The following is a 143611-nucleotide window of genomic DNA, read 5'->3' as shown; positions in this document are numbered from 1 at the left end:
TCTGAGTTGTGGATTTTCTATACATAAGGAAAAAGCTTAACATCATGCATGATTACGCAGGGAATATGAATCTAGCTTAGCACAAAGACTGTAGAACAGGGGGAAACAAACAGCTCCATAAAAACAAACTGAAATGTTTGACAGGAAGCCACTGCACCGAGCTGCTGGGCCGCGAAGAAATACCCAAGTAGAAACACTTACATTGGCATCACTAAATCAATACTTAAATTACTGAATCTAATACCTTTATTTTCCACAACCCCTACATTAACATACTGTAGCAGTGGTGTTGATCTTCTGAAATAACTCAGCAAGAACTAAAATTAGTGTTTTTCCCAAAATGTTTAAAAATATGTTAAAGCCTGACACAGAATCACCATGCCTGATTATCAGGGATGAACCTTGTGATGAAAGAACGTAATATTTAAAAAAAAAAAAGGAACATTTGAACTTCAACTCCATCCAACCACACACACTTCAAACATCACACATTTGTGATTGCTGAGAAATAACACTCTTCACTCACGGTGTGCAAATAATGGAGAAATCTGAAAACTCTTCACAGCAGAATTGAGCCAACTCGGCATGATTTGCATTCCTGCTGAAGTGCTGACTGAAGATTCATCTCCTGAGAACGCAGTAATCTGCATGTGTAATTAGTGCAGATACACACAAGCACGTGCACACCTGATAGGAAAGCTGATTTCATTGCTTGTTAGAGAAATCATATAAGTAAGCAGGTGTCAAAGTGAGGAGGATGGCTTTAATGTGGCAGATGGTGAGAGGAACCATAAAACTTCACAAATGCAAATGAGCATCTAACCTGGCTACAGTATGCTGTAGTCGTGCATATCCAGAGCAAAATAATTCTAAAATAATATCAATTTAATTCCCTTTTTCTAACATTTTTTTATTGTATAAATAGAAAACTCTAAAAGGTGTTGCCAGATAGTTGCCAGATAGTTTTTTTAGGTCAGTAGAACTTCCATTATTTTTAGAGAGTGGTGAACTGCAGCTGAGATCTAACAGCAGCCACTCTGGTTCCAGCGGTGTTGTGTTGCCTCTGTGTTGAAGTGAGCAGCAGGGATTTCTGCCACCATCGTGTAACGCCGGAGGGCTTTTTCCACTCAGAACTGGCTGACCGTGTAGATATGTGAGCTCTGTTTGGCCTCGTGTAGCCTTCTAAAAGCAACAACATGTACAGGATTAACACCCTGGACTCAACAAGCTCAACTGGATAATCTTTTACTACGTTGGAGACAAGGATTTGAACAAAACAGCTCGTCTTGCTGCTTTTTTGTTATGCATTGTGGTAAATACTATTATTTGCTTCTTTACCAATGATTACATGAGAAGATACAATTTAGATGTGTACAATATATGTAACCACCAGGTTAGCTTAGTGTAGCTCGAGGCTAACCACAGGTAGAAAAGAGTTAGCTTGGCTTAGTCTAGATGTTACAAACTCCACCTAGCAGCACCTCTACATTCTACAAATCATGTTACAACTTGTTCAATTTGTACAGAGAAATGAGGAAATTCAAGAAAAGAGACTTTTTACTTGTTTTCCATGATATGACCAGTGGTGGCTCCAGGGTATGGCTGGGGTAGGCTACAGCCATACCAAGAAATAGCTTAGCCCCACCTTAGCCCCACCATGAACATTTATGTTAAAGTAAGCAAAAAAAGGTCCGCCAACTCGCGCCGAGTAAATTGCACAGACAGCAGCTAGTAAGATTGATTTCAGTAGCCACTTGTCTGGAAATGCCGAAGACTAGAAACGGTTTTGAAAACTTTTGTCACTTAGTGATCGTCTTCTCAATAGAGAGGTGAAGTCCCTCCCTTTCCGGTGGACCTCCATGGGACCTTATTTTGGAAAAATGATGTATTGAAGTCAATGGCGAGAGAAAAGCTATCTTTCGATCCCGTTTTAATTGTGCCACGAATTGCACATGATGTTTGTCAATTTAAAAGACAATTGTGCAAGTCAAAAAAAAAATGTTTTGGCGTAAAACTTTGAAGTAAGACTTTGTTTGTGTGAAACCGCTCAATGAACTACATCTCTGGTCTCGCACAACAACACACGTCACCAAGATGGCTGTCACTACTGTCTTGCCAAAAAAGGGAATTCACCCTCACTATCACCACAATGAAACACGTCCAGAAGAATGTCATGCAAAGCTGCATGCCTGCCTTCCTTAGATTCTCCCTGAACTGCCTGATCATTTTAATGTTCAATGTTAACCATTTGTGCAGATAGCATGAAGTAGAAAAGATCGCCGATGCTAATGTAGCGTTAGCGTTAGCATGTCTCCCTCGGGGGCATCCGGGCTTAAACGGTGTATTATAGAATGATCACACCGGTGTGACAGTACTCTTCAAAGGGTTCACGAAATATGACTACTACTCTTACTGTTTAACATTTTGGGTTACTTAATGTTACTTCATGTTAAAGGTGGGGTATGTCATTTTGGAGAAACCAGCTCGAGTGCGCTAGAATTTGAAAATACACAACCGGAAAAAGTCTGCCACTTCCTTACAGAGCCCCTCCTCCAACACACACGAACGCGCACATGACCAATGAGGGCACGAGATAAGTTTGTGCACAGATGGAAGCCTGACAGGCAGGTAGGACATCCAGTTATTTTAGCCGGGCCGGCTAAAATGATTGCTTTTTACAGCGCTACGGCTTCCACAGATTAAAATGTTTTATGTATTTATTGTCAAAGCATTTCATTATATTCATTGCTATCGGGATGTTAAGAGCATTCCATGGAATATAACAAAAAGTGTTTCTGAAATAAATTACATACCCCACCTTTAAGGCTAATAAAAAGGCCGAGGCTGTAATGCTAACTAACGTGCTTGCTATTAGCTAGTTAGCTAACTTGATCCAGCCACTCCTGGGGGCTATACTACGAATCAAGATTTTCGTTTAGCAAGCTAACTTCAGGGGTTTCCGGTCCTACGAAGCTGGTTCACTTTTTAGCGGGCTCGATAACTTATTCTGAACGGCTATCCTCCGGAGCAGGATAGGTTCCAGGATAAAAGCACTGCCTGCTGACCAATCAGAGCTCAGTGTGCGGAGTTTAAAGCGATCAATTCATATGACAGGAGGAGAAAGGAAATACAGTTTAAACTGCCGTTGCAGGAAAGACAGCCGGCCAAAATCACCGACTGTGTGAACGTGAAAATGAATAGAATATCACCTCCCATCTTCAGAGCAATCTGACTATTATAACATTAGCGTTAAGAAAGCTTACTTAAATATCTGCCACAACATAAGTAACCTACAGTCCGCGGCACTGTGAGTGCAGACGTACCCCATTATCATTCATATCACATGATATCACATCATAATGTATCATATATTTCCTTATCTGAGTCAGCTTCTTGAGCCGTATCTGGCCGTGCAACACTCACAGTGTCACACTGTATGCAGAAGTATTATTTTAAGCAACACATTAAGTTGACACTCGAGTCAAATGTAATTAAAGTCAGATCCACTCGTGTCTTGGACGGGGCAGCAGTGATATCATAAAACTGTTAATGAACGTATTCAAACACTTTTTCTTTTACCAGCAGTAGCCTATTCACCTTGCAGGTGCAGCTATGTGGCTTTTATCCTGGATAAAGTGTTTAAGTCATGGATGTTTAAAGTTTAACGTCTTCATATTTGTCTAATATTAGTTGACTTTTCATTCAGGAAATATATGACGCGCTGCGCTGTCAGTACACGGCTTGTCCATGTTTGTGATTGGTCGAATGCTCCAAATACCACCCCTTTTATGTGAACGCGCACCTAACTAGATAGGACAAGGCTGGCTTGCGGTCGAGGTGATAGCCAGCGTCGTAGGACAGTTTAGCGAGAGCGTTTTTTTTTTTTGGATTTAGTCAGCCGGATAACTCAAAACATATCCAGGATATGTTGAACTAGATTCGTAGTATACCCCCCTGGTCCTTTCATCAGACGGGAAGCGAAAGAACGAGCAAGACCCATTGCTGGTATGATTACAACCTGGTACAAAGCACACAGGCATCTTGTTAAAGTTATCTTATCTTAGCTATATAATATATCTTATATTTAGTGGAGGAAAACAATTATGACATCACTTACTCTGGGATTTGTAGTCTTTCTAGTTGCGTATTTTTCATAGTCTTATATTTCAACAGTTTTACGACAAACTGTGACTTTTTTGACATGGAAATGATTTTTTAAGATCATCATATGTGTAATTCATGGCACAATTCAAACGGGATCGAAAGATACGTTTTCTCTCGCCATTTTTCCGAAATAAGGTCCCATGAGTTCCACCGGAAAGGGAGGGACTTCGCCTCTCTATAAAACATATTTGCTAATGTCTTCTGGCCAATCAGAAACACGATAACGGCGAGGTGTTGTTGCAGGAAGTGCAGACGGAGAATAATTTTGCGGTAGAACTTCTATACATCCATGGATACAACATTACGTGTTGATAGAAATCAACACGTAATGAAATAAGACCCCACGGCTTGATGATTGATAGGTGTGTGGGCTGTCTTTCATTTTGACACACAGAACAATGGGGGCTATCAACCCTTATCCATGTAAAGTAATTCACACAGCCTCTTTCCTCTTCTCTCTGTGAGGAGCAACAGGTTCAGCTTTCAGAACAAAGTAACAAAAAATAAAAATGGCATTCATTTTTTTAAATATGTTGTGTAGTAATAGTTTTATTTTGTTTCTTCTCAAGAGAGTACCAGAATGTGTATTTTATGTTAGTATTTCAAAAAATCTCCCCAGACCCCCCTGCAGCGGTTGGGTTTTCAGCATGTCAACCTTTTCACCTGTGGGGAAATTGCAGGATTGGCTCCAGGTCGCCCTTTTTATTGACTACGAGACAAATGTGCCTTTTTATTTCATACAGTTCAATTTGGATTGAGACAGGAAATAATCTAAACCTCACGCGTGGCGTTTCACTGTCAAGGGGGGCGATATAGCGTGTATGTAATTACATTGAAAATACTGATTTGAGCCCCACCACTGTATGGGTTAGCCCTACCATAGATTACCCAACAAACATAATCTGGAGCCGCCACTGGATATGACACATTGAAGAAATGCACTCTTGACAACGTACTACAACCACACATGCAGCTTTTAAATGGATAAAAAACTGAAATAAGTTACATTATTAAACACTATCAGTGCATTTCTGTGCCTTGTGGTATGACGTGTTAATAATGGCATTGGAACAAGATGAAGACACAAGAGTTTAAAAGGTTTCTCAAAATACAAAACTGCAACATAAAAAACTCCGACAGGTTGTTAAGGTGCACTCCTTTTGGAAGGTCACAGGCTGAAATGTGGAGGAGTTAAAGAACTGACATTTTCAGGAGAGAATAGAAGACAAAGTGATTAAAACACTAAGCAGCCTTTGTCTGGGAGTTAAGTGTTTGTTAGAGGAAGAGAAGAGAAGAGAGTTGAGTGGAGGGAAGGCGCAGCAGTCAAGGCCTCTGCCAGCCTGAGTGGGATGGCTGTAATTAATTTGGACACTGGGCTGCTCGGTGGCATAAGCAATAATGTGTGTGTGGGTGTGTGTGCGTGTGTGCGTGCAGAGGCTTTTTTTAGTGATGACATCCCCCCGCCCTCCTACTGTATGTTGCCCTTGAGGTGGCTATTTGCATTAGTGTCAGTGCGGGGCACATAAGGTAGCTGACACACACTCACACTTAAATGTCAAGATATAATAGGTAAGTTATACACATTTAAGACAATTTCAAATGTGATATTGTAAAATAAAAATACCATATTTAGTCAGGTAAAGTCTGAAATAGATTAAGCTGCAATTGGTTTGTGAAAGTTGTCATTGATCCTTCTGCAGACCTGCAGTTTGAATATTAAACATTGCTATTAAAAATACATTCATGCCATTTCAGGTCCGTAGGGGGCTGGAGGGCTGCAGCCTATCCAGGAATATATTGAATATAAAGCAACGAATTGTCCTGTATAACCCACCACCCCCTCACCAAGCTAACATAAATAAACAATTATGAGTTTGTGTGAGTGATTGTTTGACAAGCAGTTCACCTGACCTGCATGACTTTAGACTGTGGATACAGAGAGGACAGAGCATCAACTCTCTGGTTATGTTTCCATACTGCACATCTCAGACCAGGGTAAAAGACTTGCATGTGACCAGTCTGCAGCATGCAAGCTCTGATCATTTCCAGAAGTAGATTATCTTGCTAATTGATGAGAATAAAACGTAACCAACAGATCCACCTGATGTGCAAAAGCAGACACATCCGTCATGCAAAAGTTAATTATTTATTGATTTCGTTTTGTGACACTTGGGGGCAGGCCCACACGCTGTCAACACTGACATATAACCACAAAGTCATCAAGTCAAACATTTTGCTTGCTTATTTATGCATCAAGAGCTTATGGAGTAACATTAATATAAATCTGGAGTCGTGTTTGTGGCCACATGATACATGCAGTATTGATATTTGCTCTGCTTTGGTCTCCACCAAGCCCTGAGGAAAATAGCTTATGTGGCTTTTTTCGCTGCTTAACTCTGCTCCATGCTCACCAGCTAACTTTGAAAAGAAGTGAGGGGCGTGAAACCAAAAACCGTGAGCTAAAAGACGTCAAACCATTTTGAGAGATACTATTCAGATGATTCTGAATGTTCTCACGAGCACCTTTAATAGTCCAGTTTGATTCATTGTTATTATATAAAAAATACTCATTAGTGCCGCTTTAACTCCTGCAAGAATTGATGGCTGGTTGCAGCTATCTCTTATTAAATGTCATGTAGTGTTGATGACCATCCTCACAAGGATATATAAAAGGGCAATGAGTGCAGCCAAGTGTAGCAGCAGTGTAAACCAACATCAGCTAAGCACTTTAGATGTAATTACAATATAGCAAGCTGCCACATAAACCCAGTGCTTTGAGTTCAAATGCATCTCTAATGCTTGCCTGAATATAAAAGGTAACTTGGCCGAGGAAAAATATCCTGTACAAAATTATTTAGCAATCCAGGGAATAGATGCAAAACCATTGTATGGATTTCTTCCATTCATCCAGGGGGTGCACTTGCTTCTTTACAGTGACATTTTTCAACTGTTGGTGACAAAGATGTTTCAGTGGGGACTCTCCCAGCCGACACTGCAACTGCAAATGCGAATTTCGCACCTTTTACACTCAGTTACTTGGTGTCTGAAGTCAGTTTCATGCCATGCAGGCCATCAGAGAGAAGGGAAATCATGCAGAACATCTCTCACTGCTCCCTCTGGAGAGCACTGTCACCAAACCTATGATGTTGAATAAGGGCAACTGCTATTGAGTATTTCAACACACTGCGGTCAGAGGCTGTGGTCACTGTGGCACCTTGGAGTCCATTTCTAAAATGTCTAAACCGTGGTCCTTTGAACTGTATTTGTATGTGTCACATATGAGCTGTGAAGAAGTCCACAAGCTGGTCCAGAACGTAGAAAATCTGCCTCCAAACCAGACATGTTATTGTAGATTTTGCCCCATGATTCAGTTGTCATAAATTGCTAACTATACGTGGAATAGGAAAGGTCATGGTCTGTGTTTTGTTTGCACATGTAATTGTTTGGATGCAGTTGGTTCTCTGTCTCTGTTGATTCACCAGCAAAAAGTTGGCCTGTCACATTTAGTGCGACAGTAGTCAGTTTTCTCTGGATTTAATTAATGGGTTAGGGATAAAATGATTGTGGGATTTACCATTAAGTCCAGCAACTGCAATAATTACACACATTGTATTGGGTATTATGATTTTTCATAATACACAATACAATAAGGTCACATATTTTGGATAATAAACGATTATATAAATGTTGGTTAAACTAACCACAGAAAGGCTATTTTCTTTCGGTGAAATCCTGCTCTGCTGTGTCAAAAGCTTTGTCCTTTTAGTTTGTCATCTTATTGTTAAGCCACTTATCCTCTCAGGTGAGAGTACTTCAGGTGGCCCAGACTCCTCATAACGCTGCATTGTGGCCACTTTTCACTGGTAGAGTCTGACTGGGATGTGCTGCTGACCCTGGACACACTGGGGGATTTTCACAGATGGCTTGAATCATCCAGCTAGCTCAGTTTAAAAACACACTATACTGTATCTGGACGTAATTCAGGGTTTGCAGACTTGTCCTATTAAATGTTCTTGTCTGGTAATAGGAATGATTTACTCACTACTGAGACCTGGACCAAAATAGATGAAGATAATTTGTCCTATTTGAATGACCACTCAATTAGACCCAGCTATAAAGGACACTTTAAATGAATGCTTGCATATTTCACCATGGCTGTAAAAAGGACCGCTGAAGGTTATTTAAACCAAAGCCATGATGTGACTGTTTTTCTTACAGTCAATTTAAAACAAGTTTAAGACGAGGAAAATATGTGTGTTCATTCGCATTTGAAGTAATGTTCTGTCAATACAAACTCAAAATGGAGTCTCATAGTGCCAAATACTAGACCTGGCTCTGCGGCCAGCAGGCTTCATTATAGATATTCAGAGTGCCCTAATGGTCCAGAGGGGATCATGACAAGCTGTAATCGAGAGTGAGTGCCGTTATTATTATACAATATAACTGCTGCAAATGTATAAAAAAGGCGAAGAAGCAGGGGTTGAAAAACAAAATTGAAATTAAGATAAATGAGAACAATGGATGTAGAGAGGGAGAGAGGAAATGTGCATGTGCCACAGTCCTCATTAGTCAACCTTGGGCCGTCTGATGAAGGACGAAAACATCGACAGAGCAGCAATGTGCCTGCAGGCGGCTCAAGAGGGGAACACACGCTGACACAAAAATACATACACTCCCTCACACACACACAGCTTTAATTAAATTTACAGATGTCAAAGCTCTGATCACGAAAGCAACCCCCCCCCCCCTCCCATCTGTCATTCACCCGTCCATCTCTCCCTGCGTCTGTCCCTTTATCCCGCCCATCCCGAGCCACAAGGACAGCTCTCAGTGCTGCGTGGTTAACGCTGCGTCGTTCAGACTGATTCTCTCTCTGTCACTCAAACACACACACTGACACACACACTCTCTCCCACATGCTCTCTGTCACGCACACATGTGAGAGAGTGACTCCAGACAGCTATTGATCTGTTTTGTAGCCGATAGGACAGTAATGAACATCCTGTAGAACAAACGGCAGAAATATGCTCCAAATGTCCTGCACATCAACGCTTCCCGTCTGAAAAATGATATTCTGCAGTGACTTTTTTTTTGTGAAAGCTTGTGTTTTTTCTGCTCTTACACTGTCAAACTGTTAGTGTTTTAATACTTTAAGTGAATATGTTTTCTGATTATTCTCCACACCAAGGACACAATGGTTTAAGGAAATGTTTGAAAAGTAGATGATTTGAGTAAAGTTGGATTTAACCATGCACTTCTCATTCTTCTTAGTTTCCCTGTATGATAGTTTGCTTGTGGAGGCACTGAGGCATTAACCAAAGTGATAACGAGCTGCTTTATACTCACTATCAGTGATGCCCAATTAGAGGTATGAGTACCCCAGGGGGTACTTCTGCAGGTAGCAGAGCATACGTGGAAAGATTGTGGAGTAACTCAGCTGATTTGGAAATGAGAGACTATGATTTGTTTTTAGAATGAAGTATTACACCTATATGTGTGTTTGGGAAGAAAAAAACAATACAAAGATATGATCTCAAAGATGTTTCTCACAACAACCTGCATTGTTGATGTTGGTTCGAAGGGCAAATAGTTAAAGATAAGTACAAGAAGTCTCATTTTAAGTATGTGTATACTAAAATTGTATTTGAAAACCTATATTTCATATGCATGCAAAATGTTATAGAAACTCCATGTAAACTTTGGAAAGGTTGTGTTAATTAAAATACCATATATGCATTGAGGTCTGCATGAAAAGGCTATGTTTATGTTTAAAAAGACCAGAAAATATGTCCTTATATCGAGCTGAAAGCCAGACATAGAATCTGGTATCACTAAAGAAATATTTTCACTGCAGACAAAGACATTCCATACTAACTGCGTGTATTTTTCATACATGCTTCCTATATAAAACTGGCTCTGCATTCTTTCTGTGTAGACCCGGGGTACACTCTTCGACCGTCTTGTATCTGAACAGCATACGTAATGTAATAAATATGCCTTAAAAATAGCCCTTTTGATTTATTTATTTTTTAATCTGATCAAAGAATCTTCCTTCCTGCTGTAACACCTGAAAAACCAAGAGCTATTTAGAGTAAAACCTGCAAACCTGACAAAACCAACAAATAAAATACATTCTGACATCAACAAAGGAACAAACTAAATGAAACACAATTCAATTGTCTGAAAACAATCCAACAACAAATACACATTGTCCTTAAAGGTAGGGTAGGTAAGAATGGAGAAACCAGCTCGAATAAGCTAGAATTTGAAAGTACACAACCAAAATAAATCTGCCCCGTCCTTCAGACTTCCTTACAGATTCCCTCCTCCAACACACACGACCAATGCGGGCACGAGATAAGTGTGTGCACGAGATGGAAGGCTGACAGGCAGGTAGGCCATCCAATTATCTGCCGCGGGCCGAGGCTTTGTCCAACACAAAATTGTCCTTTTTAGCCCACATAGTACAACAAGATGTCTGGATATGAAAAAAGGGATTATGTCCTCCCATCAAAATGCAGAAATATAAATCAGAAGCAGCATCGCATTGCAAAAGATTCAAATTCACCAGAATTGGCCCTGGAACAGGTGGTCCGACCTAGATTTGATATCTAGTATGCAATTGTTACGGTCCTCACATCTCAAAGAAACCCTATTTTCTTCACATGGATGAGGCATCAGCATAGAAGAAAGAACAAAATGCTATTTTCGTTGTAGGTGGCCAGGATCATACAAAACTCCTCTGTTTCCATCCAAAAGCATTTCATCTTCACCCCACCCCAAACAATTCCACTTCCTTTGTTCTCATAGGCCACACCCTCTTTCACCTGTGACCCAGAAACCATGCCAGAAACAGGTGACCTGAGGAGTGTTAGCTACAGGAAGCTATTCATCTCACCAAAATAGTAATACATGCAAAGGTGTCAAGGAGAGAGGTTGAACTTTGGTAAGGGCACCATCTTATTTTATTCACCAGTGGTGTTAAATTGAATTACTAAAATATATTTCTACATGGTCTATAATCCAACTCTTGTGATATAAAATCATGGAAATACTTTAATTGAAATGAGAATGACAAAAGGATCATTTCTGCCAACATTATTATACAAGGATATTTATATCAGCAATAGCCTGCTTAAGAGTAAAAAGAAAAGGAGTTGATGTTGTTGCAACATTAACATCAAATATCTTTTTTAAAGGTATTTTTTGGGCCACAAAGGGATCTTTAGAGTTGAAAGGGGAGACAGAGGTGAGGACATAATGGGCTGCCAGCTCTAACCACTGAGCTATTTGGCGACCCCTAACATCAAACAGTCTGACTTAAACTATTGCAAATCGTAGAGTGGCTAAAGTAATGCAGATTTTTCGAGATTGACAGGATAGAAAAGCAGAACAAGAAGTAAGATACATAAAAGGATTTGTTCAGACATTCATGAAATCTGCATTTATTTTAGACATTCACCTTTAGAGGTCACCAAATAAAATACAAACCACTTAATGTAATTCATATTTGCAACTGTCTTTTCTTCTTACTGTATTTTCTTAATAGTGTATATTGAACCGTTTAAACAATCTCAGACGGGAAAATCCCAGTGGTTTGAATCGGTAACATATATTGGATGTGGTTACCTTTCAGGGGGTCAAAGGGTCTTTAACTATTAGATTCACAGAAATCAGTTAAACTCTCCAGGCTACTCACCGACCCTGAGCATTTCACTTTAGCTCCATGAACCACTCTTCAGACATTTCCATGGATGACCTGACGTGCTGATGAGCTCCAAATGACTCTAACCGAAATGAAATAACATGATAAGGACTGACCTTGCTTCTCTTCTTTTTACTGTGAAAAAAAGAAAATCTACTTCTCTTTGTCTCACTCTTCTGTCCGTTCTCCTCTCTCCTCAGAGCTGTTTCACCATTAAGGTAATGGAGCAAAGTCTGAGTGTGACAGAGGTACAGAGAGTGTGCCCTAAATGCCCCGGCTACCACCTCTGAATTCAGAAAGGAAACCATCAATCTTAATGTCCAGCAGCAGTGACACTACAGTATGTATTCGTGGATGTATGTGTGTGAGTCCTGAAGGGACTTTCTGCTAGAGGGGAGATAAAGGGATGTAATGGAGATGAGGCCTAAACTTTTTTCTTTTTCTCTTTCTTCATCCCTCCTTCATACTACCTCTCTTAGACTTTCTTCACAGTCTCTTCCTTTCAGACAGGCCTAAAACGTTTCAGTTTCTGACTGACAGGAAACGTTAATTCTGCGCCCTGGGCCGCGGCTCAACGTAAATCTTAGATATTCCTCCAGGAAGTGCCGCAGCCAAAGATCGGCTTTTAAGAGTAAAGGAGCGAGAATACATTTTATTTTCCAAACTCACTTCATGGGAAAACTGGATCCAAGCTGAAATAAAAAATATATTAATTCTGCCCGTCTGCTCTCTCCTACTTGACGATAACAAGCTCTTAATCCACTTAGCAGGGTTTTTTTTTTTGTCAGTTCAAAACCCCACCAGGATTCTTTCACTTGTCAGGGATCATTCAAGCAGCGCCTAACAACATGCATAATCTACAATTTAAAAAACATGCCTCTTATCTAAAGTGTCTACCCTAGTGATAGGGAGGAGAAAATAGACTCAGATTATATACAGTTCACAGAAACACACACATAAGTACATGAATAAATGTACACACAAACACACACACAGAGAGCTGTAGAGGCTTGTTTAATAAACAGGGATTTGCCTTCAGGATTTATCACAAGAGCCCTGTAATAAGGAGACAGAGCGGGAGAGTAACAAATAGTAAACTATGAGCAGCACTGAGCTCCAGGTGAGAAGAAGCGAAGTGTTGGAAAAAACAAATTATAATTTCAAATAGTGCTTCCATTTATCCCCCCTCTTTCCTCCTCCTTCCTCTGCTAGCTTATTCTCAAACATCATCCCTCTCCTCCTCTTCTCTCACTCTCCAGCCTGCAGTCAAACTCATACCTCCGTGTTGCAAGGGAGGGATCTGAGGCTGGAAGAGTTGATGTAACACTCATGAGCCAAATGGGACAGACATTTTGGCGCAATGTCAATCACTTACACCAGATCCAAAACTGCATGTGTTGAGCTGGCACTGAGCCTTTTTACGTCTATTTCACAGAGAAGTGATAATAAGATGCGACATATTTTGCATTTTGATTAAATCTGAAGTGCTGAATGTGTAATGTCCACACATGCACAACAAGCTGCTCTTTTAATCACAGTGCGAGTGATTGAATATGTAAGTGTATTTCAGAGTGTTGCCATACGTTACATCACTCATCAGTGTACTCTAGACATTCAATTATAAATGTTTTAAACCAGCATATTCTTTAATTAAAATTCAGGCGCATTGAAAATGACTAAAATTAGACTGTTACATATTTAAATCTTAAGTCAGAGATCACAAAAAGTTATTACAATTCATCCTGAGGGGGGAAATGAATAGTGATATCAAATGTAATTAAAATCCATCCAATAGTGTTCAAGACATTTAGATTGAAATACCAAATAAAACCTCATGGTGACAACATGGTTAAGCAACATGCCAAAATTACTTGTACTGTCATCTGAGTTTTTCACTTGATATGTATTGAAATATTATATTTTAACTGTACTATGTACTACTTTATTGACCTGTACTTTAATTTGTTTTATACTTTTTTGTGTGATAGATTATGCAATGTTTTTACTGTTTGTTGGTTTGTATGTACCTGCCTAAGGACTGCAGATGGAAATGAGCTATTAGCTAAAATCTGGCATAAATCATCTCTTTTCTTTTCTGAGATTAATGTATTTGTAATATGCATGGTCCTTGTTCAAATAAATACATAAATTCAACTACAGAGAAAGTCAAGGGGATCACCAAAATGTTGCGTTCGTCTATCTCATAGTCAACATTCGTGTAGAAATGGAAAAAAGTTTAATAAGCAATTGAGAATATAACCTCAGTAGGAAAGTGTTCACTGAAATAAAGTAAACAGTAAGGTCGTTTTTTCATACACTTCTATACAAGCAGACTCTTTTTGCAACCAGAGGAGACGCCCCCTGCTGGTCACTAGAAATAAGACGAGTTTAAGGTACTTCCGCATTGGCTTCCACATCCCTGGGTCTTTACGAGTAAGTGGATCTTGGCTTGATTGTTAATATCTTGACTAAACTGGATCTGTTACAGTGGAACAGATGTGGTTTAAGTGCATTTTATGCCACTGGGAGCTGTGTGCTATTCATGCAACACACTCAAGCAAAACATTGCCTGCAAGAGTAATAGAGACAGGGAACTGAGGAAACAGAGATTTCTGGGATCCACACAATTCATAAAGTATGTATAGCTTAAGATGGATTTACTTAATATCCTCTGTACCTGTGGTCACTTGTTCCATGTTTTAGGTGTATTCTGAATTTTAAAGCAGAAGTTCATCTGAGTGCAGTGCATTGGAAAGCAGTGTTATGCCAACAAGGTCAGGCCGGGCTAATGATAATCATTTTAGAGTGCTTATCAAACGCCATTACACACACCATATATTCTTTTATATGATCTGTGAATGGACTTCAGGGAGGAGGATGTCCACTTTGTCCTTGGTTTAATGACAGTGTAAGTTGATAGAGTCGCTGCTACAGACACTGTAATGTGCCTGATGTATCGCATTCCTCTCTCTCGCTCTGCACACAGCCGAGCAGCAGCAAGTATGCTGGTAAGGTCATCACCGTTATTTCACTGCAGGTGTTCAATGCGAGGAAAAGACCCAGGGACCTTGAATAGATGTCGTTTGAGAGTAAATAATATTCAAGCTCTTCATATCACTCAACACTTCTACAAACCTTCAGGATGTAATAAGCAGCATCAGGAGGCATGGAAATGGGCCATTTTGACAACAGTTATTGCCAACAATATTTTGAGCATACATTTGTGTGTTCAGCAATACCCATAATATTATTCAAAATAGAATTTTACAAGGAGAGGCGTCGGTCTTCCACATTTGCATGGAGCAGTAACATCCCCTCATGTCCTGACACGGTTGACCTCTATTATGAGAATAAGAATAAATCAGCAGTAGAAGTCAGCATGCACTATACATGTATCTGAGCAACTGCATTGAGATGGAGAGATATCAGCGCCACACACACACACACACACACACACACACACACACACACACACACACACACACACACACACACACACACACACACACACACACACACACACACACACACACACAACACACACACACACACACACACACACACACACACACACACACACACACACACACACACACACACACACACACACACACAACACACACACACACACACACACACACACACACACACACACACACACACACACACACACACACACACACACACACACACACACACACACACACAGAGAGAATAACATGTGTGGTAATCAAATAATGTAGTCAATAATGTCTATTCTTTTTTCAGGAGATGCAAGGAACAACGACATGGATTAAATAAAAATATAATATATAATGTATTGTCTAGCACATAATGATAGAAAATTATCTTAGGTTAGTTGAAGATCAACATAAAAAACATACAAATAAAAGACTTGCATAAAATTACAAAAACAATCCTTTGAATAAATAACAGCGGGTGTACAAAGCATTAAGAAGTACCGACAGTCAATTTGTCCTGGTTGAAAATGGATTTTCCAGTGTGAAATCAAGAGTTCAGTAAGTCCTTTTGGCCATGGTGCTTTCAAAGGGCTGTCTGATGAGAGGAGCTGAGAGGACTGGTGAAAGGGTCATTAGTGATGAAGTCCGTCTTTCTTTTTATGCCTGACTGTAAAGGTAAGAGGTTTGAAGAACGGAGCTGCTCATTTTGGTTGCATGCTTTGAGTTGTTCTTTTTTTGCATATGTCTGTGAGGAAGTTATACCAGCATGAAATGTAATGACTGAATCGATGATTGACAGCTATACTTGCTGTTAAAATGTCCTCTCAGGCTTTAAAACCTTTCAGCCTCCTCAGGAAAAAAGAACGCTATATAGTTTCAATGTTGTAAATGTGGATCAAAGCACTACTCAAATTCAATTTTGTAATATGGGATGCAATTATATCTATAAAGGAAGATATTAGAGAAGAAGGTGATGGGGTTGGTGCAGATATATAACTTATAACCAAGGCTACAAAAAAAAGATAACTCCCATCTTTGGAGTAGATCCTCCTGGAACATTATGCTCCTATGAGCAGCATTTCAACATCATACAAGACATGTTCCCATCCACCATATCTATGGACTTCCTACATTTTTTCATTAAAGTTCAATTTAAAAGCAGACAAAATGCAGGAGAACAAAAAGCAGCTCTTTTTATGGAAAATGTTGGAGATCCAATCTATATTGCATGGACGTCACTTAGGACATAATTTACACCACAGGAGGACAGAGACTTTGTGGTAGCAATTATAACTGAAGTTAAGTTGAAAAAATGATGTCTGTGTAGATTTGATCTATTAAACCAGGTCAAACTAATTGAGATAAAATACGATGGGGATTTGGACAAGAAGGCGGAAAAGCCATATGTCGTGCACATAATGAAATACAAAACAAATCATACAAAAGGTCTGAGGAGTCAAAACTTATGTCGAGTCTACACATCGGATTTAAGGTGGTAATAAAAAGACAACAAGACATGACAAAATCATGTTAGCTCGCTTGAGTTTTTTGGAAGGATTCTGTCTTCATCTCCAAAACAAAAACCTGCTGTCAACCAGATTTAACTTACTCTGGTCAGTTTAACTTTAAAAAACATTAAATGTTTCTTTTAATCTTGGACGAAAGGCTTGCAAAGTCAGTAGGATTCATCCTCTGGGGAACATGAATGTCTACACCAAATGAAAAGGTGACCCATCTGGACCTTACAGATCTTCTGACTGACTCACCATCAGACCAACATCCTAAAGTCATCACTCCCATTGCTCAAAAACACAAGTGACATGATGTTTCAGCTGTGAGATAAATGTGTACTTGTGACTGAATTGTCTCCAGGTAATATTTCAAAACAAAGTTGCACACAGAGAAGCGACAGCGGCTGTATGTGTGTGACTCCTGGAGGGACGTATTCATCTGCTGCGAGGCGGAGAGTGTAAATGTAACATGCCTGTGTCGATTTGGAGGAACACGGTGACTTGAACAGATAACTCTCAGTCTGGCAGTGTCACAGCCACTTGGGGCTTTCTGTCGCCTCTGATTTTCCACTGACTGCCATTCTGCATGCATGTGCTTGTGAGTAACAGGAGAAAGGGGTTGATTAATAATGTACTGTCGATTCAAATGAACTTTCGAAAGGGAGGAGAAACAGGAAGCAGATGTCAGGTCTCACCAACATTCACACCTCTCTCACTACTTATCGTCCCATATTCATGCACACTCCCTACTGTGAAAATAAAGTTAAAATATTTTGCTTCTGATTTCTCACGTTTTAAGTACTACAAACTGTGCAGAAAAAAAAAGCGAGGGTGACAATTTATTTTCTTGCACTGCAAACCAAATGAGTAAAATGTTTAATGATCATGAGCACGAGTGACATTCTTTTAAAAATCAGACACACTAATAATAATATAAAAGACAGATATCTCAGCAGTTTGGCTGTTATCATTAAACATGAGTTATAACTTTAAATGACTTCTTTCTCTGTTTCACTTGTAGTCAGAGTGCATTAGTATGCAAGCCATTGAGTGCTAAATGGTTTTGTATTATGAATTTCCCCGGCGCTGGATATCTTTATCTGCTTGTGTGTAAGTGTTTATCCCGGCTGAGAACAGGATGCCAAATGAAGGCAATATGCTGGAGATCCTGCATGGTGATATTATCTGTCAGGTATCATTGCTTTGACGCTGGCAACTTGTCGACCAAGAAAATCGATTGTTCAGCTGTCCTTGTGAACTTCACAAAGGACTATGCAGCAACAAAACTTTTAAAAATCACCTGTCGGATTAAATCATTCAATTTTGAATCTTGACATTTTCGTGACGTGAATAGATTAGGTAAGGCAAGAAATTAGACCTTTACAAGTCGACTGTTGCTGGTTGTCAATACTTCTTGTGATATTTGTATTGTTCAGGAATACATGGGAAAGTAACCGATATATCCTTCATGTTGAATTTTGAGGGAGCCAAATGCATGGTTTTGTATCTCTGCTGTAAACAGTGTAATTGACAAGCTGACAGTGAAACAGAAGGTGTGACAGAGTGTGTCTTTCACATTTGAATTTAAATTCAGAACTGACAACAGTAGGTTATGGATTTGTTCGGCCCCTCTACTGTCAAATGTATTCTCGGCAGTGAGTAAGATCTAACACATCTCACGACTCAGGGAGAAAAACCCTCCGACATCTTTGACATACTACTCAGTCCCCGCTGTGTTGGATTGACGATGCCGCACTATGACATGGAGAGCAAACGTATTCTTGCCAGTCAGCTGGATAGCAGCAGACAAGTGATTGCACTGTTGATGGGGGTAATTCTGCACAGATAGGGGGTGGATGGAGGGGGGGCTACGATGAATAACAGAATACAAATGCTGTGTGATTGATAAATACTGTATGACAGCACTGTCTTCCCTATGAAACTCAGCAAAGAACGATGCCATTCTGACTGAAGCTGAAGGATTTATTAGTTGAAAGAAAGCATCAGTTAAAGAGATCTATTTTCTATTCGTGGCTTTTGTGTTCACTTCAATGTTTATTTAGTTTAATCAAATAATGTTTTGATTTATTTTCTCTTATTTCGCTTCATTCAACAACTATTTTATTATAGCAAGTTTTAGTGTTATCTCTGTATTTACCAATGTTTACATTTCTTCATGTATTGCAGCTCTAAAAGCATGTATCCAAAAATATCAAACTATTTATTTAATAGGAAAATAATTCAATGGAGTTGTTTAGGAATCCTGTGGTTTTCTTTCCCTCTTCAGTACAAAGAAGAAGATTGAAAAGAAGAACAGTCCAAAAGTAAGAGTATTTCAATAAATACAATAAAAAAGGTTGTCTGTGAATTGGTGAGGGACAAAATGTTATTTGGCCGAGTGGATATCCATCTGTTTGGTAGACATTCAAGTTCTTGTGATGTAAACCCATTTTCAAATCTGATTTCTAAAGCAAATAAAGAAACCATAAAATACCTTTTAACCCTTGTGTGGTGTTTTGTTACTCAGCCAGTGTTCGTGGGCCGCTGCCTTTTTGGGCTTCAATTCAACACAATCAAACCATTTTATGTTAAAATACTCAACAGATGTTTACTTCATCTCAATTACAAGCAATATAAACAGCATAAATGGTTAATATTTGCCCTTTTACATTTGTTAGATCACATTAATGAATTAAAGTGCTACTCGTTTTCTTGCCTGCTGACCGGCTGGTCCTGTGGCTAGTCTTTTTTTTGTAACTAGCTGATGCTCAATCTCTTCCTCTTCTTCAAAGTCGCTGTCAGACTCAGAATTCTCAGAAATGTGATCCTCACATTCTGAAACCTCTTCCAAATGGTTCTCGATCTATTGCAAGGCCCTCTGTGCAGAGAATCTTTTGGCCATCTTGATCAGTTGTGATAAGGACCCAAACTGGCGAAGCCCCAAATTTGCAGCTGGGATAGAGTGTGAAAAAAATAAAGATTGGTTCCCGCAAGACATACTGCGGGAATGTGAGAGCAGACAGGTGTCGGTGCTTGATTGTTGCAACCTTGTGTCACACACACACACACACACACACACACACACACACACACACACACACACACACACACACACACACACACACACACACACACACACACACACACACACACACACACACACACACACACACACACACACACACACACACACACACACACACACAACACACACACACACCACACACACACACACACACACACACACACACACACACACACACACACACACACACACACACACACACACACACACACACACACACACACACACACACACACACACACACACACACACACACACACACACACACACACACACACACACACACACACACACACACACACACACTTTTCTTTAGCTAAATAATGAAATGGGTCCCACAGACCCGAATACCATACAAGGGTTAAGTGGCTCTAGCTGCTTTTGGACATAATCCTATCTTCCTCATCTCAGCTCAATGAGATCTCAGTCCTTTCACCACTTTTCCCTGGTGTTCCCTTCCCTCCGACTGTTGGATATGAACTCTTACTGAGTGAATTTATGATGCCACAAGTTATTTGCTCCATGACGCCCTCTTCATCTCAACTCTTCTCAAAGCATCAATCCAGTCTTCTGTCAACAGAGAGCAGCTCAGATGATCTGACTGCCATGTTACAAAGACAAGCTTCAAATCATCCGAGCCAGAGAGGGAGAATTAAACTAGGTAAAAGAGGAGCAAACGATAGAAAATAGGAAAACAGCCATGACCTAATAAACAAACAAATTGAAAGAAGTAGAGAAAATAGCTGTCCTAGTAACGTTAGTAAATGACATCGATTCTGCAGGCCTCAGCAGCTGCCTGTGACGTCTTAGCTCTTATTTAAAACTAACACACTCTTTGAGGGATGGATTTAGGATACCTGAAACCAGGAGGTCACCCATAGAGGAAGTGGAAAGGGAGAGATACTGCACTAAAAACCTAGTTTCTCCCAGGGGAAAACACTGGCTCACAGGGAAGAGAAAAGGTACTGCAGCAGGAATAACAGTTACCATAGTAATCGTGTTGGACAGATGGCTGTGGTCTAACGGTCTAAGACTCCAACCCATTATTATGAAAAGAGATTCAGGATTTGTGACACAAGGAGGACCTCTGGTGGTAACCTAGTAACTAACAGGACAAGATTATCACCTCGGACTAACAGAGACTGGGTTCAGTGTTTCAGTGGATTGGATTTAAGGATCTCCAAAGATCAACTGGACTCTCACCTTGCATTGCCCCTCTCATAGGTTAGGAATAAAGCTGCTGTTGCAAAGGTGCGTTGAAGAGGAAATGTATGGATGTCACCTGAATTCAATAATATTACTGTTTTGTAATGTTGTGACAATACTTCGCCAATTTCTATTAATTCCAAAATACCTAGTAATCTAACATTTATATTTCTGATTTCAGAAGTCTGCCTAGTTTCACTTTTATTCAATTATACTGTGTCTTAAAACAATATGCTAATGATCCTATGGAGACTACTAAAGCTAAGTGAAATATACAATTTGCTGAATTATTCTATAACGCACACTGAACCAATTAGCGCTTTATAATTTACAAGCAGTCTCTGATTAGGTTTCAAACCTCAGTGATGGAAAATTACTCATGAGCCAAAGGACAATCTGACAATAAAAATGTAAGTCTTAAATTAACTCCATGTGACAAATTGATAGGACAACAAAAAGAGGCTGACTTTGTGTTTTGTTCTGTTCCTTTGACCTTTATCAAAACTGCAGCTGAGTGGTAGTTTCCTGAGGGTTTGTCATATATTCAAAGATTTAAATAAGCTCTGTCAAGTATTCGATTCACACAACTGGTTAAATGAGGATTTAAAATATGGGATATCTACTGTACCACTTGCACTTAAAGTACCACTTAAAGTACCCAGCTTTTTGGCTCATTAAAAGTCTAAATACATTATTATCTTTTAGTTCTCTAAACATTAGTCCATGATTAGACCTGTAAACCTGTCTGCAGAGCTAATCCACTCAGCTGCCTTGGGCTTGCCCAGCAACAGGCAAAGCTCAAGAAGTTCCACCAACACTTATAAAAACTTGATGGGCCTTGAAGGCAGCTTAAGCCCTGGCACGCACACAGAGGGAGAGGATAAACATATAAGCCGGGGGATCCATTGAGGGCTTTTGATCAAAGTGGGAAATCCGAAAACAGAAACACATTTGAATTCAAATGAAAAAAACTTTATTTTCACTATTTTCCAGTTATTGTTTGTATGGTATGGCAAAAACAATTACAGAGACTTTAACTATATACAAACTGTCCAACTATTACTTAACCTGTATACAATTATTATGTACTGCTGGGCTAATAGAGTTGCAGGGACGAAAAGCATGACTCAGTGGTGCATTCAGGGACCCTCCTTGAACGAGGTAGGAGGATGTTCTGTCACAAATATCTGAGGCCACACTTCATTTCACTGAAGCTCAGGCTTAATAGGAGAATCAAACGTAAAAACTAAGAAAACAAGGATACAAGCAAACTGTCCTTAGTTTCTATAACTTTGAACGCATTTTGTAAAAACACTATCATTGATTTTGGAATACAGTTTTACGAAACAAAATATAGTGCTTAAGACTTTTATAGACTCAAGATAAATCAATCCAGTTTTCTATGTCTTCTTTCTTTTCACAACAGCACAACCAAATTATCAGATTTGTGTGTTTTAAGCATTTTTAGACCATATATTTATTTTTTGTTCTTCCCTTAAGTTTCCCCGTGCTTTTACCGCTGCTCTGGCTGCTGTGCCTCCTTTTCGTTGATGCTCTTCCTGAAGGTCTCACTCTCATCCTCTTCTTCGCCCTCTGCCAAGTCAAAGGATAAGTCACTGTCTGATTGCTTGTCTTCACTTTTCTCATCGCTGGAACCTGTTTTCCTAGATGTTACAGTCTTAGAGTTTCAACGTTTGCCTGCAGAATTTCTCTCAGACCTTCCTTTAGGTCTTCCTGTATTTCTCCTTCTTTTTTGCACAGTCTTCATTTCTCTTCTTCTGTGTCTTCTTCTCTTTCCACATTGTCAAACCTAGAGTCTGTGCCTCTCTCCTTTCTACTGTCGTCAGCATCACCAGTGGCGCTGACTGTTTTTTTTAACTTACGATTCTTCCGTCCAGGCCAGAGCTTGATAAGTGGTAACTCTGCAAATGACTCTTCAAGCTCACGTTGTGATTGAAGCTTTTGTCACATTGCAGACACTTAAAAGGCCTCTCTCCTGTGTGCAGACGCATGTGGGACTTCAGGTGTCCCGCCTGGTTGAAGCTGCGTTCGCACTCTGAACATTTATGCGGTTTCAATCCTGTGTGCACAATAGAGTGTCTCCGAAGATGACGTGCACTCCTAAATTCATTCCCACAAACTTCACATTTGGGCTTCTTTGATATTTTGTGTTTTGCCAAGTGGTACAAGCGTGTTTTATAGGAGGAAAATGTCTCTGGACAGTGAGGACATTTATAGGGATCTGTGCTATCTTCATGGGTCTGCTGATGTTTTAGTTTGTCCAGCTTTGTTTTGAAGGCAACGTGGCAGTATTTACACAGATGGTCATACGTTTCATCGTGGATTCTGCTGTGAGATTTCAGAGACAGCTCATTAACACATCTTTTGCCACATATATTGCAGGAATAGGGCTTTATTTTGTGCTCACATGTGTGAGACTTCAGAAAAAAAACGTCCACACTCTGTGCAGAGCTCTTTATAATACAAATCTTGTTCCTCTCCGCTTTCCTCTTCAGACTCCTTTGTGAGCATTTCAGTGAAATCCTCAGTTGGTTCCCATTCCAAATCTGAACTCACCCCACCTTTATCCCCTTCCTCTCCTTCATCCGACGGATCACTTTCTTCATCACTGAACGTAACAATCTCAGAGAGAACTGTGCTGCTGGGGTTGCCATCAGTAGACATTTTCTGTGAACAATACAACGACAAGAATGACAACCTGGAATAGGAAAAGTGTCTAAGTCTATACAGCCCAGGATATTATGGACAAATTACCAAGAAGGCGCCAGTCACCTTTATGATTTAGTATTCAAATACATTATATATGAGAAGTCAGCCCATGTGCAAACAGTTCAGGCCGTAATAGACTGCCAGTTTAGGAAAACGCTCTGCAGATACTACAGATAAGAGGGATGATGTGACGCTATACATTATGCATTTATTTCTCATCACTCCTTTCATAATGAGCCCTGACAGAGACAGCCACTGTGAGCACAGCTGCTCTGTTCGGCTATGAATATGCTTAGTGCTCAGATTTGTAGTTGTATCCATGATGCTATAGATAAGGCTACGGGAGCAGGATTGTACTACTCTTTACTGCTATTTACATTAGCCAATAAACATTATTCAGGCATTTTTATTTCCGTAAAGGATTTTACCCTTCAGAGCTTCTACTAGATGCAACAGATGTATTAATACACCACAGAACTTCAGGAAAACAGTAACTTCAGCAAGAATAAGCCCTGCATTTACTTAGTGTTACACAAGTAATACTGTAAACTAGTCATCATTAGCATAACAACCAGAGCATAGTGGCAGTCTACTAAATAATACATCATTATTTTAATCAGTCTTTCTCTCAAGATCACAAGGAATGCAAAGAAAAAACGCAAAAACATATTCTTGTCCTTCTAGGGCTTTAGGATGGAGTAGGTTAGGAGGTCATTATTTACAGTCAGTGTGGATATGTTGTGTGATTATAATCCTACCTGATGGGTCTCTGGCGTTACGTCTATATCTTCTGTTAGGGGTTGATCTTCAGCTGTGGGCACGCTGGCATTGACTTGGCTTTTCCACTGGTGTCTGTAGTCACACTGAACACACTGTTGGTTCAAGATGATGAGCTCGCCATAGGTGACCTTCTCCATCTGAAGTTTGCATCCACATGACGGGCACTTACGGCGGAACAACTGGAAGAGGCAGCGTTCATTCACAACATGCTTTGCTTTTATCTGCAGAGGAGCAGCTCTGAAAGGAAAATAAAACAATTGTTAAATGTAATGCAAACTGAAAAAAATCCACAAACCGTTGACAACGTTTAACTCACTCATGATTGTTCAGATCCACATTCTTAACTTTGAGTTGTATCTGGGGGTATCCAGAAGAGACGGCATTCAAAGCATCAGGTGGATTTAAAGTTGAATCATTAAGGTCACCACACTGAGGAGCAGCACCTTGGTTATCCACAGGCTTCTACACAAATGACAAAAGTAAAGGATTGTAGTTGAACAAAGGTTTGTACAATAAAGGCAGGTCCCTACCTTGCTTAATGGTAAAGTTTGCCCCTGGTGTTCTCAGCAAATCACAGGCCAAGCATTCATTCCATTCCTAACAAGCAGCACACTAGGACATTAAACATTTGTTTCAGAGCACCTGAGAGCACCATGAATATGTGTGTACTAACTGGACAATCTGTATACTAAACAACAACATGGTTAATGGCTACATTAGCCTGTAGATGTGGGCAGTGGGATAACAGAATTTCACAGACTGGGCAGCAGTAACACGTTAAGTGCTCATTACACTGTGTGTGACCTCAACAGCACTGTGGGGATGAGGCAATGTGCCATTAAGCACCTGTCAGAGTACAAGCAGCCTTTAAACTGGGCTGTGCCCCACGTTAAGTGGATTAGCACACTCATTTATGAATGTTAAACAATGTGGACGTGATTTACTTGACAGTGGACAGCAAATCTGTTTTAAATGAAGGATGTTGATTGGCACATTTCACTGTGGTTATTGCGTCATGAAGCATGTTGAGTGTTTATGACGTGAATGCAAAAAGGATTTAGTTACATTAGTTATTCCATTTAATAGGTCTCGGATATGAATTCTTAACTGATTTTATCGGGAAAAGAGGTATGGATTTACTCAGTTTAAACAGCATACACACAATTAATTTATCAATTGATCTAGCATATTATACTAAAGGAAAACATGCAAAACTCCCAAAGGTATGTATATGATTATTAGATTAACATTCCACATATATCCAGCTTTATTAGAATGTCGTGACTTTATTTGACACTCTTAAAAAAAAGATGTTCCACTTGTCAAACTAGACTCACCACATAGTGTGGGCTCTCCAGCAGCTCTTCTGGCTCTGCCTTGACCCTCACTGAGGGGACAGCACTGGGCTTCAGCTGGACCGTGTCTGCCGCCGTACTCAGGTGCTCAAAACAGTCATCAGTAAAGTGTTCATTACATATGGTGATGTCAGTCCAGCACGATTCTTTAAGTTGTTGCTTGTTTGCTTCGAAAAGAAACTGAACCCACTCCAGCCTCCTGTCCGGATCCTCAGGTAACTTGAAGCGTTGCGCATGGCGACTCAAAGAACAACATCCGAGGACGGAGCACATGCTGGGGTTAGATCTGCCCTCCAGATTTAAAAGTGCCGGACAGTTTAATGTTTACGAGGACTTGACTGACTTCCACTACTTACAGTTGCAAGCTAGCAGTTGGACATTTAGCTAGTGGCTGTGGTAACATCCCGGCTTTATGTTCAATCCAGCGCCAAGAGAAGAGTTACGACAACGGAAGTCCAAAATGCTTGATCGTCACGTGGTTCATGGAGACTCAAGGCTTGTTTGAGACGAGCGAGACCGACGCAGACCTGCGAAATTGCGATCAACGTCTTGCTCGTGCGTTCTTCTTCTTCTTCTTCTTCTTCTTCTTCTTCTATTTAATGGCGAATCGCTTCCACTTGGAGCATATATCGCCACCTACTGTTGGTTTATTAAATGTTTATACTAAATCCTTGTCCTCAGACCAGTGCTTTTGAGGAATTTGAAGATCAACTTGTTTGCTTCATTTCTTGATTTACTTTCATATATTGACTTGAAATCCATGTCCTTGATGTTGAGTTGTTCCAGTGCAATTTTCAGAATGAGTCTTTGTCTGTTATAATCCGGACAGCTAAAAAATACATTATGTATTGTCTCTGTTTGTTGGCAACCATCACAATTGCCATTTGGATGTTTTCCAATCAGATGCAGTGATGAGTTTAATCCAGAGTGACCCACTTTTATCCTGCTGTTAATGCTCTGTTCTCTTCTACTACTCCCCCAAGTGCTTCCCGTTCCTACTTCCCTTTGTATCTGGTATAAATGTCTTCCTTTGGTGTTACTGTCCCATAGTTTTTGCCATTGTTGCTTGATAACAACTTTTGTAACAGATTTGACTTCTGCTCTACTGATGGGTACCATAATATCAATCTGGTTTGCTTTCAAACCACATTTTGCCAGTTGATCCACTACCTCATTCCCTCTAATACCCACATGCGCTGGAACCCACACAAATTGAACAACAATTCCCAGATGAACTAACCTAAACATGATGTGTAAAATTTCATGTAAAATATCCTGTCGACATTCTGAAGAGAAGTTGTTTATACTCTCCAGAGCTGCACTGGAGTCAGAGCAAATGACCACTCGCATTGGCTGTATTTCCTCTACCCACTGAAGTGCTAGTGAGATAGCCATCATCTCTGTATATACTGCGATATGATCACTCGTCCGCTTTCCCACTTTTACTTTTAATTCAGGAACATAAAATGCACAACTAGTTTGACCATTTTCTGGATTTTTGGATCCATCAGTAAATATTTGTATAAACTGCCCATATTGTTCATGTAGAACAGTATTCACATAAACCTGTACACTAATTTTGTTTTTCATTGAATGTAACCTTTTCAATAAAGATAAATCTACTATAGGTTGAGGTAGCAACCATGGTGGAACAGCTGATAACACCGTCGGACTAATATTCCATTCTTTAACTTTGAATTCCTTACATAATTCCGAAACACAAACACAAAAACTTTCTTTTTTCATTTTGTTACTTTCCCAACTTGTTTTTACAGTTTGTTTAGTAGGGTGAGTATCTTTATGGCCCTGTAGATTTGCCCAGTAATTAACAATTAACTGTTTTCTCCTCAAAAAAATTGGTATTTCTCCGACCTCTACCTGAAGTGCCGACACTGGTGTAGATCTGACTGCCCCACAGCATATCCTTAGTGCTTGTGCCTGGACTCTATCTAATTTTTGAAGAGAAGAGTATGCAGCTGAACCATACACTATTAGTCCGTATTCTATGGCTGATCTAATTAATGCTGCGTATACGTTCCTCAAAGCAGCTTTATCAGCCCCCCACTTAGTGCCTGCCAAGCACCTCATAACATTTAAAACCCTTTTACATTTATCTACTACTTTATCAATGTGAGTACTCCATGTGACTCTCTCGTCCAACCATATTCCCAGAAATTTAAATGTCTTCACTTTCTTTAGTTCTTGTCCATAAAGTTTTAACCTAACCTCCTCACCTATCCTTTTCCTCGTAAAAAATAAAGTTTCAGTTTTTTCCACCGACAATCTAAACCCCCATGTCAGAGACCAGCTTTCAATTTCCGTAATGGCTTCCTGAATTTTACCTACAATATAATTTACATTTCTGCCCCTTTTCCAAATAGCTCCATCATCTGCAAAAAGTGACTTACCGATATCAGATCCTACTTGTGTATATATATCATTTATCATGATAGAAAACAAAAGAGGACTAATTACACTCCCCTGTGGGGTTCCATTTTCAACTTCATGCCTTCGAGAATAAGAATTGCCAACTCGGACTCTGATGGCACGGCCAAACAAAAAATCCATAATCCAATTATATACATTACCTCCCAGACCCATAATGTCCAGTTTAATTAATAATCCTTCCTTCCACATCATATCGTAAGCTTTTTCCACATCAAAGAATACAGCTACAACACACTCCTTATTCGCTTGGGCTTTCCTGACTTCAGATTCCAGGCACAGCAGTGGATCTAAAGTACTCCGCCCTCTTCTAAATCCACTCTGATAAGGAGTCATTAGTTCATTTTTCTCAACATAGTATGTCAGCCTTTCTGTTATCATTCTTTCCATAACTTTACACAAGTGCGATGTCAGAGCTATAGGTCTATAACTGCCTGGACTAGTTGGATCTTTCCCAGGTTTTCTAATAGGAATAATGACAGACTCTTTCCATATTATTGGCAGCTTCCCTTTCTCCCAAATCTTATTATACATCTCCAACAGCTTTCCTAATGCAAACTCACTTAATTTGGTCAACATTATATAACATACATTATCTTTCCCAGGAGCAGTCATTTTACACTTACTTAATGCTCTTCTCAACTCTTGAATAGAAAAGGTACATTTACAACACTCTGCGACGAATGTCTTTCTTCATATACATTAGGATGTTCATCTAACACTTCCTGCCTCCTGATCTTACCTTCTTCTGTCAAATTTTCCGAAGAATGAACTTTGACAAAATTTGTTGCTAGAATTTCTGCCTTCTCCATAGGACCAGTGGCAATTTCCCCTCCATTCTCTAACACTGGCAGGTTACTCTGCTGTCTAATTCCCCTCATCTTCTTAATCATTCCCCATACTTTATCTAATGGCGTAGTTCTCCCAATACGTGAACAGAATCCTCTCCAACACTCCCTTTTTGCTATTTTAACAATTTTCCTTACCTGAGCCTGTGCCTTCTTATATTCTAATAAATTGTGTAATGAATGTGTCTTTCTTAGCTTTCCAAACAGCCTGATTTTGTTTCGGATTGCATCATTACATTCTTTGTTCCACCACGGTACCATCTTAACACATTTACTAAGTTTACCAGTTTTATTCCCAATAGATTGATTAGCGCTTTTAATTATATTTGACGTAAATTGCTCATTTATATCATCAATACTTCCTGCCATATCAATCTGATCAAATTCATTATCACACAATTTAGCAAACATCTCCCAATTTGCTTTAGAAAAAGTCCATCTCATGATACCGTCTAGCTCAACCACATTACTTATATCAAACTTGATTATAATCGGAAGATGATCACTCCCAATACTGCTACCAGAAGCTAATTCACTTGTTACCAGAGTTAGATCGATCGCAGACTCTGTTCCATCTCTAAAATTGAGTCTTGTACCTTGCCCATTATTTAAACAAACTAATTAATTTGCCTCCATTAAGTCCTCCACCACCTGTCCGTTGTAATCTGTAGATCTCCCTCCCCACATTGTATTATGTGCATTAAAATCACCACACCATATTATTTCATTTCCTTGACAAAGACTGTCTAATTCCTCTATTTTGAGTTTATTACATGGATTATAAAAATTCAGGACACTAATATTCCTTTTATTAATCCAAACTTCTACACCCACTATTTCTAAATCATGACTGTTCTTAAATGTTAGCCTACTATAAGACATTATTTCTCTGATAAAGATTGCACATCCCCCTCCCTGACCATAATTTCTATCTTGTCTTATAGCACTATATCCCCCAATAATGAAGTCCAAATGAGTCTTCAGCCATGTTTCTTGAATACAAATAACGTCTGGTTTTTCTTTTAACTGATATATATAGGTCTTGAATTCTTGTCCATTTGCAATAAGGCTTCTAGCATTCCACTGCAGAATGAGAAAAACCATCAATCTATTCACTAATCTGTGAATCATCATTATTGGGGGCTAGCATATCATGTATCATTTCAACCGTTATATCCTTTATCCCCAAAAATTCACCTGCTGCTTCCACTATTGTTTTCAGTCTTGACCTCTTTTTTGTTTGTTGCAAAGCAACATTCACCACTTTTCCAATAAAGGCCACAAATGTGTACTTATTAACAATCAATGCATCCTCTCCTATCACACACTTATGTGAACACTTTGTGGAGCTTTCCTTTGCCTGTGGGAGTTTGGGAAAATCTTTTGAAGAGAATATACTTGCTGCTACTTGGGATTTCCTAGCTATGTTTAGTGATACCTTTTCTGTTGCTTCAGCATATGAGACTTTATTTTGCACTTTGTATCTCTGCACCTCCTTGGCCTTTTTCTGCACTTCGCAGCCCTGATACGCAGCACTATGTTCCCCACCACAGTTGCAACATTTCACCTTAGCACCTGCAGCACAACTACCATATTCATGTTCCCCCGCACATGTTGGACACCAGAGGCCTGTACTACGAAGCTGGATTTTCGCTTAGCCGGCTAAATTCAGGGAAATCTCGGGCTTTCCGGTCCTACGACGCTGGTTCTCTTTTTAGCAGGCTAGATTTCCATGGTAACTTATGCTGAGCGGCAAACCTGCTCCGGAGCAGGTTAGGTGGCAGGCTAAGAGATCAACTCAGTGAAAGCACTGCCTGCTGACCAATCAGAGCTCCGTGTGCGGAGTTTAAAGCGATCAATTCATATTACAGGATAGAGGAAATACAGAAAAACTGCCGTTGCAGGAAAGACGGCCGTGAAAATTAATAGAATATCCCCTCCCATCTTCAGAGCAATCTGACTATTATAATATTAGCGTTAAGAAAGCTTACTTAAATATCTGCCACGACATAAGTAACCGGATCAGAGTAACATTAAGTACAGTCCGCGGCACTGTGAGTGCGGACGTCGATGTGTGCCATTATCATTCATATCATATCACATCATAATGTATCATATATTTCCTTATTTGAGTCAGCTTCTTGAGCCGTATCTGGCCGTGCAACACTCACAGTGTCACATACTGTATGCAGAAGTATTATTTTAAGCAACACATTAAGTTGACGAAACACTCGAGTCAAATGTAATTAAAGTCAGATCGTGTCTTAGACGGGGCAGTGATTTCATAAACCTGTTAATGTACGCATGGGCGTAGGAAGCATCCTGAATGTGGGGGGGACATTTTTAACGGGGGGTGTGGGGGCGAAAAAATATATAGATTTCCTGTATTCTGGTGCATTTTAACAGGTGGTTTGATACTTTTATGTGGCTATACTAGCATGAGGAAAATGATGGGTACATTTTGTAATTTCATCCAGTAGTAAAGAAAGGAAACATATTTGATTATTAATTCAGAGCTGTCTTTGAATTAATAAAAAGCAGTTTAAATGCCCATTTTTTGTACATTTATATACAACAATAAATATTTGAGTGCATTGAGAGATATTGTTGTGGAGAGTCATTTATATATAAATCGCAAAATACATTTGTGAATCCTTCTGTGAGCATTTATTAATATTGAGACTGATCTGACTCCATACAGATGTTAAGTTCAAATAAATGTTGCTCTTCTGTCTATATTGGCCATATGATGCCCCTTGACTGAAATGTTTCCTGTTCAATATCCCCACTGATTTCCTTAAAATCCTGGGATGAGAGTCCACATCACAATTTACTCTCAACTGTCATTTCCCTTTCATCACTCACCTCAGCAATGGACCTCTCTCTCTGTCCCTGTATTCTGCCTCTGACTCACTCTCAAGTGCCTAGATGTCAAGAGAGGTGGTGAAGTGATCATTATTTATTGAGCAGTATACTCTTTCACATTGAATCATAACAAGTCATACTGAATGTAAATACAACTGACTCTAAAGTAAGTCCCAGTCTGTGACATTGGACATTTTGAAGACTCAAAGTCCCAAGCAGTAGGTATCTCTCTACCATGACATAAAGACGAAACTCCTCTCCAGAAGTGAGACGCCGCCATCACTGTTAACTGCTACCAGCTGATGACTTACTTTCCTCTTCTTTGAAAAAAATGTTCTTATGCCCATGTTGTCTGGGGGAGAAAACATATCAAACCAAGAGATAGTCAGCTTTGATTTTCGCTGTATTAACCATTTCCCGAACATTTGGTGTGTGTGCCTTACCTCCGCTACCGGCATCGCTTCATACAACAGATCTGAGCTGTCCAACTATGACAACACTCCTTGAACATGCGCGCGCTATGTGAGAATCTGCCTTGGTACAAAGTAGCAGTGAAAACATGGTACGGAGTTTCATTGATTTGGGCATTCTCTCAATAAGCAAGTGGAATGGATTTAATTTGATAGTAAAGCACTGACACAGCGCTCTACAAAGTGCGGCGAGTGGATAGACCGATTCACGGACTTTCCGCATAGTAAAAGTGGGGGGGTCTAAACTAATCATTTGAAAAAGTGGGGGGGACTTGTCCCACCCTCATATAATGGCTGCGACGCCCATGAATGTACGCATTCAAACACTTTTTATTTTACCAGCTGTATTCACCTTGCAGGTGCAGCTATGTGGCTTTTATCCTGGATAAAGTGTTTAAGTCATGGATGTTTAAAGTTTAACTTCTTCATATTTGACTAATATTAAAGTTTACTTTTCATTCAGGAAGTATGACGCTGCGCTGTCAGTACGCTTGTCCGTGTTTGAGATTGGTCGAATGCTCCAAATACCACCCCTTTCATGTGAACGCGCACCTAACTAGATAGGACACGGCTGGCTTGAGCGATCCACTTGATAACCGGCGTCGTAGTACAGCTTAGCGCCAGCGCGTATGTTTTGGCTTAGGCCAACCGGCTAACTCCAACATATCCAGGTTAGGTTGAACCAGCTTCGTAGTACAGGCCTCTGGGCTTAGTTGCTTTGCACTTGTCTGCCACATGCCCAAACCTTTGGCATTTAAAGCACCGCAAAGGTTTAGGGATGAATTCTCTTACTGGAAAGCTCATGCAACCGATCATTATCTTCTGTTGAATTGTTTCTTCAAACTGAAGAAGAACAGATAAACTATCCACTATCTTACCCTGATACCTAGTAGGAAGACGCTTAACTACAGACACTTTTCCCCCTTTAATTTCTTTCTTGAGTTCTTCTATGCCGATTTCTATCGGAACTCCACTGATAACTCCAAGTATTTTCCGATTTGCTCCAGGAACATGGCATTTAATTCGAACTTCATTCAGGCTCTTCATTTTCAGTAACTTTTCCTGTTGTTTTGCATTCCTCATTTCAACCAACATCCGTCCTTTGCTCAGAAATCTTGCTTGCTTTATCGATCCAATTTCTTTGTGAATCGCTTTAGTCAGGGCCACTGGATGTAGCTTAGCTGCGGATTGCTCACCAAACTCCACAATCACTTTCCACTCTTCATTCTCAATCCTTTTCTTTACTTTCTTCAATTCATTCTGCAAATCAGATTCACTAAGACTGTCACTTGACATGTCTATCTTCTTTCTTGAAGTCTTTTTCCTTACTTCATTCCATCCTCCATCTCCTTCAGATGCACTTTCCATACCCTCCTCTCCAGGGCTCAAAGACGCCATTCCACCAGCTGCTCTCAATCAACTCGGGCAGCTAAAGTGTCAAAACTACTTTTTCTTGCTAGTGCGTTGCATGATGGTTAGTCATTTTGTCCGACTTGCTCTGGAGGCTCGCCTACATGAGACGTTGAAATCTCGCGGGACAAAGACGCCCGCAGACTTGAGAGCGAGGCGCGGCGACGCGGCGCAGTTTCTCTCCACGGGCTGCGGAAGCGAAATGCTTGATGGGAAACGACCAACGACTCGCTGGTATCTCGAGCTGAGCGCTCATTGGTGGTTTTTACCCCGTGCTGGTGATGAAACTCTCCATTGGCTCGGCAAAAGTTTGTTGTTGTTTTGTGTCAGTTTTACGTCGCCACTTCCATTCACATTTGTCATCATTGTTCCACAATGTTTATCATCATGAAATTAATATCTATATATTTTATACAATACTTGCACTGCTTACCATTGTCAAACTTTATATATTTTAGCATATTCATACACACTGTTAATACTGGTCATACTGCTCATAGGCTGCTGTGTATATCTAGTGTATTCATAACCCTCACTGTGAATTCATCATTCAATTAATTCTATATTTTATTCTGTAGATTGTGTACATTACTTTTCACTTTACTGCTTTATGCACTCCTGGTTAGAAGCTAAACTGCATTTCGTTGTCTCAGTACCTGTAATCTGTGCAATAACAATAAAATCTAATCTAATCTTGAGCAGGAACAAATGTATTTACTTGGTGCATATCTGACAATAACGATGAAACACATTTGTGCATTCTTTAGAAGAGAGAAACTTGCTCTGTCATAGGTGGGTCATGCTACAAGGAAGTGGAGAGGAAAATATCACAAACAGAATACTACAGGATTGCTGGGAATATACAAAGAGAGAACGAGGGCATATGGAGTGGAGACCATAACGTTTGCCAAAGCAAGCCCATTTAGCAGTGTTCCCCCATGGCTTTCCCCAGAAGCTAACATAGATATGAGTATCATAGAAAGGAAAAAAGAGTGGCAAATAAATGAAGTGGGAATTAAAACGAGTATGTACCTGAACGAAAAGTATTACAATTACCTAAAAATGTATACAGATGGATCTAAGAAGAAAGAATGCGTGGGGATAGGCGTGTATATACCAGAATTCAAAATATCAATCTCAAAACGAGCGTCACTTAAAGTGGACCTATCATGCTATATTTAAATGATAGATTTTATTACTATTGAAACAAATTCAAGAACAAATGACACCAAACCAATGCAGAATTATAAAGCATTTCCAATCAAAATGTTTGATTCACTTTATATAACAACATTGTGAAATATTTCACATTTAGAACCAAAAAGAAAACCAACAAGCACTGTGCATAAGCAGATTAATTTGTACTCAGTCTCTATACACAACAGTGAACAGGATTCATGCATGTGTGTTGCATTAAAGTCATTAAGTCTTAACATTTAAAAACAATGAAGTTTGAAAAGAAAAACTGTGCTCAAGATTGGTTTATACTCAAACTGTTCAAATATACCACATTAAACAGCACACTTTTGTATGGCACCCTAAACTGATTTTGCCATAAGGAATACTCAACTCAATAACCTTTTTTTTTTAATGTTAGGTTTCTTCACTTCAATAATTTCCTTGTCTCCCCTTTGCTTCACTAATATGTTACTGTTCTGGCTGCTGTGCCATTTTTTTCAAAAATCAGAGTCAATGTTTGGGGTCAATCAGTCTTTGTTGAGTCAAAGGACGTATTGCTTTCTGTTGGCTCATCTTCACTTTCTTTTTCACTGCAGCGCCTTCTCTTTGCTGGCCTTGCATTAGTCCCTTCTTCATTTCTCTTTGGCCTTCCTAGGGGTCTACCTGTGCTCTTCCTTTTACGTTTTGGCTTAACTGTTCTCCTTTTCTGCACCTCCTCTTCTTCATCATGTTCTTTCATATTGTTGTCTAACCCAGAGACTGTGTCTCTCTTGTTTCCATACTTCTGACCATCACCAGGGTTGCTTACAGTTTTTATTCTTTTACCCTTCTTCGGTTCAGGTCCTGAGCTGGATGAGTGGTAACGCTGGACATGACTCTTCAGGCTCACATTGTGATTAAAACTTTGCTCACATTGCTGGCATTTAAAAGGCCTCTCCCCTGTGTGAACACGCATATGGGATTGCAGGTGGCCTGCCTGGCTGAAGTCACGTTGGCACACTGAACACTTATAGCGCTTCACTCCTGTGTGCACAGCTAAGTGCCTCTGAAGAGAAGAGGAACCGGAAAAGTCAAGATTGCAGATGTGACATTTTAAGTTGCTATGAACTCTCAGGTGGGATTTGCGTGCGTTATATGCGGTAAATGTCTCTGAACAGTCAGGACATTTGTAGGGCTTTTTTTCAGTTATGTGGATCTCCTGGTGAGTGATTTTGCCCACTTTTGTTTTGAATGTAACATTGCAGTATTTGCATGGATGTTCATAGTTTTCATCGTGGATTCTGCTGTGAGCGTTTAGTGCGACCTCAGTAACACATCTCCTACCACAAATATTGCAAGCATAGGGTCTTGTTTTGTGTTTACATGTGTGAGAATTCTGTTTATTAAAAAACGTGCCACACTCGGTGCAGAGCTGACGACCAACCCCGTCGTTTTTCTCTTCAGATTCGGTTTCCCCTTCAGATTCGGTTTCCCCTTCAGATTCCCCTTCAGATTCTCCATGAATCTCGTTCAGCAGTAAAAGTTCCTCCTCTGGTTTCCAATCCTCGTCTGAGTCCATATGACTTTCATCATCTGACTCCTCTGATTCCTCCATGGGATCACTCTCCTCAGTGCTGTGGTTGTCTGTTGACACCGTCTAAAAAGTTTTAAGGACAAGAATGGGTATGAGTAAAAGTGAACATGTTCAGTACAGGATTAATATTACAGCCAGACAAAAAAAGAGTTGATTAATTAATTTATCATTCAGTCTTTGAGACAGTGTGCGAAAAAGCACACGTCCCACTGTCCGGGACGTGTTATTTACAATGTCGGACAAGTAGATCTTTCAATTGACTTGTCCGGCGGACAAGTGACGTTTTTAGCCCTCATTTATTGACAAATTATTGATAAACTCAGTTTACAAAAGGCAGAACTCATTCGCAAATTGTCCGTGTCCGCCATTGTTCGTTTAGAAATGTTAGTTTCGGTTCTGCTTGTCGATTCCTAAGGAAATGCATCTCGCCGCTTTCTGTACTGTTAGACGGGGGCAGGGCGGTGCGGGACGTGTAGCACAGTGGCAGGGTTGGGAAGCAAAACTCGGTGCCGAGTAGGAACAAATAACAATTGTCCGATACCGGGATTAATAAGAGTTGTGAGGACAGGAGGCGAGGCAGAGCCCCGCGGACCGCAGCTCTCTCTCTCTATGCTCCGGATCATCTGATCGCTGCACGGTGCAGTTCAGCGTCTCTCTCTCTCCCTCTCTCTTTCTACACACAGCGGACCCGCTGCCCATTTAACAGCCTAATCTTTGTCAAACTTTCTTATGTTCTTTCTCCAACACGTAATGAAGGTTATTAAGCGTTTTAGCTCCTATGTTGTTAATATTGACGCCATTTCCTTTATGAAGTAAAGCAGCCTCCCTGTCTGTGTCCTCGCGCTGTCCTCACATCCCCCGACCCCCAGACTCGGAGGAGCACAGGGATGTCCATATTGTTTATGTAGCAGGGTATAGAAAATACATTATTGAAATTCAAATAGTATTTATTTACTTTTACAAACAGTGAGCAGGTGCAGCATGTGTATTGCAGGACATGTGTAAGCATGCAAGCGTCTTTGAGTTGTAGAAAAGCGCTAGGCCTATAGGCTATAAATATAATGTATTATTATTATTATTATTATTAGGCCTATGTGTTGGACATGTGTGGTTGGACTCTGTCTCACAGGCAGGTTGCAGTGTAACATCAGAGGAGACTGGGCCAATTGTACATTCTCAAACTGCACCACATAGAACTAACTAAACAATGCAGAGAATATTTTTATATAATTTTATTCAATAACCGTAAGAAATTAAACAGTATGAAGTGATTTCTAAATAGGAATACAGATTTGACTTAATGTTTTCATAAATATGTTTTTCTCCCAGTTTGTCATGGGACTTATTTTTACCCTCTCAAAGAACCGGAATCGAGAACCGAAAATAACCGGAATCGAAAAGCAGAACCGGAATCGTTAAAATCCAAACTATACCCAACCCTACGTATGTGTGATGCAGTAAAATCTTACCGCTCACTTACGTTAGCGGTGTCGTAAAAAACGTGGGAAAATGTAAAATACGTTGGCGAAGAAGAAGATTCCAGTGGCCCCAATTTTTCCATTCTGGACAAGTGAAAAATGTATTCGGACAAGTAAATTGCCAAACTCACTTGTCCATGGACAAGTACTCTCTAAAAACTTTTTCTCACACTGTGAGATATCAAATAATAGTACAAAACTAGTTCTACTCACAACTATCCAAAGCAACCGAAGGTCCAAAACCCAAGGATATTCAGTTTACAGTTTTATATGACAGGTAGAATCATCAAAACCTCCCATTGAGAAGTTCAAGCATCTTTTCACTGCTTGATCAATGACTTTAACTATCGGATTTACAAAATAGTTGTAAAATCCACACTGACTGTTGTATAAATGTATGTCAATTGACCGATTGTTTAAGCTCTACCTATTTAGGTTACAATAGTCAACACAAAAATCCACTGCATAAAATTCCAATAATAAAAAACGTAATTGTGAAAATATTGGAGTGTATCTTGCGTATTAATTTAATAAAAAAAAAATGGAATGCACAAATCTATTAAAAAAGGAGACTTAACTCTTAGCAGAGTGTTTGGATATGTTTTAGTTTGTCTGACAATTGAAGTCCTACCTGTTGAGGTTGATCTTCAGCTGTGGGGACACTGGCATTGACTTGGCTTTTCCACTGGTTCCTGTACTCACACTGAAGGCACTGTTGGTTCACAACGATGAGCACCCCATAGATGACCTTCTCTGTCTTTACTTTAGAGCCACATGACGGGCACTTGTGGCTGAACAACTGGAGGAGACATTTTTCATTCACAACGTACCTCCCTTTCATCTGCAGAAGTGCAGCTCTGAGGAATCAGTGAATCAAAAATATGAGATACAACATTAGAAAGTCTCATCTAGTTTTATCAAAGTAAAACTGTAAAGAAGGATTCACTTACTTTTTCCTAATCATATCAATGTTCACAATGTTGTGTAGCATTTGCCCATAATCAGACATCTCTGAAGCATAACTTGGTGCTGGGCTTTCTTGGTCATCTGCAGATTAAATGTAACCTTCACCATTATAAACATGAAAGGAATACATTTGAATTAATACCAATTGTATTGTTAAACCTTACCCCTTGATGTTAGTTCTGATTCTTCAGGATAGCAAGATGGACGATCACATGTTCTTAGTTCTTCAGGCTTCTACACAAAGTAACACACAGGGTTACACACAGGTAATACATGTTTCCTCACATGTTAAATAGAAATGAGTAACTTGTGTATGGGTGTGTCTATTATAAATACAGACTCACCACATATTGTGGGCTCTCCAGAGGTTCCTCTGGTTCTGACTTGACACACACTGATGGGACAGCACTGGACCTGAGCTGGACCGTGCCAGGCAGGGGTTCAAAACAGTCTCCAGTAAAGTGTTCATTGCAAATGGTGATTTTAGTCCAGCACGATTCCATAAGTCGCTGTTCATTGGCTTCCAGGACGAACTGAACCCACTGCAGCCTCCTCTCCGGATCCTCCGGTATCTTAAACCGTCTGGCACCACGACGCCATGAATCACATCCGAGGACGGAGCACATCCTGGAGATAAAGGATCTCTTTCAGTTTTAATGTGGCGGGTTAATGTAATGTTTACAGCGACTGCAAGACTCGTAAGGTCCCAAACAGTAAAAAGCTAAGGGCTAGCTGGTAGTTTCGCGGGTTATGGCTAGAAAGGATCCGTCTCTCGCGAGAGTTTGCAAGTCACGTGGCTGAATGAACGTTTGGCAGGCAGCCTTTCAGTTGGGCCACAGCAAATGATGGTGAGAAGCTAAACTATCTATTAATTATGTCAATTACAGGGAGTGGGATTGTTGAAATAGGGTGTTAGCGGTCTTGCTGTTCAAAGAAGAATGACAACACTGTAGATCACCAACACTATGGTTTATTTTTTATTCACAGGCAAGTCAACGTTGTCGCAGTAAAAGTCCCAAGATAGCTCTTGGTGCAATAAAATGTTCCCTTTCAGTGTTTTACTATTATGTCTGATGTTTCTCTATTAATATTGCTGCTGCATTAATGTGTATGTTGCATGTTACTGCTGTAGATGTGTTTCCGAGCCGCTCCGATTACAACGAGAGTTACAACGAGAATGTGACGTCATATTTACACAAGACGGATCCTTTCTAGCGGCCGGCTGGGTGAAGTACCCCTCAGTGCAGTGGATGTACCCCTCAGTGCAGTGCGCAATGCCTCAACGTCTCAACGTGGGCGGGAGCTCAACGTGGGCGGAGCTCAACCTTGCTCAACCTTTGAGGCACGTGACGTCCCGACTCCCGTGCATCGCAAAAGTAACATATTATATCTTATATTATTAATATATATATAATTCTGATGTCTGTGGTTATTTAAACATTCCCTGATAAACGTTATTTCAGCGTCACTAAATTAGTGTTAATCCCAGTGTGTTTAGTGTACAACATCACATGCCATTTCACCTTCAATTCATGGTTTATTCATACTTTATACTTCAATACTTCCTGCCATTCGAAAAAAAAAGAGTGGAACAGGCTAGCAAGTGTGCAGGTGTGCGTCATATGATAGGCCCCGCCTTACATCTTCCGCCACAGATTTGGGGAAATTGGTCCGTGCGCAAAGCATTGTGGGGATTTTAAGACCGCGGAGTCTACTCATGTGCAGCCTCGATATTTCTTCAAACGGAGTACGCCGGGCTCGGTAGATTTCCAAGTATGTTGGAGATTGGAACAGTACTTCGGCGGCACTCGATGACGTAGTATGCTTGAAATAGTGGCTCTGCAGCAGCTTTACTCGCGATTGAGAAACACCCAGGATGCAACGCGTCATCTGTGAAGCTCCGCCCACGTTGAGCTCCCGCCCACATTGAGCTCATTGAGGCAAATATGATAATTTATATCATTTAAAATATTATTTGACCTAAAACTAAATGTTTTTATGATTATCCTCTGAGGAGGACATGGGGATTTGCAAACTTTTAATTCCCCCCCCATTTTACACAACACAAAATGGAGTTCACTATGGGCCAAAACTAACATGTAGGTTTCCATAGTGTTTATGGCAGACGGATGCAGTGGGTCTCAGGAAGATATATAATAAATAATAAAGGTGGGTTTGCTGCTGAGCCTATTTACTGTGCATACAACACACCTGGCACAGTTTATTGTTATTATATTGCCACACTGTACACTATTGTAATGTTGCCTGTCTTGACTGGAAAATAAAAGAGAGAAACAAAAGCACTGTACAAAAGATCAGCTTTATTGTCAAAATGTTTACAATGTACAATTTACACGCTGTTCAGATGCCTCATAAGGGCTGTGCGCTTGTCTTGCCCCCCAGCCTCTGCAATGGCTGGCGCTGGCCCATCAAGCTGGGTCGCCGTTAAGGCAGTCCATTCGTCCCTGTACTCATCATCATTACTTTCACAAAGGTTATGTAATATGCAACATGCTGCCACCTGGATTTTGATCTTGTCCATCTTGCAGTCGTTTCTTTTCATCAAGCACCGCCACCTGCCCTTCAGTCTGCCAAAAGCGTTCTCCACCACCACTCGTGCTCGGCTTGTTTTGTTATTGTACGCAAGTTGCTCAGGCTGCATTAACTCAGTTACAAAGCTGTATAACATGAGCACAAACAGCACAACTTCAGTCGACTCCATCTCCATCATGTCTGAGGTCGGAAGGTAAACAACAGACGCCTAATGTACAGCAAGTGGGTGGGCGTCGCAGTATACGCGGGAAGTTTTTCTTCTTCTCTTGTTTTTGTAGCGGATTGCAAACAACTTTAAGGTGCATACCGCCACCTACTGTACTCGCCATGAAGTGGTTTGTGGCCTGCCAGTAAACCCAAAGCAGAAGAAGAAGAAGTGACGTCAGCGACTCATTTGCGTAATCTTCCCTCAGGGAAAAGTACTCCGGTGTGAACGCGATTGCCCTGGGGTAAAAAGTGCCGGGGCACTGAGTGCCGGAACTAAGTACTGCAAAGTACTTGGTGTGAACGTGCCTATTGCGCACTGCATTGAGGGGCTTCTCGGCTGGGTGGGTTGAATAGCGGGGTTGGCTTGGTTTGAGTTAAGGCGTATCCCGGCTTGTTGGAATCAAGGGAATTACCATTTTATATACACATCCCTGGCTGTGTGTGTGTGTGTGTGTGTGTGTGTGTGTGTGTGTGTGTGTGTGTGTGTGTGTGTGTGTGTGTGTGTGTGTGTGTGTGTGTGTGTGTGTGTGTGTGTGTGTGTGTGTGTGTGTGTGTGTGTGTGTGTGTGTGTGTACTAAGAATACGTGTGTGTGTGTGGTTAAAAAATATGACTAGGGAACTCAGGGGGTGTAGGTCTATCTGGAAAGCACCGCCTACTAGAAGTTTCGGTTTCCACACAGACTAATGGACAACATGCAGGTCTGTCAAGTTTCCAGCAGGTGGTGCTGATTAAAAGGTTTTGTATCAAGACCTTAACTGTTGCCAGTCAGCAGTTACTATGGTACTATGGTGATACTGCATTGGCTTTTTAAAGTCACCTGGCTTTCAAATAACTACATACGCAGTTTTAACTCACAATGTCCGACTCTGTTTAAATACACCCCCTGAGTTCCCTAGTCATACATTCCCAAAAGGTGACCTGTGTAGCTCTGTAAAGCAGTTAACAGATTCAATCCCCCCCAAGTCAAGAAACATATGTTTTCCATGAGGTGGAGCATACTGTATCTACAGTGCATGCCTCATGTTTTGTGTCTCAGAGGAACTGTAAATATTAATAATCCTCAAGAGTCAATACATTCCATCTTTTAACTTTTTAATGTCTGTAGGGCCAAAACATGACCATACTTGACCATTTTTATCATTTTATTCATGTCCTCATTGTCCTGTAATGTATCGTACTTAAATGTTTTGCTGAAGGTTAAAGGTGGGGTAGGTAATTTTGGAGAAACCAGCTTGAGTGCGCTAGAATTTGAAAATACACAGCCGGAACAAATCTGCCACTTCCTTACAGAGCCCCTCCTCCAACACACACGAACGCGCACATGACCAATGAGGGCACGAGATAAGTTTGTGCACAGATGGAAGGCTGACAGGCAGGTAGGCCATCCAGTTATTTTAGCCGGGCCGGCTAAAATGATTGGTCGTGCTTTTTACAGTACTACGGCTTCCACAGATGACATTTTTTTATGGATTTTTTGTCAAAGCACTTTAGATATTCATTGCTATCGGGATGTTAAGAGCATTCCATGGAATATAACAAAAAGTGTATCTCGAGCCGGTTTCTCAAACTTACCTACCCCACCTTTAATTTCAACATATAAAAATGTGTTTAGAATCCTAAAATGTATACATAGGAGTGTGAAGAGCCCCAGTTTTAAACTCCACTGTGAAATTATTTTAACTTTTAAAAAGCATGTTTTTGTTGAGCGGCTGTAACCTTAAGCACTCCTGCTTACTTTTCAATCAGTATATATCTTGGCCTGATGTTACATCTTATAATATTAACTTTTCACTGACGTGTGATTAAAATATGTACTCAGAGTCAGGTTTCTGGGTTTAAACACATGGCCCCTAAACAAACAGGAATGCCAATCAAACTGCAGCCTTTATATCAGGCTTGTGTAGCAGGTGGTGACAAGTTACTCTCCTGAGTCCCTCTGGGGATGACATCACCAATGTCCGAAAAACATACGAGGGCTTTATGACATGTGAAAGAAATGATAGGGCTTTGTGGATTGACTTACTTTCCCTCAGGGTGTTGGAGGATGTCTGCTTCCTGCAGATCTGACAAGTTGTTCCATGTGTCCATTAATCATAGCAACATATCCGCCCGTAGGTGGCCAGTCGATCAATACCTCATCACACTGCATCAATGTTAGAGCAGCAACAATCGTGATGATCGATTCATATTTAGTCAGTTTCCTATGCAAAAATGACATATATTGTGTCTTCAGCCACTTAAATTGAGATCTACTGTTTTTCTCAGTTTTATTTTATATTGAAATGAATATCAGATCCCCTATAGCTTATTTGGTAACGCTGGTGGCCCATGTGCTAAGGCTCCTTATCACAGGGTCCCAGGATGGAATCCGAAATGTGGCCTTTGGTTGCGTTTCACACCCTCTCTCCATGTTTCCTGTATATCTATATGTTATAACAAAGGGAACATTCTAAACATTTGAACTTTAATATAAATTAGTGGACATTTTATAGACCAAAGGATTATAAAATTAAGTAAAAAAACAAATGAGCAGTTTAATCAACAATAAAAAATGTCATTAGTAGCAGCACTAATCAAAATCAATTTGTATCATTGGGTTTGGTTATTTGCTTGTGATATGTTGTTTAGTCAACTGACTAATACTACAATAGAAATATGAGTCAAGGACAATCTGCATTTCAAAATATCCCTCTTAACTCTCTTACTTTGGTATCATCATTCTCCATCAGCATATTTGCTGAATGTGCTGGAACTTCAAAGGCTGATGCTTAGCAGGAATGTGTTGTAAAACTGTAAACATTAGGATGGGGCAATAAACCCGTCAGTTCACACAAACACCCAGCGTGAGAAGATAATTTCCACGGTTTACACAGCAACAAACCCATCCCTTTCATGGTGATCGCAGCCAAAATTAAAATCCCATGTGACTGAAGCCATAGAATGGAGGAAAAACTGTTGCGAGAAGTGTAGAAAATGAAATTTCTTTTGAGTGTTTGAGCACAACAGGAATTTGACCCCTGACTCCCATTTACGTTCGATCCTCCTTCATGTTAATTCTGGGAAAGAGAGAGAGCTGCAGTCGAAACATGTAAACTGTATTTCACATCCACAGAGGAATGTTGGCGTGTCCTCACAATGTTGTCAGTCAGTATGCCAAGATAAGAGCTCTGAGTTCATAAATAAGATTGATGGTGTTTCACATACCACCAGTTCCTGCTCTGTGTTTTCCCATACAAGCATCCGCACTATCTCACAAGTTCATATCCTCTCTGCCCAAGCCCAGGCATGCTTAGTCCTTTTAACATATTCCCCATCCAACTATCAAACCACAACACAGGAGACATTTAGCCTTTGCTTGTTCAGGTGTGAATATGAATAGAAAAAAGTTTCAACATTGGCACAAACATTGACATAAATAGATTACTTTAAAAGGTTGTGTATTGGCCCTGAGATGCCACTTTATTAGTTAGGAGGCTTAAGAACAGTTTATTACAAAACAAATAGCTCTGATTTGATATACAGTGTATTCAACAAAGATGTTTAGGATCAAAAGGAAACAGAATGTGTTAGTTACTCCCTTAACCCAAGCTCTACAGGCTGAAAGGTTGTGTTAAGTATAAATGACCAAGAGTGTCTGTTAGCTTTCTACTTTTTTGCAACTTTGCATTACTATATGACATTTTTACTGTGTGAATACAATAGAAAAATCACCATCAGCTCCTTAACTGGCAACATTTCAACCCATCACACATATTTGTGTGTGTTGGGTTGAGTATTAGTTGTGTTGGGTGGTTGGAAACATCACTAATAAGCTCAAATTCCAGCGTGCAGGTATACTTTTAAAGTGTATTCTTATGATGATTTGATACAAAGATCCCACCGAGCTTTTGTGGAAGTGCACATGAAAACTCTAGCCCTTTTTTGTATCTCTCTGTCTTTGTAATGAAACACTATATGATTGTTAAATGTTAATTAATGAATCAATGGTCATGGATTTCACCTTTTCTATAAAGCCATTGATTCACAGCCTTGCATATATCATTTAAAATGTGTGAAATCTTTCTCCCACAGGCACATTTTGTGTTGCACACACATCATGCATGCAGTGGGATGACTAGTGAAACATGTGAGTGGACCTGGATGACACCATAACGTTCATTGTTATTCTCATTGTCCTGCTACATTGTGAGGTCTCATTGTCAGCCAGCGCTGCTCAACCGCCCCAAACTGGTACAAGTCGATATCAGTGGCTCTGTGTGTGTGTGAGTGTGAGAGAGAGACAGAGAGAAAGAGAGAGAAGCATCCATCCTGAAACAGACACCACATAACAGAGCTCCATTCTCTCATCTTCATATCCAATGGCGTGTCCTGACATTGTTCATAAACACCTCTGGGGGCGAGTTAAAATGGAGGCAATAAAAGTTTATGACTGCAGCACATGTTAGCCAAGGTGGATGGAGGCACGCAGGAATTTCAAAAGGCATTAGCGGCTAATCTGGGAGAAACCTGTCTTTGTCAATTATTGGGTTACGTGTCCCAATGAGAATGTGATCTATGTCAAGCATGCTCTTCATGGCAAGAAGAGAACAAGAGAGCAGGCCACCCGAGAAAGTTGAACCCAAAAGAATGCGGCTCTGGTATTCATTAATGAAGAGCACTCTTCTCTGTGGTGGAGCGAGGACAAGAATGAGGAGATAGGGTGACAAAGTGAGAGAGAAGGGAGTGAAAAAGGAAGGCAACATTTACCAGAATAACTTTTTTAAAGAAGTATGAACAAAGTTGAGATCATCTTTATGCTAGTAAATAGATGGAAGATATGTTTGGCCAAAATCCTCTAAATGAAAAAGAAACACAAGTCAATGAGCCAGGTAATGTATATTAGAATATTTTATTGCTTTATGAAATGTTGCATGAATTCAACTGTAAAAGCCTTCATATTGTTTGAAGTTCACAGAAATGTCTGTTTGAAGTCAACACTAGGTTGGTTGTGTACAGCTTGACATGACCGTGATTGTCGGCACATAACTTACGACAAACATACATAAACTCTTTGGCATCCTGCTCAAAGCCCTATCGAACCTAAAATAACAATACAAACAAATCTGTAGAAAATATATAATAATAATAATAATAATAATAATAATAATAAACCTGCTTGTTAGTTCAAAGCTCACAGTAAACAAACAAAACAACACGGTGTAGTTTTTCAGCTTTTATCCCACAATGGTGACCAAACCAGCAGAATCACCACATCAGGGAACACACTCACATACTGTAATCACACATGCAAACATACTTTGTTAAGGAAAAAGTCATCAGAAAAACAGATGATGAAATCAACACCAAGATTCAACACCCTTTCAAAATCACTAACAACACCATGTCTGTTTCAGTTTGTCTTTAATATATTATGCATCTCACAGTTCACACACCTCTAAACCTTTGCAGAACCAGCTGCTCGGGCTTCAGCAATATGGACAGCAAGAGCATTTAAATCAGCAGTGTCTCATGTGTTATAAGCTTAAATTATTGAACACAGGGAAGTCTTACACACAGATAAGATCCAAGTGATGGGAATGAGGTTACTCAGATTGACAATTCTTATTGGAGAGGGGGGGAATAGAGGTCACATAGATAACCTTTTATTGAATATGTGTCTTGAAGAGCAGGAGGCTTAAGTTAATATTTGGGGAATGTGGAAACCAGATAAGATAAATATGTAGCTTCTTAATTCACTGGGTTGGGAGAGGAGATAAAGGGGGTTGTGAAGGGGGAAAGCAGCAAATATATATATTTATATAAATATTTAGGCATTCACTCTCTGAAAACATGTTGCCCTATTACAATCCACAATACTGTCCAAGTACCTCAGAAGATTAGTCTTTTCTCACCCAGCCGGGCAGACTGCCTGCAGCTGTCCAGCTTAGTGAGAGGGAGTGAGGCGGAGCACAGCTCTGTCTCTAAAAATGTGAAAATGGTCCTCATTTTTTGCGTGCATTGGCCTCTTTCCACGACATTCTTGAATCCAATATTCAATCCACTCTTTTCAAAGACTTGCACTCTTCACAGATTCTCAGAATTGTTATTTCTTCTCATTCAAAATCCACCTCCCGGTTCTTTAAATGAAGATTTCCACCGCCTCTGAATCCAGCTCATCCAGGCCTCTGAAGGGGTTTAATAGCAACTTCTTAGGCGCTGCCTTGTCTGGAAAAAAGAAAAGAGATAGAATGAATAATTTTAGGCTAAACCAGTGGAAAAATGTCCCAGATACAGCTCAGCTATTAATGACTAAAGGTTAACAGAGATTTTCCACACTCTAGCAGACCACTCTGGTAAATATGCTCAGTCAACAGATCCACATTATTTCCTAACCATGCACATTCCTCAAAGCCCACATTATGAACCATGACCTGGACAGATGGTATCTGATTGGCTGGTTAAGCAGCAGTGTGGTTAATCAATCTGAAAATCCATGAAGCCGGGGTCCAAAACTCCTTTCATGAAGAGTATTAAAAAGCTGTGTGTGTGTGTGTGTATGCTTTGTATAGCGGACTCTGAGCTTGTGAACGCTTGTTTATTCATGTTTGCAAATAATTTATCATTCGGGTTTTATACTGAGAGCATTCTCTGATGGTTTCTTGGCATCGTAAACAAACTCACTTATGCATATTTGATAGATCACTCACCACTGTTGAGCTTAGTCGTGCTGGCAGCCTCTTTGGCTTTCGTCCCCTCCACCTGCAGCTCGAGCGCTCCAGGCTCAGACTGAGCGGAGAACTGATGGCTTGGCAAAGTCTGATCGTCTGAGAGACTCTTACCTAAAGAACAACAGTATCTGTCAGAAGTGCTTTCGTCTTTTATCGACATTTTTACCCACAAACAATACTTTTTATGTTTGAATATAATGTACAGAGTTGACCCTTAGGCTACGTTTTGCTGCTTACCTCGACTCCTTGTGTTGCTCAAGGCGGTGTTGATGGAGGGGGTGGAGGAGGCGGGTCGGAGAGATGCCCCCACTGTATTCAGGAGGTTTGGGCGGGGGCTGTGTTCGTCCTTCCTCCCTTGGTCCTGGTGCAGCCGCTGGTTGAGGATCTTGATCACAGCGTCCTTCTCCAAGATCTGAGCGTAAAGAGCACGGATCCTGTTCTCCATCTCCTGATTCCTGTAGTCGGCCACCGGCAGGTCCTCGTTGAAGCTGTTGTTGGAGGAGTGGCAAGGTGAGTGGTTAATGATGGTGGTGTCTCTGCAAAAGGAAATGACAACGTGCAGATGTTAACTCCAATTCAAATGAGCAAAAACGTGTACTTGTAATGTTTTGAGAAATGTGGAGCTAAGTTCTTTACCTCTGTGCAGCGGCGGTGGCAGCCACCTCCATGGCAAACTGCCTCATGGTGCTTTCTTCCAGGTACTTCTGCTCCCAGCGCACCATGTCGGCCTCGAGGGCCAGGATTCGCTCCTCGCGCTCATGCAGGCGCTCTTGGAGGGAGCCCATTGTCACTCCTGGTGGCTGAGTCTGCCTCTGAGGTGGAGAGAGAAAATATTGAATACAGATGCCAAAAAACAACTAAAAACTACTACTAGAGAAATCAACGTTTTTCCTAGTTTTCCTAAGACAGGATGTTTACCTGTTGTGCCCTCAGAGTCCTCAGCTCCTGCTCTAGTCGCGTTCTCAGCTTCATCTCCAGGGTCTCCCTCTTCTCACAGGTGGACTGCAGCTGAGCCAGCGCACTCTGAAGTCTCTCAACCTTCTCCACATAAGCCCTCTTCCTCCTCAACTCGTCTTCAAGCTGGCGGCCTCGTCCACGAGCTGTGTCCAGCGCGTCCTCGAGATGCTTTGACCTTTTGTTCTGCTCCTCCACTGTGGATCGCAATCGCTCCAACTCCCGCTCTACGCGCTCCTTCTCAAAGTTCTGCTCCTCATCTGAAGGAAAGAAAAAGATGGGTGGGACGGTTTAGTTGCATGTTTTATAAACGTGGGCATGATTTTTTTTATAGCAGTTTGGACATAAGTGCTATTGGATGAAATGTGAAATAATTCCCAATCTGTCTGAAGTTCCTTCTCAAATACGTATGTGCATCAATCCGTAATTACTCCCTCCTAAATCCAATCACAGTAATAAGTACCAGAGTTGCTACATGGTGGCCGGTGTTCTTCATTTAGCGAAGCACTCCTGGAATGCTGAGAGGAAGGAGGAGGAGGAAGGGGGAGAAAGCCGCCCTATCCCTTTGACCCACATAGCGCATTGCATTCCTCATCAAGGCCATACAAACACCAACACCCTGCTTGAGTCCAGTTCCTTAAACAGACAACATAAATCACACTAACAACAGGTGGGGGAACCTCATTTCCACTGCTTCTGTGTGATTTAGAGGCCGCTCGTTTCCCTTTGCAAAGAGGTGTGTGGATCGAATTCCCTATAATCAAGCCTTCTCACCAAATAAGCCGAGGTTATGCAAGTGAAATTCCTTCATGCAGGATCCCTTAGCTACAAAAAGGGCCTCATGCTATGCTACCATCTGATCGAATCAAGCCTGTTGATAACAAAGAAGGATATAACAGAGAGCTGGGGATTGGGGGGTGGGGGAGGTCTAGCCAAACAGAAGGACATACTCACTTTGTTCAAGGAGTTTCGCCATGATGTGCTGGTTGTGGTCAGCTGCTTCTACTTCTTTAGCAACATGTGATCTGGCATTTTCCAAGTTTTCTGTATTGCAAGAAAGTTTGAGAATTAGATAACGTTGTAAACTGGATCTGATATTATGGCAGAATACTTCATAGCTTTGTGTATGTGTGGCAGCACTTTATCCATACCTCTTAGGTCTCTGTTGAAATCCTGTAGCCTCCTGATCTCAGACACTAGCCTCTTCCTCAGTGTCTGCTCCAGGTTTTCCCTCTTACAGCTGCCCTGCATCATTGTCTCATAGGCCTCGGAAATACGCTGGATCTCATGCTCCAGCTGAAAAGGGGAAGAATAAGTAGCAAGGAAAGAGGAGATGGAGAGGATTGGAGGAAAGGAGCGCAGAAAAGAAGAAGGAGAAGAGGAATTTTTGGTTAACCTACTTCACATGCCAGGGAGGAGCTGGAATGTTGAATCGTGTTGTTACAGTACATGCATATAGTATACATATAGGCCTGTATGGGTACATATGGGACTGTGTATACAGTACACTCAGTGTGTGTCTATGTGGTATAGTTCTAGAAGGAATTCAAGCCTGCACCACTCCCCGAGAGACTGATTTATATCTACATTCCTGAGGGCTGATAGCTCTAGTTCCAGGTGTGAGAGCGCGCACGTACACACCACAACGCACAAGTTAACACGCAACCACACAAACAGAGGTCTGGGAAGGCTGCCAGCGGAGGGAAGGTGTGCATGCCTGTGCCTGGGTTGAGGAAACGGCAAAGAGAAACCCACCATTATAGCAGTCACACAGGCATGTTTACCCAGGGCTGCGGCCTGACGGAGAAAACTTTCCAACCCTGGCAATTATCATTCTTTAAGGCTGAGACAAGGCAACGGCCATGTGACATAACTCCAATAGAGAGCCGGGTGGATTTTACAAAGTTTGGCTGAGGTGTCAAATATCTCTGAAGCTGTTGTTCCACCACGATGAACAAGAAATGTGCTCATTTTAGGCCAGATTCAATCAAAAAGTAAAACATAAATAAACAAAGGGGCAGTAAACCAGAAGAGAGAAGGTGGAATGGTTGTTATTGAAAAAACAAAAGGGACCTTTCACTTTTTACAAAGCAGCTCACCACCTGCCACGGACTCCCGCCCCACCCCCATCAGCTGTGTGTGCGGGTCACAACCCGATCGACTGCTGTCTGACAAGCCCTAGATTAGGCTGAAAATCTATGGCCTCCATGAAACTAAAGCACGCGCGCACACACACTCTCTGGCCTCCACAAGGTCAGCTCCACAATGAGAGGAGTGTGTAAACACAGTAGCAGACTGTGACCTATGTTTGTGCCTCTGTGGTATGGAGGGTAGCAGCTGCTGATCTCCTCTGTCCCTTCCAGATGAGGGAGTGTGCCTGGAGTTGGACGTTAGGGAGACAACTGTTGACCGGGGTTGTGTTTCGTAGACAGGTGGCTGAGTTTTTAGGATGATGTCTGTCTGGTCAACCATATAAGAACTTTGGATTATGTCCTTCTGGAATTGAGTCGTGGTTGTGCCAACCTCTCATATTCTTATGAGTTTGTTTGTTATTGTCTAACTCCCCTGAATGAAATGTAAATCTAGCTTGAGTTTGCCTGTTCTCACTCCTTCAGCAAGATCTGTGAGATATGTCAAATGCAATAAATAATATGATTTCCTCTCCTTACCTTCTGAATACGGCCAGTCTTCTCCCTGTGTGCTTCCAGCTCTTGCCTCAGCCTCTCGTTTTCCATCAGCAGCAGCTCCACCTGGTTGGGCTCCTCCAAGCCAGCAGGTGGCAGGCTGCTGAATGTGCTGTAGCAGGGCAGTTCAGCTTGCTGGACAGACTGGACATACCTATGAGAGACACATTTCTGAGTAAATAAACAGATTGTAGCCAGCTAAACTTTAAGGTATGAGAACTTCCTTTTTGAGCAACACATGTGAAATATCACTCTATTTCCTCCTATCCGCGAGCAGACAAGCCGACTCCAGTGGCTGCAAAGAATGTCAAAGCCTATATGAGGAACATACTTTTGTAAAAGCATCCCAGGCAACACAAGCATGTGAAAATATCTTGTTCCACTATGCCTGGCATTACAAACACCTGCAGGGTTGGACTTGTTCTCCTGTTAAGTATTTCAAGAAGCCAATCGGCTCGCAGGCTATGGTGTGACTCACATTGATAAGTATGTGTTTACGCATGTGAAAACACCATGACGAGTACTAGTTGATTGGCTCTAGTACAAAAACTACTCCACAGAATATGATGTAATGTTAAAAGGAGTTTAAAAAAACATGTACACACAATGACAGTGAGGTATTTGTACCTGTGCTGCTGTGCTTGCACCTCCTGGCTCTGGTGAGGAATAAATCCTTGGCCCTGGATGGGGGCTGAGTAGACTGGAGGGGGGCTGCGTTTGTCCATGCTCTGCCTCGGGCTCTGGAGGGCCGGCGGTGTGTAGTACGGCAGCTCAGGGTAGCTGTGAGAGGTGCACCTGAGGGCCTCCGCTTTAGCAGCTGCATCATTCCTCTCCAGAGATATCTGCATGCAATGCTCACTGAGAGATCGAACATGGCTGCACTTCAGCTCCATTATATCTGCCTCTTCATGGAAGGCTCCTTCATGCAGGAGCCCCTCGTGGTGCTGCCTGACGGGGCCTGTAGGGGCCCAGTTAGAGGCCAGATACTGAGAGTGTACCTTGGCCTGCTCGTATGTTGGCAGCTCCTCGCCGTGCAGCTGGTAGAGCTGGTAGCCACTCTCTGAGTGAAGGTAGTCTCCCTGGTGCTCCTGGCCCTGGGGCTCCTGCCTGGCAGAGAGCTGAGGGAACGGAGGCTCCTCCTGGGTGAGACTCTCCAGAGAGGAGCGTGGGCTCCTGCCCAGTTCACATCCACTGCTGGGTCCACTGTTGCTCCCACTGCCTCCACGCAGGGCCTGCTGCTGGATGGCTAATAAAGTGCGGGTGTCTGTGGGGTTTCCATAGCGCAGCTGCTCCTGGATCAGCCGGTGCAGGACCGTGCCAGACGGTTCTTCAGTGGATGACATATTGTTTTGAGTATGTTTATCTTCTCTAGCACTTGAGTTGAGTTTTTCTTGAAAATATATATTTTAAATCAGCTGTAAATTTGAAACAGAGCAAAAATAAAAGGGATTAAGTATAATCAGTCAAACAAATAAATAAAACACGAGACAACTGAACAAAAAAAACTAACACTAATGGATTCATATACAGATGAATGGCAGTGTTTGAGGAATGTAGGATTTTGGAATAACAACAACACTATCAACACTGAGATTGTAGATTTCCTTTTTTAGATCTCATTAATACAAAATCTGTGATTGATGTTTAGCTGGAGTATAACATTAAAACATTGTCTACTTTACAAACAGCGACAACATAGAGATGTGGAGACATTTTACACAGCAGGCACAAAAATGCATGCGCCAAACATTCCGATCTCACGGGGGAGCAAAAACACACAAAACTGCATTTTAAAATAACTTCATCTTTGGAGTTTAAACACAATTGTCCATTTTAAAGAATGTGAACTACTCGAAACTCCTTCACAACAAACAATACTCTCAAAAACTCGAACCAGAAGTTACGATGAAGCTACTTTCGTCATGTTTGTGATCGTTTTTTTCTATTGTTTAAAAAGGAAGATTAAAACAGGCTTTTCTTACCAGCTCACACTCTCATGATAACAAAACGTTGTTCTCGATGTCGAAGTAAAAAAAGTCAGAGTAATTCCACTTTTTCCATGAGTTTATAGAGTCAAACTTGTCTCATGTTGCTCCCCCTCGACGGGCTGCTCTCTCGCTGTGAAATGAATGTGAAGAGCAGAGGCGGCGATAATAAGTAACCGAGGAGGGACTGAGGTCGGAATGACAGGAATGTAAAACGCGAGGTCCCTCTGGGATCAAAAGCGTAAAACCACACGGAGGGGGGGGAGGCCGCACTGCGCTTAGCATTACCAATGAGGAGTTAAAAAGAAGTTTAGGAGAGGACATTTGAGCCTTGGAAATAAATGTTTTAATGCTCAGTGAAAGGGAAACATATCTGTGTCGTTATCTGGCACACAATCTACTTCCTAGCACCATGTGTGTTGTGTTGCTATAAAGAACTAATGCAGTTGTGGAAGGGGTATTCAGATCATTTAAAGTGGAATGTTGGAATATCTGAACAATATTTGACTTGTGTAGTACAACACAAGTATTAGTAATAGTTCTCAATACGCTCAATGCCCCCTGTTAAAGCTCATATTTTATAAACTGATTATATGTTGTGCATGTAGAATCTTAATTTGAAAACTGTAATTATAAATATAGCCCACGTGGTAGAATAAAAACATGTATTTACAATAATTTCCCTATATGAAGTATAAAGTAACATAACATGGACCTAACACTACCTTAAACAAGTGTTACCATAGATCTTTATTATTGATAGTTTGACTTGAATGTTGTTGTTGGTCAAGGTGAACCTAATTTGATCTATATTTTAGTAGTTTTATATTTTAATCATCACAATGTTTTATGTAGAATCTTAATCAGAGAAGTTATACTGGCTGTTCATAGTTGAGTAAAGAAAACAACATTTATCTCTGAAAACCAGTAGTAAAAATATAAAGAGGCATGCAATGGACACACTAAAGTTAAAGCGCTACAACTTAGACCTTCGCACCCCTAAAGTTTGGTTGCTTGTAATTTAGTATCCTGGAGGAATTCAAGCTCCTCTTCACTGCTGGACACGAGTAAAAGGTATTCTTGTCTGTGAAAGTGTGTTGAGACTATGCATGCCTTAATGGTGTGTGTGTCCCTGCGTGGTGTGTGGCAGCTGTCCACTGGAATCTGAGGTCTGCATGTGCCCCATTACTACAAACACAGTGGCTCTTTGTACCCGACATCACACTACATGGTGCAGAGCAGAGCCTGGAGAATGCCACACATGGGCACAAATCCCAAACATGCAGGGGTCGCGCTCCTGCTGAGACCAGGTTACTCAGAATCACAACATGTGTGGATGGCTGGAGGACAGTCAACCCTATAGCCATTTACATATTAGGTAATGGCATTCACTAATTCCCAACCAGGGGTTCTTGTACCCTGGGGGAATCCTACATTCCAGGAAGTACTTTTACAAATTGGGATAAGCTCAACTAATTTGAAATAAATTGATAAATCTAAATAATATACAAATTCACAGTCAGAGTCAATAACAACACTAACCACGTGTAAGTGTATGAAACAAAAAAGGAAGAAATATAAATAAACAAAAAAGCTAGCTAGAATGGTAAAAGGATCCACCCAATGTAATAGCCAAAAGTCTAAATAGCGTTTTCATCCGCCACTGAAAACATCAAATTCTTGGACCTCACACGACATTGTTTGAGACACCGATCAAGCACATTACCTTAATTGATTTGCTCCAGGCTCTGCATCGGGCCATATGAATGTCCCGTGGATTCTTAACAAGCCAGTCTTTGTAAAAGTCTTTGGTGAGCCACAAGTCCTTGAATTTCCATTTTCTATGCATAGCTGAAGGTCCCCTTATTGTTAGCTTTGTTGTGTGCTTGCCCCCGTTTAACCTGTATCCGGTTCCTTCAGACCCGCAGGTTACATGTAAAAGTTATTGAGTAAATCCTTTTAACAGTTAGTTCAAAGTAGCTTTATGGATAAAGATTGCAACTCCTAACTCAATCTGCAACTCTCATTGGTTGTGAATGAGAAAGGAACAAACTGCCCTTAAAATTGACAGTTAAATCATATAAAAATATCCACTATAATGTTATAGTTTATATCCAGTTTATTATAGACAATGTTTGGAACATGACGGGTACAGTTCGATCTAATTGGTCGTACAGTTTAATAGATTTCTAAGGCCTCCTTCACACGGGAACGTTTGCGTTTATGCACAGTATGCGTATTCAAAAAAGTCTTCCGTTCACATGCATTCGTTTCATTTAACGTGTCTGTTCAAACGAGACCGCTGGAAACGCTGTAGTACATATGCCGGGACTGTAAGTGGCGCTGTAACTTCCGCCAAAATACACCAAAAGCCGCGAAGAAGAGCAGCCCGGAGCAGCCCCGCAGCAATGTTGCCATGGCTACCCTTCTGTTTACGCCCCGCGGTGTATTTAGCAACATGTAGTTCATGTAATTCTCCATGTCCACTTGTTGCTGATGGTTGTGGTAGAGGAGCTGTAGATTTTGCACTAATATCTGTAGCATGGTCAGTAGCAGTAGCACTAGCAGTAGCTACTGACAGGAGGAAGTGTGTGTGGCGATTGCTGGTATTCAGCGGGATATAGTAATTTCCTCAGCATATGGATAAATGCAACGGGGAAGTTAACTGAAAGAAACCAAATCTGTGGATATTGCATCGACCGACCAAGAAGCACGTCTCCGTGGAGAGGACGCGCTCAGAAAGAGAGATATTCTCTACAAACACCGGGTGAGATCACTCCTCTGGGACAAGCCGGTCCTCTGCCTACAAACATTTCTCTTTTTGCCGCTGACGGGCGCAGGAGCAATGAACAATAATGGCCTGGATTAGGCAGTAAAGACAAGTTTGGTGTATCGCAGAGCGGACTGTTTAATTTTGTTTGTGTTGTTTGGCTGGAAAATTGTCAATATAATGGATCAATGCATGAAATCTGACTCTGTTTATTTTGTTTAAGGAGTATATTGGGCGTTAACAATTCTGGTTTGCCTTTTATAATATTATTTCATTCAAGAACCCCTTGTGCGTTTAATTAACACAGCTATTTTTGATAGTTGCTACAGCAGTGAGCAGGAGAGGTGGGGCTATCGTTATTTTTTCAGGAAATATTCGTATAGAGGTGATTACACGGACTCGGTTGACCCCCCAGAGCGTTTCGTTTGCAAATCTATCCACCTTGGGACCCGTTATCGTTTGTGGGGTCAGTTTCTATCGGCCTCGTGTAAATAATAGGGCTATACGCACGCGAAACTATGCAGATACAAGCAGTTTTCTCCTCGTGTAAACGGCGCCTAAATCTCCTCCAGATTATTGACCAAACAACATCATGAACATCCATTTGTCGTTCCTTGAAGATATAAAATTCCCGCCTGGAGGAAGAAGTAAATCTTTATGATAGGTCTTATTTATGTCTGAGCCAAATGACAAGACTGAGCTATTTATTACCCGCTTAAACCTAACGGCTATATTGAGGACTTTAGACAGGGCCTTTTACTGAGGGCCCTTTAAATAGCAGAGATTTTAGTCATAACAGACTAATCATGTCTTCAGGCAGTGGAGGAAGCGACCAATAGGGAGGGTTGCATATGCTATCCTTCTTTTGCATAATCTACATTTTTCCCACCAGAAGCCAAAGCATGAGCAAACACATGCAAACTGAATTGGTAAAGAATTGGGTTAAATCAAAGCACAACTGTCATTGATTGTCTCTAAAGCATGTGGCCGCTGGCCTCAGGCTGATTATCTCATTAATCCCAAAAATCTATAGACTCAATGAGTTGCTACAAACTCACCATGGTATGTGCCTACATCTACTCTCTGGCCTTTTCCTACTTAACACACACACACACACACACACATTCCCGTCATGTTTCAGATGCTGCATACTCTTAAACGGGCTCCTTTTAAAAAACATGCAGACACTGCGTCTCTGTGGGCGGCACTCACACTGAGGCGACTGGTCAGCAAAGTGGAACATGTTTGCATTTCCCCTTCAGATCCAAACTGTGAAGCAGCACAGTCTCCACCTTTTTAAAAGTCTGCTCATGTCATTTAACACCACCTCACAACTTCCTCTATTCTGTGTGCGTGTGCGTGTGCGTGTGCGTGTGTGTGCGTGCGTGTGCGTGTGTGTGTGTGTGTGTGTGTGTGCTGGTGGATAACGCCTCTGGCCATTTTGTCCTCCATTGTACCACACTTCCTGTGAACTTCCAAAGGAATGCAAGGCTGACCCTTTGAAAATTATAGACGCTTTCAAAAAGTCATTACAGGAGATGAACATCTAAAATGGCGTACCACTAAAATACCTTTCTAACTGTCTGTAGAAAACCCTAAAACTTTCATGAGTTATGCCTTGTTTGTTAAAAGAAGAGTGGGTTGGAGGAAAATAAAACACAATTGTGTAAAATCATATTGCTTTTGAGGTTTTGGTGGAAACATGAGCACAAATGAGGCAACAGTGAGAGTAGTCAAACTACCAGTTACACATTTGGAAACAGTCTGGGTCTAAATTTACTCGTCTGAGCCGTCAGTATAAAAATAAGTGAAGAAGACAACGTGTGTGGGGGAGCCCTTAAAGGTACAAACTACTATTTCTGTATTTGTAAAATAATTGTTCCTTTTTTTACATATTTAATTAGGTGTTGGAGGGAGCCTGAGATCTAAGGATTGTAATGTACAACATCTAATTCACTGTAATTGTTGTGCATATGTTTAAAACATAGGTTAAAAATAGAACTTGATTATGATACTTATAGTGCATGAAATATTTAGGAACACTTTCAACTGTGATGAAAATATCCTTACTTCTAAATGTAAGATTGTTTGCTGCAGTTGAGGCTTCACATGTAGAGATATGTATAGCACATGATGATGGCAATTACTTTCCTGTCAACTAAGAGCTGCAGTTGTTTAACCACATCAAGGTATTGACAAACAATCAATCCTTAACACAGTTGAGACAACAACTCAACAAGCGTGTAATAAATAGAACCTACACCCCGTTGTAATTAAGACCTATTTTATGTATTCTAATCTGGGATGTTTTAAAAAGAGATGGAGGCTCATATATCACAAAACGATATATAGAAGCTGAAGGCTGTTTCACTTGTCATAGTTAAGATACGTGGTTATTTAAAGAGAGATTAGTCACAGTGTTAAAGTGAAGACCAAACAAGATGTTTGACTCTTTATCTTTGTTTCTTTTTGTTCCCTCATGCATTTGAGTAGATTACTCCAGACAATCTGAGAGTGACGGTATCTGGCTTTAGACAAGATTTAAAGGGACTGTTTTTTTTTTAACAGGATGTATGTTACGGTGTCGGGCCCTGTGGGAAAGAATAGACACAGAACAGCAGACAAGGCCATCCGATATGGAAGGATTGGTGAGGAATGTAATTGATAGTGTTGGAAGGAGTGGGATGGATTCCTCTCCCTGGCTCTCACATCCATGGAGGGCTTCCTCATTCACACAGTATACAATAGACAAGGACAAGGTGAGCTGAATTCAAGCGGTATCCTGTTCTCAGGAAACAACTGACAACCAGCTTCCCATGTATTCGTATTTCGACACAGCCAGGGTTGTGATGCCAGGGTTGATTTTTAGATTAATTTTTGCCAAGGCAAGCAGGCAAAGGCATGTTATTATATCATTAATACACCTGTGAAGAGCAGAAGTAAAATAAAAATAGTCCAGCGGTTAAGTATTCGTCTAAACTGATGAGTCCGGGACTCTTTGCATGTTGCAGCAGGTAAGGCTGCATTCATGGGAATTTCCAGACGTTCATAGCAAACAGACTTCAGACATGAGTCACGGGAGATGAATCTGTTAAGTGTGCAAACTGTACAAAACAGATGTGAATAAGGCAGCTTAAGAGCTGATTGAAAGTGAGATGAAAGCAATCAATCTGATTCTGTGCAACAGATGTTGCTTAAAAATTGCATTTTGTGTAATACAAATTAAAAATAAATAGTAAATATCAAGGTACAGCCAGCCAGTTAGCTTAGCTTAGCAGAAATACTGGAAACAGCACATACTGTAACCCTTCCATGAAGTCACAACAAAAAAAGTTTGGGAACAGTTCTTCCTCTCAAATAGAGTTTGTTTGATGTTCTCTTTGAATATGAATACACGTAGAACAGAAAATACCAGCAAAACTATTTCAAACAAACTAAAAAGCAATTATTGTCATGGCATGAAGAGAAAGTCCAACATGTTTTGGCATCAGGAGTCCACTATAAGGGTTATTTTTGCTTCTTGATGAAACCTTGGAGTTTTCTTGTTATTTTGTGTTTAATGTTTGAGGCCTTCAGTTTTTGTAATTAACTAAAAGTGTTTATTGGTAAGATTAAGGTGCTGGTAGATTTGGATGAATCCAGGCTGTCAGTTTTCTCTCTATACGTTAAATGTCTGGCTGTAGCTGCATATATTCAGAGAGGGGTATTTGTATTCTTATCAAAGTTAAGAAAACATAACAAATACAAATAAAACCCTTTTCAAAAAAACTATGAATTTGGACATGACTGAGTATTGCTATGTACAACTAAGAATATTGTACGGTAATAGTAACTTTTTTTGACATCATGAATATGTTTAAATCTAACATTATTGAATTGCTTCAGTAGACCCTATCTATAATGCTCAGGTGTGTTTTCATAAAGACCACATGCACCCAACCCCAACTGCCTGCTGGACCTGAAATTCCACATTTTTCTCCTCATCCATGATATTGGAGAAGTCTTCTTGTTACTGCTGAGAAGCCAGTGTTACCAGCATCTGAAAGTGAAAGGACTAAATGAGATATGCTCCATTTGACTAAAGCTAACAATGCTGTGGGGAACTTCTTGGCAAATGAAAGACCGTAATATGAACCAACAAAACACAACATGGTCTCAGAATTCAACAACAACAAGCTAGTTAGATCAGAGGCCTGTACTACGAAGCTGGATTTTCGCTTAGCCGGCTAACTTCAGGGAAATCTCGGACTTTCCGGTCCTACGACGCTGGTTCTCTTTTTAGCAGGCTAGATTTCCATGGTAACTTATGCTGAGCGGCAAACCTGCTCCGGAGCAGGTTAGGTGGCAGGCTAAGAGATCAACTCAGTGAAAGCACCGCCTGCTGACCAATCAGAGCTCCGTGTGCGGAGTTTAAAGCTATCAATTCATATTACAGGATAGAGGAAATACAGAAAAACTGCCGTTGCAGGAAAGACGGCCGGCCAAAATCAACTGACTGTGTGAACGTGAAAATTAATAGAATATCCCCTCCCATCTTCAGAGCAATCTGACTATTATAATATTAGCGTTAAGAAAGCTTACTTAAATATCTGCCACGACATAAGTAACCGGATCAGAGTAACATTAAGTACAGTCCGCGGCACTGTGAGTGCAGACGTAGATGTGTCCCATTATCATTCATATCATATCACATCATAATGTATCATATATTTCCTTATTTGAGTCAGCTTCTTGAGCCGTATCTGGCCGTGCAACACTCACAGTGTCACATACTGTATGCAGAAGTATTATTTTAAGCAACACATTAAGTTGACAAAACACTCGAGTCAAATTCTCCTAATTAAAGTCAGATCCACTCGTGTCTTGGACGGGGCAGTGATTTCATAAACCTGTTAATGTACGCATTCAAACACTTTTTCTTTTACCAGCTGTATTCACCTTGCAGGTGCAGCTATGTGGCTTTTATCCTGGATAAAGTGTTTAAGTCATGGATGTTTAAAGTTTAACTTCTTCATATTTGACTAATATTAAAGTTCACTTTTCATTCAGGAAGTATGACGCTGCGCTGTCAGTACGCTTGTCCGTGTTTGAGATTGGTCGAATGCTCCAAATACCACCCCTTTCATGTGAACGCGCACCTAACTAGATAGGACACGGCTGGCTTGAGCGATCCACTTGATAACCAGCGTCGTAGTACAGTTTAGCCAGAGCGCGTATGTTTTGGATTGGGCCAACCGGCTAACTCAAACATATCCAGGTTAGGTTGAACCAGCTTCGTAGTACAGGCCTCAGATGATCAACAGAAAGTACATACTTCAAAAAGCATGCATTAGAAAACTGCACTTATGTTCTGCCTTTTCAAAATGTCCTGTGACACTGGCCACCCACTCCTTTAATTAATGCTTGGGCGGTTGTAAATGTGACATTTTGATGGAACAAAACAAACAATACAGACTTTTCAAACCAAGCACTCTCACAGATCTGGTTTACTAATAATGGAGGTATTTATCACCATCGCTGTCTTACATAAGATTTATTGGATTTGTTTTGCTATTGGGTCATTCAACACTTACATGTTGCAGCTTAAACACATGAGATGTACATGTTTACACTGCCATGGCAACTTGACTGTTTCTTTTCTGTCTCAAAACACTCTGAATATGTGGCCTCTGCTTTCAGACGCATTACTCATACAGCGCTGAGGGCAAATAGCTGAGTGTCACTGTAATCATGTTCCTTTTCCATTTTCTTCCCATCCCTTTATTTCTCATGCCTCTTTTATGTCAGTTCTCTTTGAGTTCACACAGCATAGCTTTAGGTTAACTGTATTTCTGGTATGTGACAGAAAAATGTAAAGGTCAAGTGTCAAGATGCAAACAAGTCATAAAGTTGTACAACAAAAGCTTTTCTGCCACAGGGCTAGCAGACAGACTTTGTTCATCTTGTAGAGTGACTAATAATTTAGTCTCTGGACCCACCTCAGTCTCAGTCATCCTGACCTTCAGGGCGAGACTGCACCAAACTGAGCACCGTTAATCTGAGGCAAAGCTCCGAGGCCCTTTATAAATACCAGCCCTAGCTGCCATTTAGAGGTGTGAAAACATATTTGCTGCCTTTGGCCCTGGAGACAACATGCCTACTGCAGACAAATGACACAGCAACCAGCCCTGACACCCTGTCCTAAAACTGCCCTGCACCCCGGGGGTCCGCTGCCATCCTGGGAGGTCACCAGAATGCCAGTCATTCATTCGGGCCCCAGCATGTGTGCCCCCAGCGAATAGCTCCTGTGCTGCTGAGGCTGCACATAGCATGTGATCTGATGGCTGGCTTTGGCCAGCGGCAATGTGGAAAGAGAGAGAGGGGTCTCTGTGTCTGTATACGAGCTCAGCAGCTCTGAAAATGTACCAGGGGCTTTCCATGGTCCAGCAATGAGGGGAATGTTGGGTGGGATGTTGAGCTGGGTGTGGTGTTTGTTTGAGTGTGAGAGGAAAGGCAGGTAGGTAATGATCATAGTAGACTGAAGGGGGGGTTAAAGTTGATGGAAGGATGGTCATTTAAGCAAGGTGAGTTTGAGCCCCTAACTCCGAAATAAGCAGAACATGTGATCGTGACATTACAGTTTACAGCATTGGTTATGTCATATAGATGTATTTTCAAAAGCATGGTATGTTCTCAAAAAAGGACATGTTGTAAGCTTAACATATTTTTCCTCTTACTCTTGATGCTATTCATCAAACTAGATGGCTCGTGTGAGTGCCAAGTGAAGGAGATATCAGCCGAAGAGATGGAACTAGAAGGCATCAGGCTCATGGTACCAACTGCACTGAGTCTTTCCAGAAAACATGGTTCCTCAAGAAAATCCACAGAATTTGTTTTAAGCAGTTTCATTTAGTCATTATATCTTTTCCACCACCTGCTGACTGTTTCACAGCACAGAGGGAAGTGTGCATCTTTTCAGGGACAAGGGGCACACTAAAACCATCTCCAATCAATAATGTGCACTTCAGGAATTTTGGGTGCATTTAAATCTACAGTTGAAACATTAACCTGTTTTATATTATGTCTCTTTACTGGCGACTATTGAGCTATTTACACTCCTTCAACTGTCATACTGACATTGTGCAATACTGGGTGGTTATATTGTGCAATAAAACCTTACATACTGAGCCATCAAACTCTGAACAACCACTTGACCTAAACCTTCTTATTTTTACCAATAAGCCATTATACTGTAAAAAGACATTTATGATACATAGGTGGTGTCAATTTATAAGAGAAATGTAACAAATGCATCTGTACACAAGAGTTTACTAAATGGTTTAATGAGGATTAAACTGATATGCTATGGCATTCAAAGTCACCAAATGAACCCAACTGTTTATTTTACTTTTCTTTGATTGACACTGGAAAGTAGTTTGGTCCTTAAATGACATGTTTAACACTTACACACCGCAGATGTGTTGTAACAGTTAACTTCCTCTGTGGCAGCTTGTTCTTCGGCTTGACTTGCTTTAAGTATTGTGTAAACCAAATAATTTCTTAAAGTGTCAACTGGAAAAATCCATTATCCTATGAATGACTTTGGTGTTGCTGCCAGTAAGTGAAGATGATTCAGCTGTGAGATATGCTAATGGTGCAACGCAAGGCCTGTAGGGTCTGCTGACACACAAAGACAGCGTTGTGTCGATTAAAAGAAGGCTATTGTCTTGTTAGACACAGAATGTCTATTTTTAAAGCTAGGGGGGAAAGCCAGAGGAAAGTTTCTATTCTGAGACAATTCAAATAGCCATAAATACGAAATGAAAAAAATAATAATTTGAAATGCTTCAAAGTTAATGAAAGGACACATTATGCATTGATCCAGATAGATAAAGATCAGCTGTGTTGTTGTTGGAAAACAGAATCAGAAAATGCTTTCGATTTCGACAGATTATCATTGAATCTTTCTAATGAATAATTAGTGTCTTTACCCTTCTGTTTGTAATCAAAAACATTCTTTTATTATAACTCAACTGACTAAAACTTTCTTCAACTTTCAAATGTTACTGTAACCAAATCAAGCAATTATGTTTGGTTCTTAGGTGATGCTTGCCATCAGCTTTAAACATAGCAACTCAGTTATGTTACATTTGTTACACTAGCTTGAAATCCTTCTGTGCAAATCCATTCAATGTAGACAAATAATCATGACATTACATTGGTATCATATGGTTACAACGCACCATATGATACCAAGAACATGTCCATGTTAAGATTAATTTATTCAAACTCAATATTAAACTGACTGGGTACGTTTTTTGATTTCCGATATACAACTTTGTATTAACCTTACTATTATTTTCAACTCATAAAGATAAAATGGCGAACACATCCAGCACCTGACCAATGTTAGTCCACCATCTTCTGTGGGAAATATCTGTCTCTTTTGTCCATCAGTGTTTGGTTCTGTGTAGGCCTGCAGTTGGTTTTTAGAGCATTTCATAATAAAAACTTTTAGAAACAAGGTGTTAGTGACACTTAACCAGAAGTTCTCAATGTGTGGGGCCTAGAGACATGTCAGGTGGGTAGAAAATACATTCTTGATACCTTCCACAAATCCCCAAAATTGGGAAATAACTTTGCAGTAGTAAAAAAAAGAATTCAGTGCGACTTGCCTGTCTTGACTTAGCACTGTTTAGCTTTTAGTATTACACAACCCTTTGTGGACCTGTCCAGTCAAAGTTACACAGTGTACTCAGTGCAAGTACATTCACTGGCTAATCCTCTGTAAAATGATATGATTAAATTAGATTTTAAATCTAAAAAAGCAGGACAAACATCTACTGTACTGACATGTACCTGCTGTCCACAGTTCACAGTTTGCAGAGGAATGTTCAACATCTGCTCGCCTCTATTCCTCCTCATATAATTCTCTCTCAGGACAGGGCCGTGATCACAGGAGACGCTGTTAGCACTGCTGTCCCAAAGGAAGAATGCAAACACTAGAGAAGCTCTTCCAAGAAATTCCCAGTTGAGGATCTTTCTGGAATGTCCTAACGAGGTTTCTCCGCTGTGTTTACAGTTCCAGCCCGATGGCAACCCTGCAATCTGTGCTGCCAGCGTATCATTATCTGGCCTCTCTGGGGACTCAGGGAGAGTTAGAGGAGCTTTCTTCCCCCTAAGTAGATATTTTAGATGTTTGTCTTCATTTTTGCTGTTTAGAGCAAAATGGTCAGCTCTGAAGACAGAAACAAGAGGCGACCACAGACAGTGGTAAATGAGTTCTAATAAATTGCTGTGCAATTAGTCAGATGTCTAGACGAATAGATGCTGAGCAGCCGCTGTCATGCCACTTTATTCTTTTGCGTCACAGATACTTAGTGTTCTTGGCTGCTCTGCTTGGTGAAAAAAAAAGACACTTAATCATTGTATAGCTAAGTAAAGTGGTTATTGTTTTGGACTTGTGCCTTATGTTGGGCTACCCATGGAGCATCACCCACCCAAGAAGACAAACTGACCCTGACATTTTACTAAAAGTTGAAACTTCACGTCAGAAGAGAGAACACGCTTAATGGTTCTTGGCAGAAAAGGAAAAGCATGTGACACAGCTGTGTTGGTGGTGGAGTGAGTGAGTGAGTGAGTGAGTGAGTGTGTGTGTGTGTGTGTGTGTGTGTGCACGTTCACCCCCAGCTCACATTATGTTCTGATATACTTCAGTGAAATCAGAAACACAAATAAGAACTCAGACCTTATTGACTTCAGACCTCTCTTATGCAACGCAGGAATGTTGGACCTGGACCATTTCACTATAGATACAAACGTTGCAAAGGAAAACTTTAAAATGAATTGCAATAAAAGACACTAATAAACTTTGAAATATATATTACATATATTTGTTATCAAAAGTTAAAATACTCACTTTGCAGATTGGCCCCTTTCAGCATGTTGCACATATTTACATGATATTACTGGATTATTAATGCTCAAGAAATAATGTTGTGAACAGCATGTTTCAGCCGGTGGTGATAGGGGTTTGACAGCTTAATATACTGTTGGCTAATCACATTTTATGAATTGATATGTCATTTTTTATTATCCTCTCATTAAAGCGTCTATCACTGAAAGTATTTATTAACTAAGCCAAAACAACTTTAAAAGCCTGTTTATAACAAAAGACAGCTCTTAGAGAATGTAAATAATAAATAAAGCAACCTATCTAATAAACATCCTATATGTTCTCTTCAAAAGGGGGAACATAGAAATGACCTTCAGATGACTGCTTTGTAGAAAAATATGTTGACGAAAAAGGTTCCTTTAGTTATGAAGATATTTCACATATTATGAAAAAGTAGACTGTCTAGTTTGCCAATATTTTGCTACTGCAAAGTAACTTCCAAAGTGTTCCAGCTCTTATGACTTTCAGGGAGTTACACTTTCTGCTCTGAAGATTGAGCCAAGACAATGGAGGGCCTCTCGCAGTTTCCTGCCCACAACAATAGCATGAGGGAAAGGCGAAGGGTCCTGACTGGAAGTGCAGGCTTCACCTCTCAGAAACCATCAGCAGGAACACACACACTGGACCGCTGCCCACACTTATGAAGTGCACAAAAATGTGAGGAGAGGATGCCCACAGCGTGAGAATTTCATCTATTACAGTTTTCCAAAGAATTCCTCGCCTGTGACCAATAGAGTTGTAACAGGATATGTGTGTTCAAGGAATTTAACCTTCACAGAAACTGACTGTTTATACGTGTCTTACTAATATTATTGGAACTCCCGCTGTTGAAAGTGTTAAAGAAATCTGTGTATTCAAGTCTTTAAATGTGTAGTTTTGACATACAAATGTGTGAGCTTTAGAGGTTTTGTCATCAACTCTTGGAAAGAAAGCATGGGGCACAAAATGTCAAACTATTTCTTCAAAGCAGCATCTGGCAGAAGTGCGTACATGATGACCGAGGCCATGAACTACACATTACTAACACTATTGGTGACATGTTTGTTTCATTGGACATCATACAGGAATGCAGCGGGGCGGGACATAAGATATGCAAGATTAGAAGGAAGAGATGATGCAACAGAGGTGATAAGCAAGAATCAGTCCTAACACAAAAGTACATGATAATACTCTGAGGGTATACCAAATGTATATGTTATTATACACCATATATTTATGCACTCAGACTTCTAAACACTTTAAAACTCTGTGATAAAGTCAACATCAGTAAAAAAAAAAAATGTTTAAGGAAAAAGAGCTGCAGACATAAGATATTTTACAATTTAAATATAAGTACAAAATAATTAGGAGCAAAACATTTAAAAGTAAAAGCATGTTTGCTAAGACAGCAGCCTATTTCAGAGTATTGTGCTATTGCTATAACTTATGCATCAATACATTTACTGTATATTGCATTTTACGTCTTAGAATTCAATTTTCTCAAATCTATTAAATTAGACAAACACAAAGTAGCACATATAGTTTGTTCTAAAAAGTTGGGACAAGTATCTCTTTATTTTGATTAAATCAGGGAAATTCACACAACTCAACACAAACGTTGTTTTGTAAAAGGAAATACTTTCCTTATCACAGTTTGACGGTTGCTTGAGTTCAGTGAAGTACTGCAGAATAGATGAGTGTTACATCCCATCAATCAGGTGGATGCCATCTAGTGGTGAGAAGGGGTTTGCCAGGAAAAAAAACAGAAGGAGAAATATTGTTAGTTTAGTGACTTATTAAGACAGAGTACAGCAATGCTAACCAAGTGACATTTACACAGAATTGACACCAATGTATGTCAGATGTTCTCTATATGAAAGATTAAAATAAAAACTTTTGTATCTCTGTCAGTGATGTTGCTTTCCCTGCAGGGATCCAGAGCCCTAAAGTATGCAGGATGTTTCATGAACCATTTAGAAAGTGGATTCATAAACAAACAGACACACACACATACACACAGGAACGTGTTTATCATCCTCTGTTTTGGGCCTGTAGGAGCTGAGAGCCATGGCAACCGAATACCGAGGGGAGAAAAATCTGCCTGGCCGAGCTCCATCCCTCTGGCAGTCATGCTAAAACTCTTGAATCCCATGACAAAAACAACATTCCACATCTAAGTGATAGTCTTCAAGGAATTCCTGTTAAACAGAGGCATTTCTCAGCTTGCATACCTCATCCTATTGAAACCATCTGGTGTAACGTGTGAATCTGGAATCTTTGTGCATGTGTGAACGTTTGCATTGTCTTTATTATAATTTTCTGTGATGAGAAACCGATGTCCTCTGACATTAGTGTCCTAACTGATTTTAAATTGTTAACCAGTGAGAAAAATAACTCCTCCAACACTGCCTTCTTCAAAATAAACACATTCACACACACACGGGGGAACAGGTAAGACATAAGAATAAATATATCAATGATTCACTTCTAGTTTTATGGCTTTTTAGAAATGTTTTTTTAAACGTACATGAATTCCAGTTTGATAAGCAAAGTTTGCAAAAAGATGTCCAAGGCTAACTGACAGCCCCCTACGTCAATGCTGACCCCACGTCCTGCACAATAAGTCTTGTTGTGACGATTCTTAAATAGGATGGAGTGGAGATTGAAGCTGAAAAGCATGAAAGAAAAGTCGATCTAACTTCATATCACGCAATAATGTCCTTTGGTTCAAGCATTTTAACAACCGGGCAAGGCGCACAACATCTGAGACACAGAAAGTACAAAGCTCACTATATCTCAGTTTGTTTCAATAGTTAGATTTATCGCAGACTTGTGACACTTATAACAATATCAACAGAAGTATGTCCTGCGGTATTAGGAAATGTTTTCTTGCACAGGGTTGAATGTTGAAAATCAAGTGTTTTAAGAGCTCTGTTATTTCTGTCCATACATTGCCACATGGTTCATGTTCCTAAATAAGATTTGTTCAAGTAAAAGCTCCACAAAAAGAATACTAGTATTATTCAAACACTGCTGAGTGCTGTTTGAAATAAAGCGAGTGGAACTCAAAGGTATCATGGTACAAACACATTGCACAGAAGGCAGGAGCAGGAGGGTCAGAAGGGTCCCCGATAAAATATCTATAAACAAACATATTATCTAAAATGTGTGATTTGAGAGGACGCAATGTTTTAACTTGAAAAAGAAAGAGATTTAAAAAAATATTAAAACAAATAATGACGTGAAATCAGCCGCTAACAGACATTTACTTCATAGTCTGCATTTAATTATCCATGTTTAAGTCATTATTGTTACTTTACGGCATAACTTCCCCCTGTGAGAGTTCCTACATGAGAGCAGGCGGTCTGTCGGTCACTGGAAGCACCCTTGGGAGTCGGGGAGGGGCCGAGAGATGTTGTGGAAAGCCCACTGCAAGATGCTGTCAATGGACCCCTGCTGAGACCCAGAGAGCAGCAACAAACAGCGAGATCAATCTCTGGACAAAAGGCAGAGTCCTGGTGACATCATTTGGCAAACATGTACAATATGATGTCCATGACAACGATAATGTTACAATCTTTATCAGATTATTACTGCCGTTATCAAATTACAGTACATCAGGGCATGTTTGAAGTTGTAGGTCATTCGGTCAGCACATTCACTCTTCCTCCATGTGGATCTGAGTCAACTGAAAGGTTCAGTGTGTTAGAGTTATGTATTTGAACCACAACTTTAGATAGATGAGGTGAATATGAGGCCCCGAAAAGGTCTAATCCTTATATATAAATCTGGTTAAGAATTTATAGTGTTTTGAGTGCAAAATAATTTTTACAACCAGAAGGAGAGAAACACAAATGACCTATTCTGTTGTTGAAGAAAAACACAACTAACAAAGAGGATATTGGTACTATTAGAACAATGACTGTTAATGAATCTGGCATTCCTGACATTCATTCAATCTTACCTAAACTTAATTAAACTGTTGTAATATTGCATGGGCAAGAACTTAATCCTCACACCTTAAACGCAGCAGTGTTAGCTTATAGTACAAAATAAATGTGTAAGATTTAAAACCGTTTGAATATTTCTCAGCACACACTGGTACCTGGACCCAAATGTATTCATCATTTCATATTCTATGATGTGTTTTTATTTTCAGTTTGATAAAGAGGCGCTGTTTTGTGGAAACACAAGCAGCTTCATGACAACTCCCTCCCTGTGCAGTCATCTTGTCTGTGACATGCATGGCTGTATGCTGTATTCATATCATGTCTACATCTGTTTTATCGACTGTGCCTCACTCACGTCTCCCAGGATGGAGTCCAGCTCATCTTTGTGGAGGCCGGGCTCGGGGACGGGGGGGCTCTGATCATGAACCCCTGGGGCGAGCTGGACACACACACGAGATTACAATCAATCACATTCAGATAATGAAGGTGTATATATATCATGTGTACACACACACGTGCAGACACACCTGTAGGACTCTGGATGATTCAGCCTCCCTCCCTGCGGAGCCGACCCAGGGCCCGGAGCAGGTCGAGCAGATGGATCTCCCTCTAACACACACAGAGACACAGATGGTGAGTCAGAGTGTTTCTGTGGTAAAGAATGTTACCGTCAATCAATATGTGATGAGCAACACTCCTGAGGATAACAGAGCAATAGGTTTCAGATGGAAGACTGAACTGTTTGCTCATCATGTCAAACGTATTATGCAATGATTTAAAAATCAAATGGCATTTATAAAATGCTGCAAACTCCAAAAAGGTTTCAGGTAACATTTCATGCTCTGCTAAAAATGGTAAAGGAATCTTAACTTCATCACCAACTATCACACAAAAGCACTTTGTCAAATTGGTACATGAGATCATCACCAAGGTTTCCTTTGTTCTCTGTATCTCTGGTAATATTGAGATATATCATTGATCTTTATCTGCATTATACATATGGACAGATTACTTAAAGGACCTAGTGGGCCAGAGCCTCTGATTGAAATGATTGCAGAGATTTCTTATCGGGAAGTCACAAAAAGTCCACAAAGAGGCACACAACAAGCCAAGACCCAAACAACCACATCTCTGGCTCTTGTTCTTACTGTATGTAGGAGGGGTGGGGTCCTTTTACATGTTTGTGCCCAGGGGCCCATTGTCTCATAATCAGATCATGAGTATACAGTATACTGCACACCCTGCTGCAACTGTCCATTTAAAACCCATTAGTCACCATTAGCAAGATAAGGATCAGAGCGTTAATGCACATTGGTGATCAATACAAACACAAACAGAAGTCCAGAGGAAGTTCTTTATCAGTGAGGACATATTTACACACTGATGCATGGACCACATTGAGGCTGAGATTAGAAATGTCACGTTTGTGGGAAGTATGCATGTCATCTTCTGAAAACGTATAGAGGAGATGATAGTGAGGAGTGTGTGTCTTACTTGGAGGAGAGGCAGTGTGTGTGGAAGTGCTGCAAACACTGGAGGCAGTGAGTCAGCTCTCCTCCTCCTCGGTTACAAACCCCGCACACCTCCCTCACACTGAGCAGCTCTCCACCTGAACACTGGACTCACATTTGATGCAATTTTAGAGAACAGCACAGAATTACCAAATGGTCAGAGGAAGTAATAGCAGAGTTATTGTTTAACAAGTGTGACAACATGGGTGACAATATGAAGGGTCACCAAGCAGATCACCAAGTCTTTACCTGGCTCATGCCACTCAGCTCATTTGTAGGAGCTGCGACAGCCGTAAGAGCCGAGGATGAGAGCAAGGAGAAGAAGGAGACGTCCATGATGGAGTTACTGGAGCTTGTGATGGTTTGCTGCGTCTGGGCAATGAGTGGCTGTAATATAAAATATTATGACCATGATCAGTACTGGAAAATATAGAGCACAAACCATTCAGTCTAAAAAACTAATCTACCACAATTGTATCATCAGATAATAAATATTTTAAAAGGAGAGTATTCAATGCTACTGTGATGTCCATAACAACAAAAATAAATGTATTATACTAGAATACAAAACCAATTAAACAACTATCTCAACATCATGAAAATAACTGTATATATTGTTTATTTTAGGAAGCAGATCATTAATAGTCATAAAAGAATAACCATTATGATCTGAAAATATTATACATCATGTTGTGTGGAAACTTTTTAATACAAATATAATCACTAAATGCAAACAATTAGAATGTATGCATTAAATATATAGATTTGTTTTTTTATATATATATCCTTCAGATACTTACTTGTAAAGGTAGATGGGCATTCTCTCTTTTCACTGTGTTGCCACAGCACCAGTCACACTGCCACGTGCCACTGCAAATAAAACATGTAACTTAAGATTTAAACTTCTTTACAAAGCAGAACTTGACATAACAACAAATGACACAGAGACAGAGAGTGATTCAAATCTTTAGTTTTTCACCACGGTATAGACGTGAGTGGAGGGAGAAGGCAGGTCAGATGAAAAGCTCGAGGACATCCATCACAACAAATCAGCTCCCCCCCGTCCTTACACACTGCACACTCATCATCATTATACTGAGCCTAAACACAGAGATACAAAACACTTAGGACACAAAAGCAGCTTCAAAGGAAAGACATGTGAATGTGTGAATGCTGAGAGGATCTCTACCATGCCTGTGTGTGTCTCCCCCTGGTGGTGAAACATGTTCTCAGCAGCTTGGGATGCTCCATTTGTCTGCTCGGGGTAAAACTGTTCACCAACTTGTATGCACTGTCTGACAGTTCCTGTTAAATGACAACGGTTTTTTTAACATTTATTTTAAAAATAGTAGTTGCTTATTTTGCTATTATGCTATTTTATCTAGATCGTTGCATCATTTCAATGATTCAATAGAACTGAAGCAAAGTCAAATTCTTGATTTGTACATCATAATCATCAGAAAGATACACATTTATTTTCACTAAGTTGTGGATTTACAAGTTTTTTTTATTTTGTACTTGTATCAAACAGAATATACACAAAATCTAAAGTTTGCTACACTGTCTTTTTCTTGTTAAGGCCATTGACTCTGAAGAGGCTATGCAGAGTAACAAAAAACGAGACAGAAAGAATAGTTATTCTGCAGATTCTCCTTTTTGTCTTGCTACTGGCCCAGGCAAGTGATGGTTAGAACTGTGCAACACATTCAGACACTTTAATACTCAAAAAAAATCCATCACCAGCCTACATGTAAATCAAGTATTCAGGTTACGTTACTTTTATATGGCGAGTGTTGGATAAGGTTTATGATTCTTTTTTAACAGGTAATGAGTAAATGTATTGGATTCCTTTTGTAAAGTTACCCTTCCAACCTGCTGGGTAGTTCTATCGATATTTGTAGCCACAAAAGTAACCAGGCTTACCATCTGAAACAAACATCTGTTGGATATGGATCTTCTCTGTGGCTTCATGGCTGACTGGCAGCTCAGCTAAGGAGGAAGAGGACGACAGAGTGACTGGTCTCTGGACAGAAGGCGACACCGCATCTGTGGCAGAACTTGGGTTCAATGTTTCTGTAATATTAAATAATTATATTTACATCTAATGTAGAAAATATAACTGATTTGTAATTACTATTTCCAGGTGTTGGCTGTGGGGCTGCAGCTCCACTCTTCACTCTGTACAGTCTTACTTTGCCCCCTGGAAAAAACACACACATCATCATCATCATCATCATGAGCTTTAACATGTTCTTAGTTAGAAATCAGAGTCAGAGGAGATGCATTATGGGAAATAACCTGGTCCATCGCTTGTCTTGGCATGATACTGAGGTTGTAGATTGTGTGAGTTTGTCTTTCTGTCCTCGTGGCTCCTCTTCTTGATGTGAGGTGTTTTTGTGTTTTTAGACAATTTCTTCTCACCTCTGGCACCTGCAGCATCCCATTCTGTCCAAAACATGTCAGCAAATGATAAATGCATACTATAACTTTTAATAAATATGTTGGTGAAACTTGAATGTTACGCACTGGAGTGTAGGTTAGTGAGCAGCGTCTGCAGTTTAGGGTAGCTGTCCAGGTTGTAGTCTTTTGACAGGTTGCTCCAGAAGGCCTGGATGGTGGATCTGCTCTGCCCCAGGACCCAGGACAGGAGGGAGTACATGGCCTTATGGATCCCCTCACTGCCTTCCTTCTCTAGAGTGTCCTATAAACAACAGGGGGTGTGTGAACTCTTCAGTCTGAATTGATGTCACAATCTAAAAAGGTGTTCCTGGGTCATCGTCTAAATTACAAAACAACAGGAGAATAATAAAGAGGAAAAAGGCATCCTTATCACTTAGTCATTACATTGCTTTTCAGTGTTTGATTGTGTCGAAAATGGCAAATTATTGTAATCAAAGTGAAAAAATAATGTTGTTCTTACCTTCAGTAGTTGGTCAGTGATGATATTTTTGTCCACCAACCCGTAGACAAGAGGGAAAGGGTCGTCTACAGCCATGGCGATATCTGTCCGCAGCCCCCTCAGCATGGAGCGGAGGTTTGTGTCCCGAAAAGCTTCCACTCTGGACATGATCCACTTTGTGTGTGAATCAACTCCAAAGTGATCCGAGATCATACAAGAAGTACTTTGGATGGAAGAGGTGTGTCCTTCTCAGGGAGGAACATTGTGCACAGGTGTGTCGTTTCCTGCTAACGATTATTTCATTATTGATACATTTGCTGATTATTTTCAAGATTAATTATTTAGTCTACTAATATATGAAATATAAATAATGTTAGTAAAAACTGAAAAATGCCATCAGCTTGTCAGAGTCCAAGGCGATGTCTTTAAATGTTTTTTTTTTGGCCGTCATAAAAAAAGAAATACATCGCCATATTTGAGGGGCATTAGTTGCAATTCTAGCGTACATACACACATTACCATGCAAATGTATAGCACTGATGCCACTGATTTCAACTGGCTGAGGTTTTCACAAAGGTTTCACCATTGTGGAAATGGAACCAATTCCACCTCGACCTCTTGTCTGAGTGTGTCTCTGTGGAGTTCATGTGTCCACTAACAGCACTAACTGTCTCCTTCCATCTGTTGACCCTCATGGGGGTTGTATGAGAAGCTGTCCATCTAGGGGAATACCTGTCCTCTTGTATTGGGAGGACTTGGTGTAAGTGTCTTTAAAATGTCATGTGACAGTTTCCTTCTTAAAAGGTTCTTTCCACTACAACTTCCCCATAACTATCAGATGTTCAGACACTGACTCACTGCGTGGAGCTCAGGATTGGTGCAATAATGACGACAAAATTAACACTGTAAACAATTCACTGATCGACATATTGATGACATGGTTGGTTGCTGTTGCTGTGTAACTTTATTCTTTGTATAGTCAAGACCAATAAAGACAGTCTTTCCAAACTGTGCAGTTTCTTCTATTATATTATTTTCATTATTGTTGTTTTGATTTAAGCCATTACTTAACAACAATAAAAGACACTGGAGCAATATGTTCTATTATGTTTCTTCTTGCGAGCCTTTTCTAAATTAAAATGAATGTTAGGGTACTTTTCTGATGATTGCTGTTATCTGTCAAACAATGTATCACTTTATTTAAATGTTCATAAGGGACCACAGGGCTCTCACTAAAGATAAAAAAATCATTGTTAAGGTTAACTTTGAAAGCCATTGCAAATGCTCATTAAGTAGTGGGCATACCATAGAGTCCCAAAACTACTTCACCTGCACTTTGACCGTATCAGTTTCTTTAGCATGGATGTTTCAACACAACGTCAAACATATTTGTATTAATCCAATGATGCTCTAATGTTTCAGTTAATTGTCATTCAAAAATCAGTTAAGGCTCACAATAGTATGGAAGCCTGTTTGCGCCACAGGAAGTCATTATATTGACTTAGCTATCTCATTATATTGACTTAGCTATCTCATTATATTGACTTAGCTATTTCAATATATTGACTTAGCTATCTCATTATATTGACTTAGCTATCTCAATATATTGACTTAATTCACCATCAACTAGTTGTTAATTAACATGCATATTAGCAGTATATTGGCTCTTTATTAGTCATTATAAAACATGTGTTAAGGCCTTATTCTACAGGACCATATTCTACAAGTAATAGGCCATTAGTTGAGAGTTTTTCCTCAATAACCGTCTAATTAGTCCTTATTTATTGCAAGTAAGGAAGTTGTTGTACATGAGTTTTGGTCTTAATATGCTCTGCTCAATATGTCTAAATAACTCAAAATGTGGTATGTCTATCTAAGAACATGTTCCCTATTTTAAAGTGAAGTCTTGTCCATAACCAATAAGCTAGTAGTTTGACTCTAATTAGGTATGTCTATCTAAGAACATGTTCCCTATTTTAAAGTGAAGTCTTGTTCATAACCAATAAGCTAGTTTGACTCTAATTGACCTGAACAGGTTCCCTATTCTAAAGTTGCCTCCTCTTCACACTTTGTAAATACATTATAGCACACAACTACTGAAATTAACCTCAACAGTACATGAACAAAGTAGGCTCACGTTGAAATATCTGTTTTATTAATGAACCACTAAAGAGAGGTTCAGACACATACCAAAGCATGTCAAGTTTCTCCAAGGCTGAGAACACATAATTTAGCCTGTACTTTTTAATAAAAACAGATTTTTAACAGAGTTTATGTATTTGTGATCATACTGTGTGACCTGCTTGTATGTACTTACACAATAGGTGTACTGTTCTCTCTATTTGTTGTACTGTCTCAGTGTGAACAGATTAAACAGCCAGCCAAACTCTTTTGAGAGCCAGGGAATGAGCAGCCATGCTCCTTTATTGACTTATTTGCAGTCCACTGACATTCAAACGGAGTGAAACTATAAAAAATAAGTTACAAGGCACTTAATGATCTCATACATGCAAGTGTAACATACACAGATCACTTGTAGAATATGATCATGTAGAATAAGGCATTAATAAGTGTTTTATAATGACTAATAAAGAGCCAATATACTGCTAATATGCATGTTAATTAACAACTAGTTGATGGTGAATGTGAGTACCTTAATATAAAGTTGTACGGCTTATATGATGAACATTGATGTCTATGTGCCTTATTCTGTATTTGACATAATTGTTTCAATAAAAAAAAATTATAATAAGTCATTATGAGATAGCTAAGTCAATATATTGAGATAGCTAAGTCAATATATTGAGATAGCTAAGTCAATATAATCAGATAGCTCAGTCAATTTAATCAGATAGCAAAGTCAATATATTGAGATAGCTAAGTCAATATAATGAGATAGTAAGTAAATATATTGACTTACAGGATTTTTGCTTATGTGCAAAACTTTCTTGCAGCAGCCAGTGACTTACCCCAACATGTATTGACTCCGGATAGTGTAGGCTAGCTGTTTCACCGTTTTCAGTATTTTTGCTAAGCTAAGCTAACCATGTCCAGATGAATTGACAGATATGAGAGTGGTCTTCCTTCTCGTCAACCTCTAGGAGTCTCGGTGATATAGCAGAAAAGTTTACTTCCGAAAATGTTAAATAGTTATTTAACTGTGTCTGTTTGTATCAACGTTAACATGTGGATGTAATGAACTAGGTACTTAACTACTAACGTTTGCTAACTATGAGCTAATGACAACAGTGCTGCTTGGCAAACAGCTAATCAAAATCGTAGAGGGGCAATCTGCCACACCTGTGCCATCCACCTTCATTACCCAAGGCTCTGCGCATGCGCATGTTGTTATCACACACTGGCATTTGTTGATACTCAAAAACATGTACCTTATGAAATGTGTGTTTTTAGAGAAAGAATATACTTATATGAGGTAGGCCTATTCTATTTGTCTTAGTTGTTTCCTAGCCTACTACAGGGATGTAAAACTTTGTGTAAGAAGTATCCGTAAAACCAAAAATAAAATCATAGATTAAATAGACCATTTTGCTTTCAGGTAAATGTTGATGGTTAGGAGAGTGAAGCCCTTTAATCTGTAATTTATTAATCATTAAACATTATTACATTATTCATACTGGTGAACAAGGACCACTTCTACAGAGGGACGTTCACAACATACATATTACATTATTATATACAGTGCAGTGCATTACAGTGGATCGTTATATGTGTATTAACGGGATGAAGGGATCGGGAGACTGGGAAGGAGAGAGTGTTTGAGGAAAGGGGAAAGGGTACAGGAGTGTTTGAAGGGAGTGGGAGTTGTGATAGTAAGTTGTATTTTATTACTTTTTTTTTTTCAACCACAGTACAGTTTGTTCTATAAAAGTTAAACCCATAGAGAGATAGAGTGCCACATTTTCACAGCTACTGTAAGGTGAACCTACTGAAAGTTGACTCTTGTGGGAATATCAAGTGAGATACATTTTGTCATGAGATGCTATAGAGAGATGCTATAAAACATTCTAAGATAGTCAACCTCCTTCCAGAGTGCGGAGACCCTGGATGGCAGGCCAAAGGTCAAAGATCAGATCAACGTGCATGCGTGCTGCAGACATTCAGACGTGTTCGGCCATTGAGAGTGGCCGACCCCCCACTATTTCTTCCTCTGTGTTCAGGCATCATTTTTGGTGCTTTCCCTTTTTATATATAAAAAATACAAAACATAACAGCGAAAAGAATTCCGTTGGTTGTCCCGTTTTTCATTTTTCCAAAACTGTTTTTGTTCGTTTTTTATTTCCTCATTTGGTTGGGCTTTTTTTTTCTTTTCTCCTCCAGTCACTTACATATTGACAAAGTATACAATATTTTACAACTGAACAAGACTGAAAGATAACATTTGATTTGTCCAATCAGATACAAGGCCCGCATCCTATATCCAATTAGAGAAGTCAACTGGAAGCTAACCAGTAGTAAGCAACACAACAAGCCTATGGTGTGAAGGGAGCTGTCCGATTTCAGCTCTGCATTAACAAGAGCACCCGCCCTCGGGGACAGAGGGCTCTGCCGGTTTGTCCAGCTTGATGTCAATCACTGGGAAGAAAGGAGTTAAGGAAAGTCAGGGGATAGGTGAGAGAAACGTCAAATATTATTGATGGGAAATGCTTTAAATTACTGCCTAAAATGTGCTTCAATTGCATATGTTCCAAAACCATTATGAATGTATGTTGCTTCTTCTTGACATGCTTATTCTGTACATACAAAATACTTTATAGAGCTTTTATTTTTATATAATACTCCTCATGTATGTACATTCTCTGAATAGTATGCACTGAATACTTGATCGGCTACTATTTATAGAGCTTTGAATTATCAGATTACAGGAATTGAATAAAGTAGTCCCATGTATAATGTTTCCATTAATAATTTACATGTATTGATAAGTATCTCTTTTCAGTTACTCCCTTATCCATCCTCCATCACATATCCTCAATGTGTGTCACTTCCCAGACGACCACTATGTGGTGCTGTTCCTGTGCATCCACACTACTTTCTTGGCTCTATGCATTTCCTCAATTAGGCAAAAAAGCTTTAATGGCTGATGCCTCAGTAGACAGTAGGCTGGGCGGTCTGTTTGTACTAGTGCCAACAACCTCTAAGAGATTAAAAATAAGCTGCCTGTTTCTTGGCTGTGTAGCTCTTGGCACAGCAATTCACAGCGGCTATAAAGGATACTGCCTTCAGGATTTGCATCGTCCAAACTTTCCATTCCAGGTAGGGCTGCTGCAACACGACGAAACAGCTATGAGGAGAGAAAAGGAGGAGAGGAGAGGAGGGAGAGTTAGGGATTCAAAAAGAAGATGAACATAGAGGACAAAGTAAACGGAGAGAGCATTTAAGAGATAGCCAGAGTAGGAGGGTAACATTTATCCTTGAGGAACTCCAGCCTCTTTGTGAAGATATAATTAGTTTTACATATAGAATGAATCATTAATAATCTTTTTATCAAGTCTTAAGTAACATCCCAGCTCTGTTTTGTAGAGGTTGCAATATGTATAGGCTAACTGTCTTTTTCCTTTGTTTGCTACGTTTGCACCGCACCCACTATTATCGGATGTGCACACCATCCAGGCTATAGTTAAGACTTTTTTTACATATGTACATATTTCTTTATCTACTCAAGTTGGTATCTGAATCGCCTTGGATAGACAAAGGAGTGGCAGAAAAAGCTTGGAATAATGATGGCCAAAATGCTGAGAAATATGGTGAAACTGTGGGGTTCACCTGTTTGACATTGCAGCCTGTCTTGGCACTGGTCTCGATGAACATGACGTTCAACTCTTTGGCTCTCTGCTCTCCTTCCTCGATCATGATTTGCCTGCAAGAAAATCAGGCCAGGCTCAGCAACATGACATCGAAGCATAATTTATTCAGTACTGACATGTTGACTTTTACGACTTGCTTTCTGCTCAGTAAACAAAATATCCTCCTGTCAAAGACTACATTAGCTAAATGTTGTATTTGACATACTCACCTCTTCTCTTCCAGATCTGTTTTGTTGCCGACTAACATGATGATGACGTCACTTCCTCTCTCTGTCCGGACGTCATCGATCCATTTGCAGGTCTGCTGGAACGAGTTCACATCTGCATAGACAAGACTCTTAGTTCAAGTCTTTTTTTGTGTTGTTATGTTAGAATCCCATGGGAAAATATTGCTTCTAAGCTGGGTTGTTATGTTTTTCAGAAAGATCAACACATACAAGGCAATGCATACGTGCTCATAGGTAAATTACCACTCACTTGTAATGTCATAAACGACTACAGCCACAGTAGAGTCTCTAATGTAGCTCGGGATGAGACTCCTGAAACGCTCCTGCCCAGCAGTATCCCACAGCTGCAGCCTTACCTGCATTTACACCCCACACACACACACACACACACACACACACACACACACACACACACACACACACACACACACACACACACACACACACACACACACACACACACACACACACACACACACACACACACACACACACACACACACACACACACACACACACACACACACACACACACACACACACACACACACACACACACACACACACACACACACACACACACACACACACACACACACACCTGTTTCAACATCATACTACACACAGACTACCCAGGCCTTAGTATAAGTACACATCCAAAGTGATAAGCCAGTATCAGCTCCCGTGCAGGCTTACAGAGCTTTATATCCTGACAAAAAATATACTATTAATACAAGCTAAATGGATGATCCATGCAGGAAAGGACTTTGACTTCTTAGGGCTAGAAGAGCAAATACTATTAATAGCCGAAATAAGCTAAGTATAATCGTGTTAGTCTGTGAAGTGAGAAGTTATTAAGGAAATCAAATCAGAGATTAGTGAAACCACAGTGGAAATTGGGAAATGTCTTGCTCAGGAGGTTTGCTGGCTTAAAACGACACTAGTTATAAAACATGAATTCATCTTTACATGGTTACATGAATTTTAAATGATATTAAAAGCTTCCTACTGTTCGGTCTTCCAGGTACATTGTCTTAGATAGGAAGTCTATTCCAATGGTAGCCTGCGGTGGAGAAAGAAGAAAGGAGGGCAAAAAAGATCATCAGTATTACACAGACTTTAAAAGCTAAATGTCTCCCTGCACCATCAGTTGTTCAGAGCAGATTGACTGTTGTTTAAATGAAGGAAAACACAAAAAGAACAGCCAATAAGCCCTGAAATTGAATCAGACTGAAAAACTAATATAATTTGTATTACCCTCAGGGCTCAATCATTCAGACTTGTTATGTAGCCAACTTCTAAGAAAGGCAGGGACAGAATAATCTGTTTTCTCTTTTTAATAAAAGTCTATTATTGCATAGCATTTCCTTTTGATAACTGCAGTGCAAATGACATTATTTTATAAAAACCCTGATTTGGAATTTGCATATCAGACTTGACATTATTCTGTTAGTGTGCCCATTTTACCAAAAAGGGCTTAATATAATTGAAAGCTTTATTATGACTAGTGTTATTCTATTTATCCAAATCTATCATCAGAAGACTATTGTCTAGAGAAATATGGCAAGGAGTCCTTGGTAACTTCTTCAGTGCAGTATTATGCATTATCTTCTTTTTTGTGAGGCTGGCCGAGTCTTACCTGATACGTGTTGTCGAAACTGTCATACATGAATCTAGTAATGAGAGATGTTTTCCCCACTGGAATAGAAACAGAAGTATATTTTTAGTTATGTGTTATTTCAGATTATAAACAGTCATATGGGTTTCTTATGAAAACACAATAGAGTAAATTGAACATAACGATATGACAGTTGGTGTGTTCAGGAAGTGACAGAAAGATATTAAAAGATGTGCAATAGCATTCAATCACTGTCATTGTAACCTTCACTTTTAAAAGAAAGAATATTTCATTTCTATTTCAAAATAAGAATATTACATGAAAAGTAAATATCTGCCGTTTCAGTGTCTAACATATATCCACAATGCATATTATATGGAGTTTAGTTGGCTAAGATCTGTGATAATAACCTAATTGTAAGTAACCTCCCTTTCATGACAACACAATGCATTTCATTGTAATGTTAGTAGACCAAAGAAATGACTACATTGTCTGTTCTAAAGAGAAGAAGTAAGAAATAAATGTGCTAAAACTAACATCAGTATCTATAGATCATTTTTTAAATTATTCCATTCATCATATAGTCAATGCCTTTTAAATGTCGACCATGGTGACTAATTCAAATGTTATGTTTTGTCGCATCAACACTGAGAAGTTTAAAGTAATACAAAACATAGATTAGCAGGCAACCCTCACCTTAAAGAAGCTAACCCCTCACATTACATTTTTACTCAATCTATTCATTTAAAGGAGTTGTTGATTACCAAATTAATTTACATTTTGTATATATACAAAATATATAACATATAGATTAGATATTGACAAAAAAATGGTTGCAGATTTATTTTCTGTTAACCACCTGATTGAATGATGGACTAATGACTCAGCTCTATTTTCTTTTATTCTTTCTTTTATGGTGATCAGGAACATTTGTATGAAAGAAAAACGAGGAAAACAGAAGTTGTTTCTAATAATTATCACAAAAAATGCACAAGGCCCACCTAAAGCAGACAGATGTGTGGCAGTGTTAGTCATGGTGACTCCTCAGAGGATCAAGGTGAGCCGGATCTTATTTACATCCCATCTTACCACCATCTTTAGCACCATTTTACTTCACATCTACAACATGACTGAGCAGTGGACTTCTGCAGCAGGCCCCAGGCCCTCATGCAGAGCCTCTCAGGGCAGACAGCTGTGCTTTTGAATCCAGAGATGGGCAGTGGCCACACCAGGCCTCGATACAGCACCGTGGACAGCAACATTGCAGCGCAGGCCACACACACACACGCACACACACGCACACACACACACACACACACACGCACACGCACACGCACACACGCACACACACACACACACACACACACACACACAGGGAGGCTCGAAGTCGACACACAGCCTCCTCATAGACATGCAGCACACACACTGGGGCTTCACAATGTAAGACACCAGTCAAGCTGTTGTCATATTAAGCCTATTTATGTGTTTTCTACAACTGTATTGTATGGGAGTTTGTTCCTTTGCTGCCACTCTGGATGTCTGCTGTCTGAACACGTATTCAGACAGATTTACAGCGCTAAACCATTATCGATCTCCCGAATTTGTGCCATCACATTAAATAACACACCCAGTCATCCCCACCCTAAAAAAAGATGGCTTATTGAAACCATAGAATAATGCTGTGGCGCTGTCAAGTTCGTTTATATTTTATTATGTGTGGGACCGAACCGGAGACTGCGAGCTTTAGAGATGCTACAGACATCGCCAGCCTAGGGTGTGTCCCGAACTGACACATGGGGGACTGTTTATTATCTTTTCCAAATGAAATAAATACCCCAGAGGAAGAGGAAATTATTACACACTGTCATGTAATGGATTAAACGATTGTTCTTGTTAGAAATAAGCGATGTGAGGGAATTATAGCGGTTATCTGAAAACAGGCTGAGCATTTTGTCGGTCACTGCAGTACATCAAAACATCTGAATTAATATCGCCTGCTAGGTTGCGAATTATGACAATTTGCGCCAACTAAACAATCATAAGGGATATTCAGTACAATGAGCAGAGAGTGGTCATGATAGTTATAGTAAATCCAAGGGTGACATTTACATGCATGCGGTTTTTTTTCTTCTTCTTCGGGTAATCAGATTTTCTACAGTCACATATTGTGCCCAAGGGTCCATGGGCGTGAAATTACACAAAGCCGGCCACATCCTTCAGATTCATCTGAAACTTTGTAAATCAACAAGGATAACATACATGGCCTTCTACATATACGCATGTTAAGCAATAGATGGGAGGACAACACCGAAACCTCCCAAAAGATCTGACTCACCGCTCTGCTCGCCCAAAAACACGAGTTTAAATTTCCTCAGGGGGTTCCCCAAATCTCCTCCAGCTGACATGGTGGCAGATAAAGAGCTCAACTTGGATTATTTTATATGTTCTTATTGCTCGGCGTCTCCTTCGTTGTGGGTGCGCAGGGGGATCCTCCTCTCCTCTCAGAATGATGGGAATGCAGCTCAGCATCCTCCTGTCAATCTGCGGAGCTACTGCGCCTGCGCGACCTCACCTATTTTAATTCGTCACCTTTCTATAGGAAATCGAACGAAACAGTTTTTAGTGTAGATTTAAGATAATAACAACGTGCACGACTGTGAAACATAAGTAAATAAATGTTTGGTCGATTACAGAACAAATGTCAATGGTTTATTTTCAGCTATTGTAATTTGTTTAGTCATTGTACGCCTTTGTTTTTTTTAAATTAATGATAGGGTTAAGGTTCAACCTATTTCTAAGACGAATATTATACTTTTAACTTTAATATACATTTTTTTGATTTACAAATTAAAACATTTGTGATCAAATGTTTCATAATTTTATGCTTTGTGAAAGATGAAAACAAACAAGCTGCAAATTGCAATGTGAGTTTATGCATTAATGACAATAACCCATAAATATAGTACAGCAATACAAACATATAATTACATATATTGGAGTAATTTGATATCACTGTTTTGCTACTTTTACTTAAAAGATTTGAATATAGGGTGCTTACTCATTCTATAAATTCTCTGAGATCTTAAGGAAGTCGTTGAATTGTATGACGTGTACCGTGGTCCTGCTGTCAGAATACACACATTATATATCAAATTAAATTAATAGGATTTAGTTTTTGTTTTCAGTAAATAGATGTTGAATTCAATGCCTATCTTGGAGGCCTTGTCAATCATTTGGATATAAACAAATAATAACTGTAATCATCAACTCAGTTTGCAGTAATAATGCATCGATAAGGCATTCTCAACAACGTTTTATTCAGCTTTTGTAAACACACCAACATGTCATTATTTTGTGCAAAATTATCAAATGGAACCTTAATACTAATGTGCAAATTCAAACAGCTCAGCCTCCTTCTCCTTCCAGAAAGCAAAGCTACGGTCAATATATTTACAAATGTCTTGGTTGTTGAAACAAGAGAAGTTAGAGTCCCTGCCGCACTCATCTGCAGCCACAGTTTGAACCACAACTTTGGGTAGGAGTCTGGTATCTGCCAATAAGGATGATGATGGGCAGTGGCACGGTCTGGAGTCCCCGAAGAAGCGAACTTTGATGTCCTCGAAGCCGTCGCTCCACTGTCGACTCCCTGACTGGATTTCCTGGAGAACGGCCTTGTGGAAGTCCTTCACCATCTCCCAGGAGAAACTGCCGACATGGTCAAAGACTTCGAAGCAGAGTAGATGCCTCATCTTCCTCTCCTCGGGCAGCAGCTCTTGCTCCAAAATGTGGAAGTATCCCACCATGAAGAGGTCAAGGGTCAAGCTGTCGTGGGTCACTGCAACACCGTCCACGTCTGGCAGAAATTGCTCTGGGGAGAATATTACTCGAGAGCAGTTTGAGGAGGACACACAGGACTTTTTTTTTTCTTTGAGTCCTAGTTTACTTCTCCAGCAGTGAAGCACCTTGTCTACAGCACATCGTTGTTGGCAGAATTGAAACATGGAGGTGATTTTCTGTTGGGGCAAAGCGCCTGTCACTCTCTCTGGCAGTGCTTCCTGTCCCTGTCTCTGCCTCGCTGCTCTCACTGAAATAGCATATGCAGATTTCTTCCAGTGGCTCAGGAACAGCACCACGATACGCTCTTTCCTTAGGCTGGTAGTCTCCATCACAGGTTTAATTGTTTTGGGAGGATCGCAGTGACTATTCAGGTTGTTTACTTCTGGAGCTCCAAACATTACCTGTCCTCCTTTCATAACCCCAGCAAAGGGATAAATGCTGCCAATCTGACCCTCAAAGTTGGATCTTAGGTTTCTGACTGACACCCCGGACTGTTGGATCTCCCTCACCACTCTCTCCCTCCGAGCTCGGCTGTAGCTGTTGGATTCCAGTCGATGGCTGAAAGTAGACGCCATTCCTATGTGAGGAATCCTAGGACCACTAGAGGTCTCATCATGTGCAGGCACTACCTCTTGCTCCTGGTCCAATTCAATTCCGAAACTGTTGCTAACCCCCTGCAAACCCTTCATCTCTCCCATTATTCCATTCATTACGCTCCTCTCACCCCCTTCTTCTGTGGTTTGCGTCAGGTTGGCCACCAGCAGCGACATACTCTTAACAATCTCTGAGACACGACTGCACCACATTGGCAAAGTAGGGTGCATTTTCCCCTCAGTGTCCATCTTTTGTAGGACCTCTTTGTTGAGGGAGATGTTCAAGATGGAATCAGGTAAAATGGACCGCAGCTCCTCGGTGAGCCTGGTCAGCTCCAGCTCGTAGGCCTGGCAGCGTTTCTGCAGTGAAACAGTCTCAATTTGTTGCTGCAGGTACACCAGATCATCCTCGGTTAGGAGCTCTCCAAAGGGCCCCAAGACGGCGTTGTGGGTTTGGGAGTACTTCCAGCCGTCCACTGGTGTGTAGCCATTAGTCATGTCCTGTTAGGGGAACGAATAGATTTTCAGAATAATGTTGAGTGATAGGATTCTAGCTGATATTTGGTCTACAAGCCTACTCTACATGCTCTTTACTTGTTCCCCTTGTTCATGTCTTTTAAAGCTCAATTATCACCCTGGTGAGTCCAACCCTATTCGAGAAACACTAACTTCAACCAAATAACTTAACTTGTCTTTTTTAATTCAAACACACAACATCTATTGCGCGTCTGGCCGTCCTGGGAGAGGGATACCTCCTCTTTCACTCTCCCAGATGTTTCTTCAATTTTTTCTCCAATAGCTATGGGGTTTCTTAGGAGTTTTTCAGGATCCACTGCGATGAGACAAATGTTTAATTTGTTATGTGGCTATAGACATTTGTATTGATTGATTGATTTTTGTATTGATTGATTGATTAATTTACTGATTTATTGATGTATTGATTGATTGATTTTTGTATTGATTGATTGATTAATTTACTGATTTATTGATGTATTGATTGATTGATTGATTGATTGATTGATTGATTGATCGATCCAACCACTCCCTACCTCTTTTAATCTTACCAAATAGGATTGGGTATGCAGATGCAGACATATCCAATAACATACATCAACCACAGATTTTACTGAGTTAACACTAAAGTAAACATACCTGTCTCCTCTGCTCCTCCTCGTCCTGCAGCCTGACCTGCAGCTGCCGCACCATCACCTGTCGTTTCCACTCTGCGATGGGCCGGCCGGCTTCATCGTGAGTCGGCACCAGGGAGTCGATGTCAGCCAGGATCACATCAGCGTTCAGTACCTCCTCCAACAGTTCATGACTATTACTCTGCACAACCATCTGAGACAGTAGTTGTCAGTGTTAAAAGTTTGTGAAGTAACATCACTTTCATAAAAATCTAAGAATTTTTTCTGATGTTCTTTCATTTTTTGTATACCATGTGTCAAAACTAAAACATTTAACACCCATTGTACATCCACACAGTTATTATTACTTAGTTTTGATACAGTGTTGTCATTTTTATTGAGACCATACGAGGCCTAATTAAATATTTTCCCATCCCTCCCCTAGCTATAATTGGACAACAGTTTTTGTCCAATTTAGTCTCAGATAATTATATAGGGTTTTGTCATGTAATCTAATGTACATTACCCTGTTAATCATTCCCTATCGATCCTGAAGGCAGCCATCTTTTATGTTTTTATGCACAAAGTACTGTTTATCTTGAAGGTTGTTATCACCGTTTGTCCAGTGAAGATGGCAGCATTCTTCAGAGACTTAATGGACTTCATGTGGGACATCAGGGTGATATCCCTGTCTGGAGGCTTCAGGTAGCTGAACGATGTCACCACTGTAAATAACAAAGGCTAAATGTCAACAATTGTATCTTAAAATGAATCAATATTATTATTTGTGTATGTGTAATATATGGTGGTTGTGTTGGTTTAATGTCATTTTATATAACGAAATAGTCCCTGTTAATCACCTGAGGAGGCCATCTGCACATTCTGCATGGTGTCTGAGTGGTATTTATTTGAAGGGGCGGCATGGGTCACAGAGGGTGAGGTCACAGGAAGTGGTGAAGGGTTGCGAGGCAGGGGGAGCACCTCTTTCATTGGCTGCTGGGGACACACACAGCAGGGGTGATCCATGATTAAAGGGACAGTTCTGCTTAGTGGAACACTTCAAATGCCTTTCTCTAGGAATTATTTTCTGTTTTGGTGTCATTGGTAATTACCATTTACAGTATAGGGAGGTGTTGAATGAGATTGTGAATATTACAAGGTTTGCTGATATTTTTTATAAAATAATGAGGTTAAATAAGATAAGATGTACTATATTGATCCCAATTTGGAAATGTTTTGATAGTTGATAATATTTTGGGTTTAGGCACTGCAAGCAGATTATTTAGTAGTTCTCAAATGCATTAGTTCTCATTAATGTCCTCCTTGCTCCCCTTGGGATGCTGAATACATTTTGACCTGTCATAGCAAAAAAAAAAGCAGGTCATATTATTAACAGCACCTTTGAAGGAATTAGTGATTCTATTAGTTTGCCAGGTTATATTCTCCTACTGTAATTTTCTATCGCTGCACTGATGATTGTTCACCTTGCTGTTCTCCATGTTGGCTCAGTCACAGTCTGGTCTTCTGGAAGCAACAGGAACTCCTCTTTCTGAAAATGACATTAAGAATAACAACATCAGAATCAGAATCAGAATACCTTTATTAGTCCCACAGAGGGGACATTTGCATCGTTACAGCAGGAAAGAGCCACAGACAGCTTAATGTTACCTATGTTAAGAAAAAAGTACTAAGTTATGATATAATAAAAATATAATATAAAAAATAAAAGTAAAAGAAAAATACTTTCCAAAATACAAATCCTGTAACAGTTCAGTGACAAAAACTAGATAAAGTGAGCAAAAGAGGACCCCTCCTGGAGAGAAATGCGACACAGAGTATATAAACGATTTCAAAGTAATCTTCGAAGAGACCTCCTTGATGCCACATGGTCAATATAACAAACAGGCCGCAGCTTGTAGTACTTGGATAAAAAACAATACGTGGTGAAACAGGAGCCCCGTCAGCTAGCGTAGCCCGCACAGAGTGCAGGAGAAAGTGTGTTAGAGTTATGAGAGACATGATATCCTGCTTCAGGTAACCTTCCTGATTTCTCACAGGCTCCACGCCATTCTAAAGCATAAATACTACACAGACAATTAGATGTTTGTCCTAATTAAATGTATACGCAAGAAGTTAGATTAGAAGCTTTGTGAACAACTAACATAAGTCATATTAAGTTAATTTGTCACCAAATATAAACCAGTAAAACCTTTGAAATACATTTGATTGTTTTATTTGCCAGATAAATTGTATTTAGTGCCCTTAGCAATCTGTTGCTTTCATTCCAACTGTTAATGGCAATGGTTTCCAATACACATGACATTAAAACATTGTTTTATATCTAAGTAAGGCTTTGATGGTTAATACATATAACATGTAAACTGTCAAGAAAGTATTTTTAATTCAAATAAAATAGATTCAAAATCTATTTGTCATTTGCAAATACACAATCATTTTTCTCGAGTTCCATCTCTTAACATTACCTTGAAGATCTGATAATATAATACTTCAATATATGAAAGCATGCAGTACTTACAATATATCCAGGAACTGTGAAATCACGAACAATGGGACAGTAGATTAATTATATGAGGAATTAAAAAATAAAATATTAATAGGCCTACTGAAAATAAAGACGCAGAGTTTACTCCAGAAGGTGTTGTCTCTCTACTCTGGAGCGGCCAATAAACAGCCAGACCAAGGAGCAGCATCACCTGGACCCAAACCTCAGACGGGGGCCCTTCTTTGTGTGCATAATTAACGAAGAGGGATAGGGTGACTGCATCAGGAAGTATAACAATTGCTCTGTGAATGTATGTAGGAGACGACATATAGTATGCTGTGTGTGTGTCCGTGTGTATGTGTGTGTGCATGGACACCTTCTCACATGTTCATGTTCACACTTGAGACCGGAGATGAAAGTCAATATCCCAGACTGCACCCGAGTGATTAACTTCTTGTGGGACACGCATTTGGCTTGGAGTAACACAGAGTTTTGTATTTCAATATCAGCATTTCAATGAATAGCAGTCTGCTTTATTTGAACATGTTGCTATAGCTACTCCTACTGGCACAGTTTCATAGCAGTTAAGCTAACGCTGTTACATCAACCTTTTTGTCAGATTCGTGACTAAGCAAATAAATTGCCACGCATATTTTATCTACACTTCACTGGAGCAGTAATGTAATGGATATCAAGGGTGGAGGGGGGCTGCAGGACAGTATTTCAAAAGTTGTGGCCAATAGTCCATAGGTTAGCGTTAGCTTAATCAATTACTGAACTTAATCCTGATCTTTCAGTGGTGATACTGTTCTTTGTTTTGTTCCTTTTTTTTTCCCTTTCATAGGAAACAATTCAACTAATTTGACAGTAACTGGGAATCCCCTTCGGTAGAAAGCGAGACATGAGCGGTGTGTAAGCTTTCTGTCATCAAATCCACACCGACTTTGTCTCTGTTGGTTGGCTAACCTGCCTTCACAAGCTGCTGTTTACTAAACCAAAATAGTTTCCATGTCGGCTCAGTGGGAAGAAATCAACAGCTTTGGTGTATAGTGAATCATTCCAAGCAAAAGGAAATTGCGTAAACCAGCAAGCTCCCATACAGACTGCTCTTTATTTTAACTAAAATGGACCTAAGAAGTCAAATGTAGACTTTAAAATTGTCCAAAATGTTGGGGGCGCGTCTCACAAATGTAGATTAATACGTTTAATAAAATGGAAGCACATCTCTGTTCATCTATACTTCGGGAATCGATTTTCATTGTCAGTGTATTACAGGTAGAGTCAGTGATTCTGGAGATACATTTCTGATATTTGAACTCAACACCAAAACAAATAACTTCATTAATTTTGCAGCTCAAACAGCTCGCGATTGTGAGGAAATATTAGCTGAATTTTACAGAGCTATGGGATTTAAATCACTGACTGCACCTTTAATGAATTTTAAAACTTTTGGAGTAACTATTTTTGACCAAAGTATCTTATTTTCTAATTTGTTATCAATAAATTATGTTTCACAATTGCGTTCAGTGGAGATTTGAAAGGCCAGTTGCTCTCTATTGGCAGTATGTCAATCTCCTTGATGGTCACCTATACAGTACGAACAAAAAGAGGGCAGTTGGACAGAGATATTGAAACAGAACACATTATTAAATATTCAACATCCGTTACACATAAAAGCCCTGCAGATATCTTACCAAACTTATTGTTCATCAATAGTGGGCTGTAACCTCAGTGCCTGGGCTGAGCCTTTGTGTGTGCAGTCCAGTATTTCTGCCTGTGTAATAATAAGGGGGATTAGTGTGACCGGCCCTGATGCAGCTAAGTACATGGTGAGTACATAATCAATAATGGAGGGCTGCAGAAACGCAGAGCAACAGTCTCACACTGCAGGCATTCACATGTGTCCATACTGAGCAAACAACAAACTGTTATGACACAGACAGGAAAAGCATTATGTTATATTAACAATTTATGAGGTGAAGGAAGTACTCAGATTGCTTATAGCAATACTAAAGTAAACATACAAATACTCAGTTATAAGTAAAGGTTTAAATAAGAGTACAGAAGTACTTGTGATTTAATTACTTTATATACTGCTGCTGGCTATCGTAACCTATAATTATATGTCAACATGTTTACTTATTCACATTCTGTATTAGCTTATAACCTGGATCTGTTAAGTAACTATAGTAACGCAAGCTATCAAATACATGTAGTGGAGAAAGAAGTCCAACATTTGCTTAAACATTTTAGTAAATTAGAAATATAAAGTAGCATAAAATAAAAATGGTGTACCTAAAATGTGTTCTTACAGATCTTGAGTAAATGTCCTTCATTTCATTCCAACACTGTCAATGTATTAGGTTGTTCTGTAAACAAGAGCCCTCTCCTGTTGGGGACATTTTGTTTTCTATGTTCAACCTAATGAGATGGGCAGAGCAGGAACAACTTGTTACAGAAGACATTGTCACGTGTCAGCCAGGAAACATGATGTGCTGCACAGAAGTAGTCACAACAACTCAGGATAAATACACCAGCTTTTTTTCTGCTTCTGTCTGTTATAACTATTCTTAAAGGAACTAAAGGCTGTTGTAGTTATGCTTTTGATAATTAAAAAGAGAGCAGAATCAAGATTTAAAGATCCCCCAAACACGTTTTTAGACAGAATGAGAATCTGTCTCATATGGACTATGTATTGGTCGCTGGGTAATCCTGCGCATAACTGCAGTGAAAAAAACTGTTTATCTGTCAGTTGCTTATGAACAATCATGTTTTCTCATTAATAGGTAGTTATGAATGCAATCGAGATTGTATTTAAAAAAAAATCAATACCTGACTGCCATAGTTCTTTATGAAAGCAGTCATCCCATTCTTCAAATTGTGTGGTCAAACTAAAATGAAAATGTGATTTGACAGTTAAAAGGTTTCATTTTTTAAATTAAAATTGGAATATATTCATTTTTAGTCTACCTTTGATGAATAAGACGACCACAGCCACAGCCAGTATTATATATTTTCTTTTGCAGATGTCAAGGTATATATATATCTGAAGTTTGCTGGGTCATTTGGACAATATTCAATTCAAATTGTGCACATTAATGCAGACTTCTACTCACCCATTCATCATCAGGTGTCACATGCTGTGTAATGATAAATGTGAACAACACTTGTAAAAAGGCGACAATCATACACATCACACTAAAATGTTGCATAAGTTTCAACACTCATTTATTTTTATTCGCCATATTTATTTTTCTTGACAACTTTTGTTACGTGTCCACAGACATGAGAAATAACTCCAGAACACTCAAAAGCTAAACGTGAGCACTGAGATTAAAACTCGATCACAGGCTGAGACCCGATTCTGCTTCGGTCAAGCTGCTCAGAGCAAGAGTGGCAAACCATACTCTACTCTGTCCACGATCGCCACCTCACCCACACTGAGCTGAAATGTGCAAAACTACTCCCCGCTCAGCACTCTTAGCTCTGGGGTGACGCTTGACCAAGCAGCAGGCCAGTTATTCTAATTCATCATGGTATACAGAGGAAGAGAGAGTTAATATCATCTGTGTGACGAGACCCAACACAGAAACATCTCCATTTATATACAAGACGGAGCCAGGAGGAAGGTTTCCAGTTAGTCATACAAGGATCATGGATGACAATACTTTACAAGCAGCACTTCAGGGGGGGAAGCTGTTGTCATTAGCAGGTGGTAAGGCATGAGAGAGGGACAGAGAACAGCAGAAGAGAAGTGGACCTGCATGCTTTGATCCAGAGCTGTGACAGTTAAAAAGCAGCCAAATATAAATTAATCAACTCATTAACCTCTCAACGTTTATTGGCCAGTACACTAAAGCTGTCTCACAAAGTGTTTTCTTTTAAACATGATATCCTTGAACTATTGCGTCTGGAAGCATTGCAAGTCATACACCAGCTGTATATTAAAACATTAAAATAATCAATGCATTTTGGTGCAGTGTTGTTCGTGGTTTGATTGCTGAAGCAAGAATGGCACAGATCTAATTCTAATCTTCTCCCTCCAGGACAGGGTCGCTATAGGTTATTGTTTTTAAACAAACCAGTATTTTCCATACATTCCTAACATCATGATATGAAATCATATTAAATAAAGATGCCTTGTGCATGAGTGCAAAATATAGAACATAATCCATCCTTCTAAGCTTTATAAATAAACCTTTTCCTTTGTCTTCTGTTCCAGCAGACAACATACCGTATATATATATATATATCTTTAAACATTTTACAAAACAAAGTTGATTATACCAAAATGACCCAGAAATCAATTATGCTATCCTATTTATTCTTTGCAAACAGACAGAACATAATTTTCAAAATCAAAGCAGCGACAAGAAGCAACAAATCTAAAGGTCAATTTGAAGTAAAACCTTCCATTTATCAGATTTGTAAGTATAAGCCTGCATTGCTCAACAGGTTGGTTGGCCTGAGGCGTACAGAGTCCTCAACACTTTCTGTTATCTGATTATATGTCGGGTTAAACCAAAAGAAATATCAGAACCACAAACGAGAGGAAAATGGGAAAGACAAAATGGTTGACTGACCATGTCTTTGTCAGAGATTTGCAAAAGAACGAGGTGAATTAAGGTGTAGATAATGCTGTAAATAATGCTAACGAAATTCAAATAATGTCCATCTTAGGTATTTTCAGTTACCTTTATCTTGCCTCTGATAATATTTATCTAAAATCAACATTAAGGGTCATCTTGGTATAATGCAAAAATAACAGACAGTCGGTGAAAGCGACTACAAACAATTCCCTGAACATAAGAGTCAAAACGACACCAAGCGAATCATACTGTGCTGGTTTCAGACACAAGCATCAAGCTGTCAAATATCTAGCAGCTACAGTACAAAAGCTGAGGGGGGGGGATTGCTTTTAAATGCAACATTTACAGTCAATGATAATGAGATACACACTGCACTACAGGCTATACCAACATACTATATAGCATCATTGATAATATTCACTCTCCAAAACAATGACATAGGTCAAAAATGTGGGAACAAATTAAGATTCACAGCCTCTACATTTACTTTACATAAAAGCCAAATCTTGGACACATGTTATTAACTTCTGCGTTGATGTGAACGATGATGAGGGAGGGGGAGAGAAGTAAAAGAGGTGAAGAAAGGGAGGCACTATCTGGTGCATGGACAACGCTCCTGCCCACTCAAAGCAACCGCCTTCAACAGATCCCAGGTCCATCGTCAATTACAACCTTTCATTTAGCTAGAGGAGCCGTGAATAGTAAACGTATTAGCTCTGCTGGCCCATAACAGACAGAATAAGTGCTTATTTGATTCAAGTTTAACAGTTGTGGCCCTGGTGCATTTATCATCTTAGGTTAATTTAGATATTATTGATACGTTTAAAAAAGTTGCTCAACAATTTTGGAAATATGCTAATTTGCTTTGTTGCTACTTGGAGTGTGAGATTTGCGTCCTTGCGAGGATGCTATACTGGGGTTTGTGACTAGATAGAAAAGTTAACATAGCGTAGCGGTACACTTAAAAACGGACTCCATTTATAGGCAAAACATTGTTGCTACCAGCACCTTTAAAGCTCACTCATTTATGCATTAAATCTCATTTGTGTATTCCTTCATCTCGGAAATTGTCAAGAAATATTCTGGCACAAACCGCCTTGTTAAATCTCAACTTTGTACACTTATTAAATGAGATATAATGTGCTACAAGTGATTTTAGAGTTGCTTCTTTTGGACATGCTAGCTGTGTACCTCTGGTTCCAGTCTTCATGCTAAGCTAAGCTAACCTTCTGTTTGCTGTAACTTCATAATTACATTATCTGTACAATCTGCTCATCTAACTCACAGCAAGAAAGCAAATAAGTGCATTTCCAAAAATGTAAAACTATTTCTTTTATGTTTTAAATATCTGCTAAGCAGCACAGTGGACAATGATTTGAAACACTAAAACAAGAAAATAATGCTTTGGTTAAACAAATGAGTAAATGATACATTAACTCAACAAAGACAGTAAAGTGCCATGCAACAAAACTGGTAAGTGGTCCTGTCACAAATAAATAACAGTGCAGAAACGTACAATAGCGACAATAAATATCATTATGCTTTCTGGTTCTATGTGCACAAGGGATTATTATTTAAAAAATAAGAAGCACATAACAAGAACAAGGCAAGGACATGAGTTATCTCTCCTGATATTGGATTATTTTTGCCTTATTTTAGCCAAAGAACTCAGTTTTCGTGGAATCAGTTAAAAAAACAACATCACATGAACAACAACAACGTAGCCTTTTGTCCTAACAAATCCCACATGCTACTTCAGTGTTACAATGACTATCTGAAACCTCTGCAGTGAAACAAATACGCTATGCTGGAGAACACCAAGCAAACCCAAACTGAGGTAATGTACAGTATACGACGGATATATGCGGAGCGATCATCCCTGCACTTAACACACTTCTACAAAGAGAAACATCCGGTTTGCAACTTCCCACTCGCCTGATGCCATTAATTACAAATACATGAATGGTGGATTTCAAATTGGGACTTATTTTTAGTAATAATGAGTGAAGGAGGGACTGACCACTGACTAACTCTCTACAGGGATTCACAGATACTGGATTATCTACACCAAAAGCTAATCAAAACTAGTCCCAATGCCCAGCAGAGGTAAGTTTATTTATGAGTTTGGGTAATTAGTTTGTCTTATGTTTCTTCTAAAGGTCAGGTGGGAGCACATCATGCAGGGTTTTGAGGAGGGGACTGCAAAAAAGACAGGAAGGAAAGTTTTGTCGGGTTTCAGGATGAGCAATCAGGTGATGTTTGGGATAGGGACGGTCATCATATAGAAGGGTATTTAAGTGGTTTTATGTATAAGTTTGTTTATATGGTCTATGTTCATTAGAGCAGGATGCTGAGTGGAGCTTTTGGATTGTTTTTTTTTTTTGTTGTTTTCCACCGGGCCGGTTCACCTCTCACATCCTCAGAGCAGCGGGGGCCGACTGCACCGACTTTCTCCGGGAGAGCTTGGACCTGAGGAGATGGAAGAGAGGGGAAGTGAGATATCAAGAAGTAGGATCTTGTAAATAAACAGAAAGAATTTGTGGTCATCTTTATTTTGCAGGTCAATTAAATTACCAATCATTCTGAACTATATCACTCTTTTCTCTTTATTGAACTATTGTGTGCTTGTTTGTGAACAAATTCAAATATTTTTGGATGTTATAATGAATCAGATGCACGCTGACTTAAACACAATCTAATGCACAGTTCTCACTACACAATAATCAAATGATTTTTGGTCTGATTCCCCTCAGACAAGCTTTTTATTTTTTATAAAAAAGTCTGAAAACCGTTGCTCTTGGTTTTGTTATTGACAATGTAACACTACCTGTATTTTCCCAGTTAATAAACTGTAATCATTTAGATCTAATTTCTTTCTATGAAAACTAAATGAAAGGATCTTTAAAAGTGCATATATAATTATATTATATTTTAAATGCTTGTCTCCCCCACTCACCTGATGGTGCCGGCTAACAGAGGGTTGAAGGCGTACAGCCAGTCGTGCATCTCTTTGTCGTTGGTGGCCTGCAGCAGAATCCCACGATGCTCAGTGCACACAGCAAACGTGTTGGGAGTCTGGAAACATGAGGTAAATTAAGCTCATCAGGTTTACTGCACTACTATTTATTCATTTATCTATAAACATGTTTTGCTATTGAGCAGTAGCTCGGTCGTACCCGCAGTAAGGTCTGTTTGTCTTCGCTGTATTCCACCTTGGCAGACGACAGGTTGATGACAGCTCTCTCCACGCTGTCCCTCTCGCTGCGATACAGGTAGACGTAGGGCCGGCGCACCACCACGAAGCGCTTCACCCAGCCGCTGGTGTGGGGCTCCAGGAAGTGCAGGTAGCCTTTCTTTGACACAATAGGGCTGCACACAATCAAATAAATACAAATGTTAAACAACAACTTTTCTTAAATAATGATTGTATCGGAAGTACGCACTGTGGAGGTTGCAGTTAACAAATACAATGTTTTGTCCACAGTGACTTCAATGTCATTATAGTCCGAGTGCTCTGACCTGACACGGATCTCCTGTATGTCCGGAACGAAGCTGCATCCTCGGAGAGTTTTCTTCCGGTCCACCGGGCTGTACGGGTCCAGATCTGGAGTGGAAGCTCCTGAACTGGGATCAGTGTGTCTACACGACACAAACAAGGGACAAGGAACATAAATTAACAATTTAAAATCTCTACTGTATATATTGGCCTTTAAATCTGTTTGACACTTTTTCTTAATCCACAACTAGAGATGTTGACTTAATAATTATACATAAAAAAGAACAGCCTGAAAGGAAGTGTTCTGCTTATTAAGGACTTTCAACAAGTGTATTTGCTGATCATGCTGTTCTACTTTTACTAGAGTAAGACTTAGAATGCAAGACGCTAGACCAGGACATCAAGAGTATTTCTACATTGTGTTATTGCTATTTTACTTGATCAAATAAAAATACTTTTGCAAAATATCTGTTATTGCCTGGTTTTGGCTGATACTAAATGTGTTTGTGCATGAGAAATATTGTGTTTAATCTTCAGAGGAGATAAGCTGTTTGATACTGATAATGAGCAGAGTAGCTGCATCTGGTTTGTACCTAATGTCGTAATTCCCCTCGACCAGTGAGGGGCAGGTGGAGGACGGAGTGAGCGTGCTCAGTCCAGACGAGCAGGAGTCTCTCATCAGCGACGCAGACATCTCAGAAAGCTAAAGAACACACACACAGAAACACATTCACAACAAAGCATGCATTGACACACACATTCACAACAAAGCATGCATTGACACACACACACACACACACACACACACACACACACACACACACACACACACACACACACACACACACACACACACACACACACACACACACACACACACACACACACACACACACACACACACACACACACACACACACACACACACACACACACACACACACACACACACACACACACACACACACACACACACACAACACACACACACACACACACACACACACACACACACACACACACACACACACACACACACACACACACACACACACACACACACACACACACACACACACACACACACACACACACACACACACACACACACACACACACACACAGAAGGACAAATACAAGTACAGACAAAACATACCCGCAAACAATTAAGCACAGACAACACAGACATGCATTCAGAGAACAATACAATCAGGACATTTTCTAGCGATGTACAGTAGAAATACCTCTGCACCATTTTAAATCCTCATTATCTAAGAGCCCCTCGCTGGTTAACATGTTTAGTAGGACATGCAGGAGTAATATTGGGTTAGTGGAAGCCCTGCAGGGTCTAAAGAGGGGGGGACAGTGAGGGAGGAGGCCAGGATAAAAGGAGGTGGGGGAAGGAAACCTCAAATATTTTAAGGCGTGAAATATGGAAACAGTAATTTTGGAATAAAGAGATGAGCAGTAGACCTGGGTCATTATTATTTTAAACTAAAAGGTGTTATATGATTGATCAAGCTCAAATTCAAAGAATTATTAGTGAATAATTTTAAACCCCAGCCTACTGAGTGGTTTTAGAGTGCTGCAGGAATGAGTTAGCATTTTAGTATTTCAGGTTACCTCATCTCTAACAGGTTTAGGTTCGATGCCTGAAAGATAAAGACCGTGTTTAAAACTATAGGAGATATTTATGTTTTGTTATACAACATAAAATACATCAGTAAATATGCCTCACTTGTGAATTTTGGCAGAAACTTCATTTTGCTTAAGAGCTAATTTTTCTGCAATCATCCAAAATCCAACAGGCAAATCCCCAAAATAGGTGGCCCCTGTAGCACTCTATTCAGACATAATGTTAAGGGGAAAAAAGAGTGAAATGCAAAAAAGACAGGATTATGTGTTGAAAAGAAAAATTAATGCAATGGCAGAGAGAGGGTGGAGAGTGGGGCTTGAGTTTGTGGAGGTAATCGCTAAAGGTTGGAAAGGGTTAACGGGCCGGGTTAGAGGGCCTAGGCTGGGGCTCACCTTGCTCTCACTGGCACTGCTGCTCACCTGGCTGTACTCCCTGTTGAAGGTGTGCATCAGCAGACGCAGACACTGCAGAGAAGATACGAGACAGAACAGATGATGTTGAATACAATCTGAAGCTGATAAAAACAGGTACAAAAACCTCTCAGGGAGCATCAGTCACCTTGGCAGCCAGCTCCCTCTGCCTCTGGTTGGGACTGTCGAGGGCCGGGCTGCTGCCGGGGCTGTGGCTGTAGACGGGGCTTTTAGCAAAATCACAGATGTCGCTGTTCTTGAAGAGCGCATCCTGCCCGGCCAGCAGGGTCGCCTCCAGCTTCTCCCTCAGCAGCAGGTAGTGCCTGGTCTTCTCCACCTGAAAACACAAGCACATCAGAATTAGAATTGGAGGATGAAACCCTCTTTATTTGTGTCACACATGCACACAGCACAGCACACACGGTGAAATTAATTTGACCTGGGGGGGTTCCGGTGTCCAGTGCCTCGCTCAAGGGCACCACCATTTTCATCAAGTCGGGGGATTTGAACTGGCAACCCTACGATTCCCAGTCCAAGCCCCGACTGACTGAGCCACTGCCGGACACACTTTAATGGGTTAGGTCTTCTGTGGGTCGTACAGAAAAGGATCTGTATATGCTTTCCTTTGCTGAGACTAAATAAATGCACCAACAGTATATTGTCAAGTAAAAATACTTTTCTCATTTAAATGATCTAGAAGTCATCTCACTTCTCACTAACAAACCTCTCAGTTTTAAAGACTGACCTCCTGCAGTAAGCTGAGTTTCTCCAGCTCCCACTGGTGGTCCAGGATGAGGCTGTCGCTGCGAGGCCTCCACCCTGCCAGGTTCTCCTCTCCTCTGACGTACGCCACCGAGGTGTCCAGCACACGCCTGCGACGACGCTGCATCCCTGAAGAAGAACATGTTCTGTGAGTATTTCAAATTAAAATAAAAAGACTAGCTCAATAGAAACCATTTTGTTGTTTTATTTTGTTTTACCTGGACTTCCATTGTCCGCCACATGGCAGAGGGTGACTTCATACACTCCAGTGACACGGTTACTGGGAAAGAAAGGAACAAATTGTATATAATTATGTCATCAAACACATTTTTTAGATTGAGCATTTATAGAATGTAGAATCAGTACAAGATCCAGTTTGTATCTAATCCATAAATGTGTACCTCTCAGAGGGCCTGAGGCAGCCGGTGCTGAAGAGGTTTCTGATGGAGCGAGAGGCTGGCAGCTTGGCGTCACGGGAATAAAACACCATGCAGAAATCTTTGGTGATCACTGTCGGCTGAGTGCAGTTCTCCATCTAGTTCAAATATAGATGGACAGCAACAAATCAGAATCCAGGTGAGTTGGTTACACAATGACATCATTTATATTTCTTTCTATCACTTTAATCTACAAAGAAATACAAAGAAACACATTCTGTAAATCAAATGTCATTGAGTACCTCTAGATAAGCAGAGAGGGTGATGTAGATCTTCTCCCCGTAGGGAGTGACTCTGTTCAGGAGCAGAGAGTTGTGCATGGAGCTGTCCCATGCCGCCTCAAATCGGTAGAAAGTTCTGCAGCAAAAACAAATAGTCATCTATACGCACAACATTAAGCAGATGTGTTAACCTTATTACAAGCCTGTGAGCTAATAATGTTATTTTGTCAATAATAATAGATAAAAAGACAAAAAGGATTGTCATTTATACCTATGATCAACTCCCAAGGAGACGCTGGCGTTAGCAAAGGATAAAGAGAAACAGGAAACGAGTTAGAAACTTTTAACTGCAGCTGTTAAAAGTTTGAAACCAGCAAACCATACTGATCCATGCAAAATAAAAAAATGCATTAAGGCCAAATAATATTTCATTATAAAAGGCACGTTGAAGCAATGGGAAAAATATAGGTTTTAGGTTTGTTAACGAATTCAAAGAGGAAACTTTTGTTGAATATCAAATACACAGAAAGATAGTAAGTAAATCAGAAATGTGTACTTGTCACTGTGTTTGGGCCAGAAATATCCAGAAGACAGGATGTTGAGGGACAGGATGTTGGGGTCTATGATGGTTTCATCTGCCTCGGGTGTGTTTCGAATACGACCTGAAGTCAAACAAAACAGTAAGAATCTAGTAATCAAATCTAACCAACTGGGCCAAATATGTTTTTGAATTGTTGTTTTTACTCACCAATAACCAGCTCCTTCACCTCTTTCCACTCAATATCATTTCCTGTCTCATGAGCGATGGTGACTGTGATCCTCCTCTGGATGCCCTGAAGACAGGAGTCAAAGAGTTGAGTGGATTAGGTTTGATGATTCTCGTTAATGTTTCGTTTTATTTTTCACTGGTTTTATTAACTTTTTTATTGTAATAAATACAGACATAAGAACAAATCTGAAAATATTGTATTCTAAGCTCTATATATATATATATATCATCTGATGATATATATATATATATATATCATCTGATGATGATGATGATGATGATGATGATGATATATATATATATATATATATATATATATATATATATATATATATATATATATATATATATATATCATCTGATGATATTAAACGATTAATATAAAGGTATGTAATTGGTAAACATGATGGTGGGTCAGACCTGATGTAAAAGGTAAGTGCCGTGGCAGGGCATCCCACTCCTGTGGTCAACAACAGCTGGGATGTAGCTATAAAAAAGGGAGATAATTAACACAATAAATACTCAAAATAATAACTCAGAATATTTTCATCGCTGCTGCAAAAGAATTGTTGTTATTATATGTGCAAAGGGTATGAGCTACTGTGTTTTTTGCTTTATATTTTGATAGCGGGACACACAGCATTAAAGCATTAAAGTAAACTCACTCTCCGTTAGCTTCCAGCTCACAGATCTCAAAGAATGACATCAGGTCGTATTTGGCGTGACAAGGTCCGGCGGTGGAGCGCATCAGAGTGCTGAGCTTTGTGGCCGGCACTGGAGGAAGTAAGAGGAAACGGATTCATGTGTGAAACTGGGTCAACCTGTCTGTACGGTCCGAAATGAAGGGTATATATTCAACTGGAGGCTGAGACACTGATCATATTGTGGAGATTAAATCATGAAATATAAAAACTTTTGATATACTCTCAGGCACATTGAATGTCACTGCTTACCTGGTTTGGATAAGGGCATCACCCTGGGGAACTGCCTCCTGGACGGTCTCAGCGGACTAAAAACAAAGAAACTAAATACTAGGAAACTTTCTAAAATATCAGCTGGTGGAAATGAAAGGTCAAATTTCTTCTTACCTGATGAGGTCTTTGCAGAGCGGAGGGAAGGGCTGTTTCTGATAGTGACCGAACACCTCGAAGACGATGGGCTGAGTCTTGATGTACTCCACGAAGGACTTGGTCACCTCCACTGTGATCTACCAGGGAAGAGGGAAATTACATCTTAAGCACGGCCCCAACACAGTTGTTTGTATCTAGTGATATTTGATAATAATAGCTCTGAATGTTTACATTTTGAACATGGTAGAAGCCCAGCGGAGGTCCTCTGCCCGTGTTCTTCAGCGGCTCGGTGGAGAAAGCTTCATCATGGCGGTGGATGAAGCTGGAAAAAAGGGAAGCCATTTTATTAGACTGACCTCCCTTTGCTCTTCCTGCACATTATGCTGACCGAAAGCACCCAGCTGACCACCACACATGCTGATCACTTTGTTTAAAGCCACAAGCCACATACATTAACAATAAGTGAACATTCATATTACTGTAAATAAGAAAACGTAGTTAGTCAATTGTTTCCAGCAGTCAGGACACATTAAGCATTGAGTTATATTTTTACATAATCTTTCTGCAAAAAACAAAATAATTTGATATTATGTTTTTCTATAACACTTAACAGATGTGCATGCATTATCATTATTTAATAGCAGAAAGTCCAACTGAAATAACTATTTAATTGTACAGATATTTAAATATTGGTTTCACATTTATATTGCATTTTTTGCATTTTGCTTCCCTAGAAGAGAAATTGATTTCTGACAAAGAGATATGCATTCTATAAAAAATGTGAAGCAGCACCTAAGTGGAGGAGGCATGCTTGAAACTCACTTGAATTGGCAGAAGATGTCGGCGTACTCGGCTGAGATGCTGGAGGCCTGCAAGACGGTGACTCTGAAGGTGAAGGTGCTGCCGATCTTCAGGTGGGACAGAACTTTCTCTGGGGAGAGGTCGAGAGCGAGATCCAGACCCAGACCTGCACTCTTCACCGGGCTGCTGGGAGCCTCTATGATTTCTACGAGAAACAGAGAAAGAGACACAGATGGGTTACTTTAAAGTCTTTATATATACGTTTGCTTTTGACTTTATTATAGAACTGACGAGCTTACAATTGTTGTTTTAATTTAGACTGTTAATGTAGACAGTGGCTGGAATGATTTTCAGTGCCTGTAAAGGTTTTTCCTCTCACCAGTGTTGTTGTTGACTTCATCTGCAGAGATCCCTATGTCTGAGCTCGGTCCTTCTCCCTCCACAAAGCGAAACTCCTCCTGCAAGGTGTTGGAGGGAGAGAGAACACCGGGACACGACTCGGTCTGGAACTGGACCAAAACAGAAAAACATCAGCATGAATCTAACTTACACCAAACATATACTGTGTTTATTCTTTTGACTTGTATTGGTTGTATAAGACGGATTCAGAGAACCAGAACAAATCACTGCATGTTGGTACCTTCTCAAACTGTTTGTCTTCAAAGGAGATCTTAGCAGTGCCTGACTGCCTCACACCAGAGCCGTAATCAGGGGCCTCCTCATCAGCTAAAAGGAGACAAAACAGAGAGATATATATATTTTTTTTAAACAAACAGTATTTTAAAACAAGCTAAAAGGCAGGTCCAAGAGTAAGTCTGATATTCCACCTGTATTCGTACCTGAGATTGCCTGCACAGCCACTCTGAGGAAGCCTTTCACTTCTCCTTTCTCACTGACGATGGCCACGCGGTGCACCAGGGGCACGGGGTACAGCAGGTTGCTCAGGTACACAAAAGCCCTGAGGAGGAGGTAGGAAGTGATGAGGGGATGTCAGTTTGTAACAAGCATTTATAGTGCAATAAAAGCAGGGTTTTAACTCAATACTGCCTCCAGGAGGGAGGAGGTGACGCACCTGCCCACCAGACGGAACCAGGGGAAGCGGTCATAGAAGGGGTCTCCTCCGGTCAGAGCGTGGTCACAGTCCTCCACAGCACTGCTGGGGAGCTCTGCCGCTCGGTCGTACATCTCCCTCATCAGGTCCAGTCTCTGCCTGCAGGGGGCAGCGTGAGAAGAGAGGAAAAACCCTTAATAATGGCCTCCCTATCTACAGTTTACTGTGTGCACATATTATGATAGAAAATAAAATAGCTAGAATTATTGTGGTTATTTTAAAGCTTATATGGAAAAATATCATTTTATTTGTTATTGTGAATAATATATCATTTTATATTATATATTTTTTATCAGTATCAGATGAAAGGAATGTGACCTTCAACATTTTATGTGTAATTAAATCGACCTATACCAAGGCATCAGCTTTTTATTATTAGATGACACTGTACCTGAGTTTCTCCAGAGTCCAGTAATGTGTCGCTCCGTTCTTCTGATCTTGGACTTCAACGGCGACGATGGTTCGGGGGAAAGGTCGCTTCTCTCTCTCTTTGGCCACGCTGGCGGGCAGTAGGTCGGGCGGCAGAGGAGAGTAGAGAGTGTCTGTCAACAGGACGAACTGGAACTGCACCTGTGGACGACAAGAGCCATAAAAACATTAGTAATTGCTGGTTTAAATCCCCCTGCATCGTATTTGCAACGTCACATGAGGATTTCCCTGCTTTTAAAATATCCTTTAAGCATCAGAGACTTGGAAATATAAACAAATGCGGCTATAAAAAACGTTATACCATTTCACACGCAAAGAAAAACATCTCAAATCTTCTTTCACCCTAACAAAGAAGAAGACTGATAAGGTAGCATTTGTCTTTATCAAATATGTCTACAAGTAAAGTCAGGTACTACTTCTCATGCAGAATATCTGCTCAGCTGCATTATACATTATTCTAGTAATAGAAGTCAATATTCTGTGTATTCATTTCCAAAACTGGGTGAGTTTTATTTTTGCCCAAATAAGCTTTATCATACACGACACCTTTTATTAAATGGGTGGCTTGACAGAACTGACATGCAATATGCAGCAGTGTGTACATCATTGTGGAGAATGGGCACTGACATTTATTAATCTGCAGTCTGCATCCATTGTGGATTGAGGAGCAAGCTCTTCCTTCATACACCAGTATCACAATATCAAATAGATACCAAATTTGCAATAAGGATGTTATTATTTTAGAGAGAGAACACTAAGCTTTTATTGCATTGCCACTGGAAGTAGATTTAGAAAAAGCTGTCTTATGTTTAGCTAAAACAAAACAAATAATCATAACTATGTCACAGTGCAACAAAAAAAAGGACAATGTTTTACAGTAACAAACACCCCACCTTTTTCTTCAGCTCCACACTGATAGCATTGGCCTCTTTGAGGAAGATGGCGTTGCCCCACAGCAGATCCCTGAGAGAGGTGAACTGGTAGAAACGCCACTTCCTGAAAGCCCACAGAGCCAACTCCGTCTCACGGGGCATCCACGGCACTGAAGGGGAGGGTCAAATGATTTGTAAGTACATTTTTGACCAAAAGAAACCTATTTAAATCAGCTAAAAAAAGTGACAGTACCACCTTCCTCTTCAGGCTCCTCTTCTTCCTCAGGAGACTCCAGGTAGCGGGAGTCAACTTGTTTCTGAAGAGCCTCTAGTTTACTCTCATAGTCCTGAAAGAAAACATAGGATTCAGTTGTTTTCTTTACACACACATTTGAAGTGTTTTTGTATGACTGAGCACTCACCAGCCTCTGCTGCTCCAACAGGTTGCTGGCTTCTTCTCTCTCTTTGCGGTACTGATCCTCGAGCTCCTGAAGCCTGAAGGGATTCAGAACTATATGTCAGAAAAGGGATTGTGACTAAATGTAAATAAATACAATAAAATGATGTGTTCTCCACCCACCTCTGCTCCATCTCCTGCTTCATGTCGATGCCTTGTTTCTCCAGCAGCTCTCTCTGAGCGAAGGCCCAGTCCACGGGCTCCACGGGGGTCTCGGCGCACGGCGTCCTCTCTCGCTCCAGACGAGCCTGCTCCGGGTCGTTGAAGCGGAACACGTGGCTCTTTCCCATGATGATGCGGTTGCCTAAAAAGTGTGTATGATCACAAGTTATTTAAAACTTTTAAGATACTTTGAAAACCACTTTTAATTACATTCAGGACCTAACCCAATTATACACAACAAAAAATAAAGAAATAAATACTCTTCCCAAGCAAACTCATCGCTTCCAGTTCAAAATAAACAGTGATGTAAAATGGCAATTCCCCGTACAACGCAGTATAATTATTAATAGATTCATGATTAATGATAATACCATACAGTATATCATTAAGAAAAGCCAAGTTAGAAGATTCTCAATTGGCTAAAGGAGCAAATAAGTCACAGCAATAAAATTGGTTCTACGAATAGACATTATATAATAACAATAAACAGTAAGTATTAGATACGTTATTGATCCTTCACAGCCGTATAATGTTCTCTGAAACTTGGAATAGTCACAATCATAGAAAGTGATCTTACTTGGGCCATTGTGATGTAACACAGAGTTTTATCTTTTCCTCTCTTGGTAAAGTTAATTTGGATTTACACCTTCTTTTTTTTTTAACCAAAATGATATGAAGCTTCACACGTACCAGACCGCAGGACGGTGGAGGAGCTCACTCTCTTCCCGTTGACGTACGTCTCTGAGCCCTCACACGGCTCCATGATGACGCATCCTGTCAAAGGACATTGTATAACTTTAACAACAAAGTCTTAAACCCATGCACAATAAGTATTTTTCCTTTTTAATATTGTTTTTAATGCAACAACTTTTATTAAACTGTTATTTTGAGGAGCAGGTCTACCTTCCCCCAGAGGCACCGTGGTGCTGGTGAAGGTGCAGTGCTCGTCTCGGATGAAATGGCCGCTGAGAACAATGTCCTGACGAGTCTTGGCATTTTCACGGCCAACCCTGAGGGAAGATGATCCATTAGACATATTCACAGCAACACCAAAATATCTTGAGTACATTTCAGAAACTAAAAAACATGAAAAAAATTACTTTGTGAGGCCGTCTTTGATGTAGTACAGCAGACACTCTGACATCAGAGGGTCTTCATTCAGGTTGACCAGGTGAGGCGTCTATACAGGAAATAATGACAAACGTGTTAAGTCTGTGGACAGATGTTGTAAATATATCAAATTATTTAGAAAAAGGAAGGATCATCTTACCTTTTTCGGAGAGAAGACGCCCAGAGTGCCTCCATCTTCTCTCATGGCAACACCCATCTCAGCCAGCAGGGCCTCTCTGCAGGAAGCAAACACACATGATGCTAACATGGCTAAAAATATGTTGTTTGTATTAACACTTGGCTGGCAATCCAGAACTGAATATATCCTTTAAGACATTATGTCAAAAATAAATCTCAAGGGTCAAACCATCAAAAATTGTCCATATAAAAATTATAATATTAACAATATATATTATTTGTACACATACAGGGCTGCATACGATCATGAAAACAAAGGAAATGTGTCAGGAGTGGTCCAAAAGCCATGGGCATATACAACAGACCTCAACTCAACTTGAGGAGAAAACAATCAATAAGAACATTTAGTTTAGTTTAAATAAATTGTAGATTTATTCATGATACCATGAATCAGGCGTGAATATGTGTGACCAACCTCTCCATACGGATGGCCTCAGTACGACGCAGCTTCTCTTCCCATGTCTCATTGAGCTCTGCAATGATTTTCTCAGTTTCCTGTTGGCAAAATGAAGACACAGTTACATTTATACACATAATAAATGTACTTACTCTTACTTTCCAGCAGATTTCTGTGCCTTTCCTGTAATTAAATCATTCCGGCTCTGCTTGTGTCAGTCCACGGGTCATTATCTAACTCTCCACATCCTGAACAATATCAGCATCATGGTTCTTACCTTGAGCCTCTCGATGGCCTCTTCGCTGGCCGGGCTGAAGATGCGGTCATGGATGTTGGCGATGGACCCGACGCGACTGGACAGGACCGAGAGCGAGGGGGAGGGACTCATTCCTGTCATGACAGTGGACACTGCGGAGAGATCACCCCTTTGATTGACAGCCTGGCGATTATTCACAAAGTTCTTGTAATCGCTCAGGTCTGTCAGAAAGAGAGGCGTTGCATGGGAGTGAGCAAGGAAGATAAGGAGGAAGGAAAAAAGGAAGGACAGAAGGACGGAAGGACGGAGCAGACGCCAGGTAATTAAAGAGGGACATCAGGAATGAGAGGAACACGCAGAGAAACGGATAAAAAGGAAAAAGGTAGGGGCAACAGGGAGGAGTACAAAAGAAGAAGAGAAAGCTCAAATAATGGATCAAAGCAGCAGAGGTCAAATCTTTACCAAAGCCATCGCAGAATGAGAGAAAAGGGAAACTCAAACTGACAGAGCACAAAATGCTGAGAAGAGAGTTAGAGCTTTTTCTCTGACACTGAAATACATGTAGACACATTCGACAAGCCTGCAAGCATGAGAATGAGTAATAAATAGAGTGCATTAAGACAAAATACAGGCTAGAGATTACTAGTGTTGCATGTCTTAATGTTTTCAAGTGTTTTCAGCCTTTGGTTGCACAGCTGCCGGGGATGCAGGCCTCCAAGCACCTGAGTCATAGCTTCAATTAGCTCCACACACAGAGAGAGAACCAGGATGCAAATAAAGAGTGCCCCAGCAATCTAAAATGGCGTCCTCTAAATCAGTGCTCTCTTCCATGTCTTGCAAAACAAAATGCATAACAAAGCATGCTTTATGCAAAAGCTGACTACGACTGTCTGCTTTCCTGGTTCTGCAGAAACAGAGTGTCGGGCAGCTCAGGTTCGAAAGGAACAGCGACAGGATCAAAGCTTCTCAGTGAAAAAAGAAAATCCCAGCGAATTTAACATTTGCAATGAGGATTAATTTATTAGGAGGCTGGACTTCCTAGATTAAGTAAGCGAAGAAAAGTGCATATTTCTATGGAAACCAGATCTAATGGGGAAAAAAGGAGGCCATTTTGCAGAATTTGTTAACTAACTACAGCTCTAAATGCTGTATGCTACTTGTGCTGGCTCTCCTAACTTATGTCATGTCTGACTTAGTTTCTTGGGACTGATATTCAGATCTCTGGTGTGCTGGAGGAGGAAGGCCAGCTCGGGATTCATTTATTTTAGTGGCAAAGCGCAGGCTTGCTCGAGTTATACACACATTTCAAACCAGCGATGACGGGGCCGGTGCAGCGATACGCTGATAGGAGAGAAGAGAATGGGTGTGAGAGACACCCTCACTCCAAGTTAAACTGTCATCCTCTGTCTTGCATGTACAGTCAGAAAGTGTATGTTTGTGTATGCCTGTGTGAGAGCATTTCTAAGACAGAGCATTGTGTTTCTGGGTGCGACACTCACTCTCTATGATGTCTCCCAGACCCTGAGCCATCAGCAGGTCTCTGAGGCGGGCCACTTCCTCCTTCAGCTCACGCACCAGACGGTTGCTGGGGTCCTCGTTGATCACAGCGTTACAGCGGATCTGTTTAGCGCGATCAGCGTACCTGGAAGGACAAAGGTCTTCTAGGTCAAACGGACACTAAGCTATAAAGCATGATTCCTTCTCTATACTGCATTACAATGACCAACTAATGGCTGTGACGGTACAGCTGAGGGGAAAAGCATTTGTTAAACACTATCATTGTGTGCAAATAACAGAATACATTTGTAAAGGTGTTAAAAGTCTAATCAGTACATCTCTTCTGCAGGTTGAACATTAAGAAAGAAACAGATTGTTGACATGTTTCTCACCGGAGGGTACTGAGGGTCTCATCATAGTTGATATCAGCGGGGCTGAGGGCCGCCACCATGGCAGTACGAGAGTTTCCACCTGTAACACAGAAAGTGAGACGATACATAAACTGACACAGAACATTTGTTTTTATTGGTAAAAGCTAAGGTTTATGATTATATTTTATATCAGATTTTGCATTATTATTATTATGTGTGCATACCCAAATTCTCCCTCAGCAGCCAAGTCAGAACTGAATCTCTGTAGGGGATGTGATGCTCCACCTTCTTCTTTTTCTTGTTCTGCACACAAAACAAACACAAATTATTCTCTTATCGGAATGTATTATTGTTAAAAGTATTTTATAAAAATAATGATTTAATTTGCATTAAATATTGCATACTGACCTTGTTTGGTGCGGAGTCCTGGTAGTTGAAAGATAAATGCCAACATGTGTTAATTTGACACGATACAATAACAGTTTCTAAATATAATTATTTGATGAAGTGTGAAAAAACATACCACTTCAGCCAGAGCAGAAATAACCTTTCCCAGTGTAGTCAGAGATTTGTTGATGTTTGCTCCTTCCTGCAAATAAAAGTGAGTCTTATAAAGAACTGTCCATCTATTCATACATTTATTCATCTCTCTAAAAAACATCTTCCTCCTCTCACCTTCAGTCTGGTCCCTTTGGCTCCGGTGGAGTCGGCTCTCTCGCTGCCAGCCAGATCCACCAGGCTGATCTTGCTGACCTGTGATGATACAAAACATTTTCAAAATAAGATGCTCTGTATAAAAAGATCAAACATCTACCTTTGCTAGCATATTTTCCTGAAACTGCAGTGGGGGAACTGTAAAGTTAAGCAGTAAAGTGTTACATGTGGTTATCAAACAATACACTAACTCATTCGATAATAATAAAAACACAGACGGCCTCAGCTCAGGTCATAAAAGGCAATCAAATCCGTGTTTAGCATCTCTAAGGCTGCTGTGGTGAATAGGACTACTCCTCTTATTGATTTGTTTGTCTGAGGAGCAGAACAACATCATATCAGTCGTGCAGATTATTTGTTAGGAGCTGGTTATAAGTACCTTTTCTGACGTGTTCTCTGAATCCATGTCGTGTTTCTTCTGCGTGAAGATGATGTTGAAGACAGCGTGGGAGCGGCTGCTGGTCTCGTTCATGTTGGTAGCAGCCACAGTCCTGAAAAAATTAATTAATTCTATGTTAAGTACATATCACTGATAAATGATCTGCTCCATCCATCAATGGTTCCAGCGACTGATTAATTTATTCATACACCCCTTATCTACATCTCTTCATAATGACACAGTATAATCTGCAGAGTCATTCAGTCTCGCTCTGTTACCTGGCCTTGTTTCCAGACTCCATCAGGTCCTGGATGTCGTTGTATGAGGTGACGGCTAGTTTGGAGAGATCTTCCACGTAGGGTCCCATGAGAGGGTGCTCTCTGACGCGCAGGTTTCCTTTGTTCTTTGGGTTCAGCAGGTCACGCACACGCTCGCAGTAGATCTCCATGTAACTCACCTGGAGGATGCACAGGGTTGGTGATCTTGTTAAACGTGTTTTTATGAGTTATTAATCGGTTATCATTTTTACTGGTTGCTCCTGGGACAATAAAAGATTAAAACTCGAGTAAATCTGTTTCACAAATGATTAATTAATATAACTACAATACCAGCTACCCCTCTGCAATCTTTGAATAGTTCTCTAAAATTTGAGCTAGTAGCAGGATCTAAGAAAAACTTAAAGCGATCCAGATGTCTTTGTAACAACGAGAGCAACAATAATACCACTTGAAAACTCTATGAATGAGGGGTAGGGGTTATATATGAGGCACTCGGAATAGAATAGCTTCCAAAGTTGGAAAACATAGAGTAAATGATGGTATGAATTGACTCACCTCGACAGAGTAAGACATGCTGTTGTCGTTATTGGTGTCATTGAACTTGGTGAAAAGGTCCTCACACATCTGAAACAAAACAGAGAGTGTCAATGGTGTGTTAAAGCTTTTATCTTTATTTCATTCACAATGATTAAAGGGAATTTGATTTGTGTCATTTAATAGTATTTGGTCAGCGCTGCACTCTGTATTACCAGAGGAATGATTCCTTCCTGGTCCTGCTCCTGTCGTCCCATCATGGTGTAGCTTTTTCCCGATCCTGTCTGGCCATATGCAAATATGCACACATTGTAGCCTTCAAAGGCATGAAGCAACATCTCCTCTCCGATGTCCTTGTACACCTGCAGCTGGGACGCAAAGCTGAGGTCCTCAGGCTGTGGAAAAAATGAAAGAGACAGATAGAGTTAGAATTTCTCCAAGCATGAATAAGCTCTATAATAGACATCGACACATTTCTACCACCATGAGGTGGCATAATATGGAAATGTAGATCAATATTGAATATCAATTACTAGTGGCTTGTTCTAGCAGATCTTGAATGTCCTTATCTGTACTTTTAGTTAAAAATAGGTGTCGCAGTGAAACTCACCGTGGTGTGGGACCAGTAAGAATAGTCAAAGTTGAAACTCTTGTTTTCTTTCGGCTGTTTGGGGTTCAGGATCGCTAAAACAGAGCAAAAAGAGGCATCAGAAAATGGGTCCCTCTTATTAGCTGCAAATTCATTACAGTCTATTTACTGTCAGTTTAAAAAATGCACGACACAAACTGTGAAAACATCAAAACGCCAATCATATACATCTTTTGATAAGACACATTCATTCTCTCCCAACCAACCACAGTAGGATGCTGGTTGCATAATTTTCCCCGATATCTTCCCCCTTGATCCCTGTTACCTCCATACTTCCCACCACTAAATAACAGCAAAATATGCTTCAAAATAGGGCAGGGTGATATGGAGAAAATCTTAATCACTTTCATTTTTACCAAATCCCTCACTAACAATATTGTAAAGTTGACCATTGGTGATTTGTCAAAAATATTTATACAATTAGATTGTTGTAATTATTGTGGATACAATTACTAAGAGGGTAAAGGTAAATTATAGACTAGCAAAGACAGTCTAGCAAGCCCTAAAACCTAGGGAAATATACATCTATACCATATACGAGATCCAAAATCTAAGATAAAATAAAGTCACATATCATGATATTGAGATCATAAACAAAAGGAGGTGACATCATTTGTAATCATTTCCCCAGAGGTCTTATTACAGTTAGTATCAAAAGCAGCGTTGTAAATGCACTGTTCATCCTTTTTTAATAGAGGTGATGGGAAATGCACCCAGAATATGAAACAAGAACTGAGCAGGAGCAAATGCCCCCTGTGGACACATCTTATCATAGCTGCACAAACACATCCTGCTGTTTCATGCACTCAGACAGAAACAACACAGGGAGACCTCCAACCATCGGCTACACCCGATTATCTTTCGGAGGGTTTTTGAGCAACTGTGACCAAGATGCAGAGACAGCTGACCCTGGGTCTGGGCTCGACCAGAACAAGGAGGTCTTTTTGGTCTGTGCAGCTCGTATGGTGAGAGCAGAGCTGCGACGGTCCCTACATCCTACACACAGACACGCACACACACACACACACACACACAGACACACACACACACACACACACACACACACACACACACACACACACACACACACACACACACACACACACACACACACACACACACACACACACACACACACACACACACACAAACACACACACACTGGCTGGCCTCAGGCCTGACTAAATCTTTTGTTTCTCTCTCTGGCTGCCATGATGCTGCATGCCTCCATGCCTACTCCCTTGTTGCTGAATGACAAAACTGCCTACCAGACAAATAACTGAGCTCAAATGCTAAATGTGCCTCAATGCAGGCCGCAAGAGTTGGTTTCAAAGAGCAGCAATACGTCCCTGCATTGCTGGGTTTCACACTCTAAAGGCATGACGTTAAGGATTATTCACAGTATATATTAACAGTAAATCACACCTACATATCATATTTCTTGATGCAATCATCCAAATGTATAAATCAATATTTTCTTTTACGACCCATTATTTGTAGTGTTATTATGATATAGAGGGGTTATGTCATATGTGTTGTTTTCAGCCCACTAATCATGTTTTGTCCTTAAGTCTTATATCCCCCTTTATTTTTTCTTCAAGTATACTTCTAATGTCTTTATATCTTAAAAATGTTTACCACGACCAAAGATTTTTTCAATCACAAATATTAAATATTTGCTGCTTTCATCTTCTTAAATGTGAGGCTTTGCTGTTTTTCCTTGTTTTATAATAAAGTAAGTTGAATATATGTTTTTGTACATTTGATCTGACAAGAAGGCTGAAGAAGTAAACTCTGGAAAGCTCTGGAAAATGATAATTGTCGTCTTCCACTTCAACCTTTAAATGTTTTGTGATTTTAAAGACAACAAATTCATGTTCAAAGAGAAATGTTCCCCCCTGCCGCAGATTAATGTGAACATAAGCTTCCAAAGTAAAACAAACATGTACATCAGTCTGCACAGTGCAGCTCAAACATCCAAGTGACGTAACAATAAGCCAACAAATTCACAGTAAAATATGGCTTAACCAAAGCAGGATGAATATTAAAGCATAATGTTGGAAAGTTACTGATAGACCTTTGATTAATTTATTCCATTACCAATTAAAACATGTGTTTTGGTCACCCTGTAAACATTAAAGTCCACATCCATCGGATTTAATATAACTTTTAACTCTAGGTACATTAAAACTGACTTGAGTATATACTCACTTGTAGTGTTTCCTGACATCTGAATGATGCACTTGCTGTCCTTCCCAATCTCTCTCGAGTTGAAGGGTCGGACCCTCACGGCCACCTTTACTGACGCTGCCGCCATGTTGCAGGAGGTTGTGTGAGGGAGCAGAGAGCTGAAGATCTGTGTGGCTACTCACACACACACACACACACACCTGGTACCTGAACAAATAGAAGATGAGAGGGATTCAATAACAACAGACATGTAGGATATAGACCACCTCTCAGATGGACACAGGGCACTTTTTTTGCACCGTGATACATTTAATTACACATTTAATGAATGCTAAATAAAGGAAAATACATAAATAATATGATAATCTATGGCCTGTTGCTTTTATTGTAATAGAATATGGAGAACAGGGCCTTGAAAGCCAAATGTAACCCCTAAAACTGACACACATTCTTCATTTTCAAACCCCTTATCAGTCAGTGCAAGACACAAAGCTCCCGCAGGCTGACTAAATGGCTAGGAAATTATCTGGCAGGAAGACCATCAGCATCCCTGCTATTCCACAGAAAAATGGCTGCATCCTCTGGCCTCATGCACCTAGGATGAAGGCCTGGTGTTGAAACTGTATCACCCCGCTTCTCAAAACAACACACCATGCACTGTCTAGGATCAGCTGTGATGTTTTTCACAGCATATTTACAATCATTAGCCCAAATCCTTACACTGTTCCTCTTGTTAAATCCCAGAATGATGGCTGTTATGTTTTGTTTTTTTATCTGTTAATGACCAGACCACAGATTTTTAACACTATGATAATTGTTTCAAGGCAGTGACGCGCACATCCATCTTCTCTGTCTGAATCGATGGAGGAAAAGAAAGCATCCTTAAAATACTTATAATAAGCCTTTATACTGTATGTTCATGAAAAAATGAAGGATGACACATATTTTCATAACATTTTAGGAGACATTAGCGGTAAAGATGTATCAGCCATGTAAATATTGTCTCCTCCATCTTGCTTCCCCTGCCGCACCTCAAAGACAGGCCGCGTAAACATAAACGGGACAAACACAAAATCATCCAACACTGCGTCAGAAAGGAGTTCAACATTCATCATTTAAGCTTAAATGACATCAACATCTTGTATAACATCATATCTTTTTCTACTCGATTCGGGGTGTTTTTTAAGAGATGGATTTGATTATTTAAACATAATTGTTGACAGAGGCGGAATCAAATACCCTGACGCAGCGTCGTTACGCGTACAAAAGGCCTCATAATCATCAACACACACAAATACCTTCCTCACCGAAGCGTGACACCCATTAATACCGAAAGAAAAACATCTCAGAGGAGCAGTGTCTTACCTCAACTCAGACTCGACGACCGCAGAGGGTGAATCCTCTGCCCATTCAAAACAGCGCCCGGATGCTCCGGTGCCTCCTCCTCGGATCTCCTCAGCAGCTTGGATTTTTTTCCGTCTTTGCTCAGCCTACAACCTGTCCTCTCCGCTTCCATACATGGAGAATCCGTTAGGAAGGAGAGTCAGCCTCAGCCTCAGCTTCAGCAGCAGCAGCGCTGGGTGCGTCAATAGAGACTGTACTGAGAGGCAGGAGGAGGAGGAGTCAGGGCCGGGTGGATCAGCGAGAGGAAGGGTGCGGGATGCTTCAGCGGCCCGCCGTCGGTCTGTCCGTCAGTCGGTCTGGAAGCAGGGAAAATGGCGGTGCTGCTGTGGCACGGATGCTGGGAGGCGGCGGTGACATCATCAGCATCATCAGCAGCAGCCATGAGGCATCGCGATGCAGGGACACAGCGGGGGGTGGGAGGGGGCGAGGGGGGTTGAGGCCCATGGCTAGACCATTGTAAGCCTTGGAGAGACAAATAATGGTGGAAATGTTTCGTTTAGTCAGTGTAAATGTCAAATAACAGGTATCTCTGTGATTGATAGTTTGTTTTTTTAATAGGGAGACTAATAAACTAATAAAATGTTCTTATAATTTGTAGTTAAAACATGACAAGTGGAGTGCTCATTTGCATGAAACTGATCATTGATCAAATAAAATGTTTTACAAAATATTTGCTATCACTTAAAAATGATGTTACCTTTATTTAACCAGGATATGTCTCATTGTGATTACAATCTGTTTGTTTGTTTGTAGCCTTTATTTAACCAGGTTAAAAAATCCCATTGAGATCAACGATCTCTTTTTCAAGGGAGACCTGCGGTACATTAGTTACACATAAAAACAATAGAAAACAAAAAGGAGATCACAACATAATTACAGGGGTATACATTAGCAACCTATTTACAGTGACAGGTATCCAATAACATTTCATCCAGCCGTGCTTTAAAATGATGCAAGGGAATCAAAATGCTCAGTTTCAATGTTTTTTGCATAGTGTTCCAAGCTAGAGGAGCAGCGCACATAAAAGCTTTAGTACCTAAAACAGTCCTAGCACTTGGCACATGTAATAAGAACACTTCCTGGGATCTCAGGCAATAGCTACTTGCCACTCTCCGTGAGATCAAAGAGCATATATAAGTCGGTAGTTTACCCAGCATGGCTTTATATATGAATATGTACCAATGACTGAGCCTCCGAGCAGTAAGTGAAGGCAGACCTGCCTTGGCATACAGGGTACAGTGATGAGTAAGTACTTTACAGTTAGTAACAAATCTCAGAGCACTGTGATAGGCGGCATCTAACCTTTCCAGGCAATGGGCAGGTGCATTCATATAGATCAAATCACCATAGTCTAGCACAGGTAAAAAGGTCACAGTGACTAGCCTTTTCCTGGCTTCAAAAGAGAAACAGGACTTGTTTCTGAAAAAGAAACCTAGTCTAACCCTCAGCTTTTTAAGCAGATTAGTGACCTGAAGTTTAAAAGTAAGACAATCATCAAGAAATCTATTTTTCAAGAGAGTCCTGGCCCAAGATAGGTAACAGCACAGTTACAGACCATTTTAAAACATAAAATCACATCAGTCATACAACAAGTTAGCCAAAGCATTTACAGCCACAGAGGCCTGCTTCAAGGTCATTTAGAGTCGCTTGGAGTCAGTTTGTATAACTGTCAACAGCACAATGTGTTTTGTCATTTCTTTAGGAATACAATTGTATAAGGGTATGATACATGAACATATATATAGGCCTCAATAAAAACGTTCTCAATATACTGTATGTAGGAATGAACAGGAAAGCCTGGTTTATGCATGTGCTGCTGAAGGATTCAATACAGTTGAGCAGGTACAATTATAAGTCTGCATCTGCATCATGTTCACTGAAGTTCAGTTGCACTTTTTAAACCAACAGCAGCACCGGAGATAATGCGTGCATGCTTTCACCTCTCAGCCTCAATCTGACTCAGCAAATGCATTGTGAGGGGGATCAAAATCAATTAAGCATTTTAAATTAAAATTTGGCAAAAGTTTTTTTAACTGAATGTGCCAGTCACAGGCTATGGAACAAGGGAGTAAGTGGTAAAGTACTTTTTCTTTTTGACAATTATTTTCATAATACAGCATGGGCCTATTTTGTTATACGAAGAGCCCATTTCTCAAGCATCTATAATGAGAATATGTGCACATTTTAGAATAACTGGTTACTAGTGTTCTGTCTTTTAAACTTGGATGAACTGGCCATGGCCTTGTACATAAACTGAGAGTTCATGGCGTCATTCATGACAGTTTCATAACGCCCCCTGTGGATGAACTTGTACAGCATGTCTTTATCTTTCTCTTCCTCTTTCCGTGTCCCTCCCAGCTCCTCCTCCTGCTCTGTTTGGGTAGATTTTGAGTGATACGTTCAGTGCAAAGGCCAATATGAGGAAAACCTTGAGTCCAAATCTATTTGCCAGAGATATAATTATTTACCCAGTCGGACCCAGAGAGGGGCCCCTGCTGGCTGTGACACAACAACAGTTACATGAGATTATACTCAGTTACTGACAATAATAAATATGATCTCTTAAGTTTTTGGAGCAAAACTTAGCTTTGGTTTTCCAGATTGATTGTAAATACAATTAAAATTGGAGCAAAAAAACACTTTATCAAAATCTTTGTTAGTGTAAATGTTTCACCTCAATGGTTTGTCGGTGTCAGTTTGACCTCTTTCAATCTTTAACATTCCCTAAAACATGATTTCAATGATTGAACAACTGAAGAAGAACTGGATGACATTGTAGTTTACATAATGTTAAAGTAATTGCTGTTTGCTGTCAATTTGAGATCAAAACTACTTGTGAATACTCTTACCAGCTATGTTTTGTGGAGAATTAGCCGCAACAACAATCCTATACCATTAATAACACTCCCCATTCGGGTTACTCATGTCTGTACACACCTGGCACTAAAATGATGTAAAAGTGTTACATAATCCCAGCAGAGCAGCTCAGACACAACACGCTTCGATCACTCGGAAGTGGTCAGAGGTTAACAAAGAAATCTGATTTTACTGTATTTATGCATTCTGCATATTCTACCAAATCCTGTTTGTGTTGGAAAATGTATTATGATTCATCACAAAAATTGAACATGATTCATTCTGATGCCCGTTGACCCGTTGATGACCTGACACCCGAATCAGGTGAATAAAGACACCTGTGTGGGTAAAAAACGTTTCAGGCCCTTGTGTGACATTTTATTTTGTGTATGAAAAAGAAAAACCTCTAATTTGAACGAGAATAAATAACAAAGTGAATGGGGATGCTTTTCAATCTTACCTCACAAAGAACATTAAACATATATGTATGATGATTTGCACGATAGATAATAACTTTGTGTCTGTTTGAGTGTGTGTGTGTCCTTCTCTGAAAGAGCAGATTGGCTCTCTGAGAAGAGACTCCTCTTGACAAAAGCAGTGCTGGCTCAGACAGAATCAACAAACCACCTGCATCTGACCTGAACCAGTTCTGTCTGCATGTCCTAACTTTCCACAAATGTTCAACAGTCATGGAGATCAAGTTCAATAAGTCCCAAAAACAGTTGTGGTGGAGGATCAAAACTGTAAGAAAGAATGCCAACACGCACTGGAGAGTGTTCGCATTGGTAACACTTTTCTTACATTTTGAACTATTTCCTAGATGTATGACCTTAAAGTAGTTACTTTATACTCTAAAATCCATTAAATATGTATACTGATGTATAATAATATGTTTAGGTACCATTTAGTTTGGTTAAAGTTTCTTTCTAGGGTCTTTGTCTTCTCTTGGGTTGTTGGGTTGTTAGTCTGGTGTTTAGTTTGTAAATGTTATTGTTTATTACTTGCAATTTTCCAATGAACACAATGTGTTTCTTATCAATATTAAATATTCTAGCCCACTTTCCTTAAGCTTCAAAAGTCTTACCAAGGTTCCCCATTTCACATATCTCCAATATTAAGTATGATTACCTGTATTTTAAATATGTTTTATAATTAACCAAAACTAAACCAACAAAACGATGTCATGTACAAAATTATGAAATTATTTAATTTGTCTTGAATACATTTTAAGTTTGGACGCTTGACACTTGGCTGGATACAAAAATATTTCATAACATGATTTTGTATTTTGTTTACCAATTGTGTCTCCCAGCCTGAACTAAAGGGCAGGGTTAGCTGTGAGGGGAGGCACACCGCCCCTTGGCCAACAGGTCAAAGACCTGTTTGTTTTAAATATGTACCTAAAACTCCTGGTCAGGTTCATTCCCTCAGTCACTCGGAGCAGGCTCTCAGGAACCAGCAGCAGTCATGCAGCGGGCTTTGTTCAGCCGGAGCGCGCTGCTCGCCCAGCAGGCAGCAGCGGCCCTCGATGGTCCGTTGGCCGCCAGGAGCGCGCCTCTGCTGCTCAGACTGGACCGCTCCATGTCCTCCGTTTCCATCCCGCCGCCGGCATGCATGCTCCGGCCGCTGGAGACTCCACTGCGTTACCTGTTCGGACCTGGACCCTCAAACGTTCCTCCACGTATTTTAGCCGCACAGGGCAGGCCGATTATCGGTCACCTGCATCCAGAAATGTATGAGGTAAATGCTTTGTTTGAACATCTCAATAGTATACAGAATTCATTTAGTATTGTTACATTTTAAAATTGTGCACACTTGCTCATTGATTAGGATAAAGGACAACTTGCGAAATATTTTCTTAACCACAGAAATATTAGTTTTCTTAAAATAAATTAAAGTTGAAGGTTTGTTGTGGTGCAACACATATATGTTAATATACATTCTTCAGATTTTATTATAAAAGTTATCAAATAAATATTTGCATAATATCCCAAATCAATAGCCCATGCACTGAAATAACTTCAAGTTGGTAACAATAACTGACTAATTAAATGCTAAACGAGATTTCAAACTTTGTATTGTCTCCGCCAGATCATGAATGACATCAAGCGAGGGATCCAGTACATCTTTCAGACAGAGAACAACATGACTATAGCTATGAGCGGCTCCGGGCACGCGGCCATGGAGTGTGCAGTGTTCAACACGGTGGAGCCGGGGGAAAGCGTGCTCGTTGGCGTCAACGGTATCTGGGGAGAGCGCGTCGCAGAAATTGCAGAAAGAATGGGTACGTCTTTACGCAAGGTTTTACGCACGCGTCAATTGGGTCTCCAAAGAAGATACACATACGTTTACACGGATTGTGCACTCATTGCATTATACCATGCATTCCTCTACCTATCTCTCTTTCTATTGGTGGAAAGTAACAAAGTACATTTACTCAAGTACTGTGATTAAGTTAGGTTTTAAAGTACTTTAATCTAATAATGTCCATGTTCTGCTACTTTATACTTCACTACAACTGAGGCAAAAATTAAGTAAATATGATATAGTACAAATATGTGTTTTTTTTTTATCAAGATTAATATTACAAAACATATTAAACTTATCCATGATGATATATTATTAAAACTATCCATAGGTATTTCAAGTAATTAGAGTGAGCTCCAGCTTTAGTTGCAAAAATAAAGTGATAAGGACATTAATGCATAAATTACATGATATATTATGATATACATATTTTGAAATAAAAATAATATAAAAAATATATTATCCTGCAAACTTTTGAATACACTGATAGACTATGGATAAACTGTATAGTACAACTTTAATTTAGATGGATTATCTGATTACTTCTTTAACCTTTCTTTCATTCTATCCATTACAGATTATGACATTTGTTTTTACACTTTTAGGTGCCAATGTACATAGAATGGTAAAAGCACCTGGAGGATATTTCAGCAATAAGGAAATTGAACAGGTAGGCACTTATCATTTACTAAAGCTAGAATAAACCACTACACAAATGTCTAATACCTCAACCAGAACTTGTATGTGATTGTATGTGACTTGTACAAGTAACAAGAACACGTATGTGATTAAACTCACTTCTACATCTTTCTGTAGGCTGTAGAAAAACACAAGCCCGTCCTGTTTTTCCTCACACATGGAGAGTCCTCCGCTGGCCTCTGTCACCCAGTAGACGGCATTGGAGACATTTGCAGAAAGTAAGCCTCCTAATGTATCTGCCTAAACATACACTTTCATAAAATGACCAAATAAAATATAATATTTCCCCTATACTGTCCTCTCTCCCCCAGACATAACTGCCTCTTCCTGGTTGACACAGTCGCATCTCTTGGTGCAGCACCAATTTTTATGGACAAGCAAAGTAAGACTAAAAATAAAACAATGAATAACATCAGATCACATTCTGTCAGCTGCTACAATGTGCTTATGCGTGATGTAATCTGCCTCTTGTGCTTCCAGATATTGACATCCTGTACACTGGTTCTCAGAAGGCTCTGAACGCGCCTCCTGGCACAGCACCCATCTCCTTTAATGACAGAGCATGGTGAGGGGGGGGCTTTCTGCATGCATCTGTAGATTTGAGAGATACATTTCTGCCACTGCAAGGATTATTAGAGTTAGACCATTCATGTATCTATTTGTCTCCCTGTTACCCCTCAAAGCCACAAGATGTTTAACAGGAAAACAAAACCAGTATCCTACCTCTTCGACATGACATATCTGTCCAACTACTGGGGTTGTGATGGCCAACCAGCCAGACTGTAAGTCCACAACGGTTTCATGTCACCTAAAACCATATTTTAACTTAAAGTATTATTATGAAACGTTTTTTGGTTGGCTCTGGGTTTTAGATACCACCACACCGGTCCAGTGTCTGGATTCTTTGCCCTGAGAGAGAGTCTGGCCATTCTTGCTGAGAGGGTAAAGGAACATTAAATACATATTAGTATCTTTGTTTATGTGATCTAAAATGTATTTACGTAGGCCTACACTATATTTGTCTTAAGCCGGTTTGTTACAGATACAAATTCTGGGCTGTGATAGGGGCATACCATGCTCTTTATTTATTTGTATTAAAAAAATAAAACTATAAGTGAGATAATAAAACTATAATACCTAGCAAAAACATAGAGCAAACTATCAATAAAAAACAGAGGTTCTTCATGTCTGAAAAAAGGAGTAGAATAAAAAGGTAGTATTTATCAAATCTTGCCTTTTTTTAATATATTGTAAAATGTGATAAAGAAGTTGTGTTTTCATTTATCTAGAAAAAGCACACAGCCTCTATTACTGCAGTAGTTTGGCCTTGGCAGTGTCTCTAACTTCTGGTCTGATTCTCACGTACCTCCATTGATCTTTGTCTCCCTCTAGGGGCTGGAGGAGTCCTGGAAGAAGCACAAGGAGGTGGCAGCCTACCTTTACAGGGGACTGGAGGACCTGGGCCTCAAGCTCTTCATCCCTGATAGGGTGAGACAGACAACAACAACAAAACGACACGCTGGATATAAAACGCTAAAGAATATAGATACGAAAAAGTTATTAGTTTGGAGCTCTGTATATCACTGCACTACAACTGACAGTTATGTTGTATCCTGCAGGACCTGAGGCTTCCCTCTGTCACCACCATCGCCATCCCTGAAGGCTACAACTGGAGGGAACTGCTGGCCTACATCATGAAACACCACCAGATGGAGATGACTGGGGGCCTGGGTCCTTCAATGGACATGGTGGGTGCTTGCTGTCAATATTTTAACCCTGTACAGTTGACAGACACATGTATGCCTTTGACATTAGTCATTATCATCTGACCTGTAGATTGTAGATGTGCACAATAATCTCAGCATCTTTGCATCAGGTTGCTCTAAAAAGATAACTATTTCTCCCCAAATAAACATAACCAGGGAAATAGTCTCATTCAGAATACTCTAATCAAGTAAACATTAAGATCAAACCACATTCAACAGTTATAGCAAGAGCAATGTTGTCAGTTTGTAGCCTTTACAGCTTTCTGAGTCATGCTGCTGAGTCATTTTAATGCATTTTCCACCTCTCGTTTCATTAGGTGATGAGGATTGGATTGATGGGATACAACTGCGAGAAGACCAATGCTGACATGGCACTGCATGCCCTGGCAGACGCTCTGAAGAACTGCAAAAAGAGCAAGGCTTAAGAGACCGTTCTCCACTCACCCTGTACTCATTCATTAAGGAATAAAACATTAAGTGTCCCGAAAACGCTAGAAACCTGGAACAGCGCATTGGTTCTGCATGTTTCTGTGCTTTTGACGGTAGAGATGTTATGAAACCTAAGGCAATGGGCCTTTCGTAAGTAGACTAGTTTAGAAATAAAGGAGCAGATGTTTTCATTTATGTTCCACTCTCAGTGCACTGAAAGCTGTCAATAAAGTGTGCTTTAATTTATCAAACACTAATTTTCCTGCCTTAATGTGTGATAACAGTACAAATGTCAAAAGCATGGTCAAAAGTCTATAAATGTGCTTAACCTTCAGAACTACATTACCCAGGATTCCCTTCTGTGATAGCCGTATATAAAAGTGATTAACAACACTGTCGCAGTTTATTACGTGACATAATAGAGCAGGTGTGTTAGTACTTCTGCCTGATTTATACTCGCTTTAGAGTCTGTTGACTGCAATTTGGATTATAAAATGACGTGTCCTGCAAATCAGACAGGTAGGACAATGGTTAACATTTATAATATTATATTATACACATATTAGAATCAATGTCAAATGTAGGTTCACGCTGCAATGTCGCAGGGATCAAATGATACCTTGCAGTAACGTTACTAAAAAATAATTCGGCAGCTTTTTAGAGCAATAATTTACAGAAAATGATCAAAGTGAAACGTTACATTTGTCCTGAGGTTTGTGACAGTTTTTACATCAAGCTTACCATTGAATTTAGGATATCAGTGAGCTTTAACAACCGAAAGTAGCTTAATTCCGTGATAGTAAACCAACCAGGGACAGGTGGAGACGTTGTTTTAGTACTCTGACTTTTAAATGGGTTATGTTGTGGTCTGCGAATCAAAACGTCGCGAAATGTTGCTGTGATAAATGCGTGTTTTTTGCAAAGTGTTACTTATATTATTGATATGAGTGTTGAACAAAACATTCACCTTCCTCTGAAGAGTCTTCTTCTGGTTTCTGCCAAATGTCCTTCGCTCCATCGCCACCTACCGTTAGAATGGGAGAGCTGCAGCACATACAGTGTATATAGTGCATTTTTATTAGGACTCTTCCTTGCATCTAATTCACATTTTCTTCCCTCCCTGTTGCAGGAATATACGTTTAGGGGGCTCTTTTATTTCACATTCTCCAGTTACTTAAAAGCTCTGCCATGAAGGTTAATATAACCATGTGTATACTGTTCAGATTCTGGTGACATTGTCAGCAAAATGTGTAAATCAAAGACATTGGGATTACACCATTTAAATAATATAAAAAACCCACCTGAATAGGATGCAGTCCAGGCAATATTGTTATAACTATAGTAAGAGTTCTCGTTTCTATTCTACATTTCCAGCACAAAATGCAACAGTTGTTTTATGCTTTACATAAAAGTGAATGACAAGGAGAGATAGCCTACACTTTGATCAGAAGACAATTAGATACATTTAAACAAAAGAAAAAAATAGAATTAATGGAAAAATAAACGCTTTAAGGAGAAATTATTAAGAGTCTTTTGATTTGTTATCTTGGTGTTTTAAAGGTGTTACTCTGGTCTGTTTTTTCACTCCCAATTGTATAACATTGTGTTTGTTTGATTAAAAGTTCATTCAAAATGAATGACATGCTGAGTTACAGTATATTAGTGTATTCTTATTTGTGGCATCACCCATCACCACCTGATATTGATTGAATCTGTTCTCTGTTTTCATGATAATGGAGCGTTTGATGATATTATTTCATGATTATGATGTTTTTTACCATCAGTGGAGTTGAACCAAGCCCTCCTCGCCCTCGACTGGCTTCTGGGTACCTGGGAGTCGGATGAACCTGGTGAGGGCAATTTTCCCTCCATAAAACCTTTCCACTACATAGAGACACTGAACTTCAGCCATGTGGGACAACCAGTCATCAACTTCACGTAGGTAACTCTGGGAGAATTTAGAAATGTAACACTAAGCTGAAACATTTTGTTTTGAGGCCCTCTCTGGTTTATTCTCTCAACTCTTTGTTTACATCTTACCTTAGGAAATGTGCATCCTGTTAACAGACGTTTTATTAATTTCTCGTTCTTATTTTGTTTGACAGGTTTAACGCCTTCCATGCAGAGACCAAAAAGCCCATGCACAGGGAGTGTGGTTTCATTCGAATGCAGCCGGGAACTAACAGAGTGGCGTTCATCATCGCACAGAACTCAGGTGGTTACATTCATGTTGCTGGATGTACCCTTGTTTTGTATTGTATTTCTGTTATATGTGGTGATTTTGAAATCACTCAGATGTGCAAAGGCCTGATGTGTAAGTATTTTCTGAGGCAATTGTAAGGTTAAATTGAATATATAAATATAAGAGGTGACTCAAGGCATTAGTGAAGAGATATATTCCAGACATGACATAGAGAGATACATTTTTCTCATAAACTAAACTTAAAATTGTGCATATAGTGAATTTTTAAGCGCTAACTTCCTGTGACTTCACACATGTTTTGAGACCAGTGTGTCTTTATGTGCAGGTCTGGTGGAGATTGAGGAGGGGGATCTGACCGGGCAGCAGCTGAACCTTCAGAGCCAGGCGGTGGCCCGGACCTCCTTCGCCAGAGAGCCACATGTGCAGAAGGTAAAACTGGTTCTCTGATCCTGCATCATTAATAATTCATATTAACTACTGCCCACACACAGTCCAAAAAGCATCAACAAAACATAACTTGTTTTATTCAATAAATGATTTATGCTTCCTTTTGTGCCGATGTCCTCGCCCGCACTCTTCAGATTTCTCGAGTGATTCAGCTCCGATCAGATGGGAGGCTGGAGCAGAGCGTTTCCATGGCAACAGACAACCAGCCTCTGATGCAGCACTTGCACATCACCTACCGTCGGTCATCATAACCCAACAGGCTGCTGGGCTTCTTATAATAGCAGTATTTTGGTCAGGAAAGACAAATGTTGCTGAAATAGGGCATGATGAAAAATCACTGTTAAGTCAACGAATCATTTAAAACAGCTTGGGGTAGGGTGTGTATTATTGCATTACATACAATAACCGAGAGTCAGGCATTACAGTGAGAAACGTGTAGAGTTATATTCAAAAATGTAAAAAGCCCTGTGGAGTTTTCTTATGAACAAACACACATTATGATTACATTCAGTTTCAAACACCGTGTGTGTGTTCATGAGGTTTAACAAAGCACATCTCCTTCCTCATAGAACAAGGTATTTCATTATTTACAGCCATGGTAAAGAGCAACCAGTCTTCTTCTTCCCTGCATTTGCTGGCATTCTGCTGTATATCTCAGTACATTACCATCACCTGTCGATTACTGAAATAGAGTTAAACCAGAAACTACAGGTATAAAACTCCACTGGGAAGATTTATTAAAAAATAAATGTATTATTATTTGCACTTAATGGCCTTGGCTGAGTACAGGTGCTTACGGTATATTTATATATATTGTCTGGATATTTATTCTTGGAGCTGGTCAGCTTATAAAGCACTGATGAACTAATGTTGTGCTGTGTTCTCATGTCTTGAACTTTCATTGCACTAAGTTAAAATGTAAAGCTAAAGTAACTGCTGTCCTGCTGGAGTGAATGGAAAGGGTTTTGTGTGTAAAAAGTCAGTTATTCTGAGTGTCATTTACGTGTTTGTTTGGTTTATGTCTGTCAGTGGACAGGTTCATAAATATAGATGTTCTCACACGGGTTGCATTAAAAAGAAAAGTTATTTGACTTATTTCATTTGACTTTGTCTTCATTTACTTTAATATCTTAATGTTTTTAATCCTCTTGATCGCTTCTTGGACTTTTTTGGAGCATTTTATAGCCTTCAGTAAACGAGGGGGGGATTGTTGTGATATGACTATGACATGCAACAAGAACCCACCTTTAAACCCCTGTGTCAAATCAGTGGGTAGTAGCATCAAAGAATAAACAAAGTAAGCAAAAGTGTTTAGATTTGTTAAGTTTATTATAGCTTTTTAGAAAAAACATTCAGACACATTTATAAATTAACACTGAAAGTTACAACCATCAAGCATACCACACAATCATCCTGGAGAGCCGTGGTCTTTATACTGCAGTGGCTTCAAGTCATATTCAATATAGAAAATACAAATCATAGATACAACTTTATACAGATTCAAAAAAGGAATCAAGTTCACCAAAATACATGCATACAGTTCATACCATTCCTGTGTCCTTAAGTTCTTTGGCCAAAAATGAGACCCAACATTTCTTGGTCAACGATGTGTGGAATTGCAGCAGCAGGTTTTGTAGTATTTGGGAAGAGACACTGCTTGTGCTTTGGTGAAGTACAATAGTGTAAATCAAAGAATTGATTGCTGTTGAAACACCTTAGCTTCATCATGTGATAGCAGGCCTTTTCACACTAGGAAAACTCACGAGACCCAGCCAGCTGAGCACAGATTTTCGTTTCAAATGAGGCTTTCACCTCAAAATATTCATTCAGGTTAATTCTCTGAGACAAACACCAAATCAAAGCATTGAACGTTTTATCTCAGGAGTGCAAAAGACCTCACATTCAACCTGAACACCATCACACTTTACAGTTACAACACTGGAGGTGTCTACCGCACCAGTGTAAGCAGTGTGAAAGTATGCAGAAGAGGTGGAGTGACACAAACTTAATTCAATGCCATTTATGCTCTTGAGTGACAACTCTTTGGATGAAGAGAAATCACTTATCGGAAACTGAGATGACACAAACACGATGCTGATGAAACATTTGTCGATGGTCATTCAGCAGACTGACATCTGCACACAGGCACGAACCATCTCCGACCCACCCAATGTCATTTAAAACAATGATGATGACTCCTGTGCTGATTCATGGTTCCTTCATGATGTACACGTACATTGTAGTGAGGAAATACTTCAGGGACTCGATGGCAGACGACAGCCAGTGGTGCTCAGGGGTGAGATCCTTCTTCACCACACATTTCGTCATCTCCGCCTAATGAAAGGAAATTCATACTTTTAAAAAATGGACTACAAATACCTACACATATTTACTGTGTTTTAAAAAAAATCTAAATTCAAATATAATTTCCAGGAACCAGGTGAACTATCAGGGGAAACTCCTTCCCCAAAACACATTCAGGAACAAGGCAGCCCTCCAGTGGTGAAAATAAAGGCGAGACTTGGCTAACATGTTTTTATTATAACTATTCTCACAAAGTAAACCTGAGGCTGATGAAAACGGTGTAAGTTGTGCAGCTATTACTCAAAAATACAAATTGAATTCACCAGATAATTGACTGACAGGTACATCACAAATTGTTCAGAGGTGAGCTGACTTATTTTCCATTTTTTTGTAATCATTGGGTTGCTGCCTTCTGTTTTAGTTTGCTCATAGAAAACAAATGATTTACAGTATGTCTGATCTTATTTGAGCATGAAAAAACTTATATAAGCACATTTTTGTACTCCTTTTTACCAAAAGAGGGCAATAGAAACAAATGAACTGCAAGTATTAGTATCAGATCAGCCAACAGGAAGCAACGGTATGTATGAAAAAGCTACATATTCAAACCCATAACTGGGCCTTTCTGAGCGAGCTTCTCATTTTATGCAACTCCCCTCTGACTCAGAGCTTGTGAAAGCAAAGTGAGCTCTGATCCATGAACAAGATAACATTATCAGTCATCTAGCTTCAACAAACGTTTTTGCAAATTTAAACCCAAAAAACAAGATGTAAACAGTGCATTTCTTACTTTCTCAGATGTTAAATTGTTTGATTTTAATTAAATATTTCCACCAAAAGTCTCAGTAACATCCTAATACAGCAGCATTCATCATATAAAGATCAGGGGAAAAGCTAGTGCACCTACCCATCCTCCCCGTCTCTTCAGCCAGGGAGCCAGGAACTTGCGGACGAACTGTCCCAGACTGTCCACTATGATGTGCACGGTGGTGGGGTAACCGTTTCGGACACAATCCACTGCCAGGGCTCCGGCTACTGCAAACATGGCCACCACCTTACCCCATGTTATACCTGCAGCAGAACAGAACACACATCACCCGGTTATGTGTTATGTCTTTTGTTTTACATCTATGAATAGGGAAGCTTTTCTGATAGGCATCTTTTTTTGCTTCAGATATTTACAAAACAGTGATTTTGTCTTGCGGTCACACAGCAGTTGTTTGATAAGTAAGAAGCAAAAAATATCTCACTACAATATCGTGAAGCCCTGAGCGTCTATCCTCCATGGAGGCAGTGTTTCCTGACTGTTATCAATAAACTGCTTTATTTACACCAACATAAACACTTTGTTTTCCTGTTCTCTTGGGTGCAAATCCTAGTCAACACCCATCTCCTCTAGCCTCTTGTGAACAAAAAAAATAGGTTTGATAATTTAGATATTTTATTCAATTTGCTTTTCTTATTTATTGGCTTAATTTCAGTTAACTGTAAACTTAAATTGCATGACATTATGTTTACTGTAATAAATAACCTAATCTCTTTCATTTTTTCTTCCCTCATCTGTTCTATTGTTATTACTTAAAATGTATGTTCTTTAATTGCCCAAATGCAAGTAAATTTGTAATTTTGACCATTTAACTCCTACTAATTTGAAATGAAACAGCGTGTAATGTTGGTCACACCCCCATGTTTGTTACATTACTAAAACGCCCAGGAAGTGTGTTTCACGGTACATTAGGACTGCAATAAACTGCCTGTAATGGGGGTTGAAATAATGGCCTCAGTGTCACGTCTCCAAAAGAGGACAAAAATGAATGACCCGGTCTTAGGAAGGTTACATATTCTGTGACCTGACATGAAGCATGGGAGGCAGTTGGTGTACTTTGTACTGAAACAGACTGTAAATACGAGGTTTAAGTCAACAAACCAGTGCATTTGCGTTAATGTAGCTGATAAGACGTCTTTCCAGCCAGTTATAAATTAAAAAGTGTGAGATTGTGTTGCCTTTGCATGGATGTGGGCGAACACTGACGCAGTTTCTGCTATGGGGAGGTGGACGGGTTCAGAAATGATTTCGCATTCACCACTGAGAAGCAGTCATAAAGCTGAAAAAGGAACATTCTTTGTCCCTCTTTCAACCTAAACAATCTGATAATTAATGGCATTGAGCCATTTCTAGGTTCAGTTTCCATGGCAGCTGGGATGTTATAACGACCGTCAGTGATGCAGTGCAGGGCCTAATGGCATTAGTCTCCTTAGGCCAGCATGCATTGTCATGGCTGACCTACAGTGTCAGGGGATAGAGCGAGCTCTGGCCAAGATTAAATGAGATAACTGTCCATGAAAGCTGTCAGAGGACGTCACATAACGCTCCCTACTGAGAAACAGGCCAAGAATAGAGACAAGATAGTCAGGGATAAACCTGGAGGAGGGCGGAAAGCGGAAGAACAGAAGTGGGAGGCAGGCGAAGATAGATGGATGAGAGACAAGCAGTGTTAATTTTACTGAGGGACACCACAGTGCAGATGGCCGCTTAACCGCCTCTATAAAGAAACATGTGGTTTGATATGTAGATTCACTGGTTTATCCTTTATTGTGGTCATGTTAAGCACGTTCATAGTGAAGAATGACAGAGACACTTTATAGAGCAAATTCCGTACAGCGGGAGAAACAAGATGCATTTTTCTATTTATATTCAGGTTCCAACCCTTCCCAGAAGGCTGGAGCAGCCTGGGTTCACTAGTTTGTTATTCTTCAGGAGGAATCCCACGCTTTTTCCAAAAATGTCCTCCTTGTGACGTCTAAACAAGGATAAGTTTAGCAATGCATGACAATTATAAAAAGCGGATCAATTTTGTATCTTTCCTGGAAACATGACTATTTACACAGCGGCCAGACCCTCTAATCTCTCCCAAAGGCCCATACTGAGGACAGAAGGTCACTCTTTATTTGAATACTTCAAAATGTCAGTGGTACTTTATTTAGTGAACAAAGCAGATCTGTTGTCAAGACAACTTGAAAGAAGTCCAAGAGCCAGCACACACACAAGTCGAGACGTGACTAGACCAACCAAACCAAAGGCATCTCTCAAGACCAAGACTGAGGAAAGATCAGAACAATGGGACATGAAGAGGAAATCACAGGGTGTAGTTTAGTAAAGAAAGAATACATTATGGTTACTCTACCAAGTGAAACAAATGCCGGATATCCGACCAACAACCAATTTCAGCGAGTTGAGATGCACTTTCCATCAACTTTTATAGGCTGTGGTACATTTGGATGATACTTCAACATGCTCACCTCCCATCTTTGTCAAAATACTCATCAAATATAATAGGTATCAAAATATAACTTGATCCCTAGGACTGTAATATATATATATATATATATATATATATATATATATATATATATAATATTGATAAAAGTAGGGTAGACTGCCTAAAATATAACATGTAATTATTGTATTCATTTTAAAACCCTGCAAGCACATTTTATTGTACCGATTCAAGCTAATGTAAAAGCTTTTGAGCCGATTGCACTAAAAGTAAACCTATGATGTTGGATGTTAGGGACTGTGATGGAACGCAGATTCCACCGTTTCCATTGCATAAAAGTATACATATATGCATATGGTGGTGTGTTCTTTATATTATGATGCATATCAGATATTTAGACCTGATTCAGGACCAAAAGTGGGCAGTTTTGTGTAAAGAAGAATATCTTTATGTTCTCAAAATAAGGCAGAATACTTTAATTCATGAAACTCCATACCCACAAACAAATCAGTGTCTAAACTTAGAGATCCCAAAAATCAGTGGGAGCTATTATGTGCTTTTAAATGAAGTCTCACTCCACCTACTTATGATTCACAGCCACTCACTCTCACTAAAAGCACCTCGCAGCCAAAAGAGGCTGATGGAAACTGCAGAGTCACACCTGTTAAATCACAGTAACGGCCCTCATCAACAGTCACAGACTATGTGGAAGTGTAAACCACTTCCTGTGCTGGCTGAAGACTACAGCTCTGTATCCAAATAACATACTAGTTATGATGCTTAAGACGAAAAATTGAGTATGTAATACATTCCAACTGCGCTTGGTGTTTGGATTTTGTGTATGTGTGAAATGCTCCGTGAGCTTAGTTAAGATACCAAACAAACCCCAAAATGCATTGCATCTAATATGCAATGGCTGCGAGGCAGGCGGTTGAAAATCAATAGTAATCATTACGAATAATGGCAAGTATGTCCAGGTAAAGTTACATATAAAAATGAACTGGAGCCTACTAATTTAACACTAAGCCTGCATATGCATTTGTGATAAAGGACAAAGCTTGGATCACAATGTTGTGTCAGGATGGCCGAGCGGTCTAAGGTGCCACACTCGAGGACAGACAAATGGAGGCATCGGTTCAAAACCTACTTCTGACGACGGGAGGGACTTGGCTCCGGAAATTAGTTCAAGTCCTGATCGGACCAAAAAAATACAGTGTGAACTGATAGCTGGAGAGGGACCAGTTCGCCATCTGGGTACTGCTTGAGCAAGGCATCAAACCCCCAAATGCTCCCGGATGCTCTGCCACACTAATGCATGTGGTCCTGTTTGTATATTTGTTCATGTGTATAAAACTATGCGTGTAATGTAACACCCTGAATTGTATCAAAAAAATAATGTCTTTCTTTCTTTCCTCATAAGGCGCATTGATTGATACTTCCGTGTGAACAGTCTGTTGGTAATGGCATACTTAATCTTTAGTTTAGTATGCAGTACATGCAGATTGAGGGTGTGCTATGCAGTAAGTTAGAATGCGATGTTGAGCACAGCCTCCATGTTTAGTTTGGATAACGTACAGTCTGCTACATCATCATCACCTTCAGCAACAGCCGTGTACCTGTTGAGAAGATCTCTGTCGCCACTCCGATGAAGGCATCTGAAACCATGTTCTCCATGGCAACAGAGATGTTGAGCTGCCGCGCCACGTTCCTGTACAAACTGGGCTGTATACACTCCAGCTCGTCGCCTAGGTAACAGAGAGGGAGCACAGACACACAATAAGAGAGAGAAGCATTAAAAGTCTGTGTAAACCGATTGTTTAAATGTCTGGGTTAAACAAGCTTTTAAACAACCTTTACACTGATTCAAACTATTTGACTGGTCCGATAGTAGAGTGACTCTGATGTTAGGATGTTCAAAGTAAGACTTATCTCACCAAAATAGGACTCTGGGCACTTTAGCTGCTGTGTTAACTGATTCAAGTCCTCCACATGTAATCAATTTGTTCTAGATATCCATACATACAAAGACATCTCTTTCTCTCATCCTCTGAACCGAGCTTATCAGAGTTTGAAAATGATCAACAGTGCAGTGAAAACTAGGAGTGAATAATCTGGTTAAACAGATCTATATATATTGCAATTATTATGACCGATTGTGCATTTGTGATACGATTCACAATATTGGAGGTGAATGTGAATCATTATTCTCATTTTCATTGAAAAACATATACAAAAATAATCATGATGTGACTTATTGATAGGATCTGTACCAACGAGAGATTATTTCTCATGTCTTTAGAATAATATGTGCACCATAACATTTCATTTGGTAGAGCATTTTTACACATATGTTCCCTTAAACAAATTGCGCTTCCTGGGATGTAGATACAATGCACTTGTCCGATTTGAGATTTCAATAACATTCAGAATAATTGTTCAGCACTAGTGGAAATCATTTAAAGTCATATCTAAAGAGTTATTTTCCTTCTACTTGTTCATATTTTATGTTGTCAATGGTGTATTCCAGCTCTGTTGAGTCATCGCAGCTCTCAGCCTACTTTTATCTAAAAGTAGATTAGCATCTCTGCTTTTGACCCAAGAGCAGTGATCATATCACCGTCACACTGGCTTCCGGCTGAGATCTCACTATATAAGGGTACAAAACATCAAAGTCTATCATTTTGAAGCCAACTTATAATGCTCTAAGAAAAACATACAATAAACGTTATTTTGAGAGTTTTCAGTACTGTAATGTCCTGTTATTTTTCCAAGAGGACACTCAAACTAACTTTTGCAAAGTCGTAAATCCAAAACGTTCATGTTTAAAAGTGGATCATTTTCTTGCTCCCCTTATTTTATTTCATGTTGCAACAGTTCGCTCCACAAAAAAGGGATCTCTCACTTTATTCTGTTGGTTAATGTTTTTAAAACCAGCAGGCATATTTCAATGTGGATTTATCGGATTAAAAGAATATCGTAATATTATAAAAATAAATAAACACATTTTCAATCTTAATCGTTCTATTAAAAAAATGATGTGGTCTGTGGTTAAGACATTGACAATAAACCAGAATGTCCTCTGACCGCTCTCCCTAATTTGTTGTGATCCTTCTACTTTCAACACTAGGTATAAATAAAAAAGTTTAAATGGCTTAAGACTATGTGTCATTTTTGACTCGCTGACAAACGCTTGGACTTTATTGTTAGGTGTTAGAAGGCTGTGTCGTTACAAGGGAGTGTCTAGGGAGTTTTACTGTGCAGTGTTTGCTGTGCTGCGCTTTTCTGATCTAGTTAAAAGAATTATGACCAAACCACTTTGTCTTATTTTAACTATATCCTGGGTGTTAGAGGTTCAAAGTACACAAAGAAATAACAACCAAGGCACCAATGTGCACACATGTTGCTCTAAGATATCTTGGAATTCACTTTTTTCTGAGACTCAACATATCTTTAGGTTTCTCTTACCGAGGCAGAGAAGCACCAAAGAAACCTCAGCAAGCGTTGCGTTTGAGGGAGAGAGGTTGAGTTCAGTTTTGGACCATCCCAGTCCGTTCTGGTTGAGTCTGGACACTATGTAGTCTCTGCACAAGGCTTTGGACTGGGACACCAGCTCCTTGTCAGACAACGATCGGTCAAACACATCCAGGACTTCTGCAGCAAACACAGAGGACCGGCGCAGGACTTCCATGTCCTCCTGCGGGGGGATTCTGGGTCAGAGAGTGTCTGACCTCTAGGGATCAGCTGTGTCTCAGCGTGCTGTCTCTTAATCCCAGAGGAACAACGTTTAACGAGGTGGACAATATGGCAGCTGTGAGGAGAGAAAAACATGACTTAGCGGCAGAAAGAGACAACTGGTTGAATGCATGATTCACATATCTTCATTTTGAAATGTTTCTGTCAGAATGGGTGTGAGACAAAGACACTTTTATTCAACCCACTAGTGCAAAAATGATAGCATCTAGATTGATCCTGCTATACACACTTTTTTTACATTCACAAGGGTGGATACAGACACTGATAATCTAAATCAGAAGAGAACCTTACATAAGAATATGATGGAGGCGTTATTGTTGTGAGTCACATGGTGGGATAGTCAAGATATTGCTACATTTCTTGGGTTATGCAATACCAAGCTGATACCACAAGATGACAAGGGAAATATGTTTGAGTATGACAGCAACAGCCCTCTAAATTAAGCTTAACACGTTTTTAAAAAATGCATATTGCAGGCGTTTTTCAGTGCAACATAATGAAAGGAGAACATCTAATAAAAAAACACGGTAGATTTATCAATATTTAGAGCTGTTGCACGCAATATCATACTTACATTCAACGTTGTGTCCACATTGAGATGTCCCCGCTTATGATGTGATAAATGTGGTTTGCCAATTTGCCTAATTATTTAGAAAACATTTAACAGCTATCTGGTCAAGTGTATCCCAGCTAAAAGAACCAAACAGTCACGGGAAAACAGCTCGACAACTCTGAAAAGAAACAGTTTCAGATATTTAGGAAGCAGCGGGATAAATTTAGCCTCAAGTCTTATTCCTCAAAGAGCTCATGTTGTGTTCGGTCCACTTGTTTCGCCGGAAAGCAACGACTGATCGCAGGGACGCAGTGAGAGGACGCCTACCTGTAGATCCACCTTCCTATTGGCGCTCAATAGGAGCGTTTGATTCAAAGTCAGGAAGAGCCCGGAGGAGGAGTTTGACGCCTGCTTTCTTGCCTTCCAGCAAATAAACAGTCTAACCTGACTACGGCGGACAGAGAGGGAGGTAAATCATCTGCATCTGTATTTTCATTCACAAATCTGTGAAAACCACTCAGAAATAACCTATTTTGTGTCACTTTTGTATTGTTATTTTACTTACTGATTATCCTGTGTCTATTGTTATTTTACTTATTACTGATTATCCTGTGTCCACACTCCTGTGCGTAAAAGAACATGTTGTAGCCTTCCTATAAGAACATTTTTGGTTTCCAAAAATGTAACAATTGTGAAATGTGAATGGAGGAGTGAGTAACATAGCATTCCTTGGTGCATGTGCAGTCTGCAGGTGTAACGAGATGATCTCCTTCCTGAGCAACGTGTTCTTTACCGCAGCCAACAGTGTCTCACCTTAATCCCATGCAGGGCAGATATATATAGATCTGCACATAAAGTAGCCTACTAAAACACACTTAATTGGGGTTTTACATGCTGTTGTTTTGTAATTTTCTTATTAAGTCAAAAATAAAATGAAGCTTTTGTTTTGAAAGGTGCTGTCAAAATATTTGATCATGTATTCTACAACGTCAGAAAAAGGAAAAATAAGGTCAGTCAAAAGAGAAAAGCTGTTATAAACAATGTTTAAGGACTCATTCAGACGTTTGATTTCCCTCTATTTCAGGTGTGTTATATTATCAATATGTCAATCCAAAATGATACTAATTCTGATATGTGATTATGCAAAAAATATCATAGTTATTATGCATATTATTGGAGGAAGTTATTTAACTCATTAATATCAATAGGTTTAAACTAGTTGTTAGTTCAGTGTTTGGCCGCTGAGTGTCGCTGTTGCTCCCTTCACTGTTCAGCTCAACATTGTTTCCAATGGTCTCGGGGGTTCATTCATTCAGAAAACATAAAGCAATATTACATTCTCTAAACTAATTTGATGAATAAATCATAACTAGTTTGTGTCTTGGAACATAGTTAGCTTCTTATTGGTACATTAATATAACACCCTAACATTTGCACGTTTTACTTTTTGTATCAGACTGATCCTTGTGCTCAATATGGCAATGACATGTTTCATATAGATCATGCCAAACAAAGACAAATATAAACCTTTCCTTTTTGATATTTTTTTCTGCCGGTAGAAGAGTCTCCACAAGCTTGTCTGGACCAGAAATGCTCTGCATAAATACTGTAATTCATTCAGTTTAAAAATCACCAATAATATGTCTGACTACACTGACAGGTTATGTTCAGCCAGGTTGGTGATTGACACAGCATTGTGGGACCGGTTTACCTTTGACACAGTGGTAGTCGTACTTCTAGTGGAGCTTTATCACTAGAAAAAGCAACATAAAGTAGAATTATTATTATAATTATAGTAAACCTCAATTGACTTGCCCAAACTTGTGTGAACCATTGTCCCTTCTACTAAAAATAATACCATATCCTTATCACATTAAACTGCAATCTCAGTTATTTTTTGAATAGTCCATAAATTAATAAGTTGGTACCTGTTGATATTTCTTTATAAAACAAAACCTGTGTCCGGAGAGATTGAGTTTTCAGTGTTCAGCATGTTGATGGGTGAGTTTCTAAGTGATCCTGTGAAAAGAAAAGAGTGACTTTATAAGAAAACCTCGCCCCATTTTGAGTCAGTATTCACAATCATTTGTCCTGATGAGAAACCTAAACTTTCAAATAGACTCACCCACTCACCCACCCCTAGTTTGTATAACAGGTTGTACAGAGTATTATTAGTAAGTATATAGTAAGTTGAAGTCATTGTTTCAATGTTTTTGGTCAATTTAAGTTATCCAGTTTATTATAGTTTGGTTTAGTTTAAGCTAGTTTAGTTTGGTTTAGTTTAGTTCAGTTAAGCTTAGTTTAGTTTAGACGTTTTGAACTTATACAACTCAAAAACAAAAATCTAATTTATTAAATCAGTGACACGTCTTTTATTTTGAATTATTGACAAATCAAAACAAATGTATACTGACCTGAAAAGGTTTAGAAGCCTTAGCTTATTTCACCAACATAACTTTTTTGTGTAAAATTATCATTAAATGTATCATATGTTTTGTCAAATTGAGTAATTAAAACAAAAATAAATTAAAAAAATATAATTTTTATTTTAAATACCTCAGAAGTCCCGAACCAAAATGAATTACACATTGTTCAGTTTTATAATTGTTATCTTGTATTTTATTATATATATTTTACTTTGACTTGATTTTAAATGTATTGCAATGAATGAAACACAGCTACAGTTGCCAACCATATTACCATATTGTGAAACAACACATTCTCTACATAAGACACCTTGAATGGAATCTAGTTATGTCTCATTACAAACAACCACACAGTGCAGCTCTAACATATATCACTGAAAGGTGGATTTACAAGCTTCGATGACTCTTTTGTTAAACACATTCCCCTGCTATTTCAAAAAATACCGCTTTGCATGTCCACATTCATGATCACTGTCTTAGCTCATTCATGTGAAGCAGCTGAGCTCAGCCTTTAACTTCCTGAGGAATCTTTTCTGTCACATTTTTCAAAATTAGCTCATTGATTATGAGCTGGTATGTTTCAAGGCCGCTGTCTATCGTCTGGCTGTGCAATTAGACCGAGAACTATGTGCTACGGATGTTATGCTGTTTTGTTGTTTGTTAGTTTCTGATGAATTCTATTTGGCCAAACCTTGTCTTACATATTAAGCCAATGTGAAACAGTCACAAGACCTACAAGAACAGGGAGTGTGTTGTAGTGTGTGTGATGGCGGCTATGAAAAACAGCTGACCAAGTGGTTAGAGACAACAACTCCTATTCTCCCATTCAATCTTGGTGAAAAACATATAAGAGTGCAAAACATGGAAACGTTTCTGTCGTGCTTTGCTTTCCGTTCATCTTGGACGTGGACAAAGGGGGCTATATTTTAAGAGTTCAGTTAAAAACATCGACAAAATGCAATAGCCCTTATTTAAACCAACACATGTTGATATTACCTGAGCTGCACACAAACAAAAGAAAATGATTTATCAAAAGTAAGAAACAAGTTGTCTGCATGAATCCTTCACTTGATGTGACTGTATTAACTTGTTTAAAATGAAATGTGTCTTTAGGTTGACTTACAGAATCTGTCGAGGGACTACAGATGAAAAATAGCCTCTTGGCCAACAATGCTTTATCATATTGACAAACAATTCCCAATCCTTGACTGCAGGCAGCTCTGCAAGAAATTATATAGTGCAGCTTCTCCTTTGCAGAAACCCTTGTTGTGTAAACAGTACACATCGCCCTCTTCAGAGATCAATTAGTGAAACTGAACAGGTGAATATGTTAAAAAAAGCTCAGTTTCTCTTCCATTTGAAATTTTGCTGACCTGAGGCAATTGAAACTGAGTGTCACACCTTCAAGTGGCCATTCAGTAGCCACTGGTCAAGCCTTCTCTGAAAAAAAGAATACCAAGAAATGCTGTCTACCTGACAAACGAACAAACATTGAACTTAACATCTTAAAACTGTAGTGAAATTCTTGGAGCAAAGAACTAGAAGAGTATACTGGAGAGCTCCGAATGGATGTCAGATACTGAAGATTTATTGGAAGGAGAATTTACATTTTCTGAGACACAGTAGTGACACATCCTCCTTCCCAACTGTGAAGTCCTCGTCCCCTTGTGCCTGCCACTTAACCAGTCCTAAGAGCAGAATTCACATCAAACTACAAGACGCTGCAAATCCTGTCCCTGTCAGGGTCAAACTGTCCTCAGGGAGGTTCTACCTGATAAGATGGACTCCCAGATGTCTCTCCGGCTCTTCTCCGTCAACTTTGTTCTGTTATTGTCTGAAGAAGAGATTGTTTTGTATTCATATCTAAGACACAGCTAGAGTTGAAGCCTTTATTTGATCAATCACACAGAGAGAATGCTGAAGCCCAAGGCTGTTTGCCTGCCTATGAAAGAGGAGTGAGAGAAGAGGTAAAAGCTAAGAACTAAGTGACCTCTGAACAATCAAATCAAAAACCACATCAGCATGTCATATTTGTGCATAAATCAAACATTTATTGATTTAATGTCTGTGGTTTTCATGCATGTACTTCATTGAAGAGCCACCATGTGTTAAACTGTCATTCAATATGTAAACAGTCAGTCATGACTCTTTCCCCTCCCTCCCTTCTGTCCCTCCTCCTCTCGTGTAGAGATTCTTTTCATTCCAGTCTGCCTTTTATCTATCGTACGACTTGGGGAGTACATTTCCAACTTTACGCAGGCCTCACGCCCATGCCTGATTAAACAGGTTAAACCAG

At 39.9% G+C, this 143611-nt stretch overlaps 9 protein-coding genes and 1 pseudogene across 15 annotated transcripts; 2 read left to right on the top strand and 8 right to left on the bottom strand.

The window, feature by feature from the left end:
* Positions 1-22082: 22082 nt before the first annotated feature.
* LOC117489058 lies at positions 22083-26547 on the bottom strand (annotated as a pseudogene).
* Positions 26548-35274: 8727 nt separating this feature from the next.
* On the bottom strand, positions 35275-39991 carry LOC117488311 (zinc finger protein 91-like). Its single transcript, XM_034137140.1, has 5 exons — positions 39576-39991; positions 39396-39465; positions 39216-39312; positions 38897-39122; positions 35275-36850 (listed from the first exon to the last, which is right to left on the bottom strand). The coding sequence occupies exons 1-5, from the start codon at positions 39855-39857 to the stop codon at positions 35738-35740; spliced, it is 1788 nt and encodes a 595-aa protein (XP_033993031.1). The 5' UTR covers positions 39858-39991; the 3' UTR covers positions 35275-35737.
* Positions 39992-46861: 6870 nt separating this feature from the next.
* Positions 46862-54477, bottom strand: amotl2b (angiomotin like 2b). The gene is made up of 10 exons (XM_034137801.1): positions 54320-54477; positions 52965-53752; positions 52323-52491; positions 50805-50949; positions 50608-50697; positions 49618-49913; positions 49336-49511; positions 48937-49235; positions 48679-48810; positions 46862-48196 (listed from the first exon to the last, which is right to left on the bottom strand). Exons 2-10 carry the CDS (start codon positions 53678-53680, stop codon positions 48111-48113), a joined length of 2109 nt encoding a protein of 702 aa, XP_033993692.1. The 5' UTR covers positions 53681-53752; positions 54320-54477; the 3' UTR covers positions 46862-48110.
* Positions 54478-68573: 14096 nt separating this feature from the next.
* Positions 68574-75533, bottom strand: aire (autoimmune regulator). Its single transcript, XM_034138172.1, has 14 exons — positions 75387-75533; positions 74993-75167; positions 74765-74911; positions 74601-74666; positions 74390-74512; positions 73656-73771; positions 73446-73567; positions 73267-73336; positions 72716-72853; positions 72450-72571; positions 71483-71564; positions 71311-71394; positions 70356-70461; positions 68574-68734 (listed from the first exon to the last, which is right to left on the bottom strand). The coding sequence occupies exons 1-13, from the start codon at positions 75531-75533 to the stop codon at positions 70378-70380; spliced, it is 1476 nt and encodes a 491-aa protein (XP_033994063.1). The 3' UTR covers positions 68574-68734; positions 70356-70377.
* Positions 75534-78931: 3398 nt separating this feature from the next.
* On the bottom strand, positions 78932-85559 carry LOC117488344 (ras-related protein Rab-6B-like). Its single transcript, XM_034137173.1, has 8 exons — positions 85371-85559; positions 83057-83115; positions 82427-82480; positions 81668-81773; positions 81400-81511; positions 81150-81243; positions 80601-80667; positions 78932-79958 (listed from the first exon to the last, which is right to left on the bottom strand). Exons 1-8 carry the CDS (start codon positions 85438-85440, stop codon positions 79894-79896), a joined length of 627 nt encoding a protein of 208 aa, XP_033993064.1. The 5' UTR covers positions 85441-85559; the 3' UTR covers positions 78932-79893.
* An 800-nt stretch (positions 85560-86359) lies between these two features.
* espnlb (espin like b) lies at positions 86360-90091 on the bottom strand. Its single transcript, XM_034137554.1, has 6 exons — positions 90077-90091; positions 89453-89588; positions 89208-89317; positions 88618-88806; positions 87555-87966; positions 86360-87449 (listed from the first exon to the last, which is right to left on the bottom strand). Exons 1-6 carry the CDS (start codon positions 90089-90091, stop codon positions 86419-86421), a joined length of 1893 nt encoding a protein of 630 aa, XP_033993445.1. The 3' UTR covers positions 86360-86418.
* Positions 90092-94299: 4208 nt separating this feature from the next.
* Positions 94300-118681, bottom strand: kif1ab (kinesin family member 1Ab). Of its 7 annotated transcripts, none has more exons than XM_034137459.1 (49): positions 118256-118681; positions 116912-117097; positions 114662-114735; positions 114267-114446; positions 114073-114141; positions 113518-113696; positions 113240-113351; positions 112822-112899; positions 112670-112735; positions 112555-112572; positions 112371-112449; positions 112168-112246; positions 111778-111920; positions 111581-111619; positions 110300-110499; positions 110041-110120; positions 109588-109663; positions 109418-109497; positions 109221-109327; positions 109008-109091; positions 108279-108459; positions 108121-108193; positions 107955-108045; positions 107720-107868; positions 106789-106967; positions 106359-106496; positions 106126-106244; positions 105927-106012; positions 105666-105795; positions 105308-105491; positions 104717-104807; positions 104504-104622; positions 104369-104424; positions 104081-104189; positions 103836-103902; positions 103395-103479; positions 103203-103308; positions 102918-102941; positions 102668-102782; positions 102390-102523; positions 102207-102268; positions 101972-102117; positions 101375-101563; positions 101209-101280; positions 99774-99883; positions 99204-99323; positions 98861-99053; positions 98641-98759; positions 94300-98153 (listed from the first exon to the last, which is right to left on the bottom strand). In XM_034137459.1, the coding sequence occupies exons 2-49, from the start codon at positions 117015-117017 to the stop codon at positions 98096-98098; spliced, it is 5154 nt and encodes a 1717-aa protein (XP_033993350.1). In that variant the 5' UTR covers positions 117018-117097; positions 118256-118681; the 3' UTR covers positions 94300-98095. The 7 variants fall into 7 exon arrangements, with proteins under 7 accessions (XP_033993350.1, XP_033993347.1, XP_033993346.1 ...); XM_034137456.1 differs by having other exon boundaries at positions 110300-110430; XM_034137455.1 differs by lacking the exon at positions 102918-102941.
* A 3882-nt stretch (positions 118682-122563) lies between these two features.
* Positions 122564-126604, top strand: agxtb (alanine--glyoxylate and serine--pyruvate aminotransferase b). The gene is made up of 11 exons (XM_034137453.1): positions 122564-122890; positions 123242-123434; positions 124063-124127; positions 124274-124374; positions 124468-124538; positions 124637-124721; positions 124840-124938; positions 125029-125098; positions 125549-125644; positions 125776-125904; positions 126240-126604. The coding sequence occupies exons 1-11, from the start codon at positions 122618-122620 to the stop codon at positions 126345-126347; spliced, it is 1290 nt and encodes a 429-aa protein (XP_033993344.1). The 5' UTR covers positions 122564-122617; the 3' UTR covers positions 126348-126604.
* Positions 126605-126702: 98 nt separating this feature from the next.
* On the top strand, positions 126703-130096 carry thap4 (THAP domain containing 4). Its single transcript, XM_034137454.1, has 5 exons — positions 126703-126870; positions 128136-128289; positions 128457-128566; positions 128880-128983; positions 129136-130096. Exons 1-5 carry the CDS (start codon positions 126846-126848, stop codon positions 129250-129252), a joined length of 510 nt encoding a protein of 169 aa, XP_033993345.1. The 5' UTR covers positions 126703-126845; the 3' UTR covers positions 129253-130096.
* A 213-nt stretch (positions 130097-130309) lies between these two features.
* LOC117488745 (bcl-2-related ovarian killer protein homolog A-like) lies at positions 130310-139193 on the bottom strand. Its single transcript, XM_034137818.1, has 5 exons — positions 138911-139193; positions 138049-138391; positions 136200-136328; positions 132213-132376; positions 130310-131335 (listed from the first exon to the last, which is right to left on the bottom strand). Exons 2-5 carry the CDS (start codon positions 138269-138271, stop codon positions 131210-131212), a joined length of 642 nt encoding a protein of 213 aa, XP_033993709.1. The 5' UTR covers positions 138272-138391; positions 138911-139193; the 3' UTR covers positions 130310-131209.
* Between the last annotated feature and the right edge of the window lie 4418 nt (positions 139194-143611).

This window comes from Trematomus bernacchii, unplaced genomic scaffold, assembly GCF_902827165.1.
Source record: "Trematomus bernacchii unplaced genomic scaffold, fTreBer1.1, whole genome shotgun sequence".
NCBI classification, from domain to species: domain Eukaryota; kingdom Metazoa; phylum Chordata; class Actinopteri; order Perciformes; family Nototheniidae; genus Trematomus; species Trematomus bernacchii.
This window is presented reverse-complemented; position numbering and strand designations above follow the sequence as displayed.

Excerpts from the sequence above, each read along its gene's own strand:
- LOC117488311 (XM_034137140.1), bottom strand. The coding sequence starts at position 39,857 with ATGTGCTCCGTCCTCGGATGTGATTCATGGCGTCGTGGTGCCAGACGG. Across the intron at positions 39,466-39,575 it reads TGGAGAGCCCACAATATGTG|AAGCCTGAAGAACTAAGAAC; the intron begins GTGAGTCTGTAT and ends TACTTTGTGTAG. Across the intron at positions 39,313-39,395 it reads ATCAGAACTAACATCAAGGG|ATGACCAAGAAAGCCCAGCA; the intron begins GTAAGGTTTAAC and ends TTTAATCTGCAG.
- amotl2b (XM_034137801.1), bottom strand. The coding sequence starts at position 53,680 with ATGTCATCCACTGAAGAACCGTCTGGCACGGTCCTGCACCGGCTGATC. Across the intron at positions 49,512-49,617 it reads GGACTCTGAGGGCACAACAG|AGGCAGACTCAGCCACCAGG; the intron begins GTAAACATCCTG and ends TCTCCACCTCAG. Across the intron at positions 48,811-48,936 it reads GAGCAACACAAGGAGTCGAG|GTAAGAGTCTCTCAGACGAT; the intron begins GTAAGCAGCAAA and ends GTTGTTCTTTAG.
- aire (XM_034138172.1), bottom strand. The coding sequence starts at position 75,533 with ATGTCCAGAGTGGAAGCTTTTCGGGACACAAACCTCCGCTCCATGCTG. Across the intron at positions 74,513-74,600 it reads ACAGCCAACACCTGGAAATA|ATGCGGTGTCGCCTTCTGTC; the intron begins GTAATTACAAAT and ends GTTCTGCCACAG. Across the intron at positions 73,772-74,389 it reads ACAGATGTTTGTTTCAGATG|GAACTGTCAGACAGTGCATA; the intron begins GTAAGCCTGGTT and ends GTCATTTAACAG.
- LOC117488344 (XM_034137173.1), bottom strand. The coding sequence starts at position 85,440 with ATGTCAGCTGGAGGAGATTTGGGGAACCCCCTGAGGAAATTTAAACTC. Across the intron at positions 83,116-85,370 it reads GTTTTTGGGCGAGCAGAGCG|TGGGGAAAACATCTCTCATT; the intron begins GTGAGTCAGATC and ends TTTCTATTCCAG. Across the intron at positions 82,481-83,056 it reads GTTTCGACAACACGTATCAG|GCTACCATTGGAATAGACTT; the intron begins GTAAGACTCGGC and ends TCTCCACCGCAG.
- espnlb (XM_034137554.1), bottom strand. Across the intron at positions 89,318-89,452 it reads TGTGCAGATGGCCTCCTCAG|TGGTGACATCGTTCAGCTAC; the intron begins GTGATTAACAGG and ends TGTTATTTACAG. Across the intron at positions 88,807-89,207 it reads CCATCTTCACTGGACAAACG|ATGGTTGTGCAGAGTAATAG; the intron begins GTGATAACAACC and ends CTACTGTCTCAG.
- kif1ab (XM_034137459.1), bottom strand. The coding sequence starts at position 117,017 with ATGGCGGCAGCGTCAGTAAAGGTGGCCGTGAGGGTCCGACCCTTCAAC. Across the intron at positions 111,620-111,777 it reads TCTGGGAGACATCATAGAGA|CGTATCGCTGCACCGGCCCC; the intron begins GTGAGTGTCGCA and ends CTCTCCTATCAG. Across the intron at positions 106,013-106,125 it reads GGCTGTGCAGGCAATCTCAG|CTGATGAGGAGGCCCCTGAT; the intron begins GTACGAATACAG and ends GTCTCCTTTTAG.
- agxtb (XM_034137453.1), top strand. The coding sequence starts at position 122,618 with ATGCAGCGGGCTTTGTTCAGCCGGAGCGCGCTGCTCGCCCAGCAGGCA. Across the intron at positions 124,128-124,273 it reads GCAATAAGGAAATTGAACAG|GCTGTAGAAAAACACAAGCC; the intron begins GTAGGCACTTAT and ends ATCTTTCTGTAG. Across the intron at positions 125,645-125,775 it reads AGCTCTTCATCCCTGATAGG|GACCTGAGGCTTCCCTCTGT; the intron begins GTGAGACAGACA and ends TGTATCCTGCAG.
- thap4 (XM_034137454.1), top strand. The coding sequence starts at position 126,846 with ATGACGTGTCCTGCAAATCAGACAG. Across the intron at positions 126,871-128,135 it reads GTGTCCTGCAAATCAGACAG|TGGAGTTGAACCAAGCCCTC; the intron begins GTAGGACAATGG and ends TTTTACCATCAG. Across the intron at positions 128,567-128,879 it reads CATCATCGCACAGAACTCAG|GTCTGGTGGAGATTGAGGAG; the intron begins GTGGTTACATTC and ends CTTTATGTGCAG.
- LOC117488745 (XM_034137818.1), bottom strand. The coding sequence starts at position 138,271 with ATGGAAGTCCTGCGCCGGTCCTCTGTGTTTGCTGCAGAAGTCCTGGAT. Across the intron at positions 136,329-138,048 it reads TTTGGTGCTTCTCTGCCTCG|GCGACGAGCTGGAGTGTATA; the intron begins GTAAGAGAAACC and ends TCTGTTACCTAG. Across the intron at positions 132,377-136,199 it reads GACAGAGATCTTCTCAACAG|GTATAACATGGGGTAAGGTG; the intron begins GTACACGGCTGT and ends GTTCTGCTGCAG.